A 121,967-nucleotide genomic window follows, 5' to 3' on the forward strand; every position below is an offset into this window, starting at 1 on the left:
CATCAATGCACATCAGGCCTAATGCATTTTAAATAAGTTCTAATGTTGCCAGCTCCACCAGGATGAATACAAATAGACCATTACAAAACTACAGAAAGTGCAAAGTGAAAAAAATACCATTAAACGTATCAATACAAATCTATGAAACAATTTACTAAGAATGAGACAAAAAGACAAAAATTCTGTAATTTGCACTCAACAGAGCTTGACGTCAATGCAAAAAAACAACAACTCAGGACTGCATGCAGGACTGCATTAGTTTTAAATTATATACATTAAACATTTCATTTAATCCTTTTTATATAAGCCTTTTTCTCAGTGAGAGTGAGAGCTTAGGCCTTTTCTTTTCAAATCAACTGAACAAGACAGGCAGCGGCAATGTTCTCAGAGGAAAAAACACCCTTTATTTTATCCACACTCATGTCCAGATGGACCTCGAAGGGCCGAGGACGGTGCATGGGATTCTGAGTGACAGAGCAGGCAGTGTTATCATGGTGTGAAATCCTTGAAAGGTTAGAGCTAAAATACTCAGCAGGTACTGAGAGGAAACACCAAACAATCACAATATCACATGATTGTACAAACATTCAACTAAGAAAATGTATGGATGTATGGATGGATGGATGGAATGATAGATAGAACAACAGACAGACGGAATGATAATGACAGACAGACACAAACAGACTGATAGATAAATAGAACGATAGATACTGTACACAGAGCGACAGATAGAACGATAAAGACAGGTAGACAGAATGACAGGCAGAACGGTAAAATGACAGACAGATTGATAGATGCAAAGAATGAAAGATAGAAGGACAGATAGATAGATAGTCTACATTTAATTTGGCAATAGGTAAGAAACACGATGAGAATCAAACAGGTTACGTAAGTGTTTTGCTTCCTTTGATGGAAAAAAAACAAAACATGATGAGTACCCAGGGTTTCATGACAGGATGTGTAGATGCTACTACTGCTGCCGCCAGTCAGTCACCACACATTCAACTCAATCTCCATGAAGAGAGAACAGAACACCAGCCAGCTTCATTAGTGCTGGTGCCATCCAGTAGAACCAGCCAGTGTGTTTCTCTACAACCCTCTCCTGATGAGTTTCTGGACAGCAGATGGCTTCTCTCATAAGCGGAGTACATGCTGGACTGGCCAATTTATTCATTCATCAACTTACTTTTGCATTTGCTGGGAAGCTAAAAACATCCGCTGCGCAAGCGAGTTATTTATGTTATTTTGCTGTGGCATATTTAGCTCACCCTGTATATTAAAGCCTGAGAATAATACTCTTGACACGTTCGCTCTCCACTCTGCTTGAGTCACTGATGTAAACAGATGGAGGCCAATGGTGGCAGAGACATTACTAGCCCATTTTTTTAGTCTATGATCTAGCCTTATACATGCTACAGACATAGGGACAGATTTACTAACATCTCAAGCCCTCTTTTGGCGGTAAAAAAACTACTGTCAGGATTTACTAAAGACACGCAGTGAAAAATTAGAGCTGAAAAGGCGTGGACAATGTTATCTTTGTCGCTGACCTTAATGCAGAAGTTTCCCTTTCAGACACAAAATTTATGGGAGGAGAGTATTCAAATGAATCATGCAAGGTGATTTACTAAGGTTTGCGCTTGTCAATTTACTGGTATTTGCGCCATTATTTACAGCCCAAAGAAAAGTATGTCTTAAACCAGACGCTAATTTGCACTGCTCTTAGTAGATTGAGTTGGTCATTATAGAAATGGTCCGGCTGAGTCTTTGTTCTTTAATTTGCGCGTAGGTGGTAGATCACGTGCAGAACTTTCCACTCATCGCCCCTTGTATGGGATTGCGCTCTCACGCAAATTTGCATTGTTTGGTAAATCTGACCCTGCGGTCCATAGTGTGCCAGCATTGAATCGTAAACAGCTCTAGTCTTCGTGCTGACATGAACCTGCCTACATAACGGTTTTTGTATAGCCGACTTAACCTAGGTAAAGATATATCCTGAGAAACTGTAAGGGTGATTTACACCCTTACATGTAATGATTTACCAATTCAGTACAAAATAGCATAAAGAATAACTGACAAGAACTCTTAAAGAAAAGCATGGTTTTAATTTATATTTTTAGACAATCAGGACAGACAACAGATAGATAGATAGATAGATAGATAGATAGATAGATAGATAGATAGATAGATAGATAGATAGATAGATAGATAGATAGATAGATAGATAGATAGATAGATAGATAGATAGATAGATAGATAGATAGATAGATAGATAGATAGATGGATAGATAGATTTGATTTTAAATGCAGATTCCCCAGTGCACATGCAGGACTGATGACTCTTAGACACAAAACTAGATATTACCGAGTGATGCTGACTTTACAAATATTTTAACAATGAAAGATTTATTGCAGCATTGCCTTAGTCCACATCAGATGAATTGCGTCATTTATTTTTAATTATCTGATTACCTGACACAGCAGCTTTAGCTTCAATAGAGAACCACAAGGGGGAAAAACACAGTAATATGCAATCAATTTACAGTACAGAGTAGGCTAAAACTCAAATCCTCCGTGTAGATTTGAAAATCATGCTTTTCCCCATTATTGTTGAATCATGGAAGCTACACCAGATATTTTGCAAAGAGATATCTTATTTTTCAATATACATGTATCAGACAGAGAGAAACAGACATAGAAGAATAAGGCTACATGAAAGGTCTTTATTCTAGATATCTGTTCCCCATTTCTCTATTCCCTCACCCCATCATGCCAGCTGTAAATGGTTTCTCTGGGTTTCTCCTCCCTCAACCCCTCATCTCTATTTCTCCTTCCTCTCACCTCGTCATGCCTTTATGTTTCTCCTTCCTCTCACCTCGTCTTGCTTTTATGTTTCTCTGGGGTGGTAATGATTTCCATTACACGAGAGTAGATGTTAAAACTTCATGCTGATTTGTACTCGGCTTTCGCCAAGATAAGCACCAACTAAGACGTAGCTTTACAGTAACCTATGCTTCTCCATCCATTTACGCTTCTTTCCAAATGGTGATGTGAATCTCCTTCTGTCTGGTGTTAATAGTGTATTTGCACACACCCCTCCGTCCCCCACTCAACTACAACTACAGTAAGATTGAGCTTATATACACCACTGAGCGACTTTCAACTTCCTTATAAGGTAGAAAAACATGTTGCTTATGTTTAAAAATGGAATGTATATCTCCTGCTTACACATGGTAAAATCCACTTTCCCTCTGTGTATACAGGTACATTAGTGGTACATTTGCATCAGTTGAAAAATTCCTTTCCTTGTAAAGAACATGCCAACTGAAGTATCATCATTAGTGGAGTATGGAAGTAAAACAAAAAAGCCTGTTGAATTGCACTACTTGAAAAAATAGGCATTGTATTAACCATGCTTGCATTTTAATGCATTGTAACCATGTTGAATTTCAGCCCATAAAAATACAAGCCCTAAAAATACAATGCATTAAAATGCAAGCATGGTTGATACAATGCCTATTTTTTTCAAGTAGTGCAATTCAACAGGCTTTTTTGTTTCAAAAACATTTGGCATTATTTTACTTCCAGAGAGGAACATCTCTGCTCAGTGAACATTATTGCACACATACCTCTAAGCAAAATATAGCTCATCCCATATTTCTCATCAGCACACATGTATAACATACTCTGACTCACAAAATACATTATGAAATTATTCTGAAGATTAATAAAGAAAAATAGTACTAAAAAATAACATTAAACAATAAAATTGTAGTCTTCACTCTATATCTAGTGGATCTATTGTCCATGTTCACATCTCTGTTGGTGAGCACGATGCATGTGACGTTGTTAATGTGTCAACAGCCACTTCACGTGTCTGCTCTAGGGCTCAAAAGCCTTTTATAGGCATGTCCATAGCAGTGCAACTCTTGAATGGGAGGGGATGAACATCACTTCACCATTTAAAGAACCCATTAAATCAAAATGGGAGTTTAAGCTTTCAGTCCATGTGTGTTGGCTGCTATACAATAGTGTAATACCAAACAAGGACAAAAACAACTTTTAGTAAATTTGCTTTTAAAATGTACAACATATTCTGTGATAATGTGCCCCAAAATAGAGTTAACTGATCCTGTATTTTGTCCATTCAAATGCTCTCTGGAATGACAATGTCCAGCCCAGTAATGTCACCAGCAACCAAATCACAATCGCAAGTAAATCACAATTCTAAACTAGTCATCTAAACAAGGAAAGATTTGCATTACAATTCTATTTCCTTTTTCCATGACCTATTTCCTGCTCACCCAGTTCCTGTCTTTCCAGAACATATTAGTTTCCATCTTTTGTTGAAAAAATAATTCTTTCTGCCTGGATTGGAACCACTGAAAATGCTGAGGTTAAAGAATAAAAGACTACCGTTGACACCATGACACGTGCGGAGGTGGCTCATTTCCACACGGATATCAGGTGGACCGCGGGACACGTGCTGCGTCTCCCATCCTTCTGATTGTGTCTTTTCTTATCAATTGCTTGAGAAATCAAACAAGATACAGAAGGCAAATAGAACTATGACACATTTTTGTCAAAGCAGAAAATGAATGGAACATGGAAAAGATTAAATGGAAAAACCCAATGTCAAAATGGTTGATTATGAAAAATAAAGCCATTCATTCACAAGTTACTGAAAGCAATTTAGGAAGTGATGTCATAATATGCGCATCTGCTTTGCAAAATAAGAATCCCGAATGAGTCAGTGAAAATCTTCAGAAAGAGCGTGATTAAAGGAATAATCACCCAAAAAGTTTGCTCTTTTCCATGCAATTGCAATGAATGAGGATTTCAAGCTATGTAAAAGCATCATGAACGCATCATGAATCTGATCCACATCATTTGAGTAATATACTTGATTCAATTAAAAAAGCCAGTCTGAATGATTCGTCCATAACTTCTCCGACTCAATCTAGTTCCTCATGGCGTCAGAAGACTTGGATCTTTTAATTAAAAGCACCATAAAAGCATCATAAAAATAATCCATACCACTCGAGCACTACATTCCAAGCCTTCTGAATCATATGATACAAAAAAAAAAAAAAATTCAGTGATAATCTTGACATCTACCCTAGCTCTCCTTGATATGTGCATAATATAACAGAAATAGAAAAAAAAGATTAATGAATGCATCTTTCTTTTGACTTGGATATTTTTCATGAATCAGTTGATCTAGTTTATAGAATTGGTCTGAATGATTTGTCCATGAATCTGATTGATTTGGTTCTTGCGTTCTCACTGACTCAATGGGCTGGATCTCCATACAAAGCAATTGTACGGAATGTCTTCAGAGCTTTAACAAGCCACTATAGTTACAAATAATGTACTTTATCTATACCAACCCAATTCTATCTTAAAGGTATCAACAGTCTCAATGAAAAGACCTTTAATACAAGCATAACAGCTGAATTCATGCTTTGTGGGGCCATTCTGGGACTCTTATAAGGTGCTGTGGGACCTGGGTAACTAGTGGTCGTCACCAAGCATGGTTGAGCAGACAGACTCAACTTGCCCCGTTTTGGGTGTTTGTTTCTTGTTCCTGTCTTTTGTCTGTCATTTGATCCCATGGTTTTAGTCTTGTGATCCTGCCATGTTCCCTTGTCTGTTGTGTCATGTTGTAATTGGTTTATTGTTAATTGTTCACAGGTGTCCCTTGTCTTGTCATTAGTATTGTGTGTATTTAAGCCCTCTTTTGTGCCCTGTGTCTTTGTCGAGTATTGATTGTTCCATGTCCAGGCTCCTGTTGTCTTGTTTTCTAGTTTTCTAGTCTATGTTCATGTTCCTGCTTTATTTTTGAGTTTTCATGCCTTGCCATGTTTTTGTTTTAGGTTTGATTGTGTTCTTTTTGAAAATAAATTGCGTTTGGGTTCTCACCTTACTTGCCTCCATTGGACTTCAATCATTACACAACTGACCTTCTGCTATGACCATTTGCTTTCAATACATTTCCTATTTATTCCACTTTATTAGTTGTCATTTGCCTCTGGTACTACCCAAATAAAAGACTACAGATACAGCCATAAGGTCCAGACAATGCACATCTTTTAGGGCCCTTTCACACCTACCTTGTTTGGTCCGGACTTTCGGACTTTTCAGTTTGGTCCGAATCAAAATTACAGGTGTGAAACCTCCCCCGGACCACGGTCCGGACCAAACAGATGAAATTTGGTCCGACGAAAAGAGGTAGTCTCGGTCCGGATCAAACTGAACAAAGGTTTGGTTCGTTTCTAGTGTGAAAGCATTTCTGTATGGTTCGGATTTTCAGACCTTTTACAGGAAGTTCCGGTGGTTCCCGCATAGCCGAAGAAACAGAAGGTGGCAGGAAAAATGAGCCGTACGCACATGGGGAGAGAGGTTTTTAATTGAAGTATGGTCTGATGACATAATTAGAAATCATGCATCTGGAAAACATTAGAAATCTGGAAAACATGCACAAAAAAAAGAGCTCGCATGATTGCTTGCAGTCTTCTCCTTTCCTGCCGGCGACGATAAAATGTTCAAACGACGAGGACGTTCATTTGGCGAATTTGAACTAGCCTTGTGTATAGTTGGTGCTGCAGGTAATTGTGCCATAAAAATAACAATACAGTTGCAACGATATGCGTCTGTTCATTCATGTTGTCGAGGTTACCCGCCGCATTGACAACACGCCAATGTCAGACGCACGTCCATTTACAAACCAATCAATGTCGAGATGCAGCCCACATAGATGATGACGACAGGACGCAAGTATGTCACGTAAAGTTCTTTAGTGCGCTCGCATAATTGCAGTGTGAAACCAAACCAAATCTTTCTGAAAGTATAAAATGTATCAAAATGTGAACTTTGGTTCGGACCTTGGTGCGGACTTTCAGGTGTGAAAACGCCCTTAGTTGTTATTATTTTACAGACTAGAACTGCGTCTCCCAAGTGTGTCATATGTCAAAGTAGATCATAGAAGCCATTGGCACTAATGGTCTCCATCATCTACTTAGGCTTACGATGGTTTTGGGAGATGCAGCCCAGGTTTGACAGAGATTGATTTTAGTAAGTAAAAGTAGTAAAATTTATTTGTATAGCACTTTTCTCAGATGAAGATCACAAAGTGCTTCACAACAAAAGAAAACCTTAACAACTCTCATAAATACATTGAATCACAAAAAAAAAAAAAAAAAAAAAACCGTACACATTAGACCACCTAACCACCCTACAAACTAGTTAAAAGCCTCTTTAAAAAGCAGAGTTTTCAGCTGACTTTTAAATTTTTCCACACAATACAAAACGCGTATGGAAAGAGGCAAAGCGTTCCACAACCTGGGTGCAACAACTTGGAATGAACGGTCCCCCCTTGTTTTAAAATGTGTAAGGGGGACAACTAATAGTCTCTGGCCTGTTGATCTCAGACTACGTGAGGATGTACGCAGCTGTATCAGGTCGGAGATGTATGGGGGTGCCTGTCCTTGTAGGGCTCTAAAAGTTAAGACCAAAATTTTAAAGTGTATTCTAAATTTCACTGGTAGCCAATGAAGTGAAGATAAAACTGGAGTAATATGTGCCCTTTTACTCGTGTGGGTTAAAAGCCTAGCAGCAGAATTTTGAACAGTCTGGAGACGAGACAAATCCTTCTTATTAAGACAAATAAAAAGACTGTCACAATAGTCTAAGCGAGACGAGACAAAAGCATGGATGATCATTTCCAACTCAGCTTTTGACACCAAGGCTCTTATCTTAGCAATGTTCCTTAATTGAAAGAAACAGTTTTTAATAAGAAGTTTCGAATGTTTCTCCAGAGACATGGCCGCATCAAAAACAACACCTAAGCTCCTGAGACTGGGCTGAACTGAAGAACCTAGGGCACCAATGTGTTGCTTTATCTGTGGGATGCTCTGCTCAGGGGCAATAATTAAAGTTTCAGTCTTGGCTGAATTCAACATTAAAAAGTTGTCATTTAGCCACTGCTTGATCCTACTCAGACAATTCATTAAAGATGATAGTTTAAATAACTCTGTAGGCTTGAAGGAACAGTATAACTGAATGTCATCTGCATACAAGTGATATGAGACATCCTGAAACTGGCTTATAATCTGTCCTAGAGGGAGTATATACAAAAGGAAAAGAATCGGTCCCAGGACAGAACCCTGAGGAACACCACCCGATAAACCTGCAGTATTGGACATTTTCTGATTTATGTAAACACTAAAACCTCTACCAGTAAGGTATGATGAAAACCATTTCAGAGCTGATCCGGATATCCCTAATAGAGCCTGGAGTTTATTAAGCATAATATTGTGATCAATAGTGTCAAAAGCAGATGTAAGGTCCAACAAAACTAATACTCTATGCTTCCCAGAATTTTAGGGGGCCATGCACTTGCTTTAGAAAAATGCCAGTGCAATTCTGTACTTCATTTAAAGTCATTAGGCTGCTGTGACAGTGGAAGGACGAACAGAACCAAATAAATGAAAAACAAAAAGAAATAGTATTGATTGAGGTGCATGAATAGAAGCATGGTCTACAAAAACAATTCTGTCAATCTCAAAGTTACCCCAGTTCACATCAACTTTCAATGAGCTGCATGTGATGTCAGCAATTCTTCAAAACCATTATTCAGCGTTTTTTAATCTACTAAAATGAAACATGAGTGTTTCTGAGAAAACACATAAATTGATTGGCTGCAAAGATTGATTTCAAAGAAAGCATAAACTGCACTGACAGTTGATCCAGACGTTGATCCAGGAACTTTGTGAAATCACGTTCTCCACTGTAATAGGCCACCTGCCCTGAAATTGCTGATAATTTACTTGTGCTTTAATGCTTTCATATCTGATGTTTGTTGACAACCTCAGAAAGTCAAAATAGAGTCGGTTTTATTTTGACCACAGGATATTACACTGAAAAAAGCATGTTTTTCACAGCTCAGAAATCATTATATAAATTGTCAGAATATAAAAACAGAAAGCCTTTCGTCATTCAATCAAGAATGATGTGATCTTCTGCATGTTGCACTATGCGTAATGTTTTGCAAAGGAAAAAGCCTTGTTTTTAAATGCAGGACATGCGAATCATAAATGAACAGACAGTGAGGTTTAGCATTTACAGACTCTCTATTCAGCCCTCTCTACAGAACTATACTGTACAGATCAAAAACTAAATGTTCATCCCTTTGAACAAAGTGCATCAAATGTCACCATGGCCTTGAATGAACTGATTTCTGAGCTCAGGGATCCCTGTTTTCTCCTTCTCTGTACAGTACAGAGCAGCTGTTCCATGAAAGGTCTGTGACACTGAGGAAAATTACAGGTCTAAAGTGCAGCGCAGTGGCCCTCCAAATTAGCTGGCATTCTGCAGAGCTCGAGTGCTAATTAACATCGACAGGGGCATGGAGAACAGTGACAGACACTCTCCTCCAAAACCAGATTATTTCATTTATTAGTGTTAGACACTACCAGGGACAAAAAGCACAGGTAAAACTTAGATTCGTTACACACATATATGTAGAGTGGTGGACCAAATACACAAATCAAGTACTTGATCACAAGTATAAATAACCTATTTAAAAAATCACTCCAGTAAAAGTATAAGTGCTCATTTTTAGATTTACTTGAGTAAAAGCACAGAAGTACTTGATTTTGAATGTACTCAAGTAGTAAAAGTAAAAAGTACTGATCGATCAACCATATATTTATCAGAACTAGACAGTAATATTTATATTTATCAGAACTAGTCAGCAGCAGTCAGTTATGTTTTTGAAAGAAGTCTCTTATGCTCACCAAAGCTGCATTTATTTAATAAAAAAACAGTAATATTGTGAAATATTATTGCAATTTGAAAAGTAACTGTTTTCTATTTTTGAATACATTTAAAAATATAATTTATTCCTGTGACGGCAAAGCTGCATTTTAAGCATCATTACTGCAGTCTTCAGAGTCACATTATCCTTCTAGTCAAAAATAATTCTAATATGCTGATTTAATGCTCAAGAAACATTTCTTATTATTCTATTATACAGTTTTTGCTGTTTAACATTTACATTTCACATATATACACAGACACGTATACATACCTTGCACATGTATAAAAGTAAACATGTTTTTTCGAGCTTTTAAAAACCTTTATATATTTTTTTATCAAGTAAATTACATTTTTGAATGCAGCATACATTAGCCCAACCTGAACACAACATTCTCTTAATTTAATGATTTTTTTTATCATTACAAATTGTATCATATAGGAAAGTGCACTAAGCTGGGGTTAATTTAGGTTTCAATTACAATGAAGATGAGTTTTATGGAGAGATGCCAAACTCATGACCCAGTTCTTTTTCATGACCATGGGTTCGCCTGAAGGCAGGGAATATGGATCCAGCATTCCAATGATTAAAAACACACATAAACACAGCTGACAACTCACAAACACAGAGTGTGTTCAGTGATTTGAGCTAACCTAGAAACCTAAAGGACAACCATGCAGAGACAGTAGAGACCCAGCTTGTGCTCTAATGGAAATAATCATAAGAGAGACGGAATAAGAACTGATTTTCATGGAAAGTCAATTGTCCCACCTATTTGGAACCTATTTCTATTCAATTCAACACACACAAACAGCAAAAAAGACATCACGTGCAGGGCAATGAAAGGATTGAAAAGAATAAAAGCTAATCTATGTATCACACACAGCCTATATAATTGCAAAAATATTCTTCCTTAGCTATGGTTTTTAGTAAGTGTTTCTTCAGCTGTGGGCACCAGTTTGTGCCAGAGTTTGATTCTCCTTAAAGCATATATATTCAGATCTGAGGACTGGAAAGGAATTTTATTAAAAAGTATAAAAAGGAAAAGTTTCCATGTGAACTTTACTACTTTTATATGCCTTTCCGGTCCTCAAATCTGGTAAATACAAGACATCAACATAATCAAGTAAAACATCACTTGTGTACAAAATATAAGTGCCATTTGTCAAGCTTTAAATATGTCATAATATTTTCAAAAATAATTCAGAAAGTTTGGAAATAGTATAGTATTATTGTATTTAGAATACATAACACCATTAAATTAACCTTAGCAAAACAAAACACGCTGCATTTTATTCCAATAATGTTTAAGTGTCTTTTCCACCACATAATGTTATCAAATACAATAGATCATTTGAGATGTGATGGAAACAAGAAAAAAATAATGTATATAAATGTTTTTGGAAATTGCTAGTAGTTAAGTAGTGTAAGTTAAAGGTACACTTTGTAACTTTTGGTCTCTAACAGTTAAAAAACAAAACTGCATGCATTTTGCAGAAGAACATTGTTCTGGCTGTGCTTCGGCTCTGTGTGACTGTGCGGATGAATATGGTTATCCACTGCACATAAAACATACACTACTGGGCTTATGGAAAGGATCTCAATCTGACTAGCTGAAGACGTTACTGTAGCTTAACCCATTAAGACACGATACTTCCTTGAAAAACTTTTACAGCACAGTGTTACAACAACCATAATGAAATGAGCCTTCACAATAGATAATGCTTTATGGCAATTTATCTGTTCAATAAAATACCTCACTCACCTGCGGAGTAATAAAAATGCTATATCCTCATCACTTTTATAACATTTCAAATCCCTCAGTTCTTCTTGCCATCTCTGAAATGCCAAGCCAATGTTGATTCTTGATTTATTACGAGCTCTGTCACGTTCTCTTTTTGCCAGAAGACTCTCTTCTATTCAGCATGTTTTTTAAACGTTGTCACAATGAGCAAGAAATGTTTTTAAACCTTTCTCGCTCATTGTGACAACTACCCTATGCCAGTCCCACACACCATAATGCATTAAAGTGCAAATTTACGCAAAGAGAATCAGGGTAAGACAAAAACGTGTTTAGGAAGAAGGACTGATGATGTGTTAATTTTGAACAAAAATAGTTACATGTACATTCGTCTGTTGGTATGTCCGTCTCTCAACTTTCTACTGTGAAGAAATGAAGGAATAGTTTGTGAAAGGGGAAAAATATTTGTAGCTGATCCTGCTATTCACCTTTGGCTGTTGGATCAATATGTGTGCTTAGATGTCAGAGCTGACTGCTTTTATTACTATTTAAAGAGTGAAACTGAAGCTTTACTGAAGCTCTCTTTGATCCACAAACCTATTTTACATTAAAAAGCTCTTTTCATTTCTCTCTTTGCTTTGTTAAAGTATGTTGAGCTTTTCAAAGACAGCATGTCAGTATTTTCTGTGGATTCTGTGCATCTGAGTTCATTGCATCTACAGCTGTAGCCAAGCTTACCTGATAATCCGACCTAAAGACGTCTGAAGGATTGTGTTTCCAAGACTTCAGACCACTGAGCTAAATTATTCAGTTGTGTAATTCAGTTTCTATAGACACGAATTTCTACACCCACATACTGATCCGACAATTGAATGGCCATTTAAATTAAATGAATTGCACCTAAAAAGACATATTCTTGGAATAACATGGGATCATTCTGTGATACTTTTGCGTTTTTTTTAAAAGGCTTGATGCTGGTCTCTATTTACTGCCATTGCACGAGCATGAGTTGGACTTTTTTATTTTTTTATTCACCTTTTATGGTTCATAAAAAAGGGGGATACGGCATTAGAACGACACCAGGGTCAGTAAATGATGACTTAACTTTAAGTCTAAGTCAACTTCATTTATATAGCGCTTTTAGCAATATAGATTGTTTTAAAGCAGCTTTGCTGTGATAATAGGAAATTAAAGTAACAGAGATTGTTTTGGCTTCACAGCAGCTCTTGAATAAAATTATTGTCTAGTTAAAGTTAGTTTTGATTGATTCACTTCCGCCGCAACGATCATTAGTTATTAACTCAGCTAACACGACACCGTACTAGCAGAAAACCCTTAATGCGATCCGACCGCTCATTTGCACAAAACAGTGCCTGGTGGCTCGAGAACGCAAACCATGAAATAGGTTCCAAGGTACAAGTCTTGAAAAATTTATAATACAGATTTTTTTATCCCTTCCACGAACCGGAATTATCCCGACAATTAACGTTTTATCTGTACAGAGGTAAAGGGAAGGGAAGGCCTTCACAGGGGACAGACTAGTTGACACTTTAGGACTGCATTGTCGTCGTGTCTAGGCGCAGGTCCTTCATCAGATCCAGATACGGCATAACTAAAAAGTCCACTGATATACTCATTCCTTGATCGGTTTCCTTCTTTAATGTATGTTTATGGTATGAGTTACCCAGCAGAGTTTTATATTTAGAGTTAGGGGTTAAGAAAATGCCTTATTGAGCACCACTATGCAGTAAAGTTTACATTAATAAAGTCTAGAATCAGTAACTTGAATCATGTGAAATCACTCTTCCTTGCAATGTCATTCAGGCCAAATAACTAAAAACTAATCACTGACAAGATGATGCTTTCCTTGCCCTCAACACTTTAGAGAATCAGATTAATGTGTATCCACAGTCATCTGCACCCAGTTTTACAGGAAACTTTTCTCACACAAAGAGGACAATGGCTGATGCTTCACACTTGTAACCTTTGGTTTTGGTACAGATGACAAGATTGTTTGTCTGTACAATAGGATGCTTCTATTCATCTCTTCAGGCTGTTATTACGACTGAAATCATGTGCCAAGCAGACACACGTGTAAACTGACTCATCACATGGCCATTAGACAGCAAAAGCATGCAACAAACAGCTGTTTCCTCCTATGTAACAAACAAAAATGATCACGTTTTTGCAGTGGAAAATAAATAATTACTTTTATTACAACTGCAGAGACGGGTAGGTGTACTTTTGAGAGTACTGACACATTAACTATGTTTAGATAATGGCTATATTTAACTTGATAATAACTTGTGCACAAAATAAGAATATCACATTAAACATCTGAGGATAAAGCACAGTTTCCATCTGATGTGTTCAAGAGAACAAACAGGAAAAAAGAGAAAAAAAGAGAACAGACATTGGCTCAGGCATTGTCAAAGTGAAGATGCTGTAAAATGAAACTGGTCCACTGGATAGTCCAGTTATCCATTCACATCCACTGTTGAGGCAAAGTGAGTTTTTCGTTGCGCATTGAGGGATTTATTTGGTAAATGTGTTTCCATTGTAGTTCATGAGCATGTCTTATCTGATAATCTTTTTTTTTTATCTCAATTAAGCTCACAGAATTGACACACATATTGGCATTTCCATCCAGTTGTTTATGCGATTTTCCAAAATTTGCATAAAAATAAGTGTATGGAAACTAGCTATAGAGACCAGCTCTTGTATCCCTAAAGGTACAACATTTGCACATTATCCTCTGACAGACTAAAATGAAATAAAAATAGCAAAATTAACTAAGCTAGAACAAACTGATTCAGCAACTGGTCTAGGATTAGGAATCGACAGACAAATTAACTATGAACCAATTCTTTTAATGATTCACTTTGCTGACTCGCTAAAAAGTGGGTCATTAAAAGAAATGTATAAAATTGCTCAGTAGGAGCTGGATGGGTATGTGTCAGTTAATTATATTAGACTACATAGTAGCCTATATAATATAACTGTGATTAATTATTAGCTGCCTCCTCAGAAGTATTTACAGAATCGTTAATGGAATCATGAGGGAATCAGACTGATGAAACAATTCCCATTGCTGTTCACTAGCACCTGATTTTCTAAGATCTGAGTTGAGTGAGTGAGTGAGTGAGTGAGTGAGTGAGTGAGTGAGTGAGTGAGTGAGTGAGTGAGTGAGTGAGTGAGTGAGTGAGTGAGTGAGTTAGTTAGTTAGTTAGTTAGTTAGTTAGTTAGTTAGTTAGTTAGTTAGTTAGTTAGTTAGTTAGTTAGTTAGTTAGTTAGTTAGTTAGTTAGTTAGTTAGTTAGTTAGTTAGTTAGTTAGTTAGTTAGTTAGTTAGTTGAGTGAGTTGAGTGAGTGAGTGAGTGAGTGAGTGAGTGAGTGAGTGAGTTGAGTGAGTGAGTGAGTGAGTGAGTGAGTTAGTTAGTTAGTTAGTTAGTTAGTTAGTTAGTTAGTTAGTTAGTTAGTTAGTTAGTTAGTTAGTTGAGTGAGTTGAGTGAGTTGAGTGAGTGAGGGAGTGAGTGAGTGAGGGAGTGAGTGAGTGAGTTGAGTGAGTGAGTGAGTGAGTGAGTGAGTGAGTGAGTGAGTGAGTGAGTGAGTGAGTGAGAGAGTTGAGTGAGTGAGTGAGTGAGTGAGTTAGTGAGTGAGTTGAGTGAGTGAGTGAGTGAGTGAGTGAGTGAGTGAGTGAGTGAGGGAGTGAGTGAGCGAGTGAGTGAGTGAGTGAGTGAGTGAGTGAGTTGAGTGAGTGAGTTGAGTGAGTGAGTGAGTGAGTGAGTGAGTGAGTGAGTGAGTGAGTGAGTGAGTGAGTGAGGGAGTGAGTTGAGTGAGTGAGTGAGGGAGTGAGTGAGGGAGTGAGTGAGTGAGTGAGTGAGTGAGTGAGTGAGTGAGGGAGTGAGTGAGTGAGTGAGTGAGTGAGTGAGGGAGTGAGGGAGTGAGTGAGGTAGTGAGTGAGTGAGTGAGTGAGTGAGTGAGTGAGTGAGTGAGTGAGTTGAGTGAGTGAGTGAGTGAGTTGAGTGAGTGAGTGAGTGAGTTAGTTGAGTGAGTGAGTGAGTGAGTGAGTGAGTGAGTGAGTGAGTGAGTGAGTGAGTGAGTGAGTGAGTGAGTGAGTAGTCCTGGGGACTTCAGTAGAAAGAAATGAGAGAGGTCAGGAGAAACTATTGATCTATTTCTCATTAACTGAGTATATTATACCCAAGACATCTGCTTAAACACTTGAGAATGTGTTTCTGAAACAGTCACTGATTAGTGTGCTACCAAATAACCATCCAAAAGAGATGTCGAATTACACAATGCATATCTACACCTTGCAGAGCAGATACTTTCTATTTTATAATATGAAATAATACAAATAAATTCAGAGCTCAACCAGTGCTGTAATTTGGATCCATCCAGCCATGGCTTTTCAAACTAAAAACTTTCAAACAAGTTTGCCTTGAGAAACTTGGCTTTTCTACTTAAAATTCTACCTTTGAGAGTACTGACACATTATCTATGTTTCCATTCAAAGTTGCGAATTTAACTTGTGCGCAAAATTTGAATATTGCATAAAGCATATGAGAATAAAACACTGTTTCCAATCCAATGTGTTAAAAAAAGAATCTACTGAAATTCTGAATAATTCTTCACATCGAATGCTGAATCATGTTTACTACCTCAATTAAAATTCAATTCAATTCCTGATTTGAATTCAACGTAAAAAGCATTCTTAATTCAATTCTCAATTCTGGTTCAGCAGAAAAAAAACAAGAAAAAAAACAGCAAAAGTTAGTTAAGTTGATTTGTTGCTGGTCCAGACCAATATCCGACTTGGACTATGTAGAATGCAGCTTCAATATTTCAAATGACAGTCACCTGACCTCAATGGACCTACTCCTCTGACACTTCATCTTATGAGAACGAGAGCTCAGGTCAGCCTGAGCAGAATAAACCCATCTTAATTCTTTAAAACTCCCAGACACCACACACAGGCTCTCACGTTAGAGTTACATCTACAATCTCTTTATTCAGGAATATGTGTCATCCAGGACCATCATGCATCAGTAGAACTCAAAAGCACCTCAAGGGAAAATGGCCATCTAGATGTGAAGTCCATTATCCATTCTCTCAAGTGACCCTGTTTATAAGCGAGACAGACTGAATCTCTCCTTTTCCTGGCTATGTGTAGATCCGTGTCTGCCAAGCAGATTGACAAATCATTGTTCTGCACACAAGACAGACGAATATACCACTGTCACAGTACGAGGAGAGATGACAGACAGAATAATGCCAAGAAATCTAGGGTGACGCCGGCACAAACACCAACACAGGCCTGTCACTTTTCACATTATTTAGATCCAGTGGCAACGTTTTCCTGTTCTCAGAGTGGACTGTTATGTCTGGTTTAGATGGGCAAATTTCCTCATGGATCACAACAAGAGAGACCAGCACTATGGCAGTCTGAGGGTGTAAACAGATGGCATTGTTTTACGGGAAAACAGGTGCTTGGATGTTTGCATTTGAAACCCAAGAAACCTATACAATTCGAAAAAAGGATTATTGTTGAGAGACGAATGCTGGAGCGATTTACACAAACAAGTTTGCACGTGCCATCTCTTCTGGAACAAAAGGGAATTGTGTTTTGGAGTTGTTTGTTTTGGGGGTTTTATCAATACAGTCTGGATTACTAAAATAGCAATATCCCAGAACGCCCACGAAACGAACCCAACTTCATGAGTCACACTGCAGAACCGCTTCAATCTAACTGGAACACCATCTGCAATCAACCATGACAAAAAAAGCCTTCATATGCAATCTGGCTTTAAAAATGTCTCTCTTTGTATCTGCAGAAAGGCAGGTATGAATCATGACTCGCATGCAGGTTCAATAAAGACTAATAATCGGGTCCCTCACGTGATGTGACAGCTGGAGATGTTTCACATGCTCAAAGCATGACTGATTATTACTATGAATAATTACTGCATGTAATTGTTGTGGAAGCTACATACTTATCATAACTAATAGTTGTGGTGTACAGTAACAAAAATGACACAGCATGTACTGTGTAATGTGAGAGGGGGTTTCGTTCTGTAAGGTGAAGCAGATGGTCTTGTTCTATCAGATTCCTGAACAAGTCTCTGTGTGTCACAGCGTGTGCTGAGACATTGTACAGAAGCTTCTGGAAGTAATCACTGTGGCAGCTCGACCTGTGTGATGCTGGAGCCACTCAAGAGAGAAACACACTGCCTGATGCACTTACTGTATCAGAGCTGCAGGATTTTTCTAGCACTAACAGCCAGCAAATCTGTGCAAAAAAAAAAATAATTAAACCCCCCCAAAATTTTTTTTTTTGCATTTATAAATAATATTATAAATTAGTTATGCACTACCGTTCGAAAGTTTGAGGTATGATATTTTATTTTTGAGAAATTAATAATTTTATTCAGCAAGGATGCATTAAATTGACCAAAAGTGACAATACAGGACTTTATATAGTTCAATTTCAGATAAATGTTATTCTTTTGCTACTCTTTGGTCACTTTTGACTGAAAAAAATCCACAAAAATATTAAGCAGCACAACAGTTTTTTCAACATTGATAACAATAAAAAGAAATGTTCCTCGAGCAAATCAGATCAGTATATTAGCATGATTTCTTTAGGAATGTGTGGGCTTTTTAATTATAGGCCTTTTTCATTTTGATTTATAGTCATAAATTCTGCCCCCAAACTTTTGAACGCTAGTATATATATTTCTAAAGTCTAGATGCATCCTGCTGTTAACTCACAGTCAGAACTAGACAAGCTTTCACATGAAATCAGGACTCCTTTTTATTCTGTGACAAAGCCTGCCATTGAGATTTTAAATGTGTTTGTGAAAGGTAGAAAAAGAACAGAGTGGGAATACAACTGAAGTGAAAGAGAAGCAAAGAGTAAGATACACGGAATAAAACACTCAATTCACTGGCATCATTACACAACACTTAGAGGAAAAAAAAAAAGTTGTTGTTCGTGTTTAATGTAATGTGGTTCTCGCGTTGGCTATTTCTGGAATGAATTCGTTCACAAAATGCAGCTAACAGCGGTTTTTATTTAGCTTCTGATCGTGTCTAAGGGGAGAGAGCGGCTTTGTAAAGAACAAGTCCTCACACTTCTCTACTGAAGTACACAAAAACTTTCTCCGAGGACTGCAGTCTGGACCGTTTCACTGCAGAGGTTTAACTGATGAATATGAAAAGCGGAATAAAAGTGAGAGAGTGTGGTCCGAGGTTTCAGAAGGGAGGAAAAAAACCCTGCTGTGAAGGAAATAAAAGCAGTGAGGGCCATAAAGGTCTGTGCCACTGAATAAAAAAACTGCAGTTACTAAGAAAGCCTTTGCATCATTTCCATAAACTTTATCCGATTCCTTCGTTTAATGTCTAAACAGTGCTCAATTGTGCTTTTAACACAATATGTTAATGTTTTTTTTTTACTTTATGATATCTATCATCACAAATGAATCCTACAGTAAAATTCTTAACAGTTTATTACAGTAAAGCTACATGCTAGACAAAGGGAGGCTAATTTGAAGAAGCAATTACAGTAAAATATAATTAGGTGTCCAAAATTTGGATTGGTGATTGTATATGAAAATTAATTAAGGTAATTTCAAACAAAATCTATTTATACACTATTTTAGAGCATTGTAATGTAAAAGCAGATTATATTTAATGCATTAATTATATAAATTATTATATAATGTATAATAATTAATATTTATATAAAATTATTTTATATTTATATAATGTATTTAATATATTATATAAATTATAATATAATTAATGAATTCAATTATTAACTTAACAATTATATAAGCATTACATAAACAGAATGTAGATCTATAATGTTTCTTAATATAACTGTAGAGTACTTAACTTAATTCATTCATGAATGATTACATATAGTCAATAAGTGCTTTTTGCACTGTGACAGTTTGCAGCAAATGATACACTTTTTTTTAAACTTTTGGATACTTATAAATACAGACACCTACTAAGGCAAAGACGCAACATATCAATCTGAATCTCTATAAAATCCATCTGTAAGGAGAAAAAAGAAGATTAAAGAATATGTGTCTGCGGATGAGGGTATTATTTGCGATGCCCATCTCAACAGGGATTCTCTACAGATACCCATTATATCTACCACCAGAGAGCCACAAGGGAGCCAGAGGGTTTTATCCCAGACCGTCACACTGACCTACATTTTGTTTCCACATTTCTGATGTTCCACAACATGCAACAGTTTCTTATAACTCCATGAGTCATCGCAGAGAACCTGCAGAGATTCAGAAATGAGCATCAATTCAACACTGTTCCACCTGACAACACTTGTCAGCAATTTCACACAATAAAGGAATCAAATTTGCACCGGCCAAGACAGCTGGGTGAGTGATGTTGTTACAGTGAGTCATTTTAAAGTGAATGAAGGGATTATTGATTGTGAACAAAAAGAGGAGCATGAATGCAGTATAATTCTAGCCATAGATGAATGACTCCTACAGCAGATCAATGGGAAGCAATCAGAAGAAAGTTTGATGGTTTAATCGTTTGTTTGATAGTTTTACAGGCAAACTGAAGTGAAAGGGTTAGGTCTATCAAAAATTTTAAAAAGTCATCAATTGTTCACCCTCACGTCAAGACTTTCATTCATTTTCTAAACAAAAATAAGATATTTTTAATGAAATCTGAGAGATTTCTGTCCCTCCATTGACAGCTACGCAACAGCCACTTTGACGCTTCAAAAAGTTCACAAAGAGATCGTAAAACGAATTCCTTATGAATCGAGTGAATTAATCCACATTTTCTGAAGAGACTCGATCGCTTTATAAGATGAACAGATAGAATTTAGGCTTAGAATTTTTTATCAGTGGACTTAAGCTTACTAAACCTGCTTGACGTGTGAGAACAAATCCCATTGGTTCTTGCGGAAGCTTAAACGTGCTGTGGAACACGTGATCCTTGATTTCAAGACAAAATAGAAAAGAAAATGATGGCAAAATTCACTTTGATAATATACATACAATTGTGCATGGTCTTAAGTTGCATCAGTTTCCAAACCATTATAAAAAAATTATGTTTAAAGAATTTTCTGTTCAGAAGTTTGAGGTCGGTACACTTTTTTTGATGTTTAAAAGTGTCTTCTGCTCACCAAGGCTGCACTTGTTTGATTTAAATACAGTAAATAGAGAAATATTATTACAATTTAAAATACTGTTTTCTATTTTAAAAAGTAATTTATTCCTGTGATTTTTCAGCATCATTACTCCAGTCTTCAGTGTCACATGATCCTTTAGAAATCATTCTAATGTTCTGATTTGATGCTCAAGAAACATGTATTATTATTACCAATGCTGAGTAGAGTATCAGAGGCACGAGCTGTACAGGCTCCGCCCTCTTCTGGAAAGCGGATGGGGACCAGCAGCTAATTTGCATTTAAAGATACATGCTTGAAAACAGCATGTTTCTCCTTCCATTTAAAAATGGGCATTTACAACATGGTATAATAAATGATCTGTGGGGTATTTTAAGCTGAAACTTCACAGACACATTCTGGAGACAACTGAGACTTATATTACTTGTGGAAACCTATAAATGGAAAGTTCAAAAGAACAGCAATTATTTGAAACTGAAATATTTGTAACATCGTTACTGTCACTTTTTGGATCAGTTTATATGTCCCTGCTGAATAAAAGTATGAATTTCTTTCAAAACAGCATCTAACTGACCCCAAACTTTTGAAAGGTATTATATACATACTTTATATAGTTACCACTTTGTCCAAATAAACAGAATCAAGTCTCAAACAGATATTGTTTAGTTGGATATCATGTTTCAATCTGTCACAGTTTCATGTGTCCATCAATGTTAACTTCTCAGCTTGTCTTTTTAACAAACATAAGCTGCAATATGCTCAAAAAGACTTTAAGACTTGAAAATCAAAAGATAATCACATTAATAACTCAAACCAATCAGTATGTGGCATAAATCAGGAAAAGAATCGCCCATAAAAGGTGAAACCTGTGCTGAAGAGCACTTTGTCAAAGAGTACAAAACAGAAAAATCTATTTAGACTGCCAAAGAAGATCAATTGCAGACATCAATATTTCATTAATATTTCATCTTAAATGGCTATCACTCTTCACTCAAGCCTACAGTGCAATATTGGATAATTATTTGAAGATTGTTGCGTTTTTTTCTCACATCACATCAAGCTTTCAGACAGCCGTGTTCCAGCCACATTGCTCAGTGATTGAAAGATCATGAAACCTTCATTTGTTGACCTTTAAAGGCCAGAGAAGCGGAGATATCTGTACCTGAAATATTGTGTTTATATGGGAAAATCAAGAACATTCAAATACCCTTTAAATGCTAAACGGTCACAGTGAGGGTATAAGAGTACAGACGTGATGCTTCTCTCACCATGCTCCCATTTCCTCCTACAAACTGACATGGCAACAGACTGTCAGCGTTCAGTCATTATGGTGTGCGGTGACTCAACAAGCTAAAAACACATGTGTGAGAACAGCAGGCTATTGATAACACACACACACAGACTCATAACTCTTTTCAGAAGACAACATGACATTAAAAATGACCCTATTTAAATACTGTTCAAAACTGTTTGGGGTTGATAAGATTTTTTAATGTTTTGTAAAGGAGTCTTTTATGCTCACCAAGGCTGGATTCATGTGGTCAAAAACCAGTAATATTGTGAAATTATATTTTTATAATTTAAAATAACTTTTCTATTTTAATGTATATTAAAATGTAATTTATTCCTGTGATGACAAAGCTGAAATTTTAGCAGCCATTACTCCAGTCTTCAGTGATCCTTCAGAAATCATTCTAATATGCTGATTTGGTGCACAAGTAACATTTATTATTATTATTTATCAATTTTGAAAATAGTTGTTCTGAAATCCAGGATTCTTTGATAGAGAGAAAGTAAAAAAAAAACATAATTTATTTGAAATAGAAATTGTTTATAACATTACAATGTATTCTGCTTGGTGTCCAAACGAAATTTTCTCTTTGGGAGGAAAAAAAAAATCATTAGGATTAGTGGTCGACCGATATATCGCCACGGCGATTATTATTTTGACAGCGCTGCAGACTTTTATTTTGACGGGCGGCGCTGAGAACAGCACGTGAGAAGAGAACGGTAGCGCCTGAATCTGATCACACAGCGTACACTCACATTCTCCGTCTCTCTGTCAGTCACATCTAATACTTTGTTAGACAGAACCGGTGCGTACAGAACTGGTAATCAAAGAAAGTAAATGGTATGCGAAAAAGTAATGCGTTTGCCTTTATATTATTTGTAACCGAAAAGGCAAACAATCAGGCTAAAATACTTTCTCATTTACCGTCAACATTCAGCAAATGCGCATCTACATTTTATTCACATATTCATATATTTTTAAACAATTACTTTATTTGTGAAAAATACTGTAATAGGATTGCAGATTCAAGAAGTTGCCATATAAAGTATAGGGCCTAAGCATGTTTATTTTTATATATTTATTAAATGTATCTAATTTATTAAATATTGATTTATATATATATATATATATATATATATATATATATATATATGTGTGTGTGTGTGTGTGTGTGTGTGTGTGTGTGTGTGTGTATATGTATATATATATGTATATATATATATATATATATATATATATATATATATATATATATATATATATATATTTGTTTGATATATAAATATAAATATCGGCTTTATATCGGCCACCCTGCTCTCTAAGATATCGGCATCGGCCATCAAAAAACCCATATCGGTCGACCACTAATCAGGATCCATTTTGGTAGTAACAACCCAATCAACTCCAGATGGATAAAATGATGTCCTGCCCTAACATTTTCTTTTTTGTTATATCACATTATGTTATTAAAATAGGTTGCAGACATCATTTCATGTCTATTATATCTATCATATTTGAATGAGTGCCAATGGAGAGAAATCTGTAGCTTTCTCTAAAGATGGCACAGAATAGGACTTCCATCATTGGCTGGGCATAAAGTTGAAGGAAGCATATCGCACCTGGGTAATTTAACCTCATTATCCTGGACCAACATTTCTGAAACTCAATTTCAGGCACAATGCTGGGCTTTCATTCCATCTGGCAGAAATCCAATGACATCCATCACTTACATTTCACATGGCTAACTGACTTTCCAAAAAAAAGGACTGCTGCATTCTCAGAGAGTTTGCCCAATGTCTACAGACAAAACAACTAAAACTACAAAATACTAAAATACATGAGACACAAGCATCACTCCATTATAAACTAGATTTTAACTTGGTTTTTGTTTTGTTTTTTGAAATTGCAAGTGGTGCATCCTTGGGCAAAACTTTCCTAGACAAGACTGGACAAATCTTCCATGATTTTTAAAGTTGTCAATGATATTGTGGTCCCTAAATATGGTATAAAGAGCACACATTTGTCTTGATGATGTTCTGGTCCCGAGTCTGAAGATTCAATCATTGTGAATCTAGATTGTCAGAGTCAAATTTTCTAAAGTAAGAAAAGAAGAATGGCACGATTTGATATGTCATTCATGTCCACAGCACAAACTGTGCAAGATGAGTAATGCATAAAAATGAATACTAGAAAAATCTCTTTGATGCTTGCCTTACATATTAGCCTACTGTTCATTTGCTCTCACTTTCAGTTCAAGAACTTGTCAACTAATTCTCAATGGGATGCATCTAGTCTTTTCTTACCTCCCCTTGATGTAGCACTCAAAGAGAAGACTTCTGATGAATTCTTATTACCCCACAGCCCTTCTGACAACACACAGGAGGGGGAAAAAAGATGTGAAATGATGTTCATTTGGGTACATTTCAATTTCAAAGGTCCCAATGTTCAGCACAGTGAGTCACAGCACCAGTCTGAATATGGCCCTATCAAATAAAAGAACAGAAGTTAAAGGAATATCGCAAATAAATGCATGTTCTACCAATTTATCTGTAGGAGAATTAGATTATGATCATATTTAAGGGATAGTTCACTCACCTACAAGTCATTCCAAATCTTTCTTTCTTTCTTTCTGAAGAATTGAACTTGTTTATGTTTAATGAAAGTCAATGGAGTCCAAAACAACATTGGACCCCATTGAATTTCATTGTATGGACAAAAAAAATGTTTTGTGTTACATGCGTTACAAGTGTTACATGTTTAATGACATGAGGGTGAGTGCATGATGACAGAATATTAAGTTTTGGGTGAACTAACAACTTAAGGTGCACACTTAAAATATGCACACAATGGGCATAAAGTTGGATAAACAATTGTCTAAAAATTAATGGAAATGAATTTATTGTCTTTGGAACTAAATGTCCTGACTCTGTTCGTGAATCATTTATTTTATACAAATGCATCAGCACAACATTTTATATAACTTATTTTTAGATTTATAGGGCAAACAAACAAAGAACTCACCTGGTGCTTTCATGACAATAGACCTAGGTATATAACTAAAAGCACCAGAATAGAATTTTAAGAGTGGAAAAATAGGTTATTGTGCTACATTAATGTGGGTCAGTGCTGCCCTCACCTGCAGTTTTGTGATTGTGAGCAAAGCCCAAATAACCAGCACCTTTCTGACAACAGAGGGCCTGAGGAGACGATGGACAAAAAGCATCATTTAATCCGACTAAAAGGAGGACTCTGGTCACTTCATCCCCTCCTCACAGGCTTTAGAAAAGTCATGTGTGACGTGATTCAGCTTATAGAGTTAAACAGAGCAGCGGATGAGTGGATACACAGCACGGTGATGTGCCCCTGATAGTATATGAGCTTGAAATTAGGGTAAATTAATCATATTTTAATGGGATGAGCGCAGTTAAGAGGCTGCACGAGTCTGATGAGTCCTTGCTCCGATGCTCTTATCCATCAAGAAAAGATTACACTGCAGTGCAAACATATCAGTGAAGGAATTAATTATATGACAAAAGTGCTTAGTTTAATGACAAATATGCATCTCTGTTGATCGATTAGATGCATTCCTGAGGATTAAAAAAAAGGCCCTCTATGGCAACTAATAACCAGTAATATGTGCATGTGTGAACTAAAGCAAGAATCACTATGACTTGCCAGGGTTAAGGATTTGAACAAACCTCAAAATGAGATTTTACACTGACAGCGATTTGCAGCATCAAAGTGAATGGATGTAATTCAATTTTAATAAAAGCTGAATGACGGTTGCACTGATAATAAAAATCTGGCTAATACAGATAAGCTGATAATTAGTTAAATGTTATACAGTAGCTGAAAACCAATTAATGGCCAAAGTCTCTAAATGAATTAAAAAAAATGAAAACCACTAAAAACTAAAATCAATAGATTAAAACATGACTGTAGAAATCACATCATTATAATAAACCGCATGAAAAATGGATAATAAGAAAAACGCTTTATGATGTTGCCAGGCCAGTTGGCGATGTCACATTGTAAAGAAACACGTCATACACATGTGCATGGCATCACCGCTTTCACAAATTCTTATTTTTTTAGATGATAATAAAACGTTTTCAAAAGTTTGCGTTTTTAGGCTCTCAAAAACAGTTGTCATGCAAACGAAAGGCCAAACCGCAGAAAAAGTTTTCCATTTTTAATTGATCTGTCATGTAAACAGCTCCTCACTCAGACTGCAAATGAGTTTATGACAACATCTCATAAATTACAGGAAAAATAGTACTCTGGCAGGTCAGGAGATTAGCCCACAGTTTTGCTGTTAATCTTAATGAAGTTGATATAAACTGCTTAAGATCCTTCTAGACTGCCATTCTGAGATGCTTTATACATAAAACATGTACATGTAGGTCTTCAAAAAACAACATGAGTGCACTTCTAGCAGGAGGGCAAAAGAAGATTCTCAGAAGCCGCTGGTGAACAGGATGATCATTTGTGTTGTTAGGTGACAGAATTTAGGTCACATTGCCGCTTTCCTGGACACCCATGCTGCAAAACACTGCCAGCTCAGACAATGTTGTGAAAATTGGAACAAGATGAAACTGGGTTAAAGGACATAGGCCTCCGCACAACACATAAGGATGCTTGATCAAATTACAGAAACCCATCTTTGGGTATTCAACTGGAGAGTTATCTAATGATTGTGAGAGCTTTACTTCAAAGTCAAACTGATATAGCCACACTACAACATGAAAAAAGATGTTTCACAAAAACACACTAATTTCTAATGCATAAAGGAAGAGAAATGTAAAAGAAACTTAGGAAATACAAGGAAATTTTATTCTGACCAACAATACATTTGAATTAATAGAACGATATATTAGATATATAAAAAATTTGGTGCTACTTCACTTCTGGAATTTTGTTCATTAGCAATATTCAATTTCCATGACATACATAAGACAACAAGTGAGTGTTTTACATTTAATACTCAAAATTGAAGGACAAACAGGTGGTTATATTGAGAAAAATAACCTGTTCTGTATAAGTCTAGTTTGTGGAAGTTGTATTAAATTTTCCTCATACTAAGAACTTGTTTTACTACATCAAATTTCCCTGAGTGGTTCCTTTGAAAAAGATTTGTTCACAAAAAACAAGGTGCGGCCGCGCACACACACACACACGATAAAATGTAAACCAATTTTGTGTAAAATGTTCATAAAACAAATTGTGACTAGCCTTTTTGCCTATTTACCCTTACTCTTAAAAAGTTTGTGGTCATTAAGATTTTTTTTGTTGAAAGAAATTACTACTTTTATTCAGCAAGGATACATTAAATTGATCAAAAGTGTCAGTAAATACATTTATAATGTTACAAAATATTTCTATTTCAAATAAATGCTGTTCTTTTGATCAAATCAAATAATCCTGAATGAAAAAAATCTTTCCACAAAATATATTAAGCATAAACAGAAATTATGATAATAAGAAATTATTATTTAGCAGCAAATCAGCATATTAGAATGGTTTCTGAAGGATCATGTAACACTGCAGATTAGAGTAATGATCACAGGAATAAATTACATTTTAAACTATATAAAAAACCTTATCAAATTGTAATATTATTTTACAATATTACTGCTTTTATTGTATTTTTAATCAAATAGATGCAACATTGGTGATCATAAGAGACTTCTTTCAAAAACATAAACAATCTTTCTGACCCAAAACCTTTTAATGATAATGTACAAAATAAGATTTACACAGAAAAATGCTCTGCTCATCTTTCATGAATGAGACACAATGTAACGCATAAGAAATAAAACAGGGAAAAAGGGTAAGAATACTTCATGTGATTGGAAACTTTGCTGAGACCATCAGATTAAAGGTTAATTAGTTTAACATTTTGCTTTTAACTTGATCAGGCAAAAGTAGGTCTCTATAACTGAAATGTCTAGACAAAACATGAGTGCACTCCTACCAAAACAAAAAACAAATTAACTAAAAATCCCAAAACACGCAGTCCTTAACTTCACAATATTCAATTATTAACACAGAAGAGCTTGAAGTTGGATCTCATGGCTGCCTGGCAACACATGTGAGGAGTCATTTCTAAGTTCTTTCTCTCCGGCCTGTTGATTTGACTTAGCAGAGATTATGATGCGCTTTTCACACAATCCTGTGCAAAGTTTTGCCAACAGCAACATCGTTCAATAAATGCCAGTCAACCACAACAGCTAGTGCTCTGTCCACAAAATCTAGTGCATATCTCCCTCAGAGCAGAGGCTGTTCCCTTTGGAATTCTCCAGCAAATCCCACTTCCACATTTCTCAGCCGGATTATAGCACCTCGGCAAAAATGTCACATAAAACAACGATCAGATGTTCTAGATGCTTCACTGCCCGGCCACAAAAAAAAATCGCTGTTTGGATTTAAATAGGCAAATGCTTAAGAGTCTATGATTGGATCATTATTGCAGTGATTATTATGTTTCTAGCATGGTACATGTTTGGCAACAGTTCTTCTAACCTTAATTGATAGAGTATGTAGCTTTATATTTCTTAAACAACCATGTAGGAAGACACATCATGGCCATATTCCACGATGACAAGATTCATCAGGCTCAAATTGTGAAAGAATGGTTGGGAGGAAGCATGAAGAATCATTTTCACACATGAATTGGCAGTTCTGAGTCCAGACCATAAATTCATTGAAAGTCTTTGTGATGTGCTGGAGGAGACTTTAGAGAGTGCTGGACTCTTGCATTGTCAAAACAAGATCTTGACCAAAAATCGATGCAACTCTTGATGGAAATCAAGAGTTGTTGTGATGTCATTTCCATCAAGAGGTTCATCGAGATCTTGTATTGGCAATGCAAGAGTCAAGCACTCTGTAAACCTTTGCCAAATATATAACATGCTATAAACATAATAATCACTGCAATAATGATCCAATCATAGACTCTTAAACATTTGCCTATTTAAATCCAAACAGTGACATTTTTTGGCCAGGCAGTGTATCTTGTCTTTTCTAAAAGGCGCACATACAGTTGCACATCACAGAGAAAACAGATTTCCAAAAGTCAGTGCTCACACATGTAAAAATCTCAGGAAAGTGGGTCAACACCCCTTTCTCCCCATCTTTTCTCCTTATCGCTGCATAAAAAAAAAGAAATGGAGTGGAGAATGTGGCATAAAATGGGAATGCATATCACAGAATTTAAGTTAAGAGAGGTTGAAAACAGTTAAAGTGCTTTACGGACATAAGTGGTACCTTAATATGACTGCAAGAGTGCAACTGTACCTGTAAATAATACAGAGAGGCATTGAGGTAAGGAAAAGTGCGCTCTGATTGGCTCCTTCCCAACCTGCAGTCTAAGAGCATTTCGATGTGATACCTGCATGAAGAGTGAGTGAAACTACTGAGAGTGAGTCAAAGCCATACTGAATCATTTAAAAAGAGAAAAAGAACCAGTATTTAAACCATTTCTTTCAGCAACTTTGGAAAGGCATCAATAGCCTCAAGCGTGTTAAATGAATGAATGATGTGTTAATGGCTGGAGTATATAGTGTAAATGTGGTATGCATGGGAATGCTAGCCTATTAGCATCTCTAACAACGAGTCACTTCTGCCTCGGTCGACTTGATTTTAAATTGTTTTTTCAAGATGTGCAAACAAAACTTGAGTTTAATCAAAAATTTAGCATTCGAAAACCCTCAATCATCAGGTATAGGAGTGTTGCAATTGCCGTGGTAGATGTGCACCGGGCCATCGCAGTGATAGTACAGCTGGAAGACGTCACCGTACCCATGTTCCCTCCACCAAGTGCAAAGCTGTCGGTTCCATCCACATGAAAGTGGGTAAAACAGTTCCCTGTGCTCCATCCCGATCATGGTGAAGAAATCCTGATCGCCCAGATGCCCTCGGAAGTGGTATTTCTCAGCGAGCTGGGTAATCCGCCCGGGCTCCAGAAGCTGGTTGTATAAGGTCGAGTGACGCATGGCTTCGAGGTTCAGAAGCATTACGCCGCTGTTGAAGCCGGGCAGACCGTCTGGTGGAGGGTCGCCTACATGGGACTTGGGATTCTCTTTGCGGTACTGCCAGAATGTGTGCCTACAACACACAGAGAAGACAGAGGAAAAATGATTAAAGCAAATAATTATAGCTTTAGTATCATACCTAGGTTAACAGATGTGAACAAATCCATAACCCTTAAACTTAAATTATGACACTACCCAGGTATGCAGAAAAAGCTGTTTTTATCTCAAGAACTAGGTGAAAGTAGAGCTGTTTCAGGGAGTAGAGACTTCACTGAAGAATAGTGAAGCTAAATGTGCGCCGAAAATAGCAGAAGAATGATATTTCCGGTGTAGGATGCATAAATCATAGATAAGTAAAAACAAGCATTAAGGTCTAAAACAACAGAGAGCTGTCCTGCAACAGAGAACCAGAACCCACACTTATGCCCAAACAAGTACTTAAAAACGGCATAGAATGGCTAAATCATTATAACTTTGAAGTATGAAGTTGGAAAGTGAAAAATTTAATCTGAGACTTTGACGTGACATTGACCCAAGGCTATAAGCTTGAGGCAAACTCAACTTAAGGGCTGTGGCATGTGGAAAATCCTAGCATTTTTTTTAACTGGGAATTTGCAATGAAGCATAAGGGCTGGTGAAAGTCCAAGACCATGCACTGCTCACAACGAAGACTGTGGAGTGCCAAATCTATGCTTATTCAAAGTAGCTTTGATCCATCAAGTCAATGCCCCCTGTGGGGAATTCCTCAGAGCTTCTCCTGAAGTTCATAGATTCTCTGTTACTCTAAAAAGCCCAAGCTGGGTAGGAAAGAACAAAGAGATTTCTGAAGTTGCTGCTCCTGGACAGTTCATTTGACAGCAGGAGAACAGAACCAGACAGGATGACACAAACTTAAAGCTTTTATCTTTCTCACAGAGACTCCAATTTAGTGGGAGCATTTCACTGAGAAGGCTTGCTAGAGTCAACAGGAGCACAGGTAAACAAGAACAAGACAACACTAACTCAGGGTCCTTTTGAAGCTTTGATGCTGCTAAAAGAGTTCTGTGAGATACCTGCTCCTCTAAAGTCTTTAATATAAAGTTCAGGAATAAAAGTTAGTTCTTTTGTTTAAAGGCCTGCACGTTTTATTTTAAAAATGCTGCCATAAATTTATTGATCTTTTGTAAAAAAAAATTTTTTTTTTAAAACACCAAAAAGTAGTGATGGGCTTTTAGAACATTTACATTATTTTTTTCAAACCAGTGATTTGAAAGATGAAACTGCCAAAGTCACATTATTTCAGTAAATAAGGCTTCTTTAAGACATAACGGTTTCAAAATTTCATGTTCCCTTTCGAAAGAAACTCGCGATGTGTTGATGGCACTTTGAGAACACCCCTGCGTGATTGCATCTGAAGCGCGTGTCAACTAGTCCAATGGCGAGAGTGAATGTCATGACCAGGAAAGTATGAAAGCACATCCGGGTTAGAACCGCGCTAGCTTCTGTGGGCTCTTAACGTGGGGAAAGCAAATGGATCTCACGGCGGGGTTTGAGACAGGCCTCGCCCTTTCTCAACCTTTACCCGTTAGATCCAGTGCTCTCTCTCCAGAGTTGAAAGGGCTGACGTGGTTCGAGAACTGCGTCGGGCTACGATCTGTCTCTCCGAGCCACTAAAGAGACCGCTTGTGCACGGGTAGTCAATGGCAGCTAATGTGGCTTCGGAGAGACACCACTGGTTAAATTTATCTGATATTATAGACAAGGATAAATATTTTCTGTTGGACGCCCTGCTATCGCCTCCTGGGCTCTTCGGTGAAGCAGTTAGCACCATGGTAGAGATGTTTCAGGAGGGGGGTCAAAAGTCAGTCAGTTCGGTTATTTCCTGCCAATATGATCCAGGTCACCGAAGTGACGGCTCTTATTACACCACCGGCCACCCTCGAGAGGCTGGTTCCCTTAGTAGATTATCTGTCAGAGTGGAAGACTACCAAATATATCTCAGTGGGTACTGTACAAAAGGGGTACAGAATCCAGTTCGGTTCTTGTACATCACGCTACAACAGGGTGTTACTCACAGTGGTACATCCAGAGCAGGCTCTGGTGATGGAACAGAAAGTGAAAGAAGCAATAGCTATTAGCGAAAGAAGCTATAGAGCTGGTTACTCCGGCCAACAGAGACTCAGGGTTCTACAGCCGGTATTTCATTGTTCCACAAAAGGATGGGGGGTTTGCGTCCCATTTTAGATGTTCGTCTTCTCAATCGTTCAGTCAAGAAATTGAAATTGAAAATGCTGACGTTGAAGCAGATCGTGACTCAAATCAAATCTGAGGACTGGTTTGTCACGATAGATCTGAAAGATGCTTACTTCCATGTCTCCTTCCTTCCACAACACAGGAACTTCCTAAGGGTCGCTTTTGGGGGCAAAGCCTACCAGTATCGGGTTCCTCCATTCGGTCTAGCTCTATCACCCCGCACATTCACGAAATGCATAGATTCAGCTCTAGCTCCGCTCAGACTGCAGGGCATACGTATTCTGAACTACATAGATGACTGGCTTATCCTAGCAGAGTCGGAACAATTGGTGGTTCGGCATCGAGATGTCATTCTCGCACACATGAAAAAATTGGGTTCGAGATTGAATGCCAAGAAAAGTGTACTTTAGCTCCACTCAGACTGCAGGGCATACGTATTCTGAACTACATAGATGACTCAGTGCTGGAGAAAGTGTACTTTCTCCAGCACTGAGAACCACCTTTCTTGGTGTCGTGTGGGATCCAGTGACAATGAGGGCCGTGCTCTCGCCTGCTCGTGTCGCTTCGATCCTCACAGTTGTAAAAGAGATAAAGCTAGGCCAGTCACTCAGTGTAAAACAGTTTCATAGGCTGTTTGGTCTGATGGCAGCTGCGTCCAACTTTATACTTCGGTGGTCCCCTATATAAATCATCAAGGGGGTCTGCGTTCATGTCCACTATGCAAACTGGCGCACCAGATACTCTTGTGGTCCCTAGGAAGTTATTCTCCCTGAGAGCAGTCTATATTCTGGGACATCAGAATATAGGAGCAGATATCCTGTCGCTGAGGCTGGGGAATGGAGGCTCAACACCGAGGTGGTGAAGCACATTTGGGAAGTTTATGGCCAGGCACAGGTGGATCTGTTCGCGTCTCAGGATAAAACGCACTGTCCACTTTGGTTTTCTCTTTCGAGTGTGGTTCTCGAACCTAATATCCCATCTTGACGGCTCTCCCCTGGAGCTGCTGGTCAGGAGGGACCTTCTATCTCAGAAGGGGGGATCAATCCTCCATCCCCACCCAGAAACATTCAACCTGTGGGTCTGGCCTCTGAGGGGGCCCAACTCATAGACTCTGATCACTCAACTGAGGTTGTAGAGACCATACTAAACTCCAGAGCTCCGTCAGTGTTTCTTTCCTGGAAAAGAGCAACAAAGTGATTCTTCAACATATTTAATGTTCCACAGAAGGACGGATACTGGTCTACAATGAAATGAGAAAAATAAGATAGATTTATCCTTTTGGACTGACCTATTCCTTAGATAAAGATTAATGCATCTTCAGCCCAAGCACTAAAAACATTTCTAAAAACAGTGACACTTCTGTGCATCTCTATTCCTTTAATTCCAGCCCCTGTGGTTCTGAGGTGGTATGATACAGAATATTTTTACCACCTTCTGTGAGTTTTAAGAATGAAATATTCATCAGGAGATATGAAAAATGCTGCACGAAAATCTAAGGGCATGACTGAAGAACTCTGGGTCAGGATCTATGCGTGCCTGGGCCATCCCTAATGAACGAAGCTTCAGAAACATCCCAATTATAGCCGCATTCTCCAGTCTTTAAATGGAATTTGTGAAGTCAGAGTTGAAAACAGCGGGTGTCATCTTGTGGGTTTCAGAGAGCAGAATGCCATCTCTTCAGCTCAGCATCGACATTTTAACACAAACAACTTTTCCCTGCTGTTTAACGGCCTCCTTCATAAACTCCACAGGAATGTCAGATGGCACATCCACATTTCATGTCTAGTTTTACTATCTTCTTTATGAGTGGCAAGACCTATTTGTCTGTCTGAGAGGATGTACGTGCTCTGCAGCACAAATCTAGAAGAATTCATCACGATCAAAAACTGGATGTAAAGCAAACCATGGTGGGTATTTTTTCAACTAAAAGCGGGAAAATATTATTTAAAAGTGTATTAAGAATAGCCTACATGAAATGCTACCTCTGAAATTAGCATCAGAAAATACAACTAATTTATTGTTAAAACACAGCCATCTTCATCAGTAATTTCCACCACAGAATGCTGTTAAACACACACATAATTAATATAATATAAAATAATTAATATAATATAATAAATATACTTTAAAAATAACTTTTTATAAATATTTGTAAAAATTATATTATTATTATGTGGTGATGTGGTTATAATGACAGAGATTAAAATATATAATAGGCTTATAATTATATTTCTAAAACATTATATCTTAAAGGAAATTTTTTTAAATAATTTACAAAAAATATATACGATTTTATTCCAAATTGTAATTTTCACAGTCATTTCAGAATACAAAAAGCAATGGAAATATTCATGACCTTCAGTCTGTTTTACTTAATCAAGGTTTTAAAATGAAAACACTAGGCATTTGCTAGGATGTTCTTGGTGGATGTGGATATGAATGAAAGTTTAAATATGTAGCTAGCCACTAACAAGGTCATAATTTCCAATGCCTCTTACAGGCTAATAGGCCCAATGGGCTTTTACACATGAAATAAACATTTCCTTCAAATGGTTTCATTCTTGGAAATGACACCGTTATGCACTTATACACAATCCATTTCCCATGTCAGAAAAAAAAAAAAAAAAAAAAACTAAAAAAAAACTGTTTTATAAAAATTAATATATTACGAAAGCTACTGCAGTGAAAAACACCATGTGGCTTGTGTGTAGAGCCACATGGTGCCACTCAACTGACACAACAGTAAACTGCAATTAGTTGCTGGTGCTTAAGTCTTAAAGGCTAATGTATTTGTTTTTTAGGACATTAGAGCCTGTGCGAAAACTAGGAGACTTAAAAATGGGAGAGAAATGAAAATTACCACCCGATTAAGGCACCTGATGTGACAGCGAGGAGGAGGAAACTTTATTCACCAAAAAAGTGTAAGAATTTTCTTTTGACAAATATTTAATTAAATATTTGCGTAACTCATTTTTCTGTCATTCTTTCTCAATCGTTTGCACTGCACATGCCACTGGAAATGATCTGCCATTTGCCTCGAGCAGAGGCAGCCAAACCCCCATTTGAAATATGTCAAACAGTGGCTCTCAAAAAATGAAAGAACATTCTGTGACAAGCTCTTTGTGTTTTACAAGAGCAGAAATCTGTGTGCCTAAAAAACAGGTTCAGAAACAAACGAACAAAAAGAAAATGCTGTCATTCCTCATACAGTCTTTTCCTCATAATGCCTAATGTACACTGTAAGAAGAAAATCTGAAGAAAAAACAAATACGATACTGGTCATTTTCTGCCAGAACATTATCCGTTAAGTTTTTGTTTATTTTATACATTTATTATAACTTTTTTTAAAAGGTTATTTGAAAATCTGTGTGTATATACATATAAAAATTAATATATTTACACACACTATAATATTTTATCAATATTAAATAATAATATCACATATATACTGTATGTATATATATAATTTCATTCTATGCTTATTGGATTGTTGTATAGTTAGTTTAGCAACATGTTAATGTCAAACTCTGTTACGTGGCAGACACTTCCCATGTCGAATGTCCCAAGGCTGCTTACAAATGCCTGTAAGTATTAGGATGTTGCATTATAAGTGAGTTCACTAGGGTTTAGGAAAAGAACTAGTAGTGTTACACGGTTATATAGACATCAGACACATTCAAACAATAGTACCAAAGGGATGATGATGCCCTCTGGGAACCGGGACCAAAAGATCAAAAGTTTAGAGCCTGCTGACCACTGAAATGCAGCGTGCTACTTTTAATCTTGACAAAGCCTTTGGCTAAAGTTCAAAGCTGAATATTGTTATCTGATCTACTGTGATTTATGATTCAGCAAAAGTAGCAGGAATTCTTACAGTCACCATGAGCATGACAGTGATTCTGCACTCAAATACAAAATGAACTATTCCTTAAAAGACATACACTTAATACATTTAATGTGTACTCATCCTTTTCATAACAATGCACATCTCAAGAAATCAGAGTAGCAACAAAACAACAACAACAAAATATCAAAAATGCTATTACTATAAAATCAGTGTGGTAAGTAAAGATAAGACTTGCTGGAATTCCCTGCAGAGTGTGAACAGAATCAGGAAGAGGGATCTTATGCAACAAGTTTGTGAAATATTAAACACGGCACTCTGAGAAGCCAGCTGAATTTTAATGCGTCATCAAAGATGAGCATTTTAGTGCCAGCGGCAGCCGCTGAACGAGGCCACGGGAAGCCCCATCCATCAACGCTCAGCTCTAGAGGTCAGGAACTAACTGGGACGGAGGAAAAGAATGATTGGGGGAAGAGAGCGAGCGAGACAGACAGGAAAGATTCAAGCCTGATGGAGGAAAAACAGGGTAAATGAATCCTTGTTCTGGAATAAAAATCAATTTAAATCAAGGCATGAAACAAAAAAACGGGTATGTAGACGGGTGCAAATGGAAAAAGGACCGATTGGAGATTTCTTATGAAATCTTGAAAAATACTTACAACTAGTTTCAGAAAGCTGCAAAGGCCGCAACATGCAAATATTTTTCTGAACTAATTACAAACTATTGTCATAAACCTTAAGTTCCTTATCTCATTATTAACTCGGTTTTAAATCCTTCTGTGCATTTTATTTTAGAGCTTTCTACTGCTCTCTGTGACAACTTTGGAAAGTTTTTTGTTCATAAAGATCACAACTTTAAGATCTCAGTTGTCTAACTCTGTATATACTATGCATGATGCTCCATCTGGCCTGAGTAACTCAATGTGCTAGAAATCTGGGAGTTCTATTTGATCACAACCTAAAATTTGATAAACAGATCAGTACTGTTGTAAAATCATGCTTTTTTCATCTTCGCCAGCTGTCTAAAGTGAAACCCTTTTTATCCCAGAGTAACTTTCAAACAGTGATTCATGCTTTCGTAACAACTCGTCTAGACTATTGTAATTCACTATATTTTGGTGTCTCTCTTTATTTTGGTGACTGCCCTCTCTCATCTACAGCTAGTGCAAAACGCAGATGCTAGACTTCACACTGGGACCCTAAGTATGAGTCGGTCACCCCAATTTTATCCACACTGCACTGGCTACCTGTCAAATTTAGAATTGATTTAAAAATTGTATTATTTGTTCATAAAGCTCTCAACAAATTGTCCCCTCAGTACCTGACCGATCTGCTCTGTCCGTACACTCCTTCTAGAACTCTGAGATCCAGTGATCACGGTCTACTCATTGTGCCTAGATCCGGACTTAAAAAAACAAGTTGATCGTGCTTTTGCTACTGCAGACCCAAAACTTTGGAACAGTCTATCTCTTAACATCAGATTAGCTCTCTCTGTGTCACATGCCTGTCCTGTCTCGTGTAGCACATGTGGTGTTTTGTGTTCCTGTCTCGATCCCACCTTCCTTGTTATCTCATTATTGGTTTCATTTGCCCCACCTGTTGATCCATCTTCACCTGCCTGATTTGTTCCTTTTATAAGTTGCTTAGTGTTTGCAGTCTGTCGGTTCGTTGTCTTGTATACGTCTCCTGTTTTCGGTATGTTTGTTTTTGAAGTTTTTGTTTGTTTTATATTATGTTTTCCCCCTTGTGGGTTCTTGTTTTACTTTGTTTCTTTTATTAAATAAATCACTATTCTTTTGCAATTGAGTCCTCTAGTTTTCTTTAGTTGTCACGTAACACTCTGTTTCCACCCTCTGATTTAGGTATGATTATTGTTTATCTTTTGTTGTGTGCTCCTTTATTGGTTGTTTTATTTTTTCTGTACTGTATAGTATTTTGGTCAGCCTTGGTTGTTTTTAAATGTGCTTTATAAATAAATATTGCATTGTATTGGTCAGAAGGCATTTCAGTAACACTTTACAATAAGGTTTCATTTGTCAACATATGTTACATTAGTTAACATCAACTAACAATGAACAATACTTTTATTTCAGACTTTCTACTTCCAGATCTCATGTTTAATTCACGATTACTGAATTGAATGTATTACTTGCGGTTTCTTTGTGAAATTGACTAGAAATGTTCACTAGTGTATGTACCAGCACAGTACCAGCTACTCTGCAACGTCTCAGTCCAAATCCAAACACGATTAAAATCCAAATACAAAAGCTTATACAACTGGTTCAGAAAAAGCAAGAGTGACTTCCTTCCAAACAATGTTAAAGCTCAGGGCAGAGAAAGAACAGAGAGGGAGCAAAAGAGAAAAAAAACATGAAGCGGTAATGACGTGGTGCCAAATACAGTAAGTGAGAGCAGGATGGGCACAGATGTGGTAAGTGACGAAGATCCGGAGCCGGTGTGTTTACGGACTGGACACGGGTCTTAATTTGTAGACCCTTAGGCTAGACAAAGCCCTCTGGTTACACTGATAGAAATCTGTTTGTATAGACTGGAGTCCTGTCAGCACTGCCACAAGGCCTGACTGTTTCTACAATCACTTCCTGTCCTGAAAGAAAAACACCTGGCATCACAACTCCTGAGAAAATGAAAAAAACTGGAACGGTATAGCATTTTAACAAATGGTACAGCTCCAATGAACGTCCTTACGTCATCACAATACTGATACTGGAAAAATAAAGCTTCTGATCAGTAGGTTTGACTGGAATTTGAAAAAAGACTACAAACTAACAAAAGAAAACACAGCCCAGTTTAATGCATATTAGCATGCAAATTTAGTCCCCCTTTAGTCAATAATATTAACCCTTAAAACTCAAAAAAAATAAAATATTTAAAGGGGCATTCGACAACACTAGCTATTTCTTCGCTGATTTTCACTTTTGTTATCGCATGTTTTCTCAGCGAGCTCCCCTACAGCTGTGAGGCGTATATTTCACAACAATGTCGTAAAAAAACTCACTTGCGGCACCCTCCTCCCCCTTTCTACCACTGCTCATGTGCATTTGTTATTATCGGAGCCGGCCAACTTTATCGTGTGGAGCTATGTCTACCGAGGTGGGTAATACATCAAACACATTGAGGGCGGCGTGTGTGTTTATGTCGAATTGCCGTAAAGCAGTTTGTGTTTCTCGCTTGTTCTCGCTTCTCACGAGACTTCCTATTTCCAACTTACCGGGACGTTAATCCTCATGTTGCAAGGTTGGTTTTCCACCTAGGAACGTTGGGGGGAGCGGGGAAAGTCACCATTCTCACCAGAACAGGTTATTAAACCATCCAAATGATTTCTAAACGGTTTTATTAAGTTGAAATAGTTGCCGAATGCCCCTTTAAACTTTCTTTTCTGTGAAAAAGTCTTCATGACTTAATATAGCTTGAATGTAACCCTGAACCCTTGCCTCATTTAGTATACGCAGTGCCATGAATATGCAAATTAGCCCCACCTACACACACATTTACACCAGCTCAGAGATCCACTCTGTCAACTTTACTCAAGTTACTCTAGTAAACGCTGCACAATGGTATCGCTTGATTCTTTACAACATGTGTCACATAACGGTAATTAATTGAATATGATTAGATTTTACTTGACTACATTATCAAACAGCTAATAATGTGTTGCTAATGATACACAGACCATGTTACCGTTCGCATCTCAGTCTGACTTCTACAGATCAACATAGAAACGCTTTGAACATCATAGAACGTCAATGGAGAAAGGCATATAGTCCATCATAACATTGTAATATACATCATGTACATAATTCACCTGCTATATTGCTAAATGTACCCGATATTTCATATCAACAGAAAAATATACCAGGATATCCTGGCTTCTCTTGACACTCCCCTGCTTTGCAGCATATTACGATGATTATGCTAAAGCCTGCCCACACGTTCATCTGATTGGTCATAAGGTAGTTTGTGACGTATGAAACACCAGCGATATTAAACTGCGTTTTTGAGACTGTCAAGGAGAAAATACTCAGCAATGGTGCTGACTTATGAATTTGCACATGGTTTGTCTACAACATTAAAAACTTGATTTTCACCACAGGGGGTCTTTAGGTTCAACTATACAACTATGCACTTTTTTTTTATACACTCTTTTTTTTTATACACTCTAACAAAGTTAGTTTACTTTGTCAACTAACAATGTCCAACAACAGTAATGCAATATAATGATTGTATTAAATTATTGACCATATTAAAAAATATTGTTCAGAGTCAGACATTTCAGGGAAATCTTCATCAGACAAGCAGGAATTCAAGTTATCTCGTGAGCACACGGACAGTCTGACTGGACTGCCAGATCTGCACATGCTAAGGTTAATGACAAACAATGTCCAACTGGAGCAGATTTGTTTTGTGCTCCAGCAAACATTGCAAAATTCTTCAGTCTGATGCTTCCATTCTTTGCTGGAAAAATAATCTTTAGTCAGGGTGGTTGGGAAGACGTAAATAAAGGCTATGTAGCTGAGATGTTTATGTGTGTTTGACTGAACATGTGTAAAGTAACACAGACTGACAGCACCTTAAATGGTTGTGTGAAGACAAGACTCGCTGCTGCAGTAATTAATGCGGACAGCAGGCAGGCCCTTCACTACTCACAGCAGAGAAAACGACACAAGAACACTCTTTAAACGATAGATGCTAGACAAGTGCCCATCAACAAAACACCAGGGGCTTCTTCCAAACACACAGCAAAAGAACATCAACAGAACAGAGACGCTGGCAAAAAAAGCTTCTGTGACGGCGGAAAGTCCAAAAAGAACACAACAGACAAGACAGAACACACTGGACATCACAAACCATTCTGACAGGACATGTGGCCACCACTTTTACACATTTTGTAATGTAACAATTGTAATGAAAGCCAAAATATTAAATGTTATGGATGCATATTTCTGGAGTAATCCACTATTTTTACTAAACTAGAAATGTATCTCGTTTTTTTTTCTATCAAAAAAATTGCACAGAACATACCTGTCTGAATGCCATAAATATTGGTTCAATCCCATATAGGTATCTTAATCTGGGTCCATTTTGAAATTGTTGAATTTCTCCCATTTTCAAAGGTCTAAAACCAAATGCATCACTTTGCATACAGCTGATACTTATTGCATTTAAAGGGGAATATTAGAAGAATATATAATGTTGAAACTATAAATGTATCTTGTTTCCCTCTATCAAAACAATTATATAAAACATACTAAAAAATGTATTTTGGCGAAACAATATAAATACATGATTCATGTTTTAAAGATTAACATTTGAGTTAAAAAAAAAATTAAAAGCATTTCGACAGACAGAGAGACAATGATGGTGAAGTAACTTAGATTGTCTGAATATTAGAACATATTTTCTACTTGATTGTCAGGATTGTTTGAAGTCCTCTACAGTCCATTTGTTTGTCTTGAGTCTTTGGAGTTTAATATTCAAATATTACATTTAGCAGATATGGGGATTTTCAGGAGCAAACGGCACAATTTAATAAGCAGCCATAGCACGAAATCTGCACGTGCTGTAAAACCACCACACACCTTTAGTTAAAGTGATGTCTAGATCTCTTCCATGGTCGAAAGAACCCACATATCGACGACACCAAAAAATTAATTATGCACACTGATGCTCAAATCATAAGAAGCCTAAAAAGACAGCGGTATCAAAAACTACAAGTCTTTACGGATTGTTTACAAAAGATTTCTCTGCTCGGAACAACTAATCTCCATACAGATCTTATGAAAATTATTCTTCAAGCCAATCAATAAATAAACAGGAGTACTCGAAAACAAATAATCATTTATGCTTAAGTTCCACAGGGAGATAAAGGGTGTGTGTAATTGTTGACATATTGAAGCTCTCAATCCGATTAGAGAATTCCCAGCTCTGTGTTTGCATTCATTCCGAGCCGTGCGCTCAGCGAGGACTCCAGACCTGGCACGCTGCCACGCTCCATTTTGCGCCCCGGTCCGCTCGGAACAGAGGCCCGTGGAAGGGAGAGGCTCACAACCGAGATATGAGGGCTCAAGCGATCCTGAGCTCTGGCACCTCTTCACGTCACACTCAGCTGCTTCATACAGTACATTCCATGCAAGCAACACAAATATGTTCAAATCTCTAATTGAATATCCTATACATACAATGAGTACAAATGCATTGCAAATAATGTTTCATTACTTTAAAGGTCTGAGAAAGCAACAACCAAAAATAAAAATGATTATATATATATATATATATATATTCCCTTAAAAAAGTACATTTACTTGACAGGCAAAATAAAATATTAAGGTTTTTTCATAGAATTTACTAGATATAATTTATATGATATAAGTTAATATTTTTTATATCATTTAAAATTATTAATATGGTTTTATTTAATCATATACATTATATTTTATTTTATTGTATATTTTCTTATTTTAAATAATATATGTTCAATGAAGTTTATTAAGCACAAATCTAACAATTCTTTATGAAATGTATGCTTTAAAAAAAGAAACTTGATTCAGGATATATTTTCCAAAACCAACTCTAAATTTCTTATGACATTTTGCTTCTCAAAGAAATGCACCTTACTTCAAAAACATTTGATGTTTTTACTGGACAAGAAAGCAAAAATGCTGGTAAATGAATTTGGCAAAATTAGTTAACCAATACGCAATTAATATATTTATTTAAAAAAATAAAAATAAACAAGAATTCCAGATATTCTATTAATTAAATAATTATATTTCTAAAAAGCTTAAATATATTTTTATTTGACTGGAAATCAAGACAAAAATACTAATTAGGAAAAGAAAATGTTTTGCAGAGCCTGATGCTTTGTGTTGTCTGTTCGTGGCATGCTGTAAGTTGCTCTGGATAAATGACAACTAACTTACTCCCATATCAAGTGAAAATCAAAGAGGCAACCTGCAAAAACAACTGAACCAATAAGCAAGAAAATGTAATGTAAGTCTTTCAGAATTGAACCCCAAAATAGTTACACCCACCATGCTAAAAAAGCCTGGTCTATCATTTGTTTCTAAAGTCTCACTTCATTAGCTAAAAAGCACATGAGCTAAAATAACTCTTCACTAGCTAAAAACAGTGCTCTGGAGAGAAATCTCTCTGCCTCAGCTGCAGCAAGAGTAATGCAACAACACCGAAAGAACCACGCACATCAGTGCCAGGAGACGCCCGAATATGCTGCATCAGTAGGGAGCATCGCCTACAAAGCGCAAGACCAGTGCCAGCCGGGCAGAAGGCTTAGAAAAGACCAAAAGTGAATCAGATGGGCCTAAGGGGGTCATTGTTCTGCCACAGGTGTTAGATGTCATCACCAAACCCCAGTGCGGCCGCCGCTGACGTACCACAGATATCTCAGCGGTTGATTGTGCTTTTTTCATTCATCTCAATTGTTTGCGTACAGTAGTTGTGTGTGCAGTCTGATAACAGTTGTGGAAAACCTGCACTCTGTTGTGGAGAAGAAACACTCATGGGGGAAATTTTTCCATCAGCGTGGCTTATTTCTAGAAATGATTTGAGCTCCTCTCACAGCTGATCACTACCAAATCAAGTATAGTTCAATTTCAGGATCCTCTGCAAAATGATGAATAGACAGATAAAAAATGTATTGACAAAACATGATGAAATGTTAGATTTCAAAATTCAAAAATTGGGTGAATGGAAAAACAATAGTGAATTTATAACACCAGGTAAGGTAAGGTCACATCTATCAATATCACTCTTCAATTGACAACGCTCTCTGGAATACTTGATTCTGTCAGTCAAATACAAAATTCTGAAGAAAGGTCATCATTCACAGCAACCAACTATCAAAAATTTGGGGTCGGTAAGATTTTTGAAAAGTGTTTGAGAAAAAAAGTATCTTATGCTCACCAAGGCTGCAATCATTTGATCAAAAATACAGTAAAAACTGTGGAGTTCAAATGGAGTTTACTTGGAGTTCTGTTACTTAAAGGAACAGTTCACCCCCAACTTACTTTTTGTTACATCTTGACTCACCCTGAAATTATAAAATTTATAACATCATAAAAAATATATATATTCTCACGCAAAGCTATTGTATCGCTTTTTTGGGATGACAATCCAATTGTGTCAATATGCTTTCAAGGAAGGAGAACAAATAATACTATGAGCTAAAATGACAATGGAGTGAGTAAAATTTTACTGGTTTTCAATTTTGGTGAATTATTCCTTTAACATAGAGACGTGCTTGCTACAATTTGCTGTTGTTTTCTTACACAAACACTTGACTTGTGGCCCTGACTGAAGAGAGGCTAATATCTAATGGAAATGTAGGTCAACTGAAAAGGGAAACAACATCCAACAAGGGAATGCTGGTTACTATAGCGCCATCTAATCTCATCCAAATCAACATTAATCTGATAAAACATGCCTGTATGTGCAATAATGCGGGTCTTGACACCTTTGGTTTAAGATCCTAATAATTAAAGTTGTTTAATACATTTGCGCCTGTAAAAGGAGACTGAAAGATTTATGAACTAGGAAAGTCTGCTTCAAAGGAGACACAACATCATTGTAAGGTTTGTGTGGGTTTCTAAGGCCACAAGCCCCTACTGTCTATCCATCTCTCACACATACACAGAACCACACAAACACAGAAGTAGAAAGCAACCAGAAAAAAAAACAGCCTCCTTTGTGAATACCTATCACCAATCTGAGCTTCCTCCTCATGTTTCAGTGACTAAACACTGGAGCTATTAGAAACGGTTTCCTGAAAGCTCTGGTCACATGATGGCTCTTGGAGAACACTGTGAAAAGGCTTCCACCTCTATTCGGTTCCAAATGTGTCCCAGTTTCATGTCAAACTTAACTTTGCCAGGCCACAAGACAAACGCCATTGACCATTTCGACATTCTCTTTGGCAAGGGAAACAGGAGAACAGGTTGTCCAAAGTCTCTTTCAGGATTTGTTTCGGTCAAACTGTACAGTAGGACTGTGCTAGAGCTGCCAATGTCACAGTTTTGCTAAACTTAAATGCAAAATAAGACTGCACCTCTATTTCCTTTGCATGTTTGATGTACAGTATTAGTACTTGCTACTTATTGCCAAAACAGTTCTCTGATGATACCATGGTACATTGATGGTACTAGTGTATCAGATGGTAATACCATGAGATTTTGATATATACTATGGTACTGCATGATTATGTACCATCATATTTATCCTTATATGACCATGGTACAATAAATTATCATGGTATTACCATGTAAAATACAAAACAAAGTGGTATTATAGTACTTTTTAGTAGGAATGCATCAGTCTTGTTATTGTTAACTAAAACTTGTTTTTGAAATTAAGCTGAAATTAAATATAAATATTACAATCAAAATCTTGGCAACTAAAATTCAAGGTTACAACTAAATTTGAAATAAAGCTTAAGATAAAAAAAGCTAACTGATAAAAATGAAAAAAGCACATACAAATTTTAATGAAGCTGAAAATATTAAAATAAAAACAAATTCAAAATATATATTAAAAAAATACTATAATACAAAATAAATAATACTAAAATAGCACTGTAATGCACCAAAATTAATCATGTTATTTTCACAGGTATTAAAATTCTATTTTGTCTAAATAAATAAAAAATAAAACACTAAAACCAACATTATAATGTATGATATGTATGTATGTATGTATGAAGATTTGCTTTATATTTAACAATTAAAAAATTATAAAACTATCATTAAAACAAAATATATCGATGATGGCAAATACAATTTAATATATATATATATATATATATATATATATATATATATATATATATATATATATATATATACACACACACACACTCACCTAAAGGATTATTAGGAACACCATACTAATACTGTGTTTGACCCCTTTCGCTTTCAGAACTGCCTTAATTCTAAGTGGCATTGATTCAACAAGGTGCTGAAAGTATTCTTTAGAAATGTTGGCCCATATTGATTGGATAGCATCTTGCAGTTGATGGAGATTTGTGGGATGCACATCCAGGGCACGAAGCTCCCGTTCCACCACATCCCAAAGATGCTCTATTGGGTTGAGATCTGGTGACTGTGGGGGCCATTTTAGTACAGTGAACTCATTGTCATGTTCAAGAAACCAATTTGAAATGATTCAAGCTTTGTGACATGGTGCATTATCCTGCTGGAAGTAGCCATCAGAGGATGGGTACATGGTGGCCATAAAGGGATGGACATGGTCAGAAACAATGCTCAGGTAGGCCGTGGCATTTAAACGATTCCCAATTGGCACTAAGGGGCCTAAAGTGTGCCAAGAAAACATCCCCCACACCATTACACCACCACCACCAGCCTGCACAGTGGTAAAAAGGCATGATGGATCCATGTTCTCATTCTGTTTACGCCAAATTCTGACTCCTCCATCTGAATGTCTCAACAGAAATCGAGACTCATCAGACCAGGCAACATTTTTCCAGTCTTCAACTGTCCAATTATGGTGAGCTCTTGCAAATTGTAGCCTCTTTTTCCTATTTGTAGTGGAGATGAGTGGTACCCGGTGGGGTCTTCTGCTGTTGTAGCCCATCCGCCTCAAGGTTGTGCATGTTTTGGCTTCACAAATGCCTTGCTGCATATCTCGGTTGTAACAAGTGGTTATTTCAGTCAAAGTTGCTCTTCTATCAGCTTGAATCAGTCGGCCCATTCTCCTCTGACTTCTAGCATCAACAAGGCATTTTCGCCCACAGAACTGCCGCATACTGGATGTTTTTCCCTTTTCACACCATTCTTTGTAAACCCTAGAAATGGTTGTGCATGAAAATCCCAGTAACTGAGCAGATTGTGAAATACTCAGACCAGCCCGTCTGGCACCAACAACCATGCCACGCTCAAAATTGCTTAAATCACCTTTCTTTCCCATTTTGACATTCAGTTTGGAGTTCAGGAGATTGTCTTGACCAGGACCACACCCCTAAATGCATCGAAGCAACTGCCATGTGATTGGATGATTAGATAATTGCATTATTGAGAAATTGAACAGGTGTTCCTAATAATCCTTTAGGTGAGTGCATATAATTCATACTTTTTTATATTTTTATATTTTATATTGCATCAGATATATCAGTAGGGAGCATATAAATTTGAGAACAGTGAACCCAATCCAATTACTGTAAATAGAGCTGCATCAGATACCTGTAAACTGGCTGCATTTCACGTGCAATTCCAATGACGGCCTTAGAAGGGAAATGGTAAAACTCTTGGAAGAGGTCTCTGACGTTGCTTCTGAATTTGAGGTCCAGGTCCAACTGAACAATGCGCTTCAGTTCTAGGGGGCAAAAAAAGAAGAGAAACGTAAAGCAAATCTGTTTGAAATCAACAAACACCTAAATAATCTCATTCTAGAGGTTGTGAGCAGCGAGACATGCAGTGATAAGGGATTTTGCATACATTTTTTGGGTGTACTAATGCAGGAAACACAAAATAACAAATGATGGGACATGATCATCCAGAGGGCTATTCTCATGTCGGATGGCCTCAGGGTTTTCGTGTGAGCACACTGGACAACAAAGCCCTCAAGACAACATTTAGGACGCACCATTGTTGAGCAGAGCAGGACACACAAAGACACACATTTGGAAAGCAAAACATAGGGGGCCCAGACTATGCTTGTTGTAATTAGAACAATGAGCAGAGAGAGGCCAGCCAGAGCTGTTTAGTCGGTCAGGCATTTCACATCGACATCTCTCCAAACAAGCGGAAACTAGACGAATCAATATCAATGATCTCAGCGCTCCACTCAAAACACACAGGCTGACAATAAAACACTTCATGAGCAATAATAAAAGGAGGACAACTGCTGAATTTCCAGGAATCAGGAAGCACATCTACAGTTTACAGTAGGGGTCTCCAACCCTGCTCCATCACACTCATCTGTTAAACCATGAACACCTTGATTAGCTGGTTCAGGTGCGTTTGATTAGGGTTGGAGCTAAACTCTGCAGGATGGTAGCCCTACAAGCAGGGTTGGAGACCTACAGTGATCAAAACAAAACTGATATAATTTGATATAAAGTTAAAATACTTCATCCCATCACAGTTTAGTAGGCAGCTGGAGGCAGATAATAGTAGTTATATTAACCTTATAATTTCGTCGAACCACCGTTCAAAAGTTTAGAGGTCAATAAGATTTTTTTAAATTAATACTTCTTTCCCACAAGGATGCATCAAATTGATCAAAAGTGACAGAAAAGACATTTATAGTGTTACAAACGATTTTCATTTCAAGCAATGCTGTTCTTTTGAACTTTCTCTTCATCAAAGGATTTTGAAAAAGAGTGCATCATGACTTCCACAAAAATATTAAGCAGCACAACCGTTGTCAATATTGATAATAAGAAATGTTTCTTGAGCATCAAATCAGCATATTAGAATGATTTCTGAAGGAACATGTGACAGAAGACTGGAGTGATGATGCTGAAAATTCAGTTTTGCATCACAGGAATAAATGACATTTTCAAATATATTAAAAGAAAAAAGTTATTTTAAATTGTACAAATATTTAACAATTTTGCTGTTTTCACTTTATTTCAAGTAAATGCAGCCTTGGTGCAATGTGAACTAAAATAAAGTTGAATGAAAGCTGTAAAAAATTTAGTTTTACTGTATATTGCTAATGCACTAATTAATGTTAACAAATGATGCCAGTACATTATAGTATGATTTCATTGTAAACGTTGTGTGACTTGATTTAGAAGAGAGCTATAAAAACAGGCAGTGTAGATTTACAATATCTGTCATGACTCATGATATTGCTTATTTGCAATTACATAAAAATAGTTCCCAGCCACTGTCACCACCAAAAATGTCTGCAGTTGTAAACAGTTAGCATTTTGTGATTCAGTTTGGTGCCTCACGTTGCCTCAAATTGAATAGGGATAATTTTTTACCAGAGGGTTTCGTCAAACCTCCAAAAATAAAACCCATGCGTCACAGTACACCAGATCAAAAGAGGCACAATCGCTTTGGGCAGGATGAGCCACAGAGGCTTGATGTGCACCCGAGGGCATGTCAGCAAGCAGGTTAAAATGCGCCTTTGAATCATTAACGACAGCACTAATTCATCTCATTGGGCCTCTGCGGCCTGAAGCGATGAAGGCTTTCAAGAAACGGGTCCACTTAGAGTTCACCAGTTCCACCATGGCCTTGGGTGCTGGAAACATGCCTATGGAGCCTTAAACAATTTCTAGTTTAGTTTTAGCTAAGTACATACAAATCGAGATTCATCTAGGACATTCCCAGCATCTTTTCACCCAAGGGAAGTAGGGAACACACATTTGCACATGCTCAAAAATAGCCTGGTCATCTAAAACGACTAGGAGCCCCGAAGCTTGACACACTTTTAGAAAAGTGGCCATTTCACAGCATCATCTTGGGAAATATCTGCATCGTTTAGGTTTCCCCTTCTTTTTAGATATAATCTCCAGCAAATGTACTGCACATTCACAATTTAAAACCATATTAAGGTGGTTAGCGATGACCACGGATAGTAATCTACTTTAATTATCAATTGGTCCCAACTATATGTACGGAGCAGGTGGAATTCCATCTGTTCTCCGTGGATTATGGCTTTGATGCTTTCCTTGGTGAAAACAACAGTAAGTGATATAGGCTAATGTAGGTCAATCACATTATGAGATTAAAACCCAGCCTTATCTAGCCATTCTCTATTAGCAAAAAACATAAGGAAAATGTCCCAAGTGGCAAAAGGATAAACGCAATGCTGTAGTTAATATCTGGTATGAGAGATGATGCCGTAACAGAACAAAGAAATTCACACAGGTTTGGAACAACCTGAGGGTGAGTAAATGATGACAGAATTTTCATTTTTGAGGGAACTATCCCTTTAAGGCACGTTTCAAAATGATCCATTTCTAGATGCATGCATGTTTTCATTCTGACAGAAATTCCTTAGTATGCCAACTGGCATATGACATTTATAATGTAGTTACACAAAACAATCTGACTGCCTTTGATAAGAAATATCTGGGATATCTAAGGTCTTAGGTCTACTTCGCTCTTTAAAGCATTTGAAAATTTTACTAGTTGTTCAAATGTCTTTTGGATTTAAATGTTGATAAAACAGTATCTTAAGTAGTTTTACAGATCACTCTGATTTGATTTAATATTTTTAGTCTCTCCTTTATTTTACATCAAACAGAGACAAAAAAGTAGCAAATTGTAGTTGTCTGCAACTATATATAAATCAAACACCGTTTCCTAACCAAAAGCAACATGATAAAGTGACAAATAATAAAAAATAAATAAATAAAAAACTTTATGCAGTGTTATTGTCAACTATAAAAAAAATATTTTAGTTTACTGAAATAAAGCTGGAATAAAATATAAATATTAGATGAAAATTTTAAATTAAAATTGTAAATATTGCTTTGGCAGCTAACTTAAGTAAAATAAGTTGAAGTACTACAATTCTTAACTAAAACTGAAATAAATTTACAATTAAATTAGCAAAACAAAAATTGGCACATATAATTATAAAAAAAAATGAAAACTGAAAATATAAAAATGACAATTGCTTCAAATAAATACTATAATCGTATATAAAAAATACTAAAAATGATGAGGAAGTTTAGAAGCAGACATTTCACAACCATAAAAAGCAAGAAAAACGAAAGTATAGAGAATACATATTCAATGTAAGTGCTCTTAGTTTTATGCTCTTCAGTTGTAGTATTAATGTGTGCAAGTAGTTCCCAAACTGAAAGAATGGTTCTGATCGATCGATTGATTGATGGATGGATGTTGTGCTTTCTTGCGAATGATTGCTCGTCACTGGAATCTTGTCATGTTGTGTCTGGTTAGTACACAGCTATAGCAACCTGTGTTAAAACCGCCAATATCAATGAAAGCAACAACATGATTAGGTATAAATATAAAAATAAAAATCTACCTTTAGATTTTCTAGCTTATCCATTTACCAGCAGACACAATAAAAACAACTGCTAAAAACTCAAAGAAGCAGACTTTGTTGACAAAACACTCTTGAGGCAGTGAAAAAGCTGAAAGTCTTAAAACAAGGGCTTTCTGTTCCCTCACGAGCTGCCGAACACATGGGACTTCTTCACAATAAAAACAGATTTAAAGCCATTTGAAACAAGGGCCAATTATTTTCACAGCTCCTGTTGTCACTTAGGCTAAGCAGTTAATATACCAGCCCACTTCCAGGCACAATGTTCCTTTAATGAACAGCCAAATCCCTCACAGCAATATGAGAGAAGAACATTAATCAGAGCGTTTATTTTTTTTAAATCACTGGGCATGTGCTTCTTTTCCCACCATTAATACTTCATAAGAACAAACAAACAATCATTACTGAGCACCTAATCTTGCTCTTTTAGACCCACAGAAATTCTAATTTCCTCAGCGGGCCAGTGGTCTTCCAGGGATCATGGTATAAATGAGAGTAATGGTGTCAGTCTCTTCCTCATGGCTCACTTATTCGGCCTCTCAGCAGGCCGGTATTGACCGACCTGTTAGTAGACTTGATGACCGGAATAAGACTGGCGGGAGAGACGGGTCATGCAAGCAGACAGACCCACTCCGGACGTTAAGAGAAATTCGGGTAATCAGGATGGAATTCCTCGAGGTGGGCTCGAGCAGTCAGTCAGTGGGTCAAAAGTGAATTAAAAACCACCGTTATAGGGATAATTCACCCAATTTTAACATTGATAATAAGAAGCATTTATTGAGCAGAAAATCAGCATAATAGAATGATTTCTAAAGGATCATGTGACACTGAGGACTGGAGTAATGATGCTGAAAATTCAGCTTTGCCATCATAGGAATAAATTATATTTTAAAATATATTCAAATATAAAACTTATTTTGCAATATTTCACAATATCACTGTTCATACTGTAATATTTAATTTCAAAGACAATGAAAATCAGACCCCAGTTTTTTGTAAAGTCTAAACTATTACCATTGAAATTATAGTTGCAAAGTGCTATAAAAAAATTGGTCTACAGCAAAATGTCTGAAGTGAGGAACAAATGTAAATTTGGGTCATTGGATCAATGCACATAAGTGTCTAAACTTTCTGAATGTGCAGTTCTTATACAGTTCACAAAAAGAAAATAATTCAATTGCGAGGACTTGACTCAACATAGAGTGTATTCATACAGTGTAAAAAATCCAACTTACAAAACGTTCTTCTAACAAATCGTGAGCTTAGAATTATATGGTTCTATCTCCACTTTTGGTCAAAATTGAGTTTTTGACATAATCTTATCCATTAGGTGTTTATTAATGCCTGTGTGGTGTTATTTTTGTAAAAAAAATATTTTGTTAGTAGTTATTAATAAAATAAAAAGGTTCCATCTCACAAAACAGCAGGGATTTAGATAAAAGTAGCTTGATTGAACTAAACAATAATCTAAACATGTTGCAATCAAAAGTTGTTTTATTGACCTTAGTTAGATTATCAAGTATTTGTCCAAAAACTTGTCCCCAAATTGTTATCTGAACAATTTTATGTTGAAAAATGTTGTGCAAGTTCTCAGCATGCACTGCAGCTTAAACAAATTATGTGGTAAATATTATTAAAAAATGATCATTGCTTTGCATTTACTGGCTAAATTTATGATGCAGCTGTTATTGTCACTATTATTCAGCTGTCATTTTGCTCAGAGTAAATATTTTTTATGGAATTGACATTTGTTGATCAACACCATGTTTGAGATCTGTGTTGTGCATCTCACTATTTGCCTATCAGGGTTAAATGTTTGCTTCTTGTTTTAAGAGGCAAAGGATGTTCATATCATGTAGTTAAATTTGAACATCAAACTGAATGAAATAAGAGGAAAGAACAAGTATTGTAGCCCCTTGCATTGCTAAATTCTAAACAATCTTTAGTTATCTTAAAAAGAATTTCAAAAGTTCAAAAGACTACCTGTTACTCATTAGATGAGCAAAAGTATTAAGTTGACTTTAATTTTTAGCAAATTAGTTGAGTTAACTTAAGTTGAATGTGATAGGTTGCCTTATTTTGTCAAGTTAGGTGAAGTTTTTTTTTTTTTTTTTACACACCTGGATAATTTCCATTTCAATGACATGCGGGAGAACAATAAAGTGAAATGACCTACTTTCTGTCAACCTGGCAATTGTTTGTCTCACGTATAAATTCTATAAGCGTAAAAATAAAAAGGAGATGCAGGCCATGCTCTCAAATCCCTTAAGCTTCCACACACAAACAAACGCACGCACCCCTGCAGATATAAATGGCCAAATCGCAAAATCAAAGGCTCTACCCACTGAATCAAACTGGAAAGTGAACAGCCCAGGGGGGAGTTTCTGAATTAATAAGGTGCACATACAACGTCAGCACCACGGAAGGCCCCGGCCCCAGAATCAGAATGGGCTTCCTTTAGTTTGAGAGGCAGTACTAGAGTTCTCAAGGGGCCTGAAAATTACAACCCGACCCGACCCGGCCCGTGGCTTTTAAAGCCCGGACCCGATGTAACCCGACACATCAACATGAATTATCTGCCCGAACCCGGCCCGCGGCCCGAACCCGGCCCGCGGCCCGACACCGATTTTCTTTTTTTTTCCTTTTTTTCTCATACACGTATTATCATGACCAGCAGACGGGAATTCAAATCAACCTTTAATGTTCACGTCTTTTAACAATAGCCTACAAACAATACAAACAACTGAAACAAACTTTAAATATATAAATAGGCTATATACTAAATATGCCTCAAATAAAAATCTTCAGGACGACCCTGTTTTTTTGCTGTCATATTTCATCAGCACCTTGCATTTTGAGCATTGCACATAACCTGTAGAATTTCCATCAGAATCCAGCACCACTCCAAACACTTTCCAGACCTCTGATTTTCTCACTCCTGCAGTAGCGAGTCTAGCGACGGTGAATTCACCTGCGGCAAGTTAACTTTTCACCAACTCCATCTTCTTCTCCAGGCTAAAGGCGTGCACGCAGCGGCGTCAGGTAAGCCCTGCGATGCACGTTGCACGCAGCAACCAGATTTCATTACGGTGAACAGCAGCGATGATTAATAAATGTTGTTTTTTTTTCACTGAGCGGAAAAGATTAAGCCCGAGGTCCGACCCGACCCGAGTCATTTGCTTATCTTTTCCACCCGAACCCGGCCCGAACCCGCGGGTCCCGTCGGGCCAACCCGGCCCGTTGAGCACTTTAGGCAGTACTTCCCTGGGAAGATCTCCCACTCAGAAGAACAAGATGGGGAGTGGATGGGTGTAGGCTGTCAAATACATGGATATGATATACTGTTTGAAGTTCCAAGAAAGAAAAGTAATGTCAGTATTCTGTGTCACAGCCATGAACCTAAAAGCTTTATCAAACACTCATAGGTCTTTTCCCTCTCACGGTATCATTGATTTGTTAGGCTGACAGAGTCGTCCAGTGATTTGCATTTACTGTAGCAGAAAACCCATCTGGGCATTCTGCTGGCACAGCAAACCATGCCTGGATGGCCTTTTGTTTCAATGTGAGAGTGAGTGAGTGGCAGAAGTGTCACAGAGGACCATCGACCGTAACCCCACCCCTCCCCCTCCCCTGCCGAGCGCTGTGCCATGTGCCCGTTCAGCACCTGTGAGTGAGTCGGCACATATGACACCATCAGCAGCCTCGTGTTCAACTGTCCTTTCAGGATGGCCGAATGTACTGACCTTTAGATAACATGGTTAGAATGTGCAGAAGTGTGATGGGGAAGTTTACATGAACACCGAATGTTCTGAAGCTGCCACTTTTCAAATGGAAAAGTTGGGTCACAATATTGTAGTGAAAAGGTGGGTTAATCCAAATTCAGTCAGTATAATAAATCATGACTTACAAAACAGACAGAATGCAACTTCTAAACATAAATTTTAAATATGATGTAATTTATGTGACATTAGCGTCACTAAGCAAAATTTATTATACAATTCTTTTTATTTCTACATTTTATTGTTTTTATTGTTATATTTTATTTTATAATGTTAGTGTCACAGGAACTGCTTAAAGATGATGAATAATGATTATTATTGATGCTATTGTTATTATTATTAGAGTAGAATTTTTTTTATTGTTTTTAGATATTTTATTTATACCTTTTCTCAAGACAAAATAATAAGAACAACAACAATTGTTATTATTAATACAATATAATTTTTGATTGCTTTTAGATGTTTTATTTAATAACTTTTTTCCCCTAAAGATTAAAAAAATAGACAAATAGAAATTCATGGCCATTATGTGGTTCCATTTTTGGAAACAGTCATTATTCCTGCAATTCCATATGGAGATGTTAGTGTTGCAGAAACTACAAAGTTTTAACCTTTAGGCCGTGTGTCCACCAAAGCATTTTTAGTCAGCTGAAAACGCTAGACGCTCTGCTGAAAACGCCTAGCTGTGGGCGCTTGAGAGCGTTTTGGCAGCGCTGCGTTTTTTCAGTTGAGACGATTCGTTGCTATGATACAGAATATCCGCAGCACAGTTTACTTGTAACTGATTTCGTAGATAATTTGTTTCATACTAAAAATGTATTTTTCATCCATTTTGTTCGGTTAGCTCTGCTTGTTGATGTCTTTGTACAGAAAGAATGTTGTGACAGTTGGTCGGTGTGGTATTTGTCCCGCCCCTCCTCCACTGTGATTGGACGGCTGTGTAAAAAGTGACCGTGATGAGCGCTGAGTTTTATCCAAAGTTGAACATTTTTCAACTCTCGACGACCAGTAAAAAACGCCAGGCGCTCAGCGCCTCGTTACGCTCATGGCGTTTAAAAAACGCGGCGCTCCCATTGAAAACAATTAGAATTTTACGCCAGGTGCGTGAAAAAACGCTTTGGTGGACACACGGCCTTAGGTTTAGTTTAGTTCAGTCACCTTTATTGTCCACAACTTCCATAAGAGGAACAGAAACAATTTGTCAAAGAGCCAACAATATTGTAATATACAATGCCCGGTTTATTAATGGACATCAACATTACAATATTAAAAAAAGCTAAATTATAGTTGCAATTGCTTTTCCTGTGCCTATAAACAATGGCAATGCCGAATCACATATCTCACCTGCAGGCATGATGCGATGCATGGCCACCGACAGGAAGAAGATGGCGTCGCTGTAGTACGCGCCGGAACCTGCACTGAAGTGCTTCTGCATGGCTTCCACGATGGGGAATAATTTCTCTGTAAGGGCTTCTACATTGTGAAACACCACCTGGAATAGACAACACACAATGTATGTGATAAATGAGGACTTTTTTGTGACCCTAGTGACACTGACACTACATTTTTATAAATTCGTGCATGAGCGGACAGGAGTGAGCTGTATTTCTGCCATATTTGGCACAGAGATTTCATTCTCAGGTGTTCACCATTTGGCTCACTGAGCCTCGACAGTCGTCTTTTACTGTTCCTTCCACTGAAAACACACAATACATGTGTTTGTCTGCAGTGCAACCAGCCCCCTAATCCTGTTCCGCAATGCAAGTCTTTGGCGTCGAGCAATCAGATAATGTGTATCTCTCGCTAGCTTGCACAAAGACGATGGAGGTGGTGGGGGGATTGGTGTTCAGTAATCACAGATTTCCCATTAAGGTTTTGATTGCAGGGGTATAATATGTTTCTGCCATAGGATTAGCATTCCACCTTCAGTCTGGCGGGAAAAAAAGCACTAATACAGCACAAGAAGATTCAAGGAACACAGTTCATAATGATTTTGTAATAAACCAAGCATTTAAAGTTTTGTCTCATTTGTGTGGAAATATGTGCAAAAGTTATACAAGTTGTATGTAGAGGCAGATTTTCTTTGAAACCTTCACACAATCAAGACTTTCTTCACCTTGTATCTTTGGACTCAGGAAATGCAAAATTCTGACAAATGTACAATTGAAAGTTGAAGCGACCAGGTTGATTCACAGAGACGTTTTTCTCATTTCACCCCAAAAAGGTATATTCCAACAGCCCAATAGTGTCCTGCAAACTCGGCTACACAGGACGGAGATTCAAAATTGAACAGAATTTGAATTCAAAGATAATGGGAAGTCAATTGTCAATATTTCGCTTCTTTAGGAAATAGACTAGGAAAAAGTAATAATTGAATACAAAGGCCAAGTGAAGTGAATTTTGCAATTTCAAAGTCGTGGGTTTGATTCCCAGTGAATGCATGAACTGTAACAAACTACCGTTCAAAAGTTTGGGGGTCAGTATGTTTTTTCTCTGTTGTTTGCTTATTTGTTTGTTTTTTTAAAGAAATTAATACTTTTATTGAGCAAGAACACTAAATTGATCAATGACAGTAAATACATTCATAATAATGCTGTTCTCTGTTGCACAAAAATAGAAACACAACCATTTTCAGCATTGACAATAATAAGAAATGTTTCTTGAGTACCAAAATCTCATTCTTAAGTCATGACAGCAATAAATTGTAATTTAAATTTTTAAAGTTATTTAAAACAAAATTAAAAATACTTTTTGAGACTTCCATCAAACAAACATTCTATCAAAAACCTAATCTGCCATGGATAAAAATATCTGCTGAACCTAAAAATGTAAAGATATCCCCTGATTAGTGTGCGTAGAAACCCAGTGAATTGGAGCGTACATCATCAAAACTAGTCAAACAATAAATATATAATAATAATAATCTGCTCTAAAAGTATCAAGTTGGGAGCACCGATTCAATATTTCATCACAGTTTATTTATGATATTGCCCTGAATTTTTCATAAGAAAAATGCTTTAAAGCAACTGCTAAATAATGCAGAAGCAATGAGAAATTAACAGAAAACTAAACATTTTGCTCATAAGAACTTGAAAGAGAACAAAACACTCATTTGAATTCCTCATTTCACTTGAAAAGAACTAATAGTTAGGAACAGAAACTACACCAGTAAGCACTAGTTTTATTTTACAGATGAAGTAACTGCAGGGACCAGCTATCTCTTCCAGGAATTCAAATGAGTTTCTCCATACAGAGCTCAGTGTAATCTCCATTACTAGCACATGAAGTGCTGTGCAAAAATGTGGTATTATTAAATGAAATGCTTATGAACTCGTTAATGCTCATGGGGACTTGAAGCAGAGCCTGCTAGTCATTTATGTGCTTCTGATTTTCTAAAATAAAGTAACACAGTACTTTATTTTATGAGTCTGGATGCGTGCAGTATTACTGACAATCTGAATGTTCTGTGAGGGAATCATAAGAACTTAATAATACAACAATACGATATATGTATATAAGAATATGATCGCCCTACCTAAAGCATTATGTTTGATGGTATAAAATGGTATAACCAAGGTATTTTGATATAATGAACTAAGTAATTGGCATATTTCTGGTAGCTTAAGAGAATACCATGATAATAAATAACCAAAAATATGAAACCAATCAATCAACTTCTACCTTTATCTGCCAATGCTGTCAAACTGCAATACGGAATGAAACCCGGATTCTTCAAACCATCAACCTTTTTTGTTTGCTACAGACTGTACGATTTCGGCAGTCCTAAGATCATTACAAATCACACTGTACAACATGGATCTAATAAACTTGGATGCGCTACGTATAGACTGTACGATGATGACACCTATTAATTGAATCGTAGGCTACGACGCAAGTTATAGAATAATTAATTGTCTTCAGCAAATATAGAGCAAGATGAATTGCACTTTGGCAATTGCAGTTTTTATGTGCGCTGAAAAAAAGAGGAGGAAGTGAAAGAGGAGAATATGGACACGTGATTGATCATCTTTCGTCTGGGACTGCCCAATATCGTATAATGTGTACTGGGCATTACACACTTCATTCAGTTCCGCAAAGAGCTCAAAAAACCATAATGACCTTTCTTCCCCAGAAAACACATGTCTGATGAGTTCATAGGATTCGTCTCATCATGAGACTGTGTGGGAGTGATAGTGGAACTTTCCATGCTGTCTGTGACTGCGCAGTTTTGAGAGTGAGACAGGTTCAGTCTATAGCCTGTAGCCCAAAACAGCCTGCACTAAAAAACACATGCCAACATGACACTCTAAAAATAATTGATTAATTAAAAATAAGTATAAAAATAATTGTATGCATACGAATGGGCTACAGGGTTATTATAGTTAAGTAAAACTAAAATTAAACAACCAAAAAAATGTGTTGCTTTAAATAAAACATTAACTGAAATACATTTAAAAAATATTAATAATATATATATATATAACATTTTATTTCAGCTAGTTACCAACATTTCTCATTTTCATTTAGTTTATTACACTTTATTAGGTAGACCTTGCTAGTACGGGGTTGGAGGCCATTTGAGATTAGTGAACTCATTGTCATGTTCAAGAAACCATTTTAAGATGATTTACGTCGTGTTATCCTGCTGGAAGCAGCCATCAGAAGATGGGTACACTGTGGTCATAAAGGAATGGACATGGTCAGCAACAATACTCTGGTAGGCTGTGGCATTCAAACAAAGCTCAATTTGCACAATGTTGGTGAGTCTGTGCGAATTGTAGCCTCAGTTTCCTGTTCTAATCTGACAGGAGTGTCATCTGGTGTGTTCTTCTGCTGCTGTAGTCCATCTGCTTCAAGGTTCAACATGTTGTGCGTTCAGAGACGATCTTCTGCAGGCCTCGGTTGAAACGACTTGCCTTTCTGTCAGCTCAAAGTCAAACCAGTCCAGACCTCTGGCATCAACAAGGGATTTTCGCCCACGAAACTGACGCTCATCGAATAGTTTCTTTTTTCAGACCATTCTATGTAAACCCTAGAGAAAATCCCAGTAGATCAGCAGTTTCTGAAACACTTAGACCAGCCCGTCTGGCAAAAATAACCATGCCACGTTTAAAATCACCTTCCTTCCCTATTCTGATGCTCCGTTTGAACTTTAGCAGATTTTACTTTGACAATGTTTATATGCCTAAATGCATTGAGTTGCTGTCATGTGACTGGCTGATTATATATTTGCATTAATGAGAAGATGGACCTAATTAAGTGGCTGGTGAGTGTATATCGTTTTCTAAAACATGCACTAATACAAATTACAATAAGAACAACAATCATCATCATAAAAATATATTATTACTACCACTACTACTAAAACAGTTAATTCTTTATTATATATTACATTACAAATAAATGTACAAAATATAATTAAATTTTATATATGTATATGTACACACACACACAGTATCTCACTCACAAAAGTTATTACACCCCTGACATTTCAGCAAACATTTTAGTATATCTTCACGAGGGACAATACTATAGAAATGAAACTTGGATATATTTTAGAGTAGTCAATGTGCTGCTTGTATAGAAGTATATATTTACTGTCCTCTGAAAATAACTCAACATACAGCCATTATTGACAAAATAGCTGGCAACAAAAGTGAGTGCACCCTAAGAGATAATAGGTTGTTTAACCATGCAAAGCCACATGTCCTATTCATAATGTTCATGTTTTGTCTGCTTGATAGAACCATACAAATGTGTGCATCTTGTATTAGAGCAGCTAAAATGTACAATTCTCTCATACTGACCACTGGATGTTCAACGTGTGTGTGTGTGTGTGTGTGTGTGTGTGTGTGTGTGTGTGTGTGTGTGTGTGTGTGTGTGTGTGTGTGTGTGTGTGTGTGTGTGTGTGTGTGTGTGTGTGTGTGTGTGTGTGTGTGTGTGTGTATAAAACTGCTTTAATCAAAATGTTGCAGCACATGTTGGGATGAGTGACGGTGATTATTGGATGTTGCATTAAGCCAAATACTCATTATCTTATTGTGTGTGTGTGTGTGTGTGTGTGTGTATGTGTGTGTGTGTGTGTGTGTGTGTGTGTGTGTGTGTGTGTGTGTGTGTGTGTGTGTGTGTGTGTGTGTGTGTTGAATGAGTCTGGATTAAAGGAAGGTAATCTGCACCTCAGTCTCACAGCATCCCTGCTTAACTGAGCCACTGTCTATCCGCCAGTCCAAGATAGAGGATCAGCCTCCACTAATGCCCGGCAACTGTTGCTAGGCAGGAAACATTGCTGTCTGCTCGATACATGATCCACAACAGAAAAGTTGTACTGTCTGCCTTTACATGATCAATCAACTGAGATAAAGAAAATATCCTAACCTTAAAAGTCCAGTGACAACCTGACAACAAGTTTACTTCATGCTTCTACCGACAAATCCTCAACAACAGGATCAGACCAAAGATCCTAAAGCTCAGAGGAATCACAAAAACCCAGTCATTAGAGAAACACTGCCCCCATGTGACCGACACACAGCCAATGAAAGCCTTACTTTATTCTTAATTTACTAAAGTGTGATTTAATGAACAAATGAGTGACTATTTAACTGCATTATTTAAACACTAAAATAATCATAGTCATTGTTCAGTGAAAAAGATCCGCATGGCTTGCTCGCTTTTTATGTATTTAAGCTTAAATAGTTTGATAAGAGGTGTGTTCACAGAATGAGCCTAGTTGTTTTGATGAACTGGAAAATCTGATATACAGTGTGAAAGTGTTTGATAACAGGCAGTTTGAGCGGTCCTGAGGGAGTACTGCAGTATGAGGGCTGCGTGTTGTTATTCTGTGAGCTGATGTAAAGGAAACGTCTGCGGTGTGACCTCTAGTCCTGTCGGAGTTCAGCTTTCCTGCACTGCCACCTGCTGTAATTGCAAACAGCACAAAATGCCTTCGTACTTTTAACAAGGGAAAAAAAGGATCATCCCTTTTTCAAGCAGGATACTGTATTTTAAAGTCACGGTTCCAATGACTTAGGACACTGACTGAACCCAATCGTAAACCCACTTGGAATACAAAGCATGTGTTGCATGGAATCATTCTTTGATACTTTTGTATCTTTTTTAAAAAGTTTGATGCTGGTTGCTGTTCACTGCCAGTATATGGACGAACGTGAGTGGGACATTCTTTTTAAAATTCTCCTTTTGTTGTCCATAAAAGAAGGACATACGCCAGAGTTTGTAAATTATGACTTAGTTTTCATTTTAGGGTGATAGCAAAACTAAGGAAGCAGGCAGCAGGATTAAAAAAGACCCTTTTTAAAAAATTGCCTATCCCTTTAATAACAAAACCATTTCCATTAGTATGCATATAATCCTTTTTTTTATTTGTTTATTATATGTAATATATACAGTATGCTTTATATTATATGATATGATTATAACAATGTAATATAATATTATAATCATCTTCTGAACTACTCCAACTCCAAATAATAATAGTAATAATTATTATTATTATTCAAATGTATTCAGACTGCAAATATTTTAAAGACCTCGAGATCAACTAGAAGGGGGTCAGCACACATTGCAAAACATGGAGGCCCACTGACATACCTCGTACCGGAAGGTTGCATCCAGCAGAAGTTCAGGAAGCATCTTCTCCCCCAGCTCCTGACTGGCCGCATCAGAGACGTAGTGGAGAACCAGCATCTCATCCTCCAAGAACCGTCCATGTTTGGCCATGGAGCGCATGACCACCTGAAACTTCTGCTGAAGGTTCAAGCTCTTGTCAACCTTGGTGAACATCATTAGAGCATGAAAGCGTGACAGCTTTCCCTCCAGGTCATCTCCAGTTCCTGTTCTGCTTTCTGGACGTCCGAATCGGATGTCTGTGGAAAGATCAGCATCATCACGGTTGGTGTTGTGGCTCGCTTGTGTCTCCTTGATCCGCTTTGTGGTGCTGGAGAAGTTCTGCTTTTCGGAGCCAAAGTAGTAGAACGCTACCACTGCCAAGGCTGCGGCAAGAAGCAGCATGATCTGATAGGACCTAAAAGTGCTGATCCTTCCCATGGTGACCGACAGGACCCGCAGGACACCCATGGATCCCCTTCTACATGCACAAAATAGGTAAGGAGGCCCTTTCTTTCTCGTCTTGTTGACCGTTTCTAATCTCCGATCATGCCTTGAATGCAAGAAAAAGGAATTTATCAATGACATTTGCTTAGCTGAAAATATCACTTCACACTAATTATACCTAATGAGATTGAAGGTTCTCCCAAGGTTTTTTTCCCCATCATTGTGTCACCTGATTAAGTTTGGGTTCCTTCTGTTACGCTGAATTGGGGACAGTTAATATTCAGCTATATTATTGATCTGGCAGTACGGACGCTGTTTTATGAGAACTGAACTGAGCTGGACGATGACATCATTTTTGAAAGAACTGCTCTATAGATTAAAAAGCACTAATGTAATAATTGATGATCTTTACAACGGAACTGAATCAACATTGAACTGACTTCAGCTGAACAGCAGCCAAAAAACATAGTGTTCCTGTTATCACTGTAAAGATGCTTTGAAAGAATCTGTATTGTATAAAGCGCTATATAAATATAGGTGACTTGACTTGAGGTTACCATCTTAGTTTTCTTTAGCTACAGAAAAGGGGATGGATAAATAAGACCTTAAATTAAGGCCTGTTCCTCACATAAATTGGTCATATGACTTCAGAAGACTTATAATAAAGTCAGTTGTCATATGGACCATTTTTATAAAACTATTATGGTGCGTTTTTTTTCTTTTCTTCATTTTGGAGCTTGACAGCCCAGTCCACATTCACAGTATGGAATAGGGCAGGAAGGTCGTTATTCGAACATTCATGTGTTCAAGTGTTGAGGGAAATTAGTTTAAAATGACAAATGTCTTTTACAACTCAATTACTCTTTTAAATGTATAGTTAGCTATCCTAAATTAAAATTATTTTTTCATCACTTTGTGCTTCACAGAAGAAAGAAATGCATACAGGTTTGGAATGACAGAATGAGAAAATTATTTTATTGATATATTACAATATTATGCCTTAAGAAGACTTAGAAGAATATAGCGAACAAGTCATATGGACAATTTATATGATAATTTTATTGTGTTTTTGTCATTTTTGGTGAACTCTTCACTTTTCATTCACTTTCAGAAGACAGAAGATACTCGTCAATATTTCACGGTTTTAGCTGCAATAACAAAATAATTAAAAAAAACAGTCATACGCGGTTGGAACCGTCATAGATATCATGGGAACCGTTATGGTGAGTAACTTTTTTGGGGGTGAACTGTCCCTTTAAGTCATTCAGGTCAAATGACAATTTCAAACAAGAAACCTTCAACGGTGTCAGCTCTAACGAAAGTCAGCAGCAGACGTTCTTTTAAATATGCAAATTCAGACATGAATAATTCGTGAACCTTGCTGCAGGATGGCATGTAACTTAAGCATAAGCAACAGTTACTGTATATGATTGTACAAGTGACTTACCGCCGTCACATGACTCATTCAGCAACGCGCGTTAACATCAGAAGTCCTTCACTGCAGCTGAAAGCAAACTGTGGAGCAGTCTATCACTAAACATTGAAGGAAAAAACGATTTGCAATGGCAGAGAAAAATGTGCAGACACGAGACATCTAAACCGATCTAAACACTTGCGCGTCCTACATCACCGCACCGGAAGTCGAACAGTTCATAATAAAAGACTCGAAATCACATGGTAGAGAGAACGAGCATCTTTTTAATTTTTTAAAGAAATCTGTTTTATTTTGTGTGTAACTTACTTTTTTTATTAGTTATATATCAGTGCTTTAATTAAATAAAGAGTTTTAATTGTTATTTAAATTAAATCGTTATCAAATTCTGGGACCACATTGAAAAACCAAGGATTTAATATCTAATTTTAACATGGAATTTAAAAAAAAAAAAAATTTAAATATGTAACTTTTTTAAAATGTTTTGTTCAATAAGGATTTTTGGTTCACTAATCAAACAAGTCAAATGTGTGACATTCACTCTGGCCGGTTGACTCCCTGTCACCATCCACTTTTTTATTTTACTTTAAGATAAGCATTTGTAACATATACACAAGGTTTGTCTCAAAATGTTCTAGTCTAGCTACTGTTACCCTGAAAGTGTGCACTGTGAATGTTAATGGCATTCAGATACATATACACAACGTGTACATATTAAGTAAAACAGTAAGGAAAATTCTTGAAATACGTTTATTTGTACATAGTCACATAACACTCAAAATATTGAAGACAGACTGGATACAAAGCTACTTTTGAACTCAGGTGCACAATGAAACTGAATAGAAATGAAGATGAGACTTTGTAACTGATGGCAGTTTATAGATGGTTTCTACTGAGTGCAGTCATAGGCCAAAACTCCCTTACATCTACAAATAATCAAAAATACTAGGGCAAATTTTTTCAGCTTTTGACTTTTTCCATTTTTTTTTCTTTTTGAAATCCCATGCAAGGAAGGAAGGAGGTAAAGACAGTATTTGGCCCGCTATATATAATTTTATAATAGTGATAGTAAAAAAAAATTATATCTTTATGACATCATAATTCAACACGTAAATAAGTACAATGCAACAGCAATACCGAGAGAGAAATGTAACCAAAGCATTTAAAAAAATAAATAAAAAAATGCTTTGAACTTCCATTATATAGAATTTTCAATATCCTCCATCTGACAAACTTCACATAATATCACATTAATTTACACTTTATTTTCCTTTGAATTCAAATGGTAATTTTCCTCTCTTTTTATAGATGTAGTAGAGTTTCTAAGACTCCAGACCAAACCACTAAAACATTCACAATCGGTATGAAATTGCCTATGCAAGTAAACCTTCAGTGCTACGCAACATTGACGGCTTTGTTGTCGACACACAAAGACGGTTCTGAGCGATGATTTTCAAGTACAACAACTGAAACTTATTAAACATTTTGTAATTTCAACTTTTTTTTTTCTTATTATTTTCATTTGTCATACAAAAGACTCCAGAATTTCTGCATCTCAATAGTTTGTTAGCAAGTCGTGTAAAAAACAAACAAAAATAAAACACAAAGTTAGGTAAATTATAAAGATACTGATCACATTAGACATTTGTGAATGGGCTTTTTAGCGGGTCCGGCCCAAGAAGTTCTGTAACCTGTACAGACAAAAACACACATAGTGAATAGAACCATGCATTAAATGGCTTTAAGAGAGCTAACATAAGGCTGCTTACCATAACTAAGCTCTAATGTAGCTGATCTCAGTTTCAGGCAGTAAATGAGCAGGTAGGGTTAAAAACACATGCAGGAGACTAAAGCGTCCCTCAGGACCGAAGGCAAAGAGAGCAAGAACAAAGAACGGAGGAATACAAAGTGCAAGAACCACCTGTATACATCAGTCTGACGCCAAGTGTATATCTGTTCATTTGTTTACTGCATATAAGAGTAACAACAACATTTACAAAAAAACATAGCAAATGAATGCATAAGTGTGGAATACTACAATATTAAGTACTCAGGACACCCTTTCAAACTTAAAAACAGTAGAAAAACATACTGTCTATCATTACAATTTGCATTGTTAAATGTTGCCCAGTATTTCAGCTGAATTTCAGCTTTGCAAAGATTTTAACGTGGAAATGCGCATGTCACTTCCTTCTGTTTTTCCTACATCGAGCGATCAGATCTGATCTGATCATTTATATCTCAGGTGTTAATGCAAGTATGACCATTGACTTTTCTACTGAGGAAAATACAACTGTGTGAGAGGAAAAATAGTACTCAGGAGTTTCCTGCCTAGTAGCCATATATCCATTTAAATAGCACGATTACACCTCATTTGTAATTGTACATTTTCACAGCTTTAAAGTAATGCAGAATCATGACAAGGTCTTGAATTAACTGACAAGAGCCGAGGAGGAGGGATAGAAAGCGAAAACGTGGATCTGTGTCAAACGCGAACCTTAAAAGAATAGTTCACCCTAAAAAGAAAACGGTCTGTCATCATTTACTCACCCTCACGTCGTTCCATATCTTTATGATACAAAATATATTCAAAATGGGGAAAGTCAATGGGGTCCAATGTTGTTTGGACGTTCTACAAAATATTCTGCAGAAGAAAGTAAGTCATACCGGTTTGGAACGACATGAGGGTGAGTAAATGATTTAACTGTGTGATTATTTGTTTGGATACAACCTGGTCTGAAATCTCACATTTCGATTCGTAGCTCAGAGGTTCAAGACGGCAAAGCGAGAGTGTAGTTGTTATCCAGAAAGCTGGTAAATATACAGGTGAAGGGAGCAGCTCAAACGTAACACTGCCATTACGGCCCAAGCAAGGCACTTAACCTGACTCAAGAGGCGCTCATTAGTTCATTTGAAATGATCTCAAGCTAACTAGCTTTTTTCCCCTTCTCTCTAGATTGTTTAGCCCTGTACTGTCACATCAGAGACATCCTGCACCATGAAACATTCACTGTACATTGTATGTAGTAAGGAAAAATGAGAGGAGGAGGAACAGAGTGCGTATATATACACATATAAGCATGTATGTATATAAATGTATCTGTAGTTATAATGCACTGTACTGTAGTGTTATCGGTAAACAATATTATACCAGCGTCATCCACTTGAAGCATCTAAAAGCCATTTCACCATCTAAAACATCCATTTCGTCCATAGAATCTTTCAATATAATGTGTAACTACACAGCACAATCTTTCTTAATGCTTCTTGTACAAACTACAACCTGTAAAAAAAAAAAAAAAGTATTATATATATATAAATTATCAGGCTAACAGAAAAGGACTTGCCAGCTTTAGTGTAGTGGAATAAAGTACCCAGAGATACGGCGACTCAACCGAAGGTTGTTCTTTCGCAACTGCTTTGCGTCAAAGCACAGACAAGCGTTTGCTTTCCTGTGGCATGCAAGGGCACATGGAGGAGACGAACATCCATTCATACTAAGTGAGTGTATTAAGGCTTCATATCTGCACGCTGCCAGGGCATCTAGTAGGACAATCGTTACTCTAACAGCCAAGAAAACACAGAGAGCCGATAACCTGGATTCCTGTGATGTTTCTAACACTGGAACTGGGAAAACATCACTGATCTGTGGGTACAAATTAAACTGTAAGTCCTGATTAGTGATAGAGCGATAAATATCAGCCAGACTGATTCGTTTGCCAATATTTGGACATTTTAAAAACATGGCTATTGACCGAAAGCCTTGTTAATGGAAAATAACTCAATATTTGGAGTAAACGCTGTTAAATAATTGAAATAATTAACCCGCATTGATTTGCTCACGTCGCCATCAGTACTGGCCATCAAAAAACCATACCGTACTCCAAAAAATGATTACTTCCTTCCATGGAGGATCTGAACTGTTATTGTGTAGAGCGTTACTAACATATTGAGAACACAAACCATGTTTTTACCAATGTCTCTGAAAAGTCTGTCTAAAGAGAATGAGACTCATGTAGTGCTACTGTGAGATCATAATAAAAACAAAATAAAAATATTCACGTCCAGTGCATAATAAGGTATTCAGGCTATCATTTTAGCTCACTGTGCATATAAGGAAGAAAGGAGAACAAATCATCTGTCTATTTGAAAAGCCATTGCGGCCAACTGAACTCAAAGGATAAGAGCGCAATTTGGAAATCAGCACCATCAGATTTGTACTGCTACGCCTCGGCTGTCTTTCGGGGGGGAGGAGGGTTAGAGTTGGTTTTGGGCGGAAAGGCCGGGTAGCAGACCAGAAAGTTTCATACCCTGTTTTTCTAGTGTTCTCAGAGGTTCCGTGCATATTAGAAGGCATTTGTAGTTTTAAACAGGAAGACGTGAACATCCCCAGAAAAGCTCCTGAAGAGTGCAGAAGGTTTTTTTTCTCAAAGGTTTGTTTTCCATAGAAAAAAAATAATATATATTAATAAGAAGAACTGACTCTCCAGGTAAAGAGCAGCACAAAGGGGAGAGAAAAAAAACAGCGGGACAAAACTACAGCTATAATGTAAAACCACTCTGGACAATGGTGAGCAAGAGACGCCTCATTTGGGGAAAAAAAGTAAAATAAACAAAAAGAGGACAAAAAAAAAGATGTCCTTTCAGGTTGTTTTAGTGCTCTGAAGGTCATTTTTACATGAGGTTTGGGTGCCATGATTCTACATGGCAAAAATCAGGCAGTGCGTCCTACAAAAAGGGTCTTGTTTCTGCCTGTTATCCGGTCCTAAGTTCTGCCAGTGGGCATCGGCTCAGTTTTGGGCATGGTGTCGGATTGTGTGGAAGATCCAGTCCATCTTGGTGGTCCATCCACCATGGTGAGCGTCATTCATCTGCTTCATGAAATAGTCCAGGGCCTCCTGCTCGGTTTTGTCTAGCGCCAGGGTCTTTCGGATGTAAGCGATGTCATCAAAGGACTGCAGCTCGGGCATGCCTGAGCCCAGCATCATAGAGAAGAGGTTGATGAAAAGGTTGGCGTGCTGTCTGATGGCCAAGTAAGCCTTGTAACACATCTCCTGGAACCTGCAGAGGGAGACAGTGAGACATTCAGCTTCTCTGTAGCATCTATAAAGAGTCCTAAACCTGGAGTTGTTTTTGTTAAATGCCTGGAATAAGGTCTGTGGTTAGCTCACAATATTTTCACATTTTATCCTACAACATAAAATACTTTAGTAATACCCCATTCATGATTTTTTTTAGGCGTCCTGAAAATGGCATTTGCTATCAAGTGGCTTAACGGGACTACAGTGTTGTTGGGGACATTAAAACTCATCATGCCGAGCAGGACATCAAAGGAATCGGCTTGATGCCAGCTTCTGAGTTGGCCTGTAAAAATACATCATTCCTACAGCACTCTATAGACACAGCTAATATTAAAGACAAAACAATCTATGCAAATTTAAAGAGACATTAAAATCTCCCTTCATGTGCTTTCATCAAAAAAAATTACTTTTTTTTCATGTGTACTCAAAGCCTGTCCTTCCACCAGAGACCAATTCATTACTGGTTTAGTTTTACTCAAGCAAGAGCAGACATGGACCTCCACTCCTCTGAGACACACTGATAGAGAGCAAATCCTGCTTTTTTTGAAGCCTCATTTGAGTCTCGACTGAAGCAGTGATTTGTTTGAAAGCGGAAGTCCAGAGGAGAAGCAGGAAACTTGGCAGCCGGCTGGCTGTCAGAGTATTGTTGGAAGAGGAAAGGCTGCTGGGATGGAGGCCCGAGAAGTCCATTCTGAAAGCCTCTATTGTTCAACTCATTCACTAATTGTCTTGGATAGTTAGCTGTCTGCCAATAACCATGTTAATGTCGAAACAACAAAGGATTTGTTTCGGTTAAACTCACTGGAAAACAATGAGCAATGCTTCCAACATGAACATACACACCTCTCAAACTCTCTGGTTTTAGTGCACTCTTGGGTTCCTCCTTTGCTGATCACAATTAGGAAGTCTTGAGTTAATACGAAGGGCACTCGCTCCCGCTTGTAGCCAAACTTCTTCTTCTTGTGGTCCAAAAAGTGACCAAAATCTATATGAAACAGCTGCAGGAACACAAGCAGAAGGTCAATATGAGGATATATATAACGACTGAATGTTTCAGTGGCATTAAATTTCACACCTGCCCGTCGTCCTTCACCATGATGTTACTGTTGTGTCGGTCACCGATACCCAGAATGAAAGTGGCCACACAATAGCCAGCGCAGGATCGCGTAAACAAGTCGATGGCCATGTCGTACCTATAAACACAGATGATTTTGTTACTAGATATTTGAACTGGCCACTGAAAAACGTAATTAAAATTTGCCACTCACATCTCGCCCTTGTTTTTGTCCTTTAGCCACTGATGCAGCGTTGAACTGTTAAACTGCAGCGCCCCCTTCAGACCTCCTTTACACTGAATCTGCATGATTGTGTGTGAACTTCTCACCACCTCTATGAGACCCACGCAATCTCCGATAGACAAGCAGCCATAGGGTAGCATTCTGAGATACAAAAAAATTTAGACAAATGTAAATTTGTTCTTTCAATCAAGGCTTCAAGAGACTTGGGGACAACTTAACATCAATACCTGATTAACTAGTTATTCTTTTAACTAGTGTGACTTAAAGTACACGTATGCAGGGACAGTTCTGTGCTTTACTCAAAGAAACAATGATGATGTTAATGCATTACCCTTTTGGTTACAATGTTTTGGTTACCAGGCAAAATCTTAAACCACTACACCCCATATACCTCAGATCCAGTCCCTGATTCTGCCAAATGTTCTCCATTATCCTGATGATTTGAAGAGTCAACATGTCTTGTCTCAGGTCTAATAAAAGGAAAAGGTAGAAAAACTTGTCACTTTTGTTTCTTACCATAAAAAATAAGGGCATTCGTAATAAAATAGTATAAAATATGATCTGACCATCCCCATTCTTAAAAATGATCTCATTGTTTTGGAACAGAAGTTCGGACATGATGTCAGGATTTTCCCAGTTCAGCCAGAGCGGTCTCTTGGCCGAGGACATGATTCTGCAGTCTTCAAGTCTGCCATACGCACAGAAAAAAAGTGACAAATCAAACATAAAGGTAAACAACAGATCTGCATTTATTTGATCAAAAATACTGTAAAAACAGTAATATTGTGAAATATTACAATTGAAAATATTATGTTAAAATGTAATTCATTCCTGTGATGAATTTTAAGCAGCCATTACCTCAACAGATGTAGAAAACAGATGTTACAATATTTTTGTGGAAACCATGAAACTTTTTTTTAATGAATTTTTTGGGGGGAATTCTTTGATGAATAGAAAGTTTTAAAAAATCAGTACCATAAAACTTCAAATATTAGCCCGGGCTTTTATTTTCCCAAATCGTCGAACTGCACCGGCTTGTATTTGAGACAGGTGTCTATATGAGACAGGCCTTTATAATTTAGTGTTGAGATGTTGTTCATTTGAGATGTTGTTCCTAGAGTCTCTAATCTCTAAAAATATCCAAATGCTCCACGTGAAACTGCGGTCTTCCGACCTTTTACTAACGTGACAATTGATTTTGATTAATATGCGCGAGGGAGAGAGAGCAAGACAGCGCTCAAGTTGTTTAAAGACGTAAGAGTGCGCTCGTGTTGTTTGAAGATGTGAGAGTGCGCGCGCGTGGCCGGGGCGCTCTCTCTGCTCGTTTGCAACGTCAAGCGCAGCAGTCAGTCTATTCTACATCCCTCATCGATCAGAAAAAAAGACTTTGGCGGGACACAAATTTGCTTTGGCGGCCGCCAAAAAGCGGACAATCTGACGGGTTTTAGAAGCTTAAATACAACCCCAAACTAAAAAACAGACCCCACCTCTATTTGAGACCGGCCTTTATTTACCCAAATCTGTTGCCACACAAGGCGTGTAAAAGAGACAGGCGTCTATTTGGGACTCGGCTATTATTTGAAGTTTTACGGTATTTAGGATTTTTTTTTACTTTTGACTAAAAATTTACTAAAAAATACTTTTGTAACATTATGAATGTCTTTATTGTCACGTTTGATCAATTGAATGTGTTCTTGCTGAATACAAGTATTAATTTCTTTAAAAAACTGTAAGTGACCCCAAAAATTTTGAGAGGTAGTGTAAGTGGGAAATGCATTAACCCATAAGCTCATGTTATTGTACAGTTGTGTCCTTTTATGTCTGCCTTGTGTATAATCCCTGCTAAGTGATAATAGATTTTCTCAGCTGTAAATACTGCAAATTGTGGTACTCACCGTAGGTTACCCAGCTGGTGGGCGGGGTTGAGTGGAGAGGTGAAATTTTGGAGGGCATCCATGTAGTCTGGTCGCCTCATCTGCTCCACCAGGAACTTCATTTGCACCTGAAAAACAGAAATAAATACACTTTAAAATGAAATATTATTCTGAGCTTGGCATCAGGCTATGATTGGTGGAAGATTGGGTGATGGGAAATTGATAAAGGGCAATAGATAAAGTAATAGATTAAATTTAATGCAAAATTAATGCAATAAAAAAAATCATTCATCAAGCACTTCATCACATATTAAAATAATTATTTTCATTTTGATATTTTGATTACTTCCATATTAATAATTACGACATTTTAATGTTTTATTTTCAGTTAGCTTATTTATTTCAAATTCTTTAATCTATTCACATGCTTAGTTACTTTTTGATTTATAGTTTTTTCAATTTATTTATAGATTTACCAGTTGATTTATTATTGATTTCTTAATTATCAAATCATTCTGAGTATCACATTTGGGCCCCCATCACGAGGAGCTTCGCACATCAGCAAACGCAAAGCAACTTAATTGACCAATTACCTTTAAACTCACCTTCTTAATGTTAACAACATTGAGCATGTTTACATGCACACCAATACGCTGATAACTACCAAAAATCTGATTATTGAAATAACCCAACAATGTAAGTAATCAAGTTTACAAGAATGTATTAAAAAAAAAAAAAACAGCATTTCAAAATGTCACTCATTCTACTCTTGAATTTGAAGTTTCTACAGCTGTACCAATTAACCCTTTGGCTGCACGAGATGAGAACATATCTTTTTATATTTCTTGGGTCAATATATTTCTCCTCCCCAACCACAAAATACTCGCTGTGGCTGGATGCCCTTAAATTTGCAGTATATGCACACTTCAATAAGCCGACAGAACGCAGGTTAAGGTGTTTACATGTCGGGAGAATCGGAGTAATGGGCAAAAATCTATCTGTGTCAATCGGTATATTCTTAAGCTGTTTATGACCTTATGGCGATAAAGGAAAACACTTTAACATTTTTACATGACCACAAACGTTGTCGGTATATTAAAAATTATCGAGTTAAGAACATGCATGTAAACGTACTTATTGAGTGGGGCGTTTTGGTAATTCTGCCCAAATGCTATTGAGGATCACCTCATGGAGTAGATGGCGTATCCTCCGTAAATCTAATCTAACAGCTAAGGTTTCACTGGCAGTGTACGTAAAGACTCTCCTAATATAACCTCACGTGCCTACTTTTAGATGAGAAGGTCAAAGGCTGAGTTTACCTTCTGAGTTTCATCCTTCTTCTCCTGTTTGAGAATGTCTGTGAGGTTGATGAGCTTCTCCATGGCTTCCACCTGTCTGCTCAGGTGCTTCAGGTACATGCCACATGCCCGACAGTACGACTCCAGCAGCAGACCAAACCGCTGACTCACGGTTTTATTGTGCATCTCTGACCTGCAACCCAATGAGATCTTGTTACAATTTAAATTCATTTTAAACTTCAAAAACATCATCATGATATTTAAGTCAGTGTATGTAAAACCCTGACAGAAAGCTGAACAAAAAGAGGAAATTACTTCAAATGCCAAAAGAAGAAGTGCCCAATCCTCTGGTTTGTAAGAGCTTTTTTCAGAAGAAATCGTACCAGTGGATTATCAAGGTACTGCTCGTACTTCAGAACCTTAAACAAATGAAAAGTGAAACATTGGAAAAAAATCAACAGGTAAACATGAGAGAGTGTTTATAATAAATAATAACTGAATATATCATTCTTACCTGAACCAACTGAATGAGGTACTGTGAGAGTTTGTCATCAGTCAGATACTTCTCAAGGCATCGAACTGCGAAGTCTCGGATCATTGGATCTGGATAGTTACAGTCAAGCAACTCCATGGCTTGTTCCGGCTTTATTGCGGGCCAGTCTTTAAGAAGGCAATACATTTGTGCAACTTCATCTCTGGAATTCCACTTCACCGCTAGCAAAATCTTGGGCAGGATTTCTGGTATATTTACACAATACTGCCTACAGAAAAAAACACAAACACAGTTCTACAGAAAACTTTTTTGCAGATGAACACTACATTTACATTTATTCATTTAGCTGACGCTTTTATCCAAAGCAACTTACAATTGCTATATATGTCAGAGGTCGCACGCCTCTGGAGCAACTAGGGGTAAAGTGTCTTGCTCAGGGACACATTGGTGTCTCACAGTGGATTCGAACACGGGTCTCTCACACCAAAGGCATGTGTCTTATCCACTGCGCCATCACCACCCCACTAAAGTGATTGGAGCTAATCATAGACAGTATAAGAAGTGGACTGAGCCATCTCATTGGAACTCAGTTGAGACAATTGAAGCCCATTTTTAGCGATTTTTTTGCACTTCCGTTCCTGACGCGCAGACTCAAACCGACTCAAACTAAGCTTGATGACGTGAGCAACCTGTCTGACAGACGTAAATCTTCTAGTAGCTGTGCGTGAAAATTGCCAACGTTAATCACTTCATATGTATTCACTTGCCACATACCGAATTATTTCCAATTCCCCAAAAACGTTGTTGAAATATTTTGTCCCGTTGCTTTTATGGACTCATTATCTATGGGCTTCTCCCTTGACGGGACGTCCCCCCGATTGCCTGCGAGCTTCTCCTCCTGTCTATACGGTAATGTCTCTATTGTGCGACAAAAAGTCACGTGGTTATGACGCAATCGTTAGCCTGTTTTTAACAAAAACGGCTTCTACGGGGCCATAACGTAAGATACAAAGTAATGGAGCCTTTTATACATTGTCGTGTTTATTTAGAAATATATAATGGACAAATTAAGTCTTTGGACGCCTCAGATGTAAAGTTATTCGCTGTCAAAGTGACGCCAAAATGAATGGGAGTCAATGGAATGCTAACAGCAGGTGAAGTTCTGCTACAATGGCGGCTCCCGCGAGGCTTCAACTTCCGGCTGATGGATTACCCCCTTGGAGCTAATAGGGGCGGTAGATTACCTGTGCCTCCATAAGAAGTCTTTTTCCTGCTCAGTGATCTCAGAAAGCGGGTCCCTGTTGCCCAGCTGACGAAGTTGCTCTATATCTGCCTCCGTCATTGCGTGGTCTCGTGCCAGTCTGCTGCTCTGTAAGTTGCATATTATTAAATAATCTCATTAATAAACATCTATCAGAGAACGGATTGCAAAAGGAAAAAGGAAACAATATTTATTAATTTATAATTAATATTTGAAGACAATTTTTGATAAAAAAATAAGAGTTGGTGAGCTTAAGAGACTTCTTTGAAATTTTTTTTTAACTCTCAACCTGGTAGTGTACTTTCAGTTAGAATAAGCCTCAATCACCGTTTAGCAAGTTTGAGAGCAATAATCTCTACAAGACAGACCGAATATGACCTCTGGCTCATATGTTGTTAAACAATGGTGTTTGCTTCTGTAGAAGTCACACATCATTGATTTTTCTAAAAAACACAAACAAAGCCTTGATGAATCAGAGATGATTCAACAAAGTTTTGAGAAAGAGAATGGATGCCAGGACCCATGCTACTGAAAAACTGTGCGGTCACTGCTGAGATCCATTACAAAATCAAATGAATGAACCTTGTACTTTTTAATAATTGGACACAATGACACTCATGAGGTGACTACACAGAATGACAAGAGATGTTTCTCATGCTCCTCAAGCTTGTAAAGGGTATTAATAGCAGCACCAAGTGTGTCACTATAATTAATTAAGTAGGATGTGTGTCTGTAAGCTCACCTGTCCAGACTGGCAGTAATTGTATCCCATCTCCCTGGATATTATCCAGTTAGCGTGATCCTCTATTGTGGCCATGTCAGGATACTTTACGGGCGAGCTGAAATAGTCAAACTCCAACTCTAGACATGGGGTTTCCTAGAGCAAAAAACAAACAAACAAAGCAACCACCGCAAAACACATTAACAAACCAAGTAACTAAATAGCACTTTACTAAAAACGATTACACTTTCAGTATCTATAAACTTTGAGCATCTATGCAGCTACACATTCATATTTTGTATTAAGGATCAATACACATAAAAAAACAACTGCATACTAAATAAACAGCTTTAGAGCATATGCTCTTGATTAACCATGTCAACCTCTGATTAGAAAACACAGCGCACAATCGTTTTAAACCTTATTAAAGTGTAAACGGCTCAATGCTGAAAGAGGTTATGCAGGAGAAGAAACCTTGTTAGGGTTGGAGCCTGTGACCCCAATGGGGTTGAGGAGGTCTTCTAGGCCGTGTGGTACTGGCCACAGATTCAATGCCATCTTCCCTGAGACCAGTGTGTGTGTGTAGTCGAACAGGTTGACGTTTCCCCAGGCCAGTGGACAGTGCTCCTGTAGCAGATCATTTAATGGTTCATTTCAAAGACCTCTGAAGTAATACCCACTAAAACACTGACAACAACCTGAACAGTGTTCTCACGAGGGTGAGGCAAGTTAATACAGTGTTAATTTGCATTAGTGTAAGTAATTTTTATGTGCTTTTTCATTTTAATTATTTCTTCTAATTAACTTTAGTTTATTTTTAGTTCAGTATGTTTTAGTCGTTTTAGTACCTCAACTTTTTTTAGTTAGTTTCCCAAGGCAACATTTAAATTTTTTTTAATTTCTAAGTATAAGTTCTCATCTAATATTTATACTTTATTTCAGCTTTACTTCAATTAAGTTGTATAAAGTTTTAGTTTACAATAACAACACTGTTATAACTGTGTAATGTGCACTACAACAAAGCAAGTCACCTCCTTTGCCCCCTTCCTTCCTTTTACAGAGCAGATGGAGAGACAGAGACGAGCCGCCCGGGGGATGTCAGGAATGTACATGTCGTAAGTCAGCCACTCGTTCCACCTGGAGACAGAGAGAATCACCGCACAATAAGTGTTTAAAATGTAATATTTTTTATTTTAAAATGTCTAACATATTTGGAAATATTTACATTATATCAGGGGTCGGGCAACCTCCGGCCATTACTGGCAGGTTGAGGGGCAAGAGAGTTGAATGTCACTAATTATCATGTGGCCTACTAGACTAAAGTGAATCCAATTACTTGTTCTACCCATTGAGAACATTGCCCTTTGGGTGGTACAATGCCACTCACACACTCTGCAGTGAACTTTGTATAAATGAGGGGAATATTTTGATATTTTGAGACAGGGTGGGCTTTTTACGTCACAGTAATTAACAAGAAAAATTAAACATCAGAAAGTTTGCCGACTCTTGCACTAGATGAAATACCTTTTCTCCTTGACATTTAAAGTCAACATAGCACATCTACATAATTTGTAATGTAGTAAAACCCAAGTGAACCAAAGAAGTATGAAAACCATTTCTGCCATGGAATAAAACGATAAAAAAGATAATCATGACTTTTTCAAAACTCACAACTTTATTTCTCTCAATTCTGATTTTATATCTTACGATTAATTTATCTTTTTTTTCTCAAAATTGCACATTTTTTTGGATTTCATGCATTCATATTAATACGAAAAGGAATGTACCAAAACAATTAATGAACAAAATATGAATTTCATATGAATGCACAGACCCTTTCATCCATGAAATTAGGCTCCTGTTAAAAAAGATATAAACTCAGAATTCAGAGAACAAAAGTCAGAATTATGAGATATAAAAACGTTTTGCGAATTAGGAGACTAATTGTGGCAATTTTGAGGAAAAAAAGACCAAATTCAAGATATAAAGTCAAAATTGCGGGATAAAAAACATACAAATAAATTCACAATTACCTTTTCGTTTCATTTTGTGGCAAAAATGAAATTTCATTATATTTTGTAGATGCATTCACTCACACATTCACCCAGTAATGAATCAATTGCAGTAACAGTATCAGATAGGACCAGTGTATGTACAGTACCTCGGGTTTGAACATGGGACACGCTGTGTGTTGACATTATCACACAACTGTTCTCCACCATGGTAGATCCCTGTTCGCACATAAATCTAAAACAAAAGGTAACAACCTATCAGCAAACATCCTCTTAGCTTAAGAAAACGCCCAGCAGAAAGGTCATGCAGTTATAAAAAGAAAGACACAAACAGCTTCCTGTTCTTTCACAAACAATGTAAAACTTCTGCTTTCCCTACTAAACACACCCCATGTGTTTAGTACAATAAAATGACTTTCAGAATCCAGAAAGAGAGATTTGAAGTACCTTGTCAATGTCCCGAATATTCACATTAACGTATGTGGCACAGAGGACACGTATCCTTAAAGTGCTGTTAATGGTCCAGAGGGATTTGGTGGAGGACTCTCCGTTCATGTAAGGAGTGGCAGTGGAGATGCGGCGGGCGTAGGAAGGCATGGTGAAGTTGTCCATAGGCAGCTGAGTGTAAAGGCTGTCCTTGGACATAAGCATGAGGTTTGGCAACCTACCCAGCATAATGCAACTCCGTACATACTGAGAGAACAAGAAGGAGAGAAAGAAAGAAAGATTTCGTAAATCTAGTCATCCAAAATCTGCAGAGTGTGCTATTTTAAGTGTTGTAAACACTAATTCTGCCAGGACTTTTTTTGGGATGATATAAAACTTAAAAAGCAGGATACAGAGACTACTCATTTGCATTGTGGTGTACTGGCTGGTTTTGGGAAAATGAAAGCCTGGAACAAACACATGAATAGTGCCATAAACTTGAAAAATCTGAGATGACTACAAATTTCAGATAGCGCATTAATCAATGCCCAGTATAAAAGCATTAAACTGTACAGAAAAAATACGAAGCAGCATTTGAACTAAAACATTACATAAGGACTGCATTCGTACACAGTATAACTATAACAGGTTATTCAGGAACATATGTATGAAATTGTGCATGTTTGTGGTATTTTATTGATACCGAAAGGTGCTAGATACCTTGTACTGACTGATGGGGTACTTTTCCAAAAGATACTCATCACAGCCACAGACTTTCAGGATGTATTTGCCCTGATATTCCTGCACGCACATCTTTAGCTGCTCAGCTGACAGCAGCATGCTCCTGGTTTTCTTCCTGATGGCTTCGGCGATCACCTGCTCAGGTACGCAGTCGTGATTGATCTTAAGCGTGTACTTTTGCTTGTCATTGTTGGGAGAGACGATCACCCAGATAACTACAATGATTTGACCTAGCACACATAGAAGAAGATCAGAGTGTTAACAGGAACAGCACTATTGAATTGAATCCTTCAGGCATTAAGCATATGAGAAAAAACAAATAATCCCACATGGCAAGTTTGAGGTAAACAGACAGACTGGATACTGAATGTAGCCGAATTAAGCTGTCAGGGAATGAATGTAATGGAGTTGTTGTACATGCATTCCTCCAGGCTATAAGAAAACAGAGAGCAAAAGCATAAAAACAAGGATCATATGCTTCATGACTACTACCATTACCACACAGGCTCATTCACATAAGAGAGAAAATAGCACGGCTGAAACAACAAAAATTCTAGGAATGACTCGATACTAGGAAGATTACTACTGGCTTCAGGCTATAAGGCATAAAGAAATATTCCATGTTATTTTTTAACCTTAGATAAATGTAACGCATTGTGGCATGTTGTCAATTACCACAGCCAATTATGTTGACTGGACCGTCAGTGTGTATCAGCAAAACACAATGAAAGCATAGCAGGCAGCTGGGCCTTTTTTATTTAATTTATTACCAAGACATTTTAAAGCATGGAAAACCAGGAAACAATTAAATTATCTGAGGAATGATGCAAATAAAATGTTAAATCAATGTTTTTTAGCAGATCAATTTAAACAAATGGTTCTAAATAACTGAAGTTTAAAGTGACAGGTGAAGGCCAAGTATGGTAACCCAAACTCGTAATCTGTCCTCTGCATTTACCCCATCCAAGTTAGTGCACACACATTAGGAGTAGCGAGTAGTGAACACAAACAGACTACAAACCATTTACATGATTAGGCATTAAATTAAAATATCTCTGACTTTTGACCCTCACTTAATTAAGTCATGACTTAAAAGAATAATTCACTTAAAAATCTAAATATCTTCCTTTGTGTTCAGCAGGAGAAAGAAATTCATACAGGTTTGAAACAACTTGAGGGTAAGTAAATTATGACAGAATTTTCATTTTTAAGTGAACTATTCCTTTAAGTACAACATTTTTTAAACATACAATATTCACAATTTTCTTGCAGTGTTTTGTTAATGTTTCATACAGTATATAATTATTCATCTGTCAACTCATGTCATGACCACCTACACATCTAAACTCTACCAATATCTACCAAGTACAACAGAAAAGGACATAGAACCAAATTTGAGTTCTGCAAACTCTGGCCACAGAAATGACACTAGTAACTAGAAGCAGAAGTTCCTCAAAAGTAGTCTAATTTCGAAAGGACTATTATAGAACATCATCAGCTCCGTCACACAAGTCTGACGTCACACGTCTCACTGTTACTGGGTCCAAACGCTCTACCGGATGCCCCAAGAAAACAACAAACGGTGCTAATATACACTCACGATGTGATACTACCAAAATGTATAATCCTAACTTTTATCTCCATACCAAAATCCCAGATGGCCAGACAGCAATTCATCTTTTTTAAATCCTTAACATATTTGTGTTTGGGACGCCGTGAGCACAGAGACTGTAGTGTACACTGTACATTGTTAAATGCTTAGCCTAAATGTGTAATATAAATAAATACTGCTCACGAATGGATGTTGAGATAGTATTCTCAAGTGAAACGAGTAGAGGCTTGGGCCTGGAAACAGCATTCCTTGCGTTATGACTTAAGCGGATAGCTCAAGAAAGACTTTTTTTTCTATCTCCTGAAGAAAATGTCCATAAACATGAAAATAACACAGAACATTCCTGTAAAAGAACTAGCCTACCTTTGTCTAATTTGCCATATATATGCTTTGGAAGCTCTGGTGAAGACTCCACATTAGGAGGATAAACATATAGTGCTCGACTGTGTGGCCCATTGGCATCCCGCAGCTCTACTGAGTCTTTGCACACATTTAGTATATTTCTCCTGAAGTCCTGTACTTCCGGATCCTTCACTAGATCAAACTCACACACTGGCATGCCGATGGCAAAACCTGAAACATATTTAAAAAAAACACTATCTTAGAACAAGGGTCAGGAGAGAAAAGAAATAAAACTTCTGAATAAAATACACTACTGTTCAAAAGTTTAGGATCAGTTAGATTTTTTTTAATGTTTTTGAAAGAAGTCTCTTAAACTTAATAAGGCTGCATATTTTCTGTGGAAACCATAAGACTTTTTTTGCAGGATTCTTTGATGAATACGTCAAAGTTTATTTGATTATATAAATCTCTTGTAACATTATAAATGCTTTTACTGTCACTTTTGATCAATTTAAGGTGTCCTTGCAGAATAAAAGTAGTCATTCTTTTAAAATAAATAAATAAAAATCTTAATGAAAAACTTTTGAATGGTACTGTACCTTATTCAGAAACATTCTGTCTACTTGAATACTCTTGACATACATTTTTGATAAAAAAAATCAGCTAATGTGTGACGTCTTACCGATTTCTCTGTTGAGGATTTTTTCCTCTCTGTTCCCTACAGGTTCAATGACCTTTAGGAAGGGCTGGAATAGCCGAAGGTCGCAAAGTCTTCTCGTCTCATCGTAGAACTCCTCACGCTCTGCCTCTTGCGTTACGCTGACAAAAATATAGGACGTCTCCTCTTGCAGCAGGTGGTGGAGGGGATACTTCCTTGCCTCCTTAAAAAGTTCATGTTTGATTGTGATGAGCGTGGCCTCCCGGAGGCACTCTAGTGTCAGGATCATGCCATTGGGCAGTAGACAGTCCACCAGAATCCTGGGGGGCATCAAATGGATGCCCCATAGCTCTCCCGACGAGGGTCTTGGAGGCATGATTTGTAGTCCTCACAATCTTCAATAGTGAAGAAAAAAAATATCACCAACCACTTTTTCTCCTGAAAAGGAATAGGAAAAATAAAGAGGGTTTTGGCAACATGTTTGACATCATGCGATGTTTTCAATAATAATAAGATCAACGGACAAGACAAAATGTTCAGTATTGTAAACTACACCTTTGATTTGTTATCTGAACAAATCAGCATGTCCCAGAACAAACAAACTAGGTCTTAAGATGTCAGTAACAAACAGGAACACAGACAACAAACAAGCATAATAAACCTTGATGTAACAACAGTGATGCTTCTCATCAACCTGGTTTGTGATAAAACATTTTATACTGTAAGGTGTTACCTACTGATATTACTGTACCGTTCAAAAGTTTGGGGTCAGTAAGATTTTTTAAGGAAATTAATACTTTTATTCATACATCGGCTAGAAATACCAAGGGTTCACTCTAAGCATGGCCAGTCTGCTTTTAGCTACTATGCCAGCTGCAGCTGGAACCAGCTTCCAGAAGAGATCAGATCTGCTCCTACAGTAGTCACATTCAAATCCAGACTCAAAACACATCTGTTTAACTGTGCATTTACTGAATGAGCACTGTGCCACTGTTCGCCCGACTGTTTGCACTGTATTTTATTTTATGTTTTAATTATTCTGATTTCATTTGATTATTTCTGTATTTTATCTTTTATTCTAAAATGTTTTAATTATTCTGATTTCTTTTGATTATTTTAATTTCTTCTATGTAAAGCACTTTGAATTACCATTGTGTATGAAATGTGCTATATAAATAAACTTGCCTTGCCTTGCCTTGCCTTGCCTATTCAGCAAAGATTAATTAATTTGATAATTATTGTTTTCTAAGTGTCGGCTAAAAACATATCTCTATCTCCGCTGTTAAGCAGATGCGCTTTTAGAGAGAAATGCACCTTTCATACGGATTAAATAATCAGAAGGTATTAGCTTTCGATTCGAATTTGTTTAAAAGCGAACATTTCAAGCTTTAGCCTAGATAGGCTATCTTTTGTTTCAGTTCTCGCGCTCCAGTTCACGGAGATCATGAAAGCGCGTAGGCTACTGATTGTTTTATTTTATTTTACAAAAGCACAATGTTTTCTTGTTATTATGAGTTCACACAAATAAAAGTAGTTGCGAATAATGTATTATTATTTTCTGTATGACCAGAAATGATAGAGTATTTTAAGTTGTCTCCACTGTTGATAGGAAAATGCAAGTGTTCGCGCCGGTGAAAAATTTGAAAGGTAATGGAAACGCAGCTATTAATAAGCTTGTCATTAAGTCACAATGAATATTGATTACTTGGTCAACATACCCTTTTAAATTACAATGGAATTTTTGTGGTGCTGTTTTCGGTCGCTAAACACCACTAAACGGATAGATTCATTTTTTCAAAGCAATGTACAGTTTTAACAAATGTTTTTCAGATGTTATCGCGGGCCGCCAGAAATGTTTCCGCGGGCCCCACTTTCAGAACCTAGGCACTAAATGATCATTATTATAGACATTTATAATCTCTCAAAAGATTTCTATTTTTAATCTTTCTATTGACACTGAAGACTGGAGTAATGATGCTGAGAATTCAGCTTTGCCAACACAGGAACAAAGGAATTTTAAAATATATTTAAATAGTTCAAATAAACTTAGTTATAAATAATTATAAAGGTTAAAATAAAATATTTTAAAACGTTATTTTAAAGTGTAATAATATTTCTCAATATTATTGTTTCTACTGCATATTTTAATCAAATAAATGCAGCCTTGATGAGCATGAGAGACTTCTTTCAAAACATTAAAAGAAAAATCTTACTGATCCCAAGCTGTATCTAAAAGACCACCTTAACAAGCACACTAATACTAATCCATGAGTCCAATAGAGTCATTTAATGCTTCACTGACATCAGTCTTAATGAAAAAACATGCTTACAGAAGTTCAGTACAACCCAACATCTGAGTCACTGAGTAATGACAGGAATGTATCACTCTGTGAGAGAGAGAGATATTTCCACTCAACATAGCGCCAAAAACATTTGGCACTTCATACTGAAGTGGATGACTTGTTTTTCCCTGCTAACATGAGCCAACAAAACGAAAACTGTAAACATCTCCTGGGTGTAAGGCTGCTGAATGCCATTCACTAATCTGACAAACAGCATCTTTCACCATGTTAAGACACATGTGATGTGTTATCTGATATTATTGGATTTTAAAACTAGGCCATGTGAGATAAACATGTCAGATCTTTTGTCCTGACCATCCTCTTCAGGTAATTCATGTAAAATACCATGCAAATGTTTAACACAGAGCTTTGTGAATCGGGGTACGGTCAAGGTTGTAACCACTCCACCCTTTCACACTTTTTATTGCTAGTCATCTCTTCTCAGCAAAAAAAAAGCAAGAGATGAATCAATATTTACATAAGCTGGTGGTATTCTGCTTACCTCAGTCTGATGTTAGTGCCACTTGTAAATGTAAATGTCCGTCATTGTTCAGACCTTCATTGGATCTGCTTGCTTTATAACTTCAGATCCACTGAATTATACTGTAACGACAGAAACGAGGACAGACATTCAGTGTCTAGCGGAAAGTGGACCAGCTCACTCAGTTTACCCAAAACAACTAAAGCAATGCCAACAGTACAGAACACAACAAACTTCCACAGCAGTGTTTAGAGTGACAGAGATGAGAAAGATAATAAGATTAGGCGGGTTATCATTCTTGCATATGAATAGGCTGACCCACAATGACAGAGAACCACTTGCTAAAACGAACTGTTTATAGAGACATAAGTTTATAGACAACAATAACTTAATGTTATACCTATGTTTATTAGGTTTTAACCACAGACTGGTTAAAACAAACAAACCTGAATCATGACTGAGCAGAAACATGCACTAATTTCACCATAAACCGGATTAATACTACAGTTCTTATAAGTAAACAAGCTGAATTTATAATTAATGAGCACGCATTTAAGCCCATTAAAAACAAAATAGACATTAACGTTATATTAAAGTAGAAATATATTTTGGAGGTTCTTATCTCTGACATAATTAGCCAGGTAGCCAAGTAACAATCATATAACGTTACAAAACATACTAATTAACCAGAAATTTGCATATATTATTGTTAGAGAGTTGAAATACTCTCAAATTAAAGTATTTTTAGTTAGCGTGTCAAACGGTTATTAAAGGCGGATAAGCAATTTCTTTACAAAAATACAAGATATTGATTCCTTTAGCCACCTAGCCGCTAGGCTAATCCGCTATAGCTAACCCGATAACTTTCAGATAAAATATACAATAACGTTAATATCCAGCCAACGGCGCTTTAACTGTTACCAGTCTGAAACAATACATAATACTTTTTAAAAGAACACTAGCGTTGGTATTTAAACAAGAGAGGTTTAAACACATACCTCACATGTGTCTGTATAGCTAATATGGGTATGTACCGGAGAGTTGTTGTGAGGTATTCTGCTGTTGGTGTTCAGTCGCTCGTTCAGGGCTGTAAATCCAGCGCGGGGCTTTGCTGGGCCTCTATCCGCCTTGCTCTGACACGCACCGCCTCTCCATCATCACAGCAGCGGCGGCGGCGGATCGAGAGCAATGTTTTCAAACAAATCATTCATCGCCGACATAGAAAGACAAAATAAATGCTGTCCAATGTCCGAAGGATTGGATGAAAATCGTCCGAAAAGCTGTCACGATGGAATAAGGGAGGATCCTCTGAATGAATAAATAAGCCCCAAAGTGGCCGGATAGGTAAGACGAGGGAGGGCGACTGCTAAGAGGGAGAGAGGGACAGAGACAGTGAGAGAGCGAGGATGTCAAACCCAATGAACTCTTCTTTTTTTTTCAATCGATGATCCCACTACTGTATGGGGCAGACAGCCATATGTTCAACAAACACGCCCAAGCAATCGAAATGAAGTGTGAATTGTTAATCTCGTCAGGACACCTAGAAATCTTATATATTATTTCTGATGCAATATTCTCTGCAAATATATGCATTTGAAACTGCAGATATACCACGAAAACGTCCACACAGAGACCCACATTTGCAGAAACAATGAATGTTGAATGGTAAGAGTAATGAAGAAACGAAAGTTGAACATATTAAATTATGAATAAATTGGACTGCATTCATAATAATTTAAATCTTCATCGTTTTTCTCTCTATTTTTTCCAGTAGCCTATGTATTTTGGATAGGTCTGTAATAATATGTAGTTTGTCTATTGATTTTATATTTTCAATATTTGTATTATAATTGACTCAATTAAAAGTAAGAGTATTGCTAAAATATACTTGAATTAAAGTACAGAAGTTTCCACAATTAACTGAAGTATTTTAAAAATGTATCTCAATTTTCTAAATGTCCTTCATCCTTTTTTGATTATTGCAAATTGTTAAACTTATGATTTTTAGGTTTTATGACTTTAGCTGCGTCTTCAGATTTGAATATCATAATTCAAAGTAGTTTACGTAAAGTTTCAACGTCTAAATAAAATTTTAAGAAGCAAAAAAAAAATAGCCTTGGAAATGCAATTGAGTAAAATACATGTATTCAGTTTCAAAACTACTCGCGTAAAATACAAAATACACCTAAATCAAACAGATAATAGTAATGAAGTACACTACCTCAAGTACTTCACACACCCGTTTGTCATGTCACAGGCTCGCGCATCCTCTCTCATTGCGCGTGCTGAATCGTCAATCAGATTCTCGCATCGGTAGGAAATGGACTGTGTCAACTCTGATGAGGGAGAGGTTAATTTAAGTTCCACAATATTTTCGCCCCATTAGAATTATGTATTGGAATACAATCTTCAAATGTATCCATAGAACAATTTAAAATTCCATCTATCTCATTTATAGAACATTTTTACGCATTTCTAGGGTTTGATGACACCTTGTGCGATTTAAAACACCCCTTTTTTGGACGTTTGAAGCATGCTGCTCACGTCTGGCTGGAAGAAGTTGAGCAGCAGAGAGAGCTTGGAAGGATGCAGGGAAGATGGCGATGAATGTAAAGAACAGAGATGCTTTTTATTCAAGTGCTGACTATTGCAATATCTACAGCTCTCAGCCTATAAACTATGGAGATTGCAGTCATTATTTCCCCCGAATGACAGGTAGGAAAATACCATGTTTTTAAAAAGGGTTTCAATGCCTTGCGTTATAAGTGATGCTCTGCATCATATATGCTTTGCACTGCAATGGTTTAAAATGGGAGTTTATTAGGAATCGATCATTATTTTAAAATAATAGTAAGGTTTGTTAGAAGAAAGGTTTTGACGTCAACATAACAACTGACAGATTGAGAATGAACATCCCTATTTGCATTGCTAAAGGATCATGACATATCAAATTTTAATGGAACACTATGTACATGACTAACATATTTCACATCACTTTTTGTATTAGGCTATATGCCACTCTATTTTCATTATATGATGATATGTTGCTTAAGCTCTTTATGAATGTTATCTGTTTGCATTAGATAAGTAACATAAATCATGTATGCAAGCTTTTTAATATATTCTTTTAAACACAGAGTAGACAAATTATTTATTCCCTATATACTACATACACTTGTGCAGAATGGGTGCAGGTTTATTGCCACACTTGAGATATTTAAATCTGGCTCACATATGAACCCAATGACTGTGCTGATATGGAAGGACATGCAAGAGATCAATGATGCTTTTTGGCTCATTACTGGTCAGCTCTAAATATTCCAGTCCATAACGTCACTCTCTGCAGTCCATGTCTTCACAAAACACAAGGTAACTTCTGTGGATTTTATTTAAGAAGACTCCTTGCACTCTGTTCTGTGCGAATCATAGTTGAAGTGTGGCTCTTATTTATGGTAAAAATCCATACAATTCTGATCCAAATCCATACGCCAAAATAGGAGGATGAAATGTGTGATGATCTTAATAAACACTGAAAAACTGTACCTTAAACAAATAGAGCAACCATGCATGTAATGCATTTATTCTGCTCTCAATAATTGATGCTGTCAAAGAACAACTGTACAATGCACGAACAGCTTAGAAGTGTTTTGCAGCGGTGTAGTGTAAAACAACCTGCAGCATCAAGTGATAGTACTGCTTTACCTTCTCATGTGCCCTGCATACCTTGCATTATAGATGCCCAATGAGAACAATCCTCCCTAAATCTAAAAATATATGATCCCAGTCTTGATGAAAGAGCAGATGCTTGTTCCCGTGCTCCAACTGAACTTTGCATTGCTGCTAAATTAACAGTGGATTTAATTTGAATGCAGAAAGCAGGTATGTGTCCGTGACCTTGAATAGGGACTGTACTCTACTTAGACCTATTTCTGGGCTTGTATTCCCTGATGACCAAAAGATATCAGGTTTGTTTTCAGGTAAAAAAGAGAAAATGTGAAATGGTAGGGCATTGTTAATTTTTGTAACATTGTAAATGATGATCTAATTTTAAGGGATAGTTCACCCAAAAATGAAAATTTTGACATCATTTACTCACCCTCATGTTGTTCCAAACCTGTATTAGTTTATTTTTTTCTGTTGAACACAAAAGAAGATATTTAAAAGAATGTCAGTAACCAGACAGTTTATGGTAGCCATTGACTTCCATAGTATTTTTTTTCCTATGGAAGTTGATGGCTATCGGTTACCTGCATTCTTTAAAATATCTTCTTTTGTGTTTAACAGAAGAAAGAAACTAATACAGGTTTGGAGCAACATGAGGGTGAGTAAATGATGACAACATGTTCATTTTTGGATGAACTATCCCTTTAAAGGGGAAGTGTGCAAAAGCTGTGCAGAACTGGGTTGTTCACTGGTAATTCTTTCATAACCAGACTTTTGGCTGTCAGTGTAGCAAGTTGCAAGCTTTGCAACTTATTCTTGCCAGGAACTGCCTCTTTGACAGGAAAATCTGCATGACCATCGTGAAAAGCAACCAATCACAGTTAAAGTCGGCATGCAACGGAAAATTATGGTCATATTTTCTTCCCTAATTAAAGTGAAATGGCTTTTCAAATGAGAAAAAATAATATAATATTACTTTATTTTTGGGACCATTGGGAATTGATTGGATCGTAGTCGTTAATTGCTAATTGCTGCAATCACATGTGAGTGACAGGTTCTGCAATGTTCCATAAAAAAGTAAGAATTGTCTGTTTTGATTTAAATGTGCCATTTAGGGGCAGGATTTATCTCAAGTTCTGTATAGCGCAATACACTTGGGGGGAAAATAACAACAGTTGTTTGAGCGATCTGACTTCTGACTCAACCAATTGTAAACGTCTGGGGGCAGGACTAGCTGTTGGAATTTTTTTTGTTAAAATGAACATTGAAAATTAAAATTAAAATGTTAACAGCTCCATTTAAGGATATATACAGTGTGGTATTTAAGAGTTCCCAGAAGTGCCTTTCTAATGAATACACCATCAAGCAACCGGAAACAGAACCATTTGGTGCATTCCTATGTCTATTTTGGTCGGCTGAATCATTGTTGTCATGATCCCGTCGGAACTGATACACTGGAAATATCACACAACCACAAAACAGCTGACTGTCCTACCCCCCACTCGCCCAGCCGGCTTCAGTTCTGCCGAAGCGCCAAACACTTGCTGAGTTCAGGAGGCAGGAGTCAGCCCTCATCACATCTACAGGAAGCCATACTGCAAAGATTCCCTCTTGCTTAAGTTACTGTGATGCACAAGACATGGCACTTATATACATCAACTCTATTATTAGAATGGCTCCTTTGCCGCACTAAAAATTTTATGTGGCCTTTACTTCGCTGTTGTATGTAGCCCAGAAGACTTGTTATGTTATGTTTCATCAGATGTTTCTCCTAGTTGTAGTCTCATTTAGTTCCAGCTCGGTAAAATATCGTTGGCGAAATCCAGTCATTCCAATACGAATCTGAAGTTTTGCATTTCCCCATGCAGATTTCCCTCATGTTCAAGTTAGTCACTCAAATTCGCTGGCTGCTTGGTTTGAGTGTGACTGCACCTCAAGGATATATTTATAAGATGTACGATATGTCGGCCACCATATTGGAATTGGCCAATATATGTTAATTTTTTGTTCATTTATGTTTCAAAATTTTGCAGATATATCAAAGCCGATAAATAATGGATTATTTCCTTCAGCTGAGACACTTCAAATTCGCATTGTTAACCATGAGGGTTTTGAATGGCTTGAAATATGATTGGAATCACTTCAAAAAGAACATACAGAAACATCCATAGCACAAGGCTACATAAAATAAATGAGAACATTATAACTGTGTGCTTGGGGCATGGCTTTTAATAATGGTGATACTTTTGTTTTTGTAATCAGGCTCTCAATTTAGATTTGGATTTAGATTATCGGCCATTATATCAGTTATCGGCTTTCAAATACGTATAAATAATTATCGGTTATGGTATCGGCCAAAATTGTATTATCGGTGCATGTGCAATATAAGAATATAGAGTTACAAAAATCATTTGGAAAATTATAGCTCTGCTAATTTGGTTTTGAATGAATTTGATGGATAAATGTTTGAGTTCATGTTGAAATATCTGACTTTTGATTGCAAACTTGGCAAATCTGAGCACAGATCTGAGATCTCTTTTGAAACATTAAAGAAGAAATGTCTTTTTCTCAGAAGTGTTTACCTTAGAAGCAGGAGACAAAAGCATTTGTTTTCTCTACATTTAATCTCACTACTGTCTAAGATAACAAATTGAGATATTAGGAAGATAAAAAAACAGTGTTTTGGGGCATATATGGTTCCATGAAGAACCTTTAAAATCCATGGAACGTTTCCATTGCACAAAAGGTTCTTTAGATTATTAAGTCCGTGTGAACTTTATAATGAAGTTATAACGAAGTTGCGACCGACTTTACTTGAGTATTGTGACATATTTTTAAGTGAAAATGAATATTTGATTAGAAAAAATAGAGCGTAGGCCTTGGCTTTAGCACACCTCCTCACCGTCACAGCAGATTGACAGATGGAGGGCACTTGTTAAGGATGTTATGGAACTTTCCCTTGCAGATTTCACTCGTACAAGTTGGTAAAGCAAATTCACTTTGCTGACCAACAGAAAACTGTTTGGTTTGAAAGTCGCTTTAGTGTGAACAGTTCTTCGTAACTCTTTGCTATTGAAAATTGACCTTTTTTTGCCCACATTTAGCTGAAATTTCACTAATGTGACCACAGATTAAGAAAAAATGGTTCTTTTAAGAACTGTTCACTGAAAGGAACCCAAAATGGTTTGAAAAATGGACCTTCTATTGCAAGGTTCCCTTTTCGAACCTTTAATTTCTCATTTTGACACCTACATTTTGTCTTTTGGCTTTCCAGGTCCAGACCCGGTCTTGAAGCCACCTCTTAGTTTGATGTGTCATCAGCCACCTCAGCCCTTCCAGGCCATAACCCCGACTCAGAACCTCAGACCTCCACCTGTGATGATGTCGCCGGACCCCTTGCAATTCCCGCACTGCACTCCTCTAGCCGTAAAGCCGTCCCCTCACCTCCAGATGCCGCCCAACCCCCCCATCCCAGTACCTCCTGTCCTCAGTCCAAAGCCCCCTGAGGAAAATGGTCAGGCGGTGGCCGCTGACCAAGAAGCCACTCTGGAAGAGCTTTGCAAGCCTTTGTACTGTAAGCTTTGTAACGTCACTCTCAACTCTGCCCAACAGGCTCAGGCACACTATCAGGTAATCTAACTCATGTTGTGGCCCACGAGGTATGAAAATAAGATAAAAGAATAGTAAATGAATTAGAATTAATATTCTGTGTTAATATCAACAAAGTGATTTTGGCTTCTAGTTAATCTAGTTGTTATATCTAACAACACCTAAATTATGGTTAGCCTTGATTTTTACTTTTAGTTTTTTTTTTTTTGTGAAATGTTTTTCTTGAGATCCTGATGACTGATTTATGAAGCATGTAAAACCATCCCTTGTTTTGTCTACAGGGGAAAAACCACAGTAAGAAGCTGCGCAATTTTTATGCTGGTAGCCAGCAGCCACCTCCCATTCGAATACTAGAGGTAGTAGAGCCTGTTTCCCAGCAACCCTCAGCCACTCCACCCACAGATTCTGCTAATGTGACTTCCAACCAGGTGCTTATGACCCTTAACTGGTGCATTTTTGTCCGAACAAGAGTGTTTTTTCAGGCTGTCTTGGAATAAGGCTGGACGATACATATACATTTTTTACAATTTATTTGCAATGATATTGGTAGCTATGTAAAACGAAGCAACGTTTGTTAATGTGTGTCAATTGACTTGCTTTGCAACACTTCCTTGTGTGGCAAGAGCATTTAAATGTTTAATTTATGTGCCACTAGCAAACTTTTTGAGTGCCCGACTGGGCTGGACTAAATTTGGGAGAAGGGTATAGCTGCAGCCTGAAAATCTCCAAATGGGGGTGAGAATTCCAAAATGGGGTGTGGCTTCCTCCCAGCACAAACTCCGCCCCGCAACCGATTCTAAAGAATTCATTGGTCATGTCGAGGCTCACGGGAGATTCCTGCTTTTATCTCGATGAGGTAGTGGGGACCCAGAGCTTCAAACTTGGAGGGAGGAGAGGTCCCCTCTGCCCCATCTGAACACCACAAGCCACAAGCTCTTGTACCCCCCTCTCACGGAGCTGTCGCCCCCCAAAGATGAAAGTTCGATCGGCTAATGGCTATATTTCAATAATAAATTGCATGTTTCATAACTTTAACACGTCTAAATTTATTGTAAGATCAATTTATCTTTTTAACGAGAAACGGTGTTTAATTTACAAACTTTTATATTGAAATCGAATATGGAGGAAGCGAAAGTGTTTACGTGTGGAGACTCCACCCCTTTTTGGAGGTACCGCCCACTTTTGGAGTTCACGCCCCATTTTGGAGTTTGGTCTGCAGCTATATCTTCATGAAATCTGGACCGGAACTACATGTTTGTCTGGCAAATGGCAGCAAGGGGGATATTTCGAAACTTGTTGAATTGTTTTTGTTGCTTGATGTAGTAGCATCACTGACATTAACACCACCAGAAATCATGAAATTTAAACTGTCCATTTTAATGAATTGATTCAGTAATTACAGTAATAAATACTGTTAAATATTACACTTTAAAATGACTGTTTTCTATTTGAATATATTTTAAAATGTAATTTATTCCTATGATGGCAAAGCTGAATTCTCAGCATCATTACTCCAGTCTTCAGTGTCACATGATACTTTAGAAATTATTATAATATGCTGATTTGGTGCTCAAAAAGACTTTCTTATTATTATAAATTTTGAAAACAGTTTAATATTTTTGTGTAAACCGTGATACTGGGATTATTGATGAATAGAAGAAAAGCATTTATTTTAAATGGAAACCTTTTGTAACATTAGAAATGTCTTCACTGTCACTTTTGATCAATTTAATTGTCCCTGCTGGATAAAATTATTAATTTCTTTTTAAAAAATCGTACTGATCCCAAACTTTTCGACGATATATTGAATATCATCAAAAAGCTGAAAATAATCAAGACATATTTTTTAAGCTTTATCGTCCAGCCCTATCTGGGAGTATCTTTAAGTGCAGTTTGATCATGCGGTGTCACTCTGCAAGCCATTCACTAAGCCCATCGTGATAGTAATCAGAGACGTCCCTGTGGACGCACATCTTTCGTCGCTCTACTCTTTCTAAAAGCTCTACTATCATTGTCCCGTCTGCAGCCACTCTCTAAGGGCGCTAGCAGAGTCATACTGGCCACGGAAAACGACTACTGCAAGCTGTGTGACGCTTCCTTCAGCTCCCCCGCTGTGGCCCAGGCGCACTATCAGGGCAAAAACCACGCCAAAAGACTGCGGCTGGCTGAAGCCCAGCAGAACGCCACGTCCTCGTGAGTCTGTCACACCCACGCGCTACAAGATAAAACAACCCTTAAACACGGAAAATCCTTCCATATTTGTGGGAGGTGTGAAAAAATGTTTGATTAAGACATTGGTTATACAGTTTGTCCTGCAAGATTAGACTCTGAGAGGGGATGTCAGATGCAAAACAACAGGGTCATCATGGCCCCTTTTGTTGTTCCAATTGAGAGGGATTTATGGGTAGTTGACAAGCTAATGGGTAGTTGACAAGTTAAAATATATCTAAGATATATATCTTCATACACCCATAAGAGTCTTGATGAAAATAAAATCCATGTACACACTATGCATCAACTAGTAGGATATTTTGCATGGAGGAAAATGTTTTTTTCTGGTAGCTTTATCTTCAGGCTGTTTTTGCATTGATAAGTAGGGCATTCATTTAAATGCAACTGTGGCCAAAGTTGGGCGGTCCTGATAACAAACCCAGGAAGATATGTCCTGTTGCACTCCAAACGTCTGATTCTATCTGAGCAAACATGTTTATGACTAGTTAAGCTAGGTTTGAATCCTGTTATTCAAAACAAAACTAATTAGCTTAATTAGTGATAAAAGTAAAAAAGCAGCAATAGTACCAGTAGGGTTATTCATGATATATTCACTTCAAAGGTATTTAGCTGATTATATACAATTTATTCTTGGATATATTATAGATTTAAATGATAACTTTTATTTGAGTGTGTCATTAAAATTAATATTATTTGAATTTTTGTCAATTCAATAATTTCATGATTCACTCTTGCCTTGTTGTTTGCTAATATGAGAGTGTTTAATATCGTCTCTGATTGAAAATTTTGCAGCAAAAATGCTGCTAGAATTAGTAATGCTGCTGTCTGTTTGAATGAACTGCTTCAAAACTATGATTCAATCCACAAAAGAAGTCTTTGTGTAGCATTTTCTATGTATTAAAATGTTTTGGTAAATATCTTCCAGGTAAATATTGTTATTTTGAATTTGATCAGTAATGTTACATTGTATTTTTTCCAGAGACTTGTCCGACACTCAGAGACGGCCCCGGAAAGATGGGTACGAGTACAGATTAATGAAGAACCGCAGGGCTCATATCAACACTGCCATGCCAGGTACTGCCTACACAGATTTACCTCAACAAATAGTTTAGGAGAGACAGATTTTTGTCATCATGTGATCTGTCCCGTGGGTTCGGTTTTCTGCTCGGGGGTCCGAGCTGTGGTGCAAAACCTCCGTTTGTGATCAGAGCTTTGGCAGCAGAGCGCTTGGCAGCTGCGCGTGTTAGTTTGCCAGCCTGTGCTAATGTAGCGCAATGCGCTAGTCTCGCTAAATGCAGGCTGAATGCCAATGCTTTGGTCTATGTAAGCCGATACTCCACCCCACGTCAACCCGGGCTCACGAACGTCACCCGCACGGTGGCAGGTCTCAATCACACACATGCCCCCATTGCCCCGTGGTCCTGTCCTCAGATACGCACAAAAACTCACAGCATAGCATTCATTTCCCCCACTAGCCAGGTTAAAGCAGTTAGCTTTTGCATATGATTTAAACTTCCTAAAATTCTCATGACTTAAATTCAAATTCTACAATTTGCATCCTGTTTACCTTTATTTAAATTTAATGCAAATTCAGGAATTTAAAAAGTATTCTCAGTTCAAATCTGAATGGCACACAGCTGAGTATGCATGCATTGAATATGGTGTTTTCTATTTTGTTATATATTTGCATATTAAATGTAATGGCAAAACTGAATTTTCAGCATCATTACTCCAGTCTTCAGTGTCACGTGATCTTTCAGAAATCATTCTAATATGTTAAAACAGTTGTGGAGCTTAATATTTTTGTGGAAACCGTGATACATTGTTTAGGATTCTTTGATTAATAGCATTTCGCAACAGAGTAAGAACAGCATTTATTTGAATGTCTTTACTGTCATTTTTGATCAATTTAAAGATATATAAAAAAAAACTTAAACTGACCCCCAAAATTTGAAAGGTGGTATAAGCATGAAAATATGCACTTAATCAGAGTTTGGCTTTGCATTCCACATGATGTATTTCATCATCTTAAACTGTATATCTGCTTATTCATGTAGCCATTTATTTGATGCTTTGTTTATTTACATGATCTGACATGTTTCCTATGCTGTTTCAGGCCCTTACTACAACCCACGGCCGAGGCAACGAATCCCACGAGACCTTGCAATGTGCGTCACACCCAGCGGGCAGTTCTACTGCTCAATGTGTAACTCGGGTGCCAGCGAGGAAGCCGAGTTTCGTCTTCACCTGGAGAGTAAGCAGCACAAAAGCCGAGTGTCTGAGCAGCGCTACCGTAGTGAGATGGAGAATCTGGGATACACTTAAGAGGCATCCATCGAGTGATTCCCAGATCCTGAGGAAACAATCTTGGAATTCTTAAAATGGAATATGGCTCTTTTTTTTTTAAAATATGCTTTGTTATCCTAGACGCAATTTATGAGCTTAAATTCGCACACACTGCAAAGAAAAGTTTCTTTTGTGCCAGACTGAGAGGACCATTAATTAGTGGCATGGAAAATATGAGGAAGCTTTATTTAATAAGGGATATCTAAAGTCTGAAATGCTCATAAGCACAGATCTAGGATCAACTGGTAAATAATTATTATTTCTAATTCGCATGAAAGTAGTAAATTCTTATCCTGGATCACTTTATGAGCAAGTACACAAATACAGTATTAGTGTATACTGCAGTGTTGTGGATTACGCACTTTTAATATGGACTTGTGTATATGTCTATCATTTTTTTTATTACAATTTATTTACTTCTAATTACTAAAATGACCTCTAACATGCTTTGGAGAGGTAATACATGTAAAAAGAAAACAGTTGCTTTTTTTCCTCAGCTAATTTTCCGTGCAATTGATTCCTCAATAAGGGTCAAATCTAGTTTCCTAAACAAACAGAAGAGGCAATCCTACTCACTCTGAGCCGTAGATTCACTGTGTTTCTTCAGGAGCTACAGAACGCACACGTTCAGTTTAGAGACTGCATTACCAGGAGAATCCACCGTGCGGGTCTCCGGCGTGCCTGCTGAATGTACTGTGAAAGCGATGACAATAGATCTACCCCCATCTGGCTTTGCACACGATTACTAGTTACTGTAGTGGGAGATTTTCAGTCTGATATACATCATTTGGTCTGTTTTGGGGTGTACATCTGATGTTGTTAACTAGCTTGCTTCAGTGACAAATTATTTGGGTGATTGTTGTTTATTTTCATCTTGGATTATCCCCTAGGAATCTCTCCCTACACTAAAGGGAGAAATGGAAAACATGGCTATTTTTAATAAGGTCTGTGCCGCCCATGCCACTACCTCACAACCCTCTGACTTGGTAGTTTTCAAGTTGGCCTACCAAAGCTTATCTGAGAAAAATAATCATTGAACCCCTTAGCTTTATATCAGTATTAATTCAAATCTATTTGAAAGTTTTGCCTCCAATATTTACTGAGGAAAACGTGGGAGAACTAGGAGCCGTTAAAGTAACCATGAAACGGAAGTAGCGATAGTCTTTTCTTCCTTATTGTGACATATATCCAAGTGAAACGGCTTCTCGAACAAGAAGCAATCTAGTGCGGAACGGGATTTTGTCCATTGGGAATTGATTGGATGGCTGTGGACTGCTATTGACTACTTAAAATGCTATACATATTTTATCAAAGACATTAACAGTATTACAAACAGAAGTAGTGACCCAGATTTACCTTTGCTGTCTGTTTTGTTGCTCTCAATAATTCCTTAAATAAGCTATCACTTTTCAGTGTTGCAGTCCATTGTCACGAAATGTTTGCGATTGTAATACTTCTCTGATTTAGTATCAGTTCTGCATGAAATTATTGCTGCTTTGTACATATTAAGAGGATGACTGCACTGCAAGAAAAGGACCGTTTCAGAACTGAATTGCACTTGCTGAGGAATGGAAAAGACTATTGTGGTTAGTTCATGACATGCTATATATTATTACGCAGACATCTACATTCATTCAAATCAAATGTTTACAGTGGGAATCATCACAGGGGACTTATGGGAGAGATTATCGGACTAATGGACTCAGTGGAGCCGTGAAGACATCTTAAATGTGCCTCGGAGTATAAAGCCTACTCAACTGTGATGTTGAACATTTCATGTTGTTCTGCTTTTGAATATGTTTCCAGTAGGAGGAACTTACAGTCCTGCATACTTATAATGTTTTGCGTTTTCAAGTACTGAACATTTACGTCAAGCTCTTTTTATATAAATGCTTTTTTTAATGTATATATTGATATAAGATCACTTTGCATTTTAAACATGTTAAATGCTAAATTAACATGTTCATAGTGCAGACTAATCCATAATATGCACCAATGATCATCAATTTGATGGTAAAAAAAAAATGCCTTGCAGTGGATAAACACAGCAGAAAGGCCACAGGAAATGGTTAGAGACAGGGGATGGGATCAGAACATGTTGCAAGTCGGACCAGAACCTGCATTATCCACATGAGCACTAGAGCTGTACAACTGTGCTGATGTTCTCTACTGGCAGTCATTGTATTTTCTCCCAGAGATTCACCAGAGGCAAGCCATATCCTGTTTTGTGTTTTGCGGTCAGGAAGTTGTGACCCTGGAAACAGACCTTCCCAAAGGACGCCAGCAGGGACACTAGGTTCTCCCACAATGGAGAATCCCAACAGTCTATTCCCTTCAAGCCAATCACCATTTATTCTAATACCTGTTTTAATTTACACGTTTTTGTTGTTGTTGTTGTGTATTGAGTCATATTAATGTTTTCTAAAGGACTAGCAGACACATTTTATTTTGAGGTGCATCAAAATGAAATCTAGCTGTAGTGCCTTTTGAAGGCATATTTTTATAATGGTTGCTTTTTCATGTTCATTACCGGCCTGAGTGCAATACAGATGATGTGATGATATTTATCTAACCTTTTCCTTTTTTCCCTCGAGGTGTATTAAACAGTGGTTCAATGTCTTGAATGTACAGTACAGACGAAAGAACATTTTAACTTTATTGTAGAGAGTCCTGGAACTCTCATTTTGAACGCAATATAATGTATTAATAAAATATTTAATTAAAAAAACTTCTTTCAGTAATTTGTCATCATACTTTATGTGTTTGTTTATACTCTGGTTGTTTTTGTTTATTGTTTTTCCTTGTGGAACTTTCAGCCATTCCCTGGCTGGATGAGGGTCCATGAAACTGGCTTTTTTATATTAGATATTCCAAGGCACTGTATTAATATTGATATCAGTGCCGATAAATTGGCATCAAAACAAAAATGAAAATAAATGTGCAATACTTGGCGTTAATATAATGGCATTAATAATAATCACAACAATTGTTATTAAAATATGTCTGTATATATTTTTTTAAACATTATAAAAATTTAAGATTAAAGTATCTCCCATTGATTTACATTGCTAGAATGTTCAGCATTAATCCAACTGACAATAATGTCATTAAAATATTTGCATTCTAATTATAATTGGTCTCCTTTATATCTATTTGCATATAAATAGAAATGTATACCCCCCCCCCCCCACACACACACACACACACCCAACCCTATTGTATTGTATCTGTTTAACCATAGATTTTAAACTTAAAAAGACATTGTGACATTTAATTTATGCAGAACGAAAGACATAAAACCTCACCTTCTGAATAATGACATTCTTAAGCACTCTGTTGTTTGCTCACCCCACCCATAAGTCTGTGCATTGCAGTCACGCTGAAATGAGTGGGATGCATTGTACGGGGCCAAGTCAACTGACAAACTTGTGTCCTGTTTTTTATGGACTGCATGGATCAGGCCCTGCGGGGAAAATGACAGCTGGAACAGGGAACAGTGGAATGCATTCCACTGGCATCATCTGAGATGAACAGATGTGCTGCATGGGCTTTGTTTCTAATGAAAGTGTTTTTTTCTTCATGATCACTGTTGACAGTTCTTTCAGTTAACAGGTTTTTTTTTTTACATTCAAATTATTTATTTTCAAACTTAATATACAGACAACTATACATTCAATTCAGTCTTAGATCATCTTCAATCACATTTAATTCATTCATTCCTCAATTACATAAAGGGTTAATGACAAACCTAGTTTAAAACACGAGTGCAAGGTTTTTATGTTGTATATCGTTTTCATACGATTTAGATTTTTTAAATCCCTTTTTGATTGAATAAATGCAGCCTAGGTGAGGATAAAGTAAGACATGTTCCTGGATTGACATCTTTTCTTGATCCTGGAACAACATTCCTTTCCAAAAACATATTCCTAACCCTAACCCTACCCATAACCTATCCCTAAAATCAGAGGGAAATGATAGGTGAATAATAATGGTGTTGAAGTCCCTAACCCTTGTTGTAAGACTAAATGTATACATTAACTATACACCTATCCCTCAAATCTGATTGGCTGATTGGAATGTGGTTCCAGGATCAACAAGGATGTTGAACCAGGAACGTTTTACTTGGTGAAATCACATACAAATTATAATGACACAAAGCTTTTGAACAGTAGTGTATTTGTTTTTTTTAGTTCTGATTTCTTATATCAGCTTTAATTCCCTCATCCTGTCTGTTATTGGACCCATGATTTCCTTACCAATAGGAAACTGTGTGTTCTCTGTCATGCTCTGTTGACAGTCTACCTCGTGAGGAAGTGAACCGTCTGCTGTCATGGTGTGCCGTCCATGACTTGGAGCTAAACACACAAACAATTGTGGAGATGATTATTGATTTCAGGAAGAAGAACGCCCATCTGTTCCACCAACAGGAATATCACAACAATAATGCAAAATGGCCCATTTTACTTTGAAATATGTGTCCAATAGCAAACGTGTATAGTAAAAAAGTAAAACTATTTAAGCATACTTTAACTCTTTACTATAAAAAACAAAAAAAGACACATTTAACTTTAAACGACTTTGTTACTGCACATTAAACTTGATTAAGGCTATATTCAAGTGGTATATGTTAAAAAGATCATAATTAATGTCTACATAAGCCAGGGATTATTAATCTTTTAGAGGCCACGGACCCCCAGTTTATATATATATAACTGGAGGTCCGTGGCATCTAAATGTTACAATGCAGTTTTTTTTAAAACATGTGTAAAGTATTATTTGTAAAATATTACATTTCTACATTACTAAATTTAATTATTAATGGTTTTACTTACTATATTACTGTACTATGTATTATTTATTTGTTTATTGTAATATTTAATCATTTATATTATTTTAATTTAATATTTATTTATTTAAATAAACCTTTTATTATTTATTTGTATCAATATTTTTTATTACTTTTTTGTCATAAATGTGTTATTTATTTTAATTTATTTTAACTTCTACACTCTTTTTCTCTAAACATTTCCTACTACTCCTTTTACTAAACCTCAAACTCGCACACACCCCAAACACAGCATGAGGCCAATAATGTCACTTACTGCAGAAGCATCTTTTATGACATCAGTCTTAATAAGAAATCATGCTGTCATACTACAACGTAACCAACAACTGAGTCACTGAGCAATGACAGGAATGTGTGAGAGAGGAAGATAGATCAAGTCAACACAGAGCCAAAAACATTTGGCATTTCATACTGAAGAGGATGACTTGTTTTGTTCTGCTAACAATCAACAACACGGCCCAAAAAACACCCATATATTTCTCTTGGGTGTAAAGGCACTCCAAGCAAATCGCTTGTGTACTGGTTTAATCATGTAATATGGAAACGTTTGTCTTGAGTTTTCCAAACCAATATAACATCACTTCTGAATAAAATATATGTCTAATCTAGATCTATTGATTTACAGAAAAAAGTGCAACAGCATCTCTTCAAAACACCCAAGTAACATAATCAGGCATTTTGTAGAAAAGGCACCATGCTAGTGTTTTACACACACTCAAACTGAGCAACTGATCTCAGTCAAAAATTTGAGGCAATAGCGCCATCTAGTAGCATTATCAATGCATTCTTTCTGTCTTTCAGGTGCTTTTTTTCAGGTGTTTTGCTGTCTTTGTGAGTATGTGAAGTATGTCATGTTGGGATTTTTCCCAGTATAATTACTAGAAGAATTTAAGAATAATTAGTTGATAAAGGACAAAACAGCCCTGTTAATATTTAGTTCTACAGCTCTATTACAAGTGTAATATTGCTTTCCTAAAAGTTCTTGAAACAAGTAATTAATATTGAGTAACTTACGATTCAGGCGAAATAGGCCAGTTATTTCATATGTTTCTTGCCCGCCAACTAAAATAGTTCCTTCCCAGAATCCCAAAGCATCAAGCCTGTCACCACCAAAGACTGTAAAAATAAATAATAAATAAAAAACAACAACAACAAAAAAAACATTAAGCCTGTCACCCTTTTTTTGTACAGTCTATGGTCACCACCAATCAACATGTAGATGAAAACCCGGTCTGGAGTAACGAGTAAAAGTGGAGCGAAAGAGATTCCCTTCCGCCGCTCAAGGCGTTCTACAATTACTCCTCTCGAGATCCTTTCCATGTTTTCTATTTTAAGTAAAACACCAAGTGGTGTTCCCTTTCGAGAACATCCACTTCATATTGCGTAGCTATACGCAGTGGTAAAACTTTGGGGCCAGTGACTTGGCCCTGTGCGCCACAAAAACCACCGCCCAGTGCCATCGGCAGAGGTATGGCCAGTCTGGCTGTGCTGGAGCGCCACCTCTGGCTAAACCTTACGGAGATCAAGGACGTGGACAGAACCGCCTTCCTTGATGCCCCAATCTCTACCACCGGCCTCTTCGGCCCAGCGGTGAAGGGATTCTCCGAGCGCTTCACTGAGGCACAAAAATCGTCGAAGGCCATGAGACATTTTCTGCCCAAATGCTCGAGTTCAGCTTCGGGACACCCCAAGAAAGCGCCACCCCCTCAGCCAGCCGAGCCCGCTGCATGCCTTGAGTTTGGGCCTGGCGACTCCAGAGTCGTGCTCAGACCAAGACACGGCTATGTTCCTAAGGTGCTCTCAACACCGCTCAGAGCCCAGGTGATATCGCTATCAGCTCTTCCCCCGTCGGAAGATGATAATAATTTGAATCTGGTGTGCCCTGTCAGGGCTCTCAGAATCTATCTGGAGTGCTCCGCCACATTCAGACAGTCGGAACAGCTCTTTCTGTGTTTTGGTGGCCGCACTAAAGGTCTGCTGGTCAAAAAACAGAGACTTTCTAGATGGATAGTAGACGCTATCTCTCTAGCCTACACCCCCATGGACCTTCAATGCCCCATAGGTGTTAGAGCTCTTTTCACTAGAGGCACAGCCTCCTCATGGGCTTGGTCCAGTAGTGTACCAATCGAAGACATATGTGCGGCGGCAGGCTGGTCCTCACCGCCCACATTTGTGAGATTTTATAACCTAGAGGTCCCTGCTCTGCAGGCACGTGTACTCTCTATCTAAAGGCCTCGGCTCCGAGGGCCCCGAGCCTCTGCAGCATTATACCTTAATAAAGGGCCCGACCATTGTCTGACTTTCAAACTTTACTATTAACCTCGGGCTGCTTAGCCTCAGGTAATGGTTCAGGGCGAAGTCGCCAGCTAATAGCACAGCGTTTTAAAATGGGTTCCCACTGCGTATAGCTACGCAATACGAAGTGAACGTTCTCGAAAGGGAACGTACTCGGTTACTAACATAACCTTGGTTCCCTGAGAGTAGGGAACGAGTATTGCGTAGCCTGCCGTGCTATTATACTTGACTAAGGTGCTATTGCTTCAGTCGATTTAACCTGACTCTATGGCAAAATGGTCGCTTATATAGGCATAAGCCACGCCCATTCTGGCGCCCCAATTGCCTCGTGCAGTTGCTGCAGGACAGCCAATGAGTGAGCTAGATGCTCTGCTCTGTGCTCGCTGTGCATAATAGCTTCAATATTCTCGAGAAAAGGAGTTTTCCCACTGCGTACAGCTACGCAATACTCCTTCCCTACTCTCAGGGAACCGAGGTAACGGAGTAAGTTTTTTCGTGGTTCCATCGAGGAACGCAAGACATTTTTTTTGGTTATCGTTAAATTTAATTTGACTCAAAAGGGGCTGTTATTATCCTTTGAGATTATATATATATAAAAGACAAAAAAAATCCTTATCAGTCAAACACATTGTCTTATTGCTTTTAACTGTATAAGTAGGCTACAATAAAATATTTCGACATATAAAATCACCACAAAATGTTTATTCAAGGAGGAGATACAATTCAAACACACGCAAACACAGATTGTTTTTTTCAATGGTTCAACAAAAAATCCATGTAATTTGACATCAAATAGATTATTTACCCAAGATGCTGCCAGCTATACAATATTTGTCTCTTTGTTATCTCGAATCAACATTTATTTGGATACACAGACAGTCCATTCAATTAATTCAAATTTACAATTGATGCACCATTACATCAAAACATAACTTTATATATTTGTATGTATTAATACATTAAATCAATTAAAATTTACTATTGATGCACAATTACATCAAAACATATCTTTATATTTTTAGTGTGATACTGGCACTAAATAATCATTATACAACCAGTCATACTCAAATCTCATTCATATAGTCAAGATCTGTTTCAAAAGTACAGTAATTATCACAGCACTCTTTGGATATGGTTTGAGGCAACATTTCAGTCGATCTAAACATGTTTTACTGGAAAAAAAGGAATAACAGTTAACATAAAACAGACTCGGAGTGTACTATATTTTAATCCTTATATGGAAATTGATTTTAATGAATCATTGCAGAACATGTTTAACATTATGAATACAAATACTGAGATTTGTATCTTGTTCCCAAATTTGTTAATGTAACAAACAGCTTATGTTGTTTCTCACAAGCACTTACATTTTTCAGAAAAAATGCAGTTAAAATCACTGTTGGAAAGTCAGTATATTCTGCAAAATTACTCTGAATAAAATGTAAAGGATTTAAAAATACCTGCTTGAGCAACTGTCAGTGTCTGGTTCAAATGTCAGATGAAAAATGTCAATGTTTATTTTTAAACTCTTAAAGCATATAAAAAATTAAGATAAAGATAAAGATCCTCCATCATTAGAGGGAGTTGAAGTAAATACAATTCTTTGACACAATGAGGGTTTTTCATTGATTTGTATGTACACACACAAACTAACAAACAACATTTTTGTCATCCATCCCTCAAAATAACAGAGAGATCACCTTTTAGATTTGACAAAATGAGAGCACAAATATTGGAGCAGCAAAATACATACCTGCAGATCCCATAGGTATGATTCACATATATATATATATATATATATATATATATATACATATACATATAAGAACCATAGTATTTAATTCAACATCCATCTGGAACACATATTTCCCAAACCCCTTAAGTGCAAACAAAATCTCCCGGGCTCCGTGTATCTCATGCTATGTAAACTCATAATGGCTCTTTCAAAAATTAGAGTGAGAAATCACATACTATATACAGCCAGTAGATCTCTTACACATCAACTGATTTCGGGTTTACAAGACAGACCAGAACTTGACCGGGAGTCTATCTGAAGGCAGGGTTGACCTTTAATTGGTAATCCCAGGTTTGGATCAGAGACACAGGTGAGGTGAACGGTGAGAAGGCGGAGTGGTTGTAGGTCAGAGGTGTGGCGGGACGGTCTGTAGGGCGTCCTCGGCAGTACGGTGCACATTAACGTTCTGGGAAAAGAACAGAAAATTATACTATTATATGGTTGATTTTTCAAAATCTACCTGTTCTCTTGAAACATGTAACTTAAGACCTTTTTTTTCTGAACTGGTAATCTTAAAAAAATAAAACTATATATATATATATAATTGTTTCAGCATGTAATCACAGGGGTCGAGGGTCATGGGACAAAAGATGAGGTGATATAAAATTGTAGGAAACATTTGATATGATCAGCTTAATATCTCCATCCAGACACTGCCCTTTGACTTCAGGTCAAAGTCCACTGTCACAAACCATATTGCTGCCTTTTATCACTGTAATATGGTATCTGCCATGTTCATGTTATCATTTTATGGTAGTTTATTTAGAAGAAATTTTGCAGTGTACTGCAATTATGTGTCAGAAGCTGTTCTGTCTTTGTTCTTTAATGACAGACAGAATTGTGAGTGAATGTAAAGAGAGACAGGATTTCACTATTCAAATACATTTTATTAGCATCGCAAATAGACATTACAGTAGAGATTTTTCCTCCTCAGTAACCAGAAGAGGACAGTTTCACATTATGACATTCCTTAGCGTTTCAAATAATTGAAATAATGACTATGAATTAGTACGTAGAATCTAAAATGTTTTTCTTAGTGCACAGAAAACCTCGGCCGGCTAAAAAACTTCATTCTTATATACACAATACACATTCTAAATTATGAAGTGACATAATTATTGATAAGACAATAATGTAAAATTAACCAGCTAAAACCCAACCTAATTTACAAATGCATTCATTTACGTGCACAATAAATAAAATTCACATGCTACTGGAGTGACTGGTGTTCCCTCATAGCAGCGGTTACATTCATGTGCAGCAGGAACTGAAAGACTTCAGTGTGCATTTATGATAAAGTGCAGTTTAGTATTAACACATCAATGAACAGAGGAACACAAGCTGAATAATTCATTTAAAAAACAAGTTAATTCTGTACATAATTATCTCAGAGTTCATCGCTTCCGAGTTGTAATTCAAAAGGTATTTATTGAGCTGTAAAATCTGCCTATGTTTTTAAGGCAATGCAGTAGATGCATTTTAGACTGTCTACAATCCTTAAAAAAATGGGAAATGGGGATGGGACAATGGTGTGTGAGGAACAAGGATCTGTCATTGATGATCTGGCACTGTTAACAAAGCCTCTTCCGCCTGCCGTGACACATCTACGTTCTGTTTGAAGCAAACACAGGGAATGACGTCACGTTAATAGATGAGGTGAGTGCGTGACGACGATGTAACAGAACCGTAAAAAAATTGCATCAGTCCACACACAAATCAAGAGGATAACAAGACCAAAACAATGAGCTTTTGCTTATATGAAAAATCAGCCGGATAAAGTATGGAAGCTTGTCTCCGCCATTAAATACAAAGATAAAAAAGGTAATTGCAATTTTTGATCTCAAAATTTGGACTTTTTTCCTCGCAATTGAAAGTTTATATCTCACAGTTCTGAAAAAAACTCAGAATTTGTGGGATATAAACAACTATGAGAGAGAGAGAGAGAGAAAGTCAGAATTGTATTTGAATTGGAATTCAAAATCAGAATTGGAAAAGTCAGAAACTTCCATAATAGAGAGAGAAGATGTGAACTTAAAAAATTATGATCCGTTTCATAAACTGGCATGCTAAAGTAAACCTAATAATCTGTTTCGCCCTGGGTAAATTCATCAATGAGTCCAAGACCACATTTATCATGCAACGGCCGAGACCCAGGAGACCACAAAGCTTAATCACTTTATTATACAGAAGAGCTCTCAAGCATAACTACAGACTGACTGCACACTTTCCCTTAAGCCACAACAGATGGGGACGCTTTTAACCACCTAAGTGACTGCATTTATGAGTCTTACCGTAGGTCTGTCTCTGTGTGTATTCACAGCCTCGACTTTCAAACAGACTGACTCCACCTTACAGCCTGAAGACACAGGATGATTCACAATAAACACCTGAAAAGCATTATTTAAAGAATAATGTCCAGGTTAGTTGAGAAAGATTTCCTGTCTTACCATAGGCCACTGGTGTTAACTTCAATACTGTGTGTAGAGGGCATTTCAGATAAGGAAGTTCCTCTGCAGGAGACGAAAAACACAGCAAACAAGTTGACTTTAGATTACTTTTTACTCATCAGTGCAACTCTGTACAAGTAAACTGGGATTTAATAAGAGATAAGTGTATCGGTCTCTTCATGAGTGGTGTCATGGTGGTCATCACCTGCAGTCTTGTCCAGAAAGTAGGCCAGCAGGCATCTCATGACGGCTTGATGACAGATGACCAGGACGTTTTCCTGCCGCTCTAACTCCATGATCACGGGTTCCAGACGCTGGACCAAGTCTTCATAGGACTGTGAGGAGAGAGCTGGATTAGAACATGGTTACACTTATCATGTAAATATCACACACACGTAAACACATATGGCTGGATAAAATCAGTAGTTGATGTGCAACCTCAAGTCTTGCGGTGTGCATGCTATACTCAACTAAGGTTATTAACATATTAATTCAAATACTATATGGAGTACTAATAACTTTCAAAAGTCCATTTTTCACAAAGCTGAACTCTTGTAGTGAACTGCAAAAAGGCAATTAAAAATGATGAAACACTATATATAGATAATGATATATATAAAATTAATATTCATAATATATAATTATATATTATGATATAGAAATATAATTAAAATAGAAACAAATAGAATGCAAATAAAATTGAAACATTAGATGAAAGACTTAAACGTATACATAATATATAATTATTAAATAGAAACAAATGGAATAAAAATTAAATAAAATAGAAATATTAGATGAAACACTTAAAAACTTGAAATGATAATTCCTTGGCAACAAACTTAAAATAAATAAATAGTTGCATACTAAAATTACTAAAACTAAAATAAATAAAAAATAAATGAAAGCTTAACCTAAATATAAAAATGACAATAAAAGCACCAATCTTTAAACATTAATCTTCTTAATAATTATGATTAAATCCTAAACTAAGATGAAAACTGAAAATATAAAAATAACAACAAAAGCTAATTCAAAATATTATTTAAATACTATAGTACATAAATAATACTTAACACTAAATAACACTGATATACAGTATATATATATATATATATAAAATATAAAAAAATGTAAAGATTATATTATTACATTTTTTTATTCTTAAACATTTGAAACTGCATTCGGAGAATCTTTTTTTAATAAAAAAAAGGTAATGAAAATATATGTTAACTACTTAAATATCGGATCGGATATACGATTCTTCAAATCCAAAGATTAACCTCTCTATTAATCTATGCATTTTTTCAATTGATGTCAGATGATTTTCACTAAACACTGATCATTAAACTCATTATATTAAATAGAGAGACCTATTATCAAACATGAATGTTTTGGTACTGCACAGTAAGAGAGTTCCCTACAGTTCAAATCATACGTTTACAGAAGCTGCTCTCATATCTAACAACAATTGACATGCGCATCTGAAATATTACAAACTCAATTGATATTAAATGATGTGCAGTCTTAATCCACACACCCTTAACCTTACATCACACATGATCTTAAACATGTGACGAGAACCTTGCACCCAGTCTTTATCTAATATAGTGAGAACAGTGTGCTGCTTTAACACTCTCTGAGTAAACAGGTTTGAGATATTGATCTCAAAGAACAGACACACTCACAACCAGGCAGATAAGAGGAGGAAATGGAAGCGTGTATTTGCAGGCGCAGGGTAATTGTGTCTGATGTGCTCAGTCAGAGTAATAACACATGAAATAATGTCAATTAGGCACTTTGGGAACAACTTCAATACAGCCTAAAAAACAGACTTGTTTACTCCATTTGGGAGGATTTGGCCATGAGTAATAGAGAGCCTAGCAACCAGCAACATTTATTTTATGAGTGTTTAATGTGCTAAACTGCGAGGAAAAGCCATTTATCGCCAAAGGGACATAAAAGAGCAATACAAACACTGAATGATAAAATATGAAAGCAGAAATACATCTCACTATGATGTATATGGCAAATGCACTGATTAAAAAGAAAACTGATTTCATGTAAACTGACCTCTCCTTTAGGATAGCGATAACGATATTTGTCCTGGTCCCGTAATGCAAACTCCAGAGGAAACTTCAGCTGGATCTCCTCATACATGAGCTCCTCGCAAACACCCTAAACACACACACACAGAGTGAACGGAGTGCATTAACACAATATCCCGAAAATAAGGTCAGATTTTGTTTAACATTCATAAACAAGATACTTACGGCATCGATCTCATTGAGAGCTTTCCACTGTTCGTATGGTACACCCACAGCTTCTGCCGTCTGTATGGTCCTCTTCATCTGACTCGTCCACACTTTCAAATCACTGATATTCTGCGACTGGATAAACTGGCCCAAAGCGTCAGCAAACTGAGAGGGGAAAAAAAACACACACAAAAACAGGTTTTAATTGCTAACTAACACACACACTTTAGTTGGACTGATAATTACTTGCATGTTATGGCTAATAACTGATATAAAAATGTTATACTGTTTTGTCAAGTCAAGTGAACTTTATTGCTTTATACAATGCAGATTGTTTTCCAAAGCACCTTTACAGGGATAAACATGATTAATGATTCAAAATGATGATTTAATGATGCAAACAGAGTTCAATCCAGCTGTAAAGCAACTCTAAAAAGAAAATAGTGTCATTGTTCAGCTGAGGTCAGTTCTGTCTAAATAAATAATAATAAAAAAATACAATCAATCATTTGAACTGATACAAGTGACAATCAATTCAATTCACTTCACACTGTTGGTTTCTGGATCCGGTGCATCTGAATATTAAATTATTATAATGTCGTTATAATAAGTATTATAACATTTATTAATATATCCATTAATCTACACTACTGTTCAAAAGTTTGGGGTCAGTAAAGTTGTTTTTGAAAGAGGTCTGTTATGCTCAGCAAGGCTGCATTTATTTGATCAAAAATGCAGTAAAAACAGTACTATTGTGAAATATTTTTACAATTTAAAACAGTAGTTTTCTATTTTAATATATTTTAAAATGCAATGTGTTCCTTTAGTCTTTGCCTGATGCTGAAAGGCTAATTTTGCGCATTTGATACTTCCAGGATTGATTATTGTACTACACTATTTGTTGGTTTAATTGCTAAATCAATCAAACGGCTGCAGTATATCCAGAATTACATGTTCAAGCATCACATCAACACATCACAGGCGTGATTTATAATTTGCATTGGCTTCCTGTTCAGTGGCCTATTGTTTTTAAAACTCTCACACTAACATACAAAGCTGGGCATGGAACAGCCCCTTCTTATATCTGACTTAGTCACCCTGTACACGCCTTCTCGTTCTCTTCATTCTGCTGATTCTCTTGCTCTTCAGGAGCCTCCTTGTAGATTAAAATGAATGGGGGAGAGAGCTTTCTCAGTCGCTGCACCCAGGTTATGGAATGCACTTCCTCTTACTGTAAGAAATGCTCCCACGTCAGCATATTTCAAGACCGTAAAGCCTCAAGCTATTTTTGTGCTTGTTAGTTAAGCTAAAAACGATGACTCGTTTGTTGAGAACTTGAATGTGAATAGGCCTTTACCGCTTACCTGCTTTCCCCTTGCCGAAAGGCCCGAGTCTCCTCCGATACGACCTTTGACATTTAGATCACTCTCTCCATGCCGGCACAAGTAGATGGAGCGGGGTGTGATGTGGATGTTCATGAGGTAGTAAACTATTCGGCTCTGTATGTGGTCCTGAACCCGGTTTACTAGGTACCGCCTTCCCACATCGATGATCTTAATGAACGAAAGGTCCCTGAACACACCAAAAAAAAAGAAAAAAAGAAGAGGTTAAATTCATGGATTCAAGATAGATTGGATTCAATTCAACAGCACCAAAATGGCATTTACCGGTCCAGTTCCTCATCCAGTGGCTGATAGGAGTTTTCATAACATTTTATCCTCTTCATAAAGTCTGCTACGGCCTCTTCTGTGTTACAGTGCGTGTAGTCTGGGCTGCCCAACTTTACTTGCTGAAAACCAAAACCACAAACTTAGACCAAAAACAGTCAAAACAAGGTGAGATAAAGATATTGAAAACATTCTGCATTTCTGAGACATACCACAATGTTCTCTGCAATAACGTCAGGGTCTTCACACACAGATTCTACAAAGAAAACCTGTGATGTGAAAAGAGTGTTTTAAAACAGCTGAAGTGAGAAATACATGAGATAAACATCGTGGATTAATTATCCCATTTCCAGCACCTTGAAACCATTCTGCTCTGCAAATCTGATGATCGTCTCTCTCCTTTCTCTTGTTGTATTTGTGGCATCAAAAACCTGAAGATTGTAAAGCAAAAAAGGGTAAATGCATAAAACAAAAACAAAGAAATGAAGATCCACATTGCCAGACGTTAAATTGGAGCTAAAGAGAGACAATAGTTGTGTCCCAAATGACACACTATACACTTATTCACTATGTACTCAACTGTGTGGTATATGAATTTTATAAGGTTATTTTGTATGTACCGCTACATAATTAAAGCGCAAACGATGAGTGCATGAAGTGTCCAACACTTAGGTTAATTAAGTGAATCATCCAGGCATTTAAACTGCAGTGAATAAGGTCTATTTACACTACCAAACAGAATAGAATAGTGCATAAGTGCACATATTGGGACGCACCTAATATACTAGGCTACGTCTATATTAATCTGGATACATGCCATTTGAAAGTGGTGTTTTCATCATCATCTCAAATTTTCTGTCATCTTTGCGGAAATATATAATATTAAAATTGTACAAAGTAACAGGTATCTTTAGCAACACTGTGAAAGTGAACCGCACATAGCAGGCAAATGCTGGTACAGCCATAGATATCTATAGGTACAATATGCATTACATGACTAAACATGCATCATGGTTTTGAAATACCTCTGTTTTCACAGTCCACACAACAACATCAAAACAGTGTTTTAAAATGTATCAACTTGGGAAAGCGTCTTCAAAAAGCTCAGTTTTCACAGGATAAAACCACCGTTTTAAGGCCCGTTCATACCAAGGACGATAACTTTAACGATAACAAAAAACATATAGTTCTACAAATCGTTCTAAATATAAAAGTATAGCAGAGTGTATAACGATAATGCCACAAAGCAACTATATCATTGGAATCACTTTCAGAACAATTTTTTTCCAGCTGATGAACAATACGTTAAAACATTGACAGCCAATCTGAATCCATCCTGCTTTAAAGAGCTTGAGCATTTAAAGTAATATACAACAAAATTGCAGTGCACGCTTAGAATAAACAGACCGATATTGATCAACGATAGTGTTCAAATGTGTACGGATTGATTTTAACTTAGCCTAGATAACTTATACTTGAGCACAGTATTTGTATAAAATTTTCTGTTCAATTCAATGTGTGAAATAATGTTTTCCTTACCGCCACCTGGCCGCCTTCATCTGTGAGGAACTGCCGTACGTCATTGAGAGCTGCCAGTGCACACTGCCTAAAAGAGACAAGAAATCACATGAGCTTCTAAATACTCTTAGCATTTTAAAACCTGTGGTTTTATTTCATATTTTAAATAGCCACCATTGATAAAATATATGTCTCACTTCCTGATTTTAAGCCCCTCTTCATTATCTGGCCTGAAGAACTCAAAGGATTTGTATATCTTCACACATTCACGTCTGTACTGCCCAACGTTAAACTCTGCGAAAGTAAAAAAACAAGACAACCCACTTTCAGGATCAGCAAACCTACTGATGATATTCAACACATCTGGAACAGAAAACGCTTGGCCAGCATTTAATCATCATTTTATATGACAATCACCCTGCATGTGCTTTGTACCTTTTGTCGGAACATCAATCCAGTTGAGGTAGCGTGTCAGTTTCTTGGAGATGTAGGTCTTTCCTCTGGCCGGTAGACCCACGGTTACTATAAGTGTGGGGCAGTTGGTCATGCATACTGAAAGAAAAAAGAAAAGCAGCTCATAAACACTTAGTAGATATGTTTGACAATAATATTCTCTACATATACTACAGGTGAACTGTCTATCATCACACCAAATGCTGTAAAGAACAGAAATGTTTTATGACCTTTTTATTGCATTAATAAAATCTGAGTTGTCGTTGTAGAGCATAAGTCATTTCGGTATCTCCGCATCAAATTGCATAATATCACACTGATGTCCACATAGTCCTTCAAATTGTCCTGCACAGTCTAAAATGTGTGAAAATTATTGTTCTTGGTCTGTGCATTTTAAATTATATAGTATTTAAAGAAATACACCAATATTGATATTAGTATAGCTTTTGAGATGTTGAAACAGTTCTTTAAATCAAGAACAGACTAGTTTTACAAGAGCAATATTTAGCCGTTCAGATATTTTAGAGCAGAGCATAACTGATCATTCGTTTTACCTTTATTATAGAGATTTCAATGCCTTTTAAGATTTTATTAATTTCCATGACTTTCCCTGGCATAGAAAAATTATTTTACCTAATATTTCCAGGTTTTTACCGTGGGAACACTGAACATATGTGAAATAATTTCATTTTTATATAATTATTATTATTAGGCTATTATTTTTATTATTACTATATATTTATAGTTTGTTTGAAAATGCATTTACTAGTGAACTACGGAATATTATGTAACAATTTGTAAACATTGGTATAATGAACGTTATATATACATAAATAACTCAATCATTTCAATAATCTTCTTAAATCGCATTTAATGTTTAATTTAAAAAATGCAATCACACAAAAATCCTCTAGATTTGTTTTAGACACTGTTAAATTGTATCACCATTGAAGTATTGCATCAGAAAGCCCCTTTAACCCGCATCCGACTCCAGCATCGGTGTCCGGCTCTCATCCATTCACCCATACTTACCCTTTCTTTGACTAATGTGTCTCTCTGGAAGGCCGTTTTTGGAGGATGGCACCCATATTTTCTTTAAAGGATTCTGTGTGAGCTCTCGGGTTCGACTATTACCGCATTGCTCCGTGTTGTTCTCTATTACACTCATTATATTCGTCGTCTCAACACACGAGCGTCCATTACCGTCAATGCGCACTAAAGACAGCGGGGAAGAATGTCATGAGACTGGTAGAGGAACGGCCCTACCGTAACGGCACGAAGAGATGCGCAGCTACGACACTTTACCGTAATGCCAGGTGTACATTTTAAACACAGTGATTAAGCGTAGGACAGATAGAATGTTTCCTAAAATATGTGGTTTACTGTATTTATAATATATTTTCAACTGAACCGAAAGTTCTTCGGTCGGTGTAATGATCATTCTGTTGAATAGACGTCGTGGTCACGTGGTATCTCTTACTTTTCTCAGCGCTGTCGTGGATAGACCTGTATTTATTGTCTATGGATAGACTAGTCCTAAGGCGTTTGTGGTTACTGGACATTGCTGCAGCGTTTTCCTTTGTTTGTAAAGCCCCTTTCACACAGAGAAACAGTGATCAGCGCGCTGTGTGAAAGAGTCTTTAAATTACAAAAGGGATACAATTATTTTGCATTCTCGATTTAAATTATTATCATTTTTAGTTTACAAATTTCTCCAGTAAGCTAAGAAAATCGCCCTTTTGATTATTATTGTTTAGTTCTAACCGCAACATTTGCATTATAATGGTATTTTTTAACCCTGTGAAGCCTGACATGAAATAATAATAAGAGGAAAATAGCTATATACTTTTAAATGGATCAGTTTACTGAATATGAGTTGTCACTCTATATCTCCCAATAATCTGTCTTATTTAAATGCTTAGTTTTATTATCAAAGCTCTGTAGTTTTTAATTGTGGGGGGGTAAAACATATAATGCATTGCATTCCAAAATTTTAGAGATTAAAAGCCTGTTGTATCATCTATGATACATACATTTTAACATGATTTTCCAAAAAACGATGAATGAATAATCATGTAAACTGAAGTAGCTTCAGTCCAGTAAACGTTCATCTTGTAAAAAAATAACTAATTAACGATTTCACAACAAAAAGGCATGCAAACCACACCCTGAAGAAGGATGTTTTTAGGATTACACCAAAACGCCTAAGCAAAAACTATCTGATCTGATTACAGAAGACATAGTAGATTGTAAACACAGGTTTTTAAGAAAAGTTTTTATCATGTTAATAATCTGAGGCCTTAGAAAATTGCATATCGAATATGACCATGTGGTACCTTTGAATAGAGTTTTTTTTTATTTGAATGTTTTAGTGTTATTTTGAAACTATTTACAAAATTAATATACATGTTTGAGACTTAAATTCCTAAATTAAATTAAATGCACACAAACAAACATAAACAGTAGGTACTGGTTTACACTGATCATGGACATTTTTAATGGCCTTTGCAGTGCGTTGGCAAGTTGTTAATGGATAGACCAGTAACACATCTCGTGACACCTGTTGTCCCAGGGACATTAGGACATAAAGATGATGCTTGTATTAAACACAGTTTCAAAATAATGTAAATTAGGTCAAAGGTCATCTTCAAAATTAGCAGTGTGAAAGATCATAGAATCAGCTTAAACCTAAAACATCAAATCACTGCCCGCCAAAAACTGCAGCCAATTACAATGATATATATTTAAGGCTAAAAAAAATCCAGAACCTTCCTTTTTCTTACATTTTGGAAGTGAAAGTAAAGTCAAAGTCATGATACTACACACAAATTATCCACTAGAGGGCAAGAAAGAGACATGTTGGCTACGCACCCTATGGATTGTGGGTAGGGGATTTGACTTGAGCTGTGAGTGAGCATAGCTTATAATAACAGTGATTTGTGAGAAATATCATGTATTTATATCAGTGCACAATGTCTTGGCACTGAAATGTGTTAACCGATCATGTCATATAGAAAAACAGTGAGGCTACACAATGTTAATTGCTTTTTTTCAGCAAACACATCAATAGATCAGCTTAAGTTAAAGGACAGCTTCATATTTAACAACACATATGCATATTAGTATAATATGCATTTTACTTTTACGATACTTTACTCCTGGTACCGTAAACATTTTCTTTAAAAAATGGAATAAAAAACAATCATGACTTGCAACAGATCCTTCAACTGAAACTAAGCTGTTCTGGATAAGGAACTAGTAAACCACAAAACCTCTACAATCATACATTAATTTCACTCCCAATTCTAAATTTCATTATACAATAGAGTCTATTGTCAAACTATGAATCATATTTTGCAGGTAGTAAATCAGAAGTATAAATCAGCATTCAGATTCCTGGGAAAACTTGACCTGGTGGGTCGAGGAAAACTGGGAGTGGAATATGTTAAAGTCATTCTGCAAACAACAAATCATAATCTCTCAAATCATATTATAATCACCAAACAAACCAAACCAACAGCTTATCTTGTCTCCTACTGGTAACATATGACAAACTGTCATAGCTTAAAATCTCTGATTTGAGATTCCATTGGCTTTAGTTCTTATGTGTACTAGTTTTCCCATCACAATGGATTCAGCGATACTTCATGGATTCTTTAGGGATACAAACCAACAGCCATTTAATTACCACCCCAAATTGCTATGCATTGCTGCATACCAAGCTCCTCATTTTCCTGTCATTTTAACAAATCTGGAGAAAAAAAAGCAACAGTAGCTGAGTTCGTTATAAAATCCTGCCGTTTTTTGTCTTCTCTCTAGGTCATAGTACTCTATTTTTACAACTGGACAAGCTGCAGTTTACCTCCATATCAGTAATCTAACAAATATGGCCATGATTTGACCTCAACTTCTCCACACTCCTGCACAGCTTGAATGACATGCCCAACACAAACACTACTGAGAAATTACACAAAAACGCTTCACAGCCCAAATGAAATCGATCTTTGGTGCACATAAAACCTCAATGCATTTTAATGAATGCAGCACATGACCTGAACACTATGTGCTTATCTTCATTCATTCAATGTATTGCACAGAACACAGCGTCAGTTTATTTTTAGACCACATGCATGGTTTACAGCAACGTATAACCATAGGTTATGTGAGTATATTATTAACAGGCCATAAATATATAATCATGCTCAAATAAACAGCTCGTGGACTGTTGAGTCCAACACACGCGCCTACGTGACAGAGTCTTGTTTACTTCTTCCTCGTCGCGTACACAATACCAGCTGCTTCCGCCATAGAACAGCCATTCCCTCATGTTCCTTACCCCTCTTATCCAGAATCTGCGTGTTTTTGGACCGGCTGGCACCCCTCATTGTCCGCGTTTTGCGTGTTAGTGCTTTATTTTGATGCTCGAGCCTTGAGGTTTAAAGGAGAAGTATGTGAAAATACGAGCGCACACGCCCACTGATTGACAGGTGGCTCAGCCAATCGCTGCGAGGCAGAGGCGAGCGGACACACCCACCCTTCATTAGAAAGAATCAGGGGAAAGTTTGTGTTGATAGTCTTGCGCAGTGTTATGCAATGTTCTATATGTTACACGGGAATGTGCAAATGAGTGCATTCGATCCTTTGTTTTCGTTTAAAGAAAAGGGATATGATTTTTGAACACGCCCCAAAACAATTTAATTTTATATAACAGTTTGTTTTTTAATTTAACTACATAACTGTATAGTAAATATAGTTTACTATATATAAATGATATGATCTTATATGAAAGTTCTAAAAATAATACATTCTGTTATAATATTATAATATCTATCTATCAATCCATCCCCATCTATCTATCTATCTATCTATCTATCTATCTATCTATCTATCTATCTATCTATCTATCTATCTATCTATCTATCTATCTATCTATCTATCTATCTATCTATCTATCTTTCTATCTATCTATCTAATAGCACAAATAGCTACCAAAACATCTTATACAATTCAAGATATTCAAGAGATATATATTTTCTTTAATATCTTGAATTACAGGATGGATGGATAGATCATAAGGAATTAAACCATTGTGGAGAATCAATTAAAATCTAATTCAACAAGGCCTAGATATGCCTACTAATATAGGAGAGGTGTTTTAATCACTCGCTGTCTCTCAGGAAATGTCTCGGCTATATTAGGAACATCTTGACCTGCTGGACGCTGCAGTGATTCTGCATTCAAAATCATTTTTAGCCTGTACAGCTGGAACATGTCAGTCACGTCCCAGCACATACCATGACGCCACAGTAAAAACAGAGAGGTGTGGACACAGGCCAAGTCAGGAGACAGGTCACACAGGTCTGTGCTTAGTGATAATATCTATTTACATGGTAAATATCAATAAATAAACAAAGTTGAATTGGTTTGAGCTTGACTTGCTTTCGGTATGAGCCAATGTTTTAGTTGCTTGTTAAATCCGGTGCTTTTTGGTAAGCTGTATAAAAAGGCAAAAGTGTGACAGTAGTTACGGCTACTTTCAGACTGGAACAATGCAGGCCATGTAATTGTGATGAGGGCATGAAATTAGGAAGGGTCCCAGAACAGGATGTAAATGTGATCTGATGCAAGCAAACACAAACACAAGCACGCACGTCAATAAGCTTGTGATCTTTCCATCAGAAAGTGTACTATTTTTACAATAGCACAAATTGTTAAAAACGTGGGTGGTCTGAAAATATATGCACAGTGTCACAAATGGAAAAAAGAGTATAACATATGTAAAGACAGTAGGGAAGGCTGAAAATAAATACACAACTTGTGACAACAGATCGTGACCTTTACTTGTCTGTCCGGAACATTCTTTATAAAGGTCATAGTGATTAGTGACCCTGCCACAAGCCTTACCCCCATTCCTGGCTCTCATGGCACAGACAGGCTCTTGAGAAAGACACCCTCACTGCTTTGTTTTGTATGTCAAATACAGTCAGTTCATTCCATAATATATAAGAAATGAGATATAGTCAGTAAACTGAAAGAACATACCTCTCATTTAAACACATTGATCTGAAAATAACACATTGTTATTGGGTGTTTTTAATGGAAAACAAAGAGATTAAGTTTTGGCATTTAATTTTTTTATTTAAATCCTTAAAGCGACTGAGTGCCTTAAAACTCTTTGTTTTAATGTTTTAATTAGCTTTTTATATTTTGTTATTTGTAAGTAATTATTGTCTGTGTGTGTGTGTGTTTTATTATATTTACTATTATAAACATATAATATAATAATATAATTTTAATATCAGTACAATAAAATACTGTAATAGTACAATTTATTTTAAAAAACTACTAAGTAAAAAACTACTAAACAGTACAAAAACAACTAAACATAATACATAAAAATAAACTACTAAAACTTACTAAATCTTTAATTAAAATTAAAGTATAAGCAGAAAAAAAATCTATTTCTAAATATAATATAACATAATATCAATGATACTAAATTTACACTGGAATAAAGTCAGTTTCCCTAAAGTTTGACAACCAGGTAGTGTCCAAATAACTGTTTGACTTCACTTTGAGCATCTATTTTTTTTTTTTTTTTCATTTTTCAAATTCGTTTTGAGAAATGTTGTGCTTTAAAATGTGCTTATGCTATATTTCTTTAAAATAAGTATAATTTGTTTTGATATTTTGTTATCTAATGCAATAAGATTCATATATTTTGAGTGTGGACTGAGTATGTAAATATTTCTTGAGATCACTGTACGTATTTGTCTGTATGTTGCAAAAAAAAATTGTAATAATTGTTCATGATTGTGATTGAGGCTCAATCACAATCTCAGGCATCAGGCATGCTGGTTATTCAAAAGGCACTTGTTCAAAGATCAGGTGAGCATTTGTTTTAGAGGAGCGCTGGCAGGAACTAGGGCAAAGGTCAATGTTAAGTGGTCATCTAAATATGTTCACTAGAAAGTGGCCCACTATCAGTCAGACTAATGCTGGCTTTGGACCAAAACGTTGTGTGATACGTGCTATTTATAAACCGCAATGCCTGACCACAAAGAAAGCAGGGATTAAAGGGATAGTTCACCCCAAAAATGAAAATTCTGTCAGTATTTACTCACCCTCATGTTGTTCCAACCCCGTAAGACCTTTGTTTATCTTCGGAACACGAATTAAGATATTTTTGATTAAATCTGAGAGCTGGATAACTCCTACATAGGCTTGTAAGGTATTGAAACTTGCCGGCCCAGAAAAGTTATTAAAGACATCGTTAAAATAGTCCAAGGGACTACAATGGCTCAATCCTAAGTTTTTCAAACTACGAGAATACTTTTTGTGCGCAAAAAAAACCAAAATAACGACTTTATTTCAACTATTAATTTCCTTCTCTGTGGGCCTCGAGTCAGTTCACTAGTTTAACAGCGCAGTTCTTCTGTTGTTGTACGTCACACGCCTCACACACATGACCAGCGTCGGCCAATAGTGAGCCTACGTGTGACGTAGCTCTACGCAATCACACTATGTTAACTGACTAGAGGCCCAAAGAGAAGGAAATGAATAGTTGAAATAAAGTTGTTAATTTTGTTTTTTTTGCACACAAAAAGTATTCCCGTCGTAAGGAAAGGCTGCTTTCAAGTCATGCATTTTCTGCAATAAAACATTTTTTCAAAGTTAGAATGGGAAAAAAAACCTTCTCAGAATCTACTAATGACACAAACAGCGCAAGTACCTGTGGGAAATCCCAATATTTCATCATAATGAGCTGAATGGG

The 121,967-nt window shown here is 36.9% G+C and overlaps 4 protein-coding genes across 7 annotated transcripts; 1 reads left to right on the forward strand and 3 right to left on the reverse strand.

Annotated features, from left to right (window-relative positions):
• Positions 1-26,836: 26,836 nt before the first annotated feature.
• Positions 26,837-64,641, reverse strand: xxylt1 (xyloside xylosyltransferase 1). Its single transcript, XM_077203798.1, has 5 exons — positions 64,446-64,641; positions 62,537-63,104; positions 56,276-56,423; positions 47,360-47,492; positions 26,837-30,131 (listed from the first exon to the last, which is right to left on the reverse strand). Exons 2-5 carry the CDS (start codon positions 63,020-63,022, stop codon positions 29,735-29,737), a joined length of 1,164 nt encoding a protein of 387 aa, XP_077059913.1. The 5' UTR covers positions 63,023-63,104; positions 64,446-64,641; the 3' UTR covers positions 26,837-29,734.
• A 1,088-nt stretch (positions 64,642-65,729) lies between these two features.
• On the reverse strand, positions 65,730-86,231 carry pik3ca (phosphatidylinositol-4,5-bisphosphate 3-kinase, catalytic subunit alpha). Its single transcript, XM_077203799.1, has 22 exons — positions 86,069-86,231; positions 85,092-85,192; positions 82,272-82,685; positions 81,611-81,820; positions 79,615-79,865; positions 78,916-79,161; positions 78,618-78,703; positions 77,488-77,593; positions 76,931-77,083; positions 76,478-76,612; positions 75,719-75,843; positions 74,496-74,742; positions 74,297-74,400; positions 74,003-74,174; positions 72,705-72,811; positions 71,376-71,497; positions 71,201-71,279; positions 70,780-70,950; positions 70,587-70,704; positions 70,355-70,509; positions 67,805-69,491; positions 65,730-67,713 (listed from the first exon to the last, which is right to left on the reverse strand). Exons 3-21 carry the CDS (start codon positions 82,621-82,623, stop codon positions 69,221-69,223), a joined length of 3,210 nt encoding a protein of 1,069 aa, XP_077059914.1. The 5' UTR covers positions 82,624-82,685; positions 85,092-85,192; positions 86,069-86,231; the 3' UTR covers positions 65,730-67,713; positions 67,805-69,220.
• A 1,392-nt stretch (positions 86,232-87,623) lies between these two features.
• Positions 87,624-99,658, forward strand: zmat3 (zinc finger, matrin-type 3). Its single transcript, XM_077203801.1, has 6 exons — positions 87,624-87,785; positions 92,008-92,363; positions 92,624-92,770; positions 94,369-94,535; positions 95,554-95,648; positions 96,691-99,658. Exons 1-6 carry the CDS (start codon positions 87,668-87,670, stop codon positions 96,897-96,899), a joined length of 1,092 nt encoding a protein of 363 aa, XP_077059916.1. The 5' UTR covers positions 87,624-87,667; the 3' UTR covers positions 96,900-99,658.
• A 5,085-nt stretch (positions 99,659-104,743) lies between these two features.
• Positions 104,744-118,697, reverse strand: pfkfb4a (6-phosphofructo-2-kinase/fructose-2,6-biphosphatase 4a). Of its 4 annotated transcripts, none has more exons than XM_077203807.1 (14): positions 118,530-118,681; positions 114,176-114,292; positions 113,938-114,034; positions 113,762-113,828; positions 112,579-112,653; positions 112,435-112,491; positions 112,223-112,344; positions 111,920-112,127; positions 110,574-110,720; positions 110,374-110,478; positions 108,509-108,638; positions 108,304-108,366; positions 108,148-108,212; positions 104,744-106,262 (listed from the first exon to the last, which is right to left on the reverse strand). In XM_077203807.1, exons 1-14 carry the CDS (start codon positions 118,576-118,578, stop codon positions 106,203-106,205), a joined length of 1,362 nt encoding a protein of 453 aa, XP_077059922.1. In that variant the 5' UTR covers positions 118,579-118,681; the 3' UTR covers positions 104,744-106,202. The 4 variants fall into 4 exon arrangements, with proteins under 4 accessions (XP_077059922.1, XP_077059920.1, XP_077059923.1 ...); XM_077203805.1 differs by lacking the exon at positions 118,530-118,681 and adding an exon at positions 115,226-115,451; XM_077203808.1 differs by lacking the exon at positions 104,744-106,262 and adding an exon at positions 106,723-107,467 and having other exon boundaries at positions 118,530-118,697.
• Between the last annotated feature and the right edge of the window lie 3,270 nt (positions 118,698-121,967).

The sequence above is a fragment of the Siphateles boraxobius genome, unplaced genomic scaffold, assembly GCF_051911475.1.
Source record: "Siphateles boraxobius isolate OS27281-9 unplaced genomic scaffold, OSU_SipBor_1 5, whole genome shotgun sequence".
NCBI lineage: Eukaryota > Metazoa > Chordata > Actinopteri > Cypriniformes > Leuciscidae > Siphateles > Siphateles boraxobius.

Coding starts and splice junctions, on each gene's coding strand:
- xxylt1 (XM_077203798.1), bottom strand. CDS start 63,022: ATGGGTGTCCTGCGGGTCCTGTCGGTCACCATGGGAAGGATCAGCACT. Junction 56,424..62,536: donor ATGCAACCTTCCGGTACGAG/GTATGTCAGTGG, acceptor TGTCTATTCCAG/GTGGTGTTTCACAATGTAGA. Junction 30,132..47,359: donor GAAATGCAGCCAGTTTACAG/GTATCTGATGCA, acceptor TGTGTGTTGTAG/GCACACATTCTGGCAGTACC.
- pik3ca (XM_077203799.1), bottom strand. CDS start 82,623: ATGCCTCCAAGACCCTCGTCGGGAGAGCTATGGGGCATCCATTTGATG. Junction 79,866..81,610: donor ATATGGCAAATTAGACAAAG/GTAGGCTAGTTC, acceptor TATGTGTGCTAG/GTCAAATCATTGTAGTTATC. Junction 77,594..78,617: donor GTCCCATGTTCAAACCCGAG/GTACTGTACATA, acceptor CTCTGTCTCCAG/GTGGAACGAGTGGCTGACTT.
- zmat3 (XM_077203801.1), top strand. CDS start 87,668: ATGGCGATGAATGTAAAGAACAGAGATGCTTTTTATTCAAGTGCTGAC. Junction 87,786..92,007: donor TTATTTCCCCCGAATGACAG/GTAGGAAAATAC, acceptor TTGGCTTTCCAG/GTCCAGACCCGGTCTTGAAG. Junction 92,364..92,623: donor AGGCTCAGGCACACTATCAG/GTAATCTAACTC, acceptor TTTTGTCTACAG/GGGAAAAACCACAGTAAGAA.
- pfkfb4a (XM_077203805.1), bottom strand. CDS start 115,361: ATGAGTGTAATAGAGAACAACACGGAGCAATGCGGTAATAGTCGAACC. Junction 114,293..115,225: donor ACACATTAGTCAAAGAAAGG/GTAAGTATGGGT, acceptor TTTTTCTTTCAG/TATGCATGACCAACTGCCCC. Junction 110,721..111,919: donor TTTCGGCAAGGGGAAAGCAG/GTAAGCGGTAAA, acceptor TTCCCCTCTCAG/TTTGCTGACGCTTTGGGCCA.